The sequence below is a fragment of the Scophthalmus maximus genome, chromosome 5 (assembly GCF_022379125.1).
Source record: "Scophthalmus maximus strain ysfricsl-2021 chromosome 5, ASM2237912v1, whole genome shotgun sequence".
Taxonomy (NCBI): domain Eukaryota; kingdom Metazoa; phylum Chordata; class Actinopteri; order Pleuronectiformes; family Scophthalmidae; genus Scophthalmus; species Scophthalmus maximus.
Genome location: NC_061519.1, coordinates 13565405 through 13705809, shown reverse-complemented (window position 1 = coordinate 13705809; position 140405 = coordinate 13565405). Strand labels below are relative to the sequence as shown.

Genomic DNA, 140405 nt, shown 5'->3' with positions numbered 1-140405 from the left:
TTCAAAAGACTAGCGTCATGGATTATTTTCCATAGGTCTGGGTGAAAGCTTTATGAGAGGCTGTGACAGCTCTGACTTCACGTCAGTGTTTGAAAATGCACTTAGGGGGGGGATGGGAAACTGCTACACAAAAAAGCAAAAGGGGACGCATATGGCATTACTACTGGGTAGGAAAAATTTACACAATTGCCAACTTCAAGGTTACAGCTTCCTTGTTCTTACCAAGGAAAAATGAGAGCGACTATCTTTTTTAGTTACATATTGACATGTGATTTTTCAGTGCCTGAATGTATAAATAGTAGAGGGTTATTTAATTACTAATTTCAGAGCTTTTTTACGATGTTAACAGTCTGAATACAGCATTGCATTCCTTTTTCAGATACATTCCTCTCCAAAAATTTAAAGAAAATGTCTTAATGTAATGCATAGCATTGCCTCCATTACAGAGCAACCCTAAATATTTTGAAAACCTTCTTTTTTCCCCCCTTCTTTCTACTAACACCACGAGAAATGAAAAGTGTTCAGAGAGCAAGCGAAAGTGAGACAGACTGAGAGAATATTGAAAGTGTTTGTCAGAGAACACGTTCACTTTTAGCTTAATGCTGCACACTCCTGCACACAACAGTGGAATACAGTATGTAGGTGTCTACCTTTCCCACCGACACTAACTCACGCTCCCTCTGGTCCTCAGATGATAGCATGGCGTGAAGTCCGCCGGTATGTTCGGCCACAAAGGCACATATGACTGGTTGAACTGAGGAACCCACCCCCCGGTCCCTTTGCATGGTTCTGTGCAAAAATGGAACACAATCTTTAGGGCTGGGCTTGGTGATTTTCATTATTTTGATTTCTTAGTTTTTACCTTTGTTTGTTTGTTGATTTTCTTTTTTGAATTTTTTTTTTTTTTGACTCCAAATTTCCTTTTATAAACTAAGATACCCAGGGGTTTCTGAGTTGCAGAACCTAGAGAGTTGCGGTAATGTGATTCTGTAATGCATTCCCTGTTTGATATATGAGGTAAAGGAAAATCAATTCCACAAAAAGAAACCCTGAAAGGCTTCAAATAAAAGTGCTGATGAAACGTCGAAGGTGACATAACAGTGAACCTGTCTCACAGCAAGTTTAAAGGAAGAGTTTGACATCTCTGGGCCATATGCCTGTCCGAGACGGACACTGCACCACTCTCATATCTGTAGAGGCAGATTCATGAATTTACTGCTCACAGCTTAGCTTATTCTAACACACAGGCTGGAAATGGGCTCTGCTGGCTCTGTCCAAAAGTAGCACTGTCTTTCTTTCTTGTTTGCTTAATCCACAAAAAAGCTGAAGTGGAAACAGTGCGTCCCCTTCGTGGTGACAAAAAAGACTCCAAGAATGAGTCCTCTGATGAAACTTCATTCTGATCATACACTTTTGTATGGATTAAACAAATGTAGAATAGCTTGTTAGCTGTCTTTATGCTAAGCTAGGCTAGCTTGCTACTTTGGGTAGCTATATATTCACTGTGCAGATTTGAGAGTGGTATCAACCTTCTCGCCTAACTCTGGGCAAGAAAACAAATAAGTGTGCTCCCCGCGGTAGCAAACTATTTCTTTTTAACTGACACTACCTATGTATCAGGTGTGTTTCAAAATGGCACTGAAACATAATTCACCGCGACAAAAGAGACTTTAGAAAATGTTAAATTTCAAGAGCATGGAGTATGATTCAACCTAGAGTTGTGATGACTAGTAAAGTTTTGATCTGAAAATAGATATTTGGGGTTTTAACGTTATTTTTTAAAAGCACATATAAAAAGCAGATCAGGAAGTCAGCGGGTTAGCGGGCTAGCATGCTGTCCTGAAGTAGTTGGAATGGTAGTTAAACCCAAATGGATATTAATGCTAAAAAAAAAAATCATCATAATGACCCTTAAGCTAACAGATGGAATTATTTCTTGGATCTTAATTTTTCCCAAGCTGCTTTGGGCTGAGCCAGGTCCAAGACAAATCCTGTGTGACAGAGCGTGAGTTCCTTCTCCCGAAGGTTCTGGACCGGACAGAGAGCACTTCGTTTGAGAACACTTTGAGTTTGCTACGGGTGGAACATAATCAAGCATGAATATTAGCTATTTTCCTTTCAACTTGAGTTGATGAAGCATGACTCTTTACTTCCCCCACCTGCCTACGTCACTGCGCGTACAGCGGGGCCCTCCACCCTTCCGGCACGAGGGGATCTATCATGCCATTAGAGCCTCTGTTTCAATCAGTGTCGTCCAATGAGTCAGAGCGGCTAATGGAAGACTATGTGCTTGATTACGACCTCACCTGCCTGTTCGTATCTAAGGTTTCCACCTCTTCATTACATCAGAGCTTTAGCCTCGCGTCTGTCATCTGTCATCATTAAGTAAATCAGCCCCCCCCCACACACACACACACACACACACACACAAAGTGGCTTCCCAAATGGCCCGCAGCAAAGACATTTGATTGGTTCAAATGAAAACACAGAGAGAAATGAAGAAGCAGGGGAACCCCCAGGTCGTATTCCACGTTGCACTCACTGACAGTGTGTAATATTCAGTTACACCGGGAAGGATCACATAATGCTGGAGTGTCCAGGTGGTACGGACTTCATCAGGCAACAGGAAAGAGTAGATTGGAAGAGAAAAAAAACAGAAAGATGAGGGCCATAGCTCATTTACTGACAGACATCTGTTTTGGCTCAGGGGGGTTGTGAACACCAAGGGTGGGTGTCCTGTAAATATGACCTCATTGTAGATGTCGCCAAGTAAACGGGACAAATGCTGAACCGCAGGGGTAAAGGTCGCCGGGTTCGATGCACAGCATGTTGCGGGTATGCAGCAGAAAACCTTGAAAGGTTGGAAACGAGGGATTTGAAATTCTGGCCAATTAAAATATCAGTTTCGCACATTTTTTCTTCTTTTTTCTGATGGAGGTTTGGCCAGGTTCTTTTTTTAAATTTTTTTTATCCAGTTGTGAAGGTTTGTTATTTTCAGTCCTTATCATGTCATCAACAAAGACCTGCCAAAACACCATTCCAATATTTAATAGTGACGCAATTTTCTCCACTAGAAAATAAAGAAAACCATAGTATTTTGTAGTGAAAGTGAGGGACATTCATGATGTTATTCTGATGATGGTAGATGAGTCAAAGTGATGAAACAAGTCTTTTATTATCCAGAAAAAGTAGGCTTTCCTCATAGAGCAGGCATCAGAACACACTTCTACTGAACAATTACAGAGTGACAAACCCCCCAAAAGTGACAAAATGTAACCCAACCATTGTTCTGTGTACACTGCCACATGATGCATAATGTACGTAGTAGCACTGGAATAAATCAACTTTTAATGGATGGCAAATGGGTTTAACATATTCTCTGTATACTGTTTCGCTGTTCCTTCATTTTGCAGGTGAACTTTTGTCCTAGCAAGGAGAGACACCAAGGTGTCATCAAATCATTAAAGACTATCTTCAGCTATGACCATCGTTCTCTTCTTTCATTTTGGTAGCCGTAGACAAACCTTCAATTTGAAATAATGTTTCATTTTCAACGAAATCAACAAAATGACAAATTGTCTAAACTCCTGCGATGAATGTCACACATGGGTCCAACGCTATGGAAATTGGGAAATGATAGATTTGACCTAAAGCTGAATCCAGAGTTGGCTCGGCACGTGTTGAAAGAGGCATGTCTTGTAAAACTGTGTCACAGGGACGCCTGAAACATGATTACAGGAGGACTGATATGTGAACACCACTCCAGAGGACGCACAGCTGCCGAGGTGCCGTGTCAAGGTGAACTACACGACACAGACACACACTCAGTCTTTAATGGTCAAATAACAAGCTACTATCCATGTCCACATGCACAAACAAGGCTCAGCCTGGTTAATTACAGCCAAACCAGGAGGGACTTGGCAGCAAACCCATGTCCCGCCAGAGTGACGGAGTCAGTCACCCTGTAGTTGTTGCCACACAACCTCAAAGACACGCATCAGTAGGAACACCAGGCACAACTCTCCTGCTGCTCATCCCTCCCGGGAATACAGAATCGTTTAAAAGAATGGTATTTTTATCTCGTGACATTATAAAGATTCCCTGTGATTTTGAACATGTTCTAATAGATCACAATGTCATTTTGGGCCCCCAGGTTAGTTTCAGATACCCAGTTCAGATACTCTCCTGAGCAGGTAAGCCTTCCATTATTCCCTCTGTTACAATATCAGTCTCCTAATGAGCACAAGTAATTCATCCCGCCAAGACCTATTCTTGTGTTTAAGTGAGAAAAAGGCAAGAAAAGTGGAATCCAATTATCAGGGATCTCCCGTAGAGGGTACTGAAGATCAGCCCATGGTGAGGACAGACAAGAGAAGGGAGCGAGCTGCAGAGGATTGAAGATGACCCTTGGACTGAGGAAGGACAGGGGGAGGAATCAGCTTGCAGGGTGTTGAGGATCATCCCACAGAGTCAAAGGGCTCTTTGGGGACAACCTGCGGCAGCCAGGGGAAGTCATTTATTGACTTTATTACAGACCCCACTTTTTTGCCCTGTCTGCCCTGGGAGCTAATAGCTAGCAGATGCATTATGCTTAATGCCCTCGCTATCACTTTCAGCTAACGTGGTTTGGCATACACTTTGGGAAATCAGAGAGAATGGGAGTATTGATCTTGGTTTGTTTGTTTTTGGCCCTGCTTAATGCACGGTGCGATAATGGTGGTGAGTGGGTGTGAAGGGCCTTTTCATTCCGTCAAATGTTTTTTTGAGTGTCATTTATTTTCAGCATTCAATCTTTCTCTCTCTATCTCTGCCTATCTGCGCCTCCTCCTCCGCTGCCCATTTCTGTCTCTGAGGCAGAATGAACTGACACAAATGAGGTGGTCTGTTGGGGGCTGCCGCAGCCTCCCTGCTTCATTCAGCTGCGGAGGAAGAAAAAGAAGGCCCTCGGGCCATGTGTCAGATCTTCAAGCATGAAAGTGCACATGCATGTATCCACTCTGATACACGCACATAACGTACACATGCAGCACGCAGCCCATGTTTCATCCATTTGAAAGAATCATTTCAGGCAAGGAATTCAGATCTATGATCACATCTCACAGCAGCGTTTTTTGAATCAGTTATACAGATTAACTTTCACTATACATCCACTGATACTGCTATTGATACGGAAGACTAATGTCACTCACCACTGCCTCATCCGTTTATGCTTGATCATTCAAAACATCACAATTTAACGAGACACTCTTTTGAGTGACTGTCGGTTAGTATGAGAAAGTCATCGTTGAAAGGATTTGAAGATACTTTTTTTTTTTGGGCCATAAACATCACATGCAGTGGTAGCAAAAGCCAAAAAAATTGTAAATGCTAAACTAAACATAGCTTCATATTTACCCTATACAGACAGGATAGTAGGATCTATCATCTGATCAATACTCTCAGCATGGAAATGAATAAGCATTTTCTAAAAATGTCTAACACATATTTCAATATTTGCATTGCTCACACATGCTGCTCCACATTTATCTCATATGACAACATATTTGATAACACGTGTACAAACACCATCATTTAACCAGCGCTATTTCTACACAGGTAAACACAGAACACCAAGAACTGTCCTCATGCTCCTTTATGTATGTAACTACACTGTAGGTATTGCTTTAAATGTAGGCAACTGTATTTATATGTATATATAATCCATACCCTCCCCCTACATGACTTTTGCATTGTTCCGCATATTATTTGCAGCTGAGCGGGCACCTGTGCCGGCAGTAGGGGACGAACACGGCAGCACCAGATGAGGTAGCCCCGGGCCGGGGCCACTTGTGGGACTCGCTACTCACTTGAGAGAGTTGGTTGCATTATGTGTTTACTGCACTGTATTGGCTATGAGCACTGCAGTGTGTGTGTGTGTGTGTGTGTGTGTATATATGTGTGTATATGTGTGTGTGTGTGTGTGTGTGTGTGTGTGTGTGTGTGTGTATGTGTGTGTGTGTGTGTGTGTGTTCTTGTGTGAGAAATTGGTGGGCGGTGGCGGTGGTGGTGGGGGGGACACTATGTCCTTGCCCTGAGCTTTCTCTACATGAAAATCAGTCTGCTCCTGATGAATCGCTGGCACAGAATGACGTCACATTATCCAGCAGGAGAGACTCCTGGAGTTACATATGGAGGGTTAAATCCTACGCTGAGGAGAAGCAGTGAGTGTCGTCGCTACAGGGGAAGTGCTGCAGTAAGTCTGGATACTGGTCATTATTGCTACTTGGAAACAATAGAATATATATTTAATATCAGTGTGCACCTTTAATTTATCTTCTATTATTTCCACATGACTGAAGGAAAGGGGCTTAAAGGCATCAGAACACAGATGTTAGTTGATGTCCACAGGGGCAGGCGAAGAATGAAAACAAAGCGGAAGAGAAAAGACACAGTGAGATATAAAGAGAAAGACCATGGATGGATTTAAGAGATAAACCAAACTCAGTGAGAGGGCGAGAGGTGGTAATGAGCTGTCAGAGAGACGCACGGGAGCTTGCTGCCCTCTAGTGCCAAACACGGCAGCTGCCTCACCTCTCTCCTTTAAAAAAACAACATGACACAGTTGGGATGAGAATGAATTATTCATAAACGATGGGATGATAAAGCATTATTTCACAGATCATAGATAAGGGATGTCATTGATCATGTAGAGCTGATATCAAACACATGCTTGTCTCTAAAACTAAGCCTTATCTGCTGGATGTTTTCGATCATCTAAAGTGATATGCTTAGTACTTAAAGTACCAGATGCTGGGCTGCTGTGTGCGCTGTACACCAACGTCCCTGAAGCAGAATTAATGAGTGGATTATGCACCTTTTTTCCCCTCTCTTATCAATAAAATAGCAGTAATTTGAAGTCCCAGCACCTCCTTGCACCTGAAGTGGGCTACATGCTTCACTTCAGGTTAGCTCCCCACCTACTCACCTCCATGTTATGAGTGTCAACACTTTCACCTCTGACTCTCTCTCTCTCTCTTTCTCTCACTCTCTCTCTCTCTCCCACAGTTTAACCTAGTAGTGCCAGTCAGCACCGGCACAGGGGGCGGCTCAGGTTTAATGTTTAAGCTTTTACTCCCGCCCTCCACACGCACACGCACACACACACACACAAACACACACACACACACACACACACACACACACACACACACACACACACACACAGCCCTGTGTGTGCTGAACCGAGCGTCCAGCACCAGGAGGGAGTGAGTCACCTGAGAGAGTCTGAAGAGGCTGAGCTCAGTGGGCCTGCTGAACACGGCGGCCATTTTACAGTAGGTGTCCGGTGCCTGTTCCCTTAAAAACAGCCACTCAAAGTCCTACGAGAGATTGACCTCCTCCAGCTGACCAGAGAGACGAGTTGGGGTCACACAAGTAAGGACGGCTGGTGGTTTAAAGATTTTTAAAAAGACATGTATTAATGTGTTTCTACTTTGATATGATGTGACAGTGTGTCAGTGACTGTTGCTGTTTATTAAGAGTATGTACTGCACAGCAGTTTGTGTTGAGTCACAGCTCAACTTAAACTCCTCTGTTATTAGTCGAGTCGGAGCTGTGCTATCGTCATGTTGTGTTACTCTGTGTAGCAGAGTCTGGCGCATTTCTGATACCTGTGAGCAATGAAAAGGATCAATCCAGTGGTTTTGCATTATTTTGGGCCATATGCCGCAAATGACATACAGAACACATTACATCGCAGTATATATATTCATACATTTATACAAGCAACTATAAACAATCTTATTACTTCCACAATCAATCAAATATAAACATGTACAGTGTGTGAGAGGGCTTTCTCATAGTAACAATCTCGAAGATAATAATATTCCAATTCTCTGAATTCCATGCAGTATTTAGTGTCTTTCAGTGCATTGTTTTGGTTTTACGGCCCATCATTTGAATATTTTTGGTTCACTGTCACTATCAAAGAGCAGGTATAAATAGCATTGTTTTTATTGGTTTTTTTGGGGGGGTTTTTACAAATTAGAGGTTTATGGAAGGTAATATCAAATTCATAATCTGAATCTTTTGCACGGAATTATTTTTTCCAGGCTATTTTTATCAGGCTTTGTGAATTATATATTTCTGACAATATGATTATGATACATTTGCTTGCATGTTTACAACACTAATTATTCATCCTGTCATACTTTCCCCCCCGTACAGTTTCTCCCTCTCCATGTCTCATAAGGATTTTGTGATTACTTGTTTTTCAATGAATTACCAAAATCAGCATTCAGCATGAAAAGCTGGAGCAAGGGCCAGGAGTCTGACAGCGCGGCTGGGTCCTCCTCTAGCAAGAGGAACTCCATCAGTGATGTACCAGTGCCTGTGTGGGTTACTCACACACACTCAGCAGATAATAGCACATATGATGTTGATGGAAACTCCACAGGCCAAACATCCAGCACTCCACCATTTGCAGAAAGGGAGGAGGATGACAAAAAAGGGAGCATGAAGGAAAAGCTGAAATCCCTCATCCCTCAGTCGTGGGGGGGCATCATCCATAGATGGACAAGAGAAAGTGACTCTGAAGCCAGCACCACGAGGATCCAGATCCTTCCCAATGGGACCAGGGTGAGTCCTCCCGTGAGTCCACTGCTTGAGCGCAGGAACTGGGCAGAATCACTGGGCAATTCCAGCCAGAACTCCCATAAGCCCTTGCTGAGGGAGAGCCCCACTGATGAGTTGCTTCACGAAGGCCCTAGAGAGGACTCCCTGCTCACCAGCATCCATCCTGCCGAGTATTACGCAGAGAAGCTGGAGGTCTATAACCAGAAGTACTCCTACTTGAAATCCTGGCCAGGCCTGCTCAGGCTTCTTGCTGGACTTGAGCTACTGTTTGGGGGCATGGTCATTGCCTGTGTCATCGCCTACATCCAGAAAGACAGCGAGTGGTCCAACTCCTATGGACTCTATAATGGTGCATATAACAATGGGCTTGGCATGTCTGGATACAGCTACAGAGGCCCCATGACTCCCTTCGTCCTGGCCGTAGCTGGCGTCACCTGGATCCTTACCTTCGGTCTTTTGGTGATGGGGATGACCATGTATTATCGCACCATCCTCCTCGACGCTCCCTGGTGGCCTCTGACGGAGGCCTTCATCAACGTGGTGCTTTTCTTGCTCTACATGGCAGCAGGGATTGTCTACCTGAATGACTTGAACCGCGGGGGGCTGTGCAACATGACAATAGGCGTGAACCCCATCATGGCCAATCTGTGCCGGGTTGATGGGGGCCAGATGGCGGGAACAGCGTTCCTCTTCATCAACATGACACTGTATCTGGGAAGCTTCCTGGTATGTCTGAAGATGTGGAGACATGAGGCTGCACGTAGGCACACGGAGTCCATTGAGAACAAGGTAGAGTTTATTAATACTATGGGAAGTTTTAGATAAAGTACAAGCTCATCATTTCTAAATTCAAAGTGGATGGGAAATATATTTTTGACAGGTTTAACTCACAGATTCTGTCAATGTCCGGCCAGTGCTTTATTCCTTTGTTCCCCTTTTACAGTCTTTGATGCTTGCCTTTCGGTGTGAGACCTAGTGTGGGCATAGCTCTGCCCAGTTCTTGTTTTTTTTGGGGGGGGTTATTTCAAGTTTGTGTCGGATAAAATTCCACATTTATTCTAGGCAACGGTAAGGGATACTATTTTTGATTTGCTTATGCACCTGCGACCACCCCAAACAACAGAGCAAATTCAATGTTATGTAGTCAGTCAAGGCAATCTGCCGTGAGCCAGTTGTCAGTATTAATATATTTTTTCTGCTGGGTGATGCCGTGGCAGTCAGCCAGGAGTCGCCCCAAAGCTGCAAACTGTTTTTCTTGACTTTATCAACCATGTAGTCCACGTTGTAAGTTAAAGGTGCAGTAGACTCCCTTGCTCTGCTGCCATGTATGACGCTTTATCAATTTAGCTTTTATAATTACTTCAAAAAATACTATGGCTACTGAGCACGACACACAGCAATAAAAAAGTGTTGTTGTATTGTGAGTTGTGACACAATTATACCTGTAAATACTGGTAACCTTTTTATATCAGTGGTAGCATGGCTTCAAACAAATAGCTAATAATATGGATTAGATAACAGTGGCCATTGCCTCTGATCTAATTTAATCAGCACATCATGCCAAATAAGTAATCCAGTACACATCTAATACGATATTTTAAGGCATTATGACAATAACGTCATAATGCTTCCCCTTATTGAACATTAACAGCTCTTTTTTTGTTGCATGTTAATATCGGTTGTTAATATGAATATATTGTTAATAACACTGCACTGGGCACATAAAACAGACATGTTTTTGTTGGTATCTTTGTGAGTATTAGTGATTGTCCCCCTCACCAGTTACCAGGCGCCTTACTGTTTGCAAACAGAGCCCATGTGATCCAGTATCACATCCACCACCCATGGGCGAGAAACAGCCTGGTCAGCTCATATATTTGATGCCAAATAAGAAAGGCTGAGAGGCCCCGGAATGAGCAGAATAATGAATTCCCTCTCCCAGCTTAGGGAATGCAGCTTCAGGGGTTTCGCTTCTTTTTTATTATTATTCTTAATCTCTATGACACGTAACCTATAATTTGCCCTTCAGCTTCTTTGTGAGCTTCTTGTGAGAATGACACAAACTTACGTACGTTATTCATTTGTTGGTTTACATTTTACCGTGTAATACTCTTTCTCTTTTAACCCTTTTGGTGACAGGAGTTTCAGCGGCCCATCCCATTGGTCCCTCCGAAAACGAAGCGGATATCATTCAAGGACGAGATGGATAAATCTCTGCGTAAAGATCATATCAGTCCACATGCACTCGCTCCCGAGGTCCACAAGAACCCAGGCAGTCTGCAGAGAGACACCGCGTCTGAATACACCCCCAAAGCATACATTGTCGCAGACTACATCATGTGAGTGAACATTTACACGATGCATGCCCTGGACGACCATCTACAGTTAGTGATATTGTTTACACACTGTACATATTATGGACGATTCTGACAACCCTACAGAAACAAAGGGTCAGAATCTGTTTGCTGTCACCATGTAATCACCACCTCTCTCTGTAGGAAGTATCCGGAGATCAGCTGTGTGGAAGAGCGCGAGAAGTACAAAGCTGTTTTCAATGACCAGTATCAGGAATACAAAGACCTTCACAGAGACATCAGCACCACCTTCAACAAGTTCAGAGAGCTGGATGCCATGATGGCACGACTCCTCCGGGACGGAAAAAGCCAGGAGGTGAGAGGGAGATGTCGTCAGCTGTTTACATATATGTTATAAATGATTTCTGTGACATGCTTCCAAGAATTAATTTTAGGTCAAAGGTCATATTTGTTATTTAAATTATTATGACAACAGATCCCTGAGTGTACATCTGTTTCTGTATGATGCAAATATGATGCAGGCGGGTATGTTTAAAATGATGATGATAAAAATAAAACTGTTTTTCAATTGCACTCATCTTGACAAGGTAACAAAGTGCTTTACAAAACATATGGGAATAAAACAGCACAGAAGACAAAAAAAGAAAGATAACAACCAAGACCACTTGGATATATTTCCATTTCTCCCTTGTAGGAGCGACAGAGGATTCAAAGAATTTTGAAGACGTATCAGCAGAAGAAAAGTGTAAGTGATTTTCAGTTTGTCAAAAAGTGAGGGCACTGGTCCACTCTTTGTGTCTGCAATAGAAGAGTGATTTGGTCATTCTGATGGTTAACCCACAGAGGAATTAGAATCACCACTGTTGTGTGAACACAAAGGTATAATTTTTTTCAACGAAGCTGGCCACTGATGCAAATAATACTGCTCCCATCAGGAAATGTGGTTAACTCTGGAAATTCTCAGTTAACGGAGCTACATTACAGATTGAACCAGGCATGACAACGGCTGGCGGAGGGAGAGCGAGAGGGGAAATTCAAAAGACAGATTTAGGTAATTGAGTTTGCAGCCAGACTAGATCATTAGATTGTTTTGTGTGTCTGTGGTTTACAGGACCCGGCCTTCCTGGAGAAAAAGCAACGCTGTGACTATCTGAAGGCCAAACTAAGCCACATCAAAAACCGGATCTGCACTTTTGACCAGCAGATCATGGCAAATGGTCAGACATAAGGAAGGACAGAAGTCAGAACAAATCAACTTTTGTCATATATCTCCCCCGCTCTTCATTCATTGTATGCTTTAAAATGTAAATTCTGCCAATAATCTCGTTGTTTTTTTTTTTACAAAAGACAATTGTAAAATTTGATGGTTCAGCCTTCATGTTGGACTATATGAATATACCTGCTCTCAGTTCTGAATCAACACTGCTTATAGAACTGCCTTCAGGACATGAGTCAGTTACACCTGTGCCCATGTGGCCCGCTGTCCCGTGATCCATCCATGCTCCAGGACAGTCTGCAATCATAATGAATCATTTTAAAAATAATCATCAAAATGCGAAGTAAGCGCTCAGTGAATTGATTGGTCTATAAACATATTGTTATAATTACCTTTGAAAAGAAAGCAAATCCTCACCATGTTGAGAAGCTGGATATTTGAAAACGTCATTTGCTTAACAAAATTACTTCAATGACTGATCAATTGTTTTAAATTGTATTTAGTTGTTGTTGTTGTTGTTGTTGTCGCACTGTATATATTCTGTTCACACTGTATATATTCTGCCTACATTGTATTATTCCTATTTTTTTATTCCATTTGTGCTTACATTGCATGTTTAATTATTTATTCCTTTTTTAACTTTCATAATTTTTAATATTTCCTTTGCTGCTGCAACATGGTGAATCTGTCCATTGTCTGACTAATAAAGGAATATCTCATCTTATCAATGAAATAAGTCATCAATTAAATCATCTGATGTTTGAGTTCTGATTGCATTTGATATTTGTAGGCAGTGTACAAATACCTCACAACCAACTGTTGTGTATATGTATTCTGGGGACTTTGATGTGCAGCCTGTAACTGTATCAGGGAGCCTGTGGCAGCAGCAGGTCAAGTGTTTCCCTGCTGGGACACGCAGTCACTCCGCTGCTCCCTCGGTGACTCAGGCAGCACGGTAGCTTTTCATTTACAGACTTTTTCTCCATAGAGGACAGAGTATCCATCATAAACATTTGACGACGCATGAAGCGGACACACGGAGACGCACGTGAATGACGCGGAATGAGGGCAGCTGCGCTGGACCGGTGCAAAGTTGAACGACGTTTCCCTCAGTGTGTGGTAAGTTGTGTGATATATCAGGGTTCTTAGTGGGTCTTTGTTCCAGTTCTCACGATATTTAAATGAATATCTCCTGTGGCATTTGTTCAGTTGGAGCTGTTAGTGACATGTTGGGAAGTTTAGAGAAGACCTTCGCGCGTAAAAATCGTTTGGAAATGATTTACACGCGTATGGCCATTGTCAAATAGAGTGGTGGGACCTTACACCTGGAATGGAAAAGAGGCAGAATATAAATATTCAATTCACCGCATTTTGTTTTCACGTGTAACCGTAAGAATGAAGCAGAGAGAATGAGGATATATTTTTAAAAAAGAGGTTCATTATAAAACAAAAATCTGTTTTGTGTTTTATTGTTTGGGTTGTTGTTTTTATAATGTAACTGTCTGGGAGTAAATTTGCAAAGTTAAATAAACTATGCAGTTGATCAAAAACACAAACACACTTGTCAGTGTACTGTCACCACACTCAGGTGACCTCACAAACACTGGAGCTGCAGCACAGGGAGGGAACAGTGTCTGTGGTTCTGGTTCTGCCCTGCAGCAAACACCACGCATGGCTGCCCCGGCTCACCTCCCACCTGCTGTCTGTCTGTCTGAATTATTGAAGGCCGTTGGGTTGAGTTCCTCCGGAGCGATGAAGTGTGGGTCAGCAATACCGGACTGAAAGTTCAGGGATGGGCTGAGGTGAACGAAGGGCAGGGGCTCATGCTGTGCTGCTTTAAGCAGTGTTCAAAAACCTAAACTGATCAAAGTGTTTGAAAGGACTAAGAAACAGTCGTTTGGCCTTATTTTATTACATTTTCCTGAGAAGTTTATGGACTCAATCTCGTTTCAAGTCTTCTCCAATCCAGCATGATATTCATTTAGTGAATGATGGTCTTATTTAGAGTAGAATGACGATGAAGCACTGCATTGCTCCTACGTCTGGTTCCATAAAACCCCAAGATGGCGCTGGTCAAAATGCTAAACTCTATGCCTCAAAATGGCAGTTCACCGAGCAACGTCGGGTTGCCACTCGGTTATAATTTGACTTTGGGTACTTTTGAAGCTGCTGCTGCTAAATACAAAGTGATATGGTGATATTTCAGTGTATGACAAGGACATTGCTAATACCATGGATTCATATAATCGTATGTTTCCTTTGTCTTACAGATGAAACTGTAGTCACATCCACTATGTATGACAGCCCTCCTGTGTACGGCCCACCCTACAGCACCACCTCCCAAAGCTTCTACCCCCCGAGGAGCGTCCATCCCCCTCAGAGCCAGTATGTCCCCTGCACCTACCATCTCCCTCCAGACTCCCACTACATGGAAGGGAATCCTCAACACTTCCACCGCTGGTTTTCTCCGCCTGGTTTTGTCAAAACCTTTGAGGGAGCCACGGTGCTCATGTGTTTCCTCATCTTCGCCTGCGTGGCTTCAACCTTGGTGTGGGATATGAATGGATTCGGGTATGGGGGTTACGGTGTTGGGGCTACAGGGGGTGTCGCGGGGACAGGGTCAGGATATTATGGAGGCAGCTACGGCTACGGCGGCTCCTACATGACCCCACAGTCGGCCAAGTCAGCGATGATTTCCATGGCAGCCATCAACTTCCTGGTTTCACTGGGCTTCCTGGTGGCGAGTTTCTCGCGGTCCCGGATGATGAGGGGATGCAGGTTTTACCTGACTGTGTTCATATGTGATATCATCCTAGCTGTCCTCCAGGTGAGTCCGCCCCACAGGGTATGAACTATGGGAAGATCCAGTCATCAAATAAAAATGATCTTTATATAATGTCTCCCCCATAATGATTTTACACTATGGTGTCATCAATGAATTGTAAGTTTCCTCCGTTTCCCAGAATGACTTTACACAGGACTCACAGGATATACTGGACATAAGAGGAAGCAAAACAAGGTGTTTCCAGTGTTTCTAGCTTCTACACCTAGTGGCTATGCTGTATCTGCAATGAATTCTGGTTCATGCCCCCTCTATGATATGGATTTCACTTTACATGAGTTCAGTCTTAGAGGCCTCTAATGGTGAATTTGCATAGTGCAACCAGCTGAATACCTCCTCGCCTCTCCTTCCAAACATATATGGGGAACCTATGGTGCCCTTCAAGTACATTGAAAACACGAACAACCCTCTTCAGCCAGTGAAGAACTGCAGAAAACCTGTATTTTGTCAAATGAGCAGCAGAGCGCCAAAATACAAAAGGTTGACGGTTTGTTGACCTTTTCAAAATGAATAGGTCAACAAACCCTACTTTTTGCCAGACCTATCATTTCTGTGCATAGCTAATATCCCACTGGTTGACAATGAAGCTTGATTCATCACTCTACTACTGTTTTACTGTACGTCGCTGACACATAATGATACTGTTTCATGGGACCTTCTAAGTTCAGGTGTTACACTGAACATGGTGAGAAAGGCAGAAACATGTCTTCATGTATGCATGTATGTATGCACAGTAATGTTATGAGAAAATACTTCAGTATCATCAGTAACGTGATTGAGCCTGCCTCTCTTTTCAGGGCATCATCGACATCATCTTTGTGATTGGAGTGAACCCAATGTCTCAGAGCTCACAGAGCATGCTGTACAACCCCATGCTGATGATGTGCCAGAACATCCAGGGCAGCCCAAGCCTCAGCGGCAGCGTGGGAGCGGGTTTTCCAGGGGGGTTCCCCATGTACAATCAATACCTGCATCACTACTGCTACATGGACCCCGAAGAGGTCATTGTTCTGTTTGATTGTAGTTTGGTGATTTCTTCCCCATCCTGGTCTATAATTTGCTTTCTTTCCTTAGGCGGTAGCATTAGTGTTGGGTCTGATGGTGGTGTTGGCTCTGTCGCTGTCTGCTTACTTCGCCTACAAGACCCGCAGCAAGATCTGGCGCCACGGCAAAGCCAACATCCACTGGGACAGTCCACTGGTCAGACCATCGGAGGGGCAAGACGTTCAGGACTGGGTTAGTAACATCTCCATCTTTAGAATTTAGAATTTTATTTTTTAAAACACTGTAAGAAAAGAGACAATAGCCCCAAGCAGTTCCAGTGGTATTTTGGTCACTGGCGTAAAGACGCTGCAGTAGCAAGACGTAAGGATGAGGGTACTTTTCTTCAGATCTCCTGAGGAAGTTGTCAACACCACTTTGGAGATAACGAAGGAGAACAGAGAAGTTTGTACACTGACGCTCTTACTTCATTATCTGGCTCCCCTGTCAATGGGAATATTTTTCTCCTTGTGGGGTTGAGTTGTTTTTGTCAATTTGTCTGTTCCACCGTCTTCCATTCCAATCACTGGGAATAGATACCGGGAGAACACTATTCGCTTCCTTGTTTCGGTCACACAATGGGTTACGCAGTTCCTTTGTGCCGTAAATCTAGTTGTAATTTTCTGGCAAAAACTGCGTCTCGTGGCCAAGAGAATGACATGGTGAAGGCAAAATCTAATAGGGGACTAATATGAGCGTGGATAGTATTGTTTTTCTATGGCCTTTACACTTTGCAATCAGTTTTCACATCATAAAGACAAGTTTAAGCCAATAAGGTGTCTATTTCTGCTTAAATTAGCCTCTTGCTGGGAAGTCAGTTGACCGAAAGTTGATACTATGAACGAGTCGATAAAAGACCAGAAGCCATGTGGCTTTACCTTTGTAATCACTTTTTACAACCTCATATTTGGTCTTTGTAGTTTCCAGCACATAGACCATTTCAAGGCCGATATGAACACATTGTTTTGATACTCATATGTTGCAAGTGACCGCAGGGTTTCACCAGCTCACATTATGTGGCTGTTGACTCACAGAGTGTCGGTGTTTATCTCCAGCACACCCAGGTTTCACTCCGACTGATTATTAACCCGACTCGTGATAACAGCTGCTCAGAAACTATGTAAAAAAATCACCAGCGGGCAACATCATAGGATCTCCTGTGAAAGGAGACGGGTCACGTGACTCTTTTAAAGTAATCCACCTCATGATCAAGAGCCGGGTTTCAGGTTACAGGTTGTTTGAACATATATATATCTCACAGTCACGATTGAAGGATGGTAAAGAACTCTGTAAATAACTCATTGTGTTCCTAAGAGACACTTGTCCTTAAATGAAATAAGCACTGTTTGACTGAACCAGTGTAGAAAACCCTTTCAAAGTCGGAGTTTCAAATGAACAAAGATTTGTTCAGTTGTCCCTTTTTTCAGATTAACGTTTGCTTACAAAATGCCCATATTTTGCGATGGTGTGAATATTGAAAAAATATCTATATCAAAATATCTTTGGTCATATGATGAAACCACCTAAACCTATATTGGGAAAAGTGGCAGTCGCTGTTACTGGTCCATCTTTGAATCAGTAGACCGCTGACCCCTCTTCACAGATTATGGTCTTACTGAGAGGACATGAGTTATGAGTAGTTCAACCAAAAAATTATTTCCTTCTCTGGCTGTTTCACTTGAAGCGTGACTGATTCCCAGGATTCGGGGCAACCACTTTCCTCGAGCGTTGGTGCTCCACCATTTATTTTGGTCATTCCACCATTTGTGTAGTCATCGTTGTAGGGCCCTGTCAAAGCTGTGCTGTTTGTTCTTCACAGCAGTCGCCTCACATGTTGTTTAGCAGTGATTAATGTATTAGAGTAGCAGTGTGCTATGAATGCATCATGTCCATCGTGACTCATTTGGGAAAAGGGAAGAAACCTATTCAGTCAGTCTATCCAGTGAGGCCTTGGCGTATATAATGTCTATCACTGTAAAGCGTGTTGCGAGTCGCTTCATCAGAATGCAAGCCCTATTCTGGGACACTCTTGTAACACAGTGGAGATGCTTGCCTTGCAGGGAGGCATATATAATGTATGTGGAATGTATAATGTATAAAAAAAGGCTTGAGTTGCCTCTGTGTTGCAGTGTGAAATCCTACAGAGCGTGGTGGTGCTAAATGATTCAGTTTGTGAAGGGGCTGCTGCACATTGGTGCAGATTGGACACCTGGTGTTTCATGCTACATTTTCATTTGACACGTGTGGAAACTGTGGTAAATGCATATGTAGGGTTCCCATGTTAAAAGCATGCACTGCATGATTTTTGAAAATTCTGTTGCTTGCATTGAAAAGGACATCCCAATTAATATTTACCAATACAAGCAAAGTCAAATCATGAGGCGATGTCAGAGTCAAACCATTAAATCAAACTCTCTCTGATTTTTAACCTTGGCAGAAAGTGCCTATTTCACAAATGCTGTCTGGACTCAACAGCACCGCGATTAATAACGTGTGAATGGAGCTGCAGCTGTCGCAGCACCTTTCCACTGCGGTGAATCCGATTCCCCGGCAGTTTCTGCCAGTTTTTTTTCTTTTTCCTCATAGATGATCATCCACTCACTGCACATTCATGAGATCCATTTCACAGGCTGCTTTTTCCAGACGCTCACATCAGCTCACTAGATCCTCATCCTTTGTGACTACACTCCGACTCAGAAGTAGGTCAAAGACTAGAAGTCATTAATGATGCATTACACAGTACATGACAGCAGATTATGTGAGGCATAATGCAGTTGTTTAGTGTGTGGTATACACTTGTCTTATTTCAGGGTGTTTCCTTTTGGCCGCGCATGTTATTTGTTATGCTGTGTTCATGGTGATATAAACACACACTCTTACACTGGAAAATAGCTTTTCTTCTAATTAATAGTCATTGAAGGAAATATTTGGAAGAGATTCTACTCTCTGGAGTTGAAGGCTGTTTTTTTATTTTACTGCTGTGTGTCTGTCTTGCTGCATGCGTACATGTCTGGCAGTGACACGGCCTCTCAACAGACAGTTTTTTTTATCACACTTTATCTGTGTAAAAAAAACTCTGCCAGAAAGATTCTCTCTTTCCAGCACAAAAAGGACTTTCTTGTGTATGGCATGATGCTAAATATATGCTTCAGAATAGTGAAAGACATACATATCACATCATTTGTATTTTGTTATTGTAGATTTTCTATCTTTTGCATCTCCTCATAAACAGAATCAAATTGTCCGCACTGTGGTGGGACAATCAAAATTTCAGTTCTGACAACACACAAAAAAGAGAAGGAAATCTGCATCAATATGTTCCCTCAAATACAAACCTCTGCATTCAGTGAAGGGATTCTGATTCCAGTTTCTTGACGCCCTCTCAGGTGAACCATGTTGGGGAGGTGCGCAGCACACAGCAGGCACCGACTGTTGTCGTGTCGGAGAGAGCCGCACCTGACCTGCGGGCGGTGAACAGTGCGGTCTCCTACGGCAACGCGACTGTCAGCATCCACAGCGAGGGAAATTACAAAAGCAACAGGTGAGCGATTGGTCGCAGTTGATGGGCCCACGGCGCACGAACACCATTAGAAATAAATGAAAAAAGCGGTGCATTCACAACATCAGTCATCAATCTGGGTGATCTGCCTTTTTGGTCTTGATCTACAGCTCCCGGGGCACGTGAAAGAAATATGTCATGATGTATGGTTTCATACGGGAAAACTTCATTTGTCAAACTCTGCACTCCTACTTTTGTAATGATTCAATTTTTCATGCAGCTACTTGGATAAAAGAGCCTGCACACTGGTTTATCGATTAATTTATTTGCCATGCTAGTGACGTTGCTGTGGATAACAACGTTGGCCTGGTGTTTGGTTGTTAGTCCCCTACTTTGGTCCAGACTGAAATATCTCAACAGCTATTTGATGGCTGTCATGGAATTAGTGTAGGGACATTCAAAGTGCCCAGGGGATGTAGACTCATGACTTTGGTGATTCACAGATTTTTCCTCTAGCGCCACCAGCAGGTAAGAATTCCAGTAACCTCAACCTGCCATCACTAGAGCACTGGTATGTTCTCCTCGTGTCTGCGTGGGGTTTTCACATGCAGCCTAGGTAAAAAGCAGACTATAAACTGACGATTGGTGTGAGTGTGAGTGGTTGTTTGTCTCTATATGTATGTCCCTGTGATGGGCTGGCGACCTGTCAGGGGTGCACCCCGCCTCTCACACACTGTCAGCTGTGACTGGAGCCAATGTGTATTGATGTGGCTGTAGACGTCCAAGCATATTTAGGCTTATAACATCATGCATCTCCCCTAGTTCCCCGGCTGACAACAGTAATCGTGAGGGCGCGGAGCCTCTGTACCAGAACAGCAGGGTCACCGTTTACTCCAGCAGCTCCTCGGACGAGACCGACGGCGTCCGAAAGCCACCTCCCCATCACGTGAAGAGGAAAGAGAGGACGGATCGGGAGCGTCGGCCTGCTGCTCAGGAGATGTTGGAGTCTCAGTATGAAACTGGGTACACCACCGGAGACACTGGCAATGAACTGGACCGGGACCAGACAGATTACCTATACAGGTGGGCCCCTGCTCTGCTGAAAGTTAGGTAGAAGAAAAAAAATTAATGTACAGCGTTAAATGCAACTAAAGCCAGGCTGCATAACATGAAAAAGATTTGAATTCAAGCTTAAATAATTGTCTTACTATGATGTTTTCATTTCTGTTATCCAACCAATTGACCAAAGGAATGACACTGAAGAGCTGTATTGTATACTTCTAATAATTGAATTGATTTTTTCATACACAACAATAGATAATATTGTAGTTTTGGGTGACAAAATGCTTGAATTTAAAGATTATCATCCAGAATCTGTGGCTTGAAGCAAGCAAAAGTCAGTCTGTCAATCAGTCAGTGTCAATACTTGGTCAAATTGATTATTTTACATCAGTCAGACAGTGTCATGTTTCCTTTAAGAAAAAATGTTTGCTCAAACACTCAGTGTTCATGCTATTGCAGAACAAAAGGTTGTAATACCACTAACACTGGTGAAAATCACCTGTGTCTTTAAGTAGGCCAACTGTTAAAATTATTTTAATTTAACTCTGGTAAGAAGACAGATAAAAAAAATATAAAAAGCTAATCCCTCTCTGTATGTGGCACAACCCAAATAATGTTTTTAATATGATTACGATTTCATGTGTCCACTTCAACGTCCCACTCCAGGCTGTACCCAGAGATATCTTCAGACGAGCAGCGGCAGCAGTACAAGCGGGAGTTTGACTCTGATCTGGCTCGCTACAAGAGCCTCTGTGCCGACATGGACGACATCAGCGACCAGATGCACAAGCTGAACCGAGAACTGGACATGTTGGACGAAGGCTCCACGAAGTACAAGGTAAGCAACAGCAGAGTGGGATAATACTGCTTCTGAAAGAATATACAGCCACAGCTGTCAGAGTCAGTACCAATCTGTCAGACTGAAACATTAAGTAGTGATGATAAACTGATTTCACTCACTTAAGTACTTTGTGCGTTTTTGTCATTAGATTTGACGATGAACAACATCATGTATTTTTGTGCTACATTTTAAGAATCTACTTAAATATTTTCGTGGCATAATTTCCGCACAATCATGTGATTGACGTTGTTTTTCTGTTCTCAGGGTGTGGCAGGGGAGTATAACCGGCTGAAAGACTATAAAAGGGTGAGTGTTTTTAGATCTGTGGCATCGAAATCAATTTTCAGACGTGAACTCTGAAAAAGGAAATTGGGTCCGGTCATTTTCACACACATCTCACATGTGAAGTACGCAGCAAAAGATTTTCTCAATGCTTGTACAATAAAAAAGTGAATTAGTTTCTCAAAATGTCAGTTCTACTACTTGTAGTACGTCTACTACTACTACTACGGTGTAGTACTGATAGTCTAATATCTGCTCTTTCCTCCAGACACCAGACCATCAAGCCAAGAAGAAGCAGAGCAAACAACTTCGGCAAAAGCTTTTCCACATCAAGCGTCTGGTAAAAATCTATGACCAAGGTCTTTGTTAGTGTGTCTCAATAACATGTCCGCACCACTGAGGACGAACACTGACAGGGCTAAAGAAACAAGGACTCGTCCCCCGTCTTCATTCAGTTTTACTGTCTGGATTGCAGCAGTTCAGCTCAGTCAGACATGTTTGACACCAATATTTACAACTCTTTAATCCCTTTATTACAATGTGAAGCTTACGACAGACTTTGCTCGTTCTTCTTGACAACTGACACCGATCACGTTTGAATTCGTCGAACATTGTGTAACATTTTCCTTTGTTACTTCTCATTTCGTGTTCACACTTAAGACACAGCAAGAAGCCCTCCACCTGTCGCCATTACAGCGACAGCATCCCCATTTAACTTAAATAGAGAATGTCTAACGAATGTCTGTTTTTGTATAGATATGTCGTGAATGAAGATTAAGAGGAGACGATAATGTAAATATTATAACGATTAAAACACTGAATATGAATACGCGCCTACAGGGATGGTACATGTTGCAGTGTTTATTTGGCATTCTACAGATGTAATTACAACACAGCTTGAAAAAACAAACATAACAAAAGACGCATTGTCATCTTTTGATTTTTTTAATAACGTTGCCATACACATGAAATTTTTTTTTAAACTTAAAAACTCAGTAACACAAACATAAGAAAACATTAATAGTATATTTATCTTTTTTTTCTCTCTTTTCTGTGACATGTTTGTGTGAGTTGTGCCTAAAAGAAGAATATCCAAATAACGTTGAGAAGGACTGGTGGCAGATCAAGAAGCAGAGTTTGATAATTTTTTTCTTCCTTTCTTGTAATTGATGAAACACGTTCTATTAAGAGTTGATTCTATGCTATGAAAATCAACTATTTTACAGTTGTGACTTTGTAAACTCGCCACTTGAAACACCACTGTGAGGTAAATCCTTGTGGACCTGTCAAATGTGGCCCCCGTCTTCTTTTAACTCGCCACAGACAGTGTGATATTTTGGCATCGAGTATCCTCCAAGTGCATCCTCATTCATCACAACATCGTCTCACATCACTCGCTACGGTAAAGATTCACTCGGATGCTTAAGAGAGGAGAGCATCTCCACGTCATAGCCGCTCTATGGCATGAAGGTAAGCGTCTGTTTTGACATCTGAACAGATGACAGAGGTATTTTTCATGTAAATACATATAAGAAAAAATGTTTAGTCGTTTAAATGAACCAACAGGGAAAGCAACACTTCAAAGGAACCTTGAATTACATATATTTAAAAAGAGGGAAATTCTCAACTTAGCAGAGATCCAAAACAACATTTGAACATGCAAAAGGACAAAGTTGGCTGTAATATATATACACATTTCAATACATTTTTCAAGGTATCAATGCCTCCAGAAGATATTAGAGTTGGTTGTAAACTAATCACCAACTGAATTTGTTGAACTCATTATCTTGAATTGTTTATTGTCCTGGAACCCAAGTTAAATTCATGTGCCAGCCAGATGTTTTCTCTATAAAAGATATTTCATGGCTGAACTCATTATATTCAGACAGTAAAACTCAAATTCGAAACACAAATGAAAAACAATGTTGGGGCTTTGTTTTTTTAAAGGTACAAGAGGTATGTAACACTCATGTCACGGGTATCCCAAATTCATACTGAATAACAAGGCAGTTGTCAAAAAAGAAGGCGGTTTCCGGTGAACAACATTTACAGAGGTTTGTGTTTAGGAAATATTGGACGAAAGCATTCTGATGTCTAGTGAGGTATTAGTCCGTTCTCTTTTTAATCTTCTCAAACTACAGCAACAGTGAGCCCTGTGAATGGATTTATAAATGCATTGTTCACTGGATGGTCAGGCAGTCACAAGAGTCCGTTCGTCTCCTTATCTCGACTCTGTGTACTAATTATTAATAATAGTAATTATTATTCTCATGTAAAAATCATCTGAGGACAATGTGATAGACTTTGGTGAGTTTTCCTTGGTTTTTTATTTCATTTCCATTTCTTTTGAGCAGTTCGTTGGCTTCCTCCTCCAGTGTTAAGGTAAGAGAGAGCGGTGAATTGAGAATTCTCTGTTCGACAACAAGTCCCTTCACTGTGTCTTATAGTCAGTTCATAGCACAACCACAGCTTTCTGATACTTCAGACCGTTCAATTAGAGTCACCATAATCATTTTGTGATAAAAACATCACTGTATCACAAATGATGAGTCGTGGGAGATGAGCTCAGTGTGGGAAAAAAATGACTCCGCTGACGTTCAGTGGCGGGGCAGTTTTGTTCTCTGGATGGATTTGTAGCAGGGTGCTGCCGCCCTCTACATGAAGCTGCAGCGTCTTTAGTCACTATGGCATGTAGGTGGTCGCATGACTGGCTGTGGCGGCCATATCGGAGCCCAGCGTGAAGAGCTGCTCTCTCGCCTGAGACCTGGCACCAGAGCAACCTGGCTCGCAACAAGACATATCCACACTGGCACTGGCTCCTGTCTCTTCTGTGGAGGCCCGTGTGGAGACAGAGGGCTTGTTTTATTTGGGAGAGGGGGGGGTTACAGTACAGTATGTATGACGGCCAGCTGGCACTCGAGTTTGATAACTACACAGATGGATGACGATGAGTCAGGAGGTTTCCTGTGGGTCCTTGTCGTCATTTATCCCAGGCGGAGACCTTGTCCATTGAGGGGGGGAGGGGGGGGGCTACTGTCCTGGGACATACGGCCAGCTGATCGAGCTTCCGGAGAGCTGCATGTCGCGGATCAGCGTCTCAATGGGTGTCTTTCCTACCAGGCGCATGAAAAAGAGCTGGGAGATGAGGCTTGCGGGAACGGCGCGCAGGGCGGGGAGGCGCAGCAGCAGGCGACCGAAGCGCTGAGGCTGACTGGGATACTGCATCCTCTCGTACTCCGTCAGAGCCACCTGAGCCTTCTCCTGCAGAGACTCCACGTGGACTGGGTCCGTTAGACCGCAGGCATCTGAGTGGGAGGGAGGAAAAGGCAGTTACTTAATAGTGTGGGCAGGTTACATAAAGAGTCGTGATGAGCTAAGAGGCAGGTTGAAACCCCAGAAAGTAACGTGATGGACAAAAATTGGGCCTCATCATATGATGTATGAGGAAAGAGACATTTAAACTCTACTAACCCCAAATATAACTAAACAGTATTTGCTTTTAATAAAAAAGCTTTTAAGAGCTATGTGTCATGGTAGAATGGAGTCAAAAATGTACAGCATTGCATATTGGTCAATGAATGCGCTAATTATACAGAACATAAAACATGTCTGCATTTTCATTAGTAAGCCAGGAGATGGTGCCACAGCAGCTAAATTCACAGTAGCTCTCCAATCACTTTCAGACAAGGGATTCTTCTTCTCAGCTACTTTTTTTTACTGCTTATTTTTATTTTTGTATCAGTAGTTTACTCGTCCCAGTCAGCCTGTGAAACAGTTGGATAAAGTCTTCTGAGTCTCTGTTAGGGCTTGTGATTGGATACAACAAAACAGAAAGCCTGTGTTAAAAACAGGAAGTGTGAAAGACATGTTTACCAACAGTGAGAGTGTAATGAAAAAAAACTGTTGTGCAATGGGAAATGGGCTCCAAACTGGTATGTAAAGTGCTTTGTCCTCTGGTCTTTTTATTTAAATTTGTGCCTCACAAAGTGTCTTCCTGCGGTGGTTTCTACAGCATTCTGTTCAAATAAAAGCAGATGAGCAGAGACAATTACCCGGTGAGAACAGTGCGATGGCCTTGAGACAGCTGTACTCAGCGGAGTCCACCTGCAGCCGGCTGAGCTTGTCCACCTGGTCCTGGAACACCCTCACCTGGTCCATGAAGGACACCACGCGCTCGGCAGACATGGGCGAGGAGTGGAAGCCGGCCGCGGCCAAAAGGGGAGCCATGTGGAGCGGCAGGGCCGACTGGGCCGCGTTGAGGATGAACAGCTCGCTCCAGCTCAGCCTCAGCAGGGCCACCTGTGGATTTGTGAGTGTGTTAATCACCCCTACGTTGTTCTCATCCATTTTTAATATTCACTGCATTCATTGTATATTTATACTTGATGTCGACACAATTCCTCCAACCTTTCCCGTCGGATTCTTTCAGATATTCCAGAGAGAAATTCATCCGCATCAAACAACATATTTTTAAATAATTTTATATGAAATTGCATCTACCGACCTGGTCTGAAACAGGCAGCTCAGGGAAATAGGGGATGGTTCTGGCCCACTCCACGGTGCTGAAGAGTAGCCTGGCAGCCAGTTCACAGATATTATCAATGCCCATGGCGTTATCCGGTCCGGCCTGTTGGTTGTACTGGTGCCCATAGCGACTGCTGGGATAAGGCTCGGCTCGAAGCAGCTGAGAAATTAGCTCTGACACTGGCTGACCTCCGCCACTTCCTCCATTGTTATTATAAAACTCACCGCCTCCGAGACCACTGGCGCCACCTATGGGCGTGATGGAGGGGCTGAGGCTCGCCTGAGGTGGGATGCGACCGCGTTGAACTGCTGTAGTTTGGTTGGGGGACAAAGGGGAGGAGAGGAGAGGTGATGGAAAGAAGAAGAGAAGATGAGAAGAGGACAAGAATTGTGAAGGATAGGGAGGAGGAGGAGGAGGGATTTGGAGATAAAAATGGAGAGGAAGAAAAGTTAAAACGGAGTTCATCCGGTGGTGAGCGTCAGATTATCAGCAGACAGGTATGACTTGATTAGGAAACTATTCTTCCGGATTAAAAGGAGGCACAGCCGAGCCCAGATTGATCCCTCGACGCGAAACCAGGAAAGAAATATTCATTTTCAGAAATGTAATGACTTTGAGGCAACAATTTACTTTCCATTAAAACTCTAATTAACTGCAATATTAACTCTGGAGGAGAATTACAACATGCTGTTGCAGACACCTTAGTATTATCATCCGTATACCCACAGAGGACTGTTTCTGAGCTCAAACCCACCCTACGAGACCAAGAACGTCACCGAGCATAGAGAAAGTACCGTAGCCATAACAGACGGCATTACCACCAGCACAGAGAGCAGAGCAGCCTCTTGGATAGAGACTCCTTCATTTGGGAATAGGATTTCATGTGGTAAGCAACGGCTCCTGCTTAAGTATCCTTCAGCAAGACACTGACTCCTTTCCAAGCAAAGGAATCCTGCTCGGTCACTGAATCTGACCTCTGACCTCCCTGTGGGGGCGGTCAAGCAGAGGGAATTTCCCTGTGGGGAGCCATTAAGTGTCTAATGAGCATGATTTATGATCTGTGAGTGTCAGATAAAAACAACTCGTAAAACCTCCAAAACCACATCTAAAGGCTATTAACAAACATTGAAAATGTCAAATATATTGTCTATTTGTATTGAAATGCAGAGTATTTATCTTATGTTTGTCTCTTTGTGTTTCTATCAGCAGGATATTTAATAATGCATTGACCGGCCTCTGCCGCTTAAGGTGAAATCCCCATATTGGATTCTTCTCGGTCGAGCCAACGAGTCAGACGGTTCCTGCTTCAGCTTCAACCAGGGGCTTAAGGCTCTGGGACGCAGGTGTCTTTGCGCTCCATCCCTCTCAGTCACTCTTATGCAGGCACTAGATTAAGCCACTTAGTACGTGGCACTGAGCTGACACGCATGGCTAGCTTAGACATGATAGGGCCTCGACACCAATGTGTGGCATTTTCTCTGCTCTTTGGAGCTCATGGAGCAGAGGATAAAAGATAATGGCTAACGCTAATTTAAATAAGATTGATTTTTTTTCCCCTTTACAACTGATGGGAGTAATGAGAAGTCTCTTCATTGAACTAAATATCAGCTCAAGTGCAAAACTTGCAGCATTATACAAGTGCGATCCCAGCGTGCCCCACGGTATCTCGCGCAGGTTTCTTAAGGATCAGAATGAATGAAGTTTTTACGGATGAGTATCAGACAGATACCTTCTTTGCGCATGCCAACGCGGAAACACTTCTTCAGGCGACAGTACTGGCACTGGTTCCTGTGGTGCTGGTCGATCTGACACTCCCTGTTTGACCTGAGAACACAAAGAAAACATGATGGGACTTGGGGTTGGAGTGAGGATGTCGAAAATGTCCGAACCCTTTGACAAACGTATAAACGGTACTGCTGCAGTGATGAAATGATTTGCAAGTGCCTACCGCCTTTAACAGACACAGATTACAGACAGATTATTACAAAAGCAGTGATCTTGAATATTGATATTATTATTGATTGTTCAATTTTAAAACATGTCAAGGTCAATTCCAGCTTCAAAAATCTTGTGATGGACCGTATGTCATAATGTTATGACGTTTGACAGACTGAATTATTAATTTGTTGACTGTACAAATAAACTGTAGATTAATTGAAAAGTAAAAAATATTGCTGCAACCCTGACACTTTAACTTAGGAACTAAAAGAAGCATGAGTTGAACCATTCACCAAATTTGAACACATCTCCATATCAAATATGACTTTTCACTCCTGATGGGTTGATGGACAAAATGAATGATGGTACACAGACATTGGAGCAAAGAAAGGGCACCGACCAATGAGTATATTTTATCAAAGGTTCATCTTTTAAAATCGTTATGAAATGTCAATGTCATCACTGGCATTTTTCACTATCCAAATGGCAAATGATATTCAATGTCCTGTGATACAAGACAAAGACAACCTGCAAAATCATCACATTTGAGAACGAAACCAGAAACTGTACCCAAAAAACTAAAAGGATTATCAGCATAGACGGGGAATAACTGTTGGATTCAATGGACTAATTGTTGCAGCTCGAGGATAAGTCCCTTTGTGTAAATGTGACTAAATGTGATTTTCACAAAGTCTGATTATTTTTAACAATCAAGTTAAAAGAAGTGTTTAATGCTTTGCTCCTCACACAAAGCTCATCTAGACATGTTGTAAAGAGACAACAATACATGACTCATATCCTCCATTACCATCATCTGTTCATCATCATCATCCATCAGCGCGCGCGTGTACACACACACACACACACACACACACACACGAGCTGTGGCTGCAGCTCGTGTGCAAACTCGATTAGCTGCGGGGGCTATCCATTTAAAGTAAAACTACACTACCCACAATGCACCGCTCACCTGCAGGTGTAGCTGAGGTTGCGCCGCACGCTCCTCTTGAAGAAGCTCTTGCAGCCCTCGCAGGTGAACACGCCGTAGTGCTTCCCGCTCGACTTGTCCCCGCACACCACGCAGTCCACCACGCACGCCTTGTCGTCGTCCCCGGCCTCCATGTCGCTGCCGCCCGCCTGCGGGGAGCCGTCCTCCTCCTCGCCCCCCCGCAGGTAGCCCTTTTCCCCCAGGCCGTTCGTGCCCCCGTTGGGATCTCCCCAGCCCCCACTCACCATGGCCATCGCTTGGTTACCGAACCACCGCGGGGGGAAACGGGACAGGCGGCCGAGATCCCTGTTTGCTGACAAGGTAACATGCAAAAAAAAAAAAAAAAAGTCCTAGGCGTGTTTGTGTGTCGTCGTCTTCACCTGGAGAGAATTCGCGGCGCTCTCATGTGTTAATGAGCGCGTGCAGCGAGGAGGGGGCGGGGCCTCCGCTCGACGAGCACAAGTCGATGAGGGGGGGGGGGAAACAAGAGGCAGCTCAGGCTCCTCCCACTCCACTGTGACCTGGAAACAGTCCTCAGCGTGGCAACTTTTTCTTCTGCGAGCCTCCACAACTCCTCTGATCCTCTTCCACTCGTCGCCTCTGTGTGTTGTGTCCGTCGTGTCCTCCCTTTCTCCCCGAGACGGTCGGTGATCCGCCCGACCAGCCCCACGCCGTCCGGTCAGACCAGTCTTTCAGCCGAGGAAAACCCTTTTCACGGGGAACAATGTGTCAAACACACACGAGAAAAGAGAACATTATTAAAACATATTAGAGAGAGAGAAGAAAGAAGGGGGCAAATGGCACGAGGTGAACGTCTTCTTTCACCACACACACACACACACACCTCCCGCTCGGTCTCTGTAGCAACAGTAATGGCTGCAGAAGGACCTCTGTAGCTGGCCGCAGCACATGCCTGGAGAGGCGCTCGACCGGCCCTCTTAAAGCACCACCGACACCCGACACGTCTGTTACTCCCTCGTTCCAATGAGCGTCCAGCCCGCGTGGCGTGGGGCTTACCTCGGGGCGATCATCCACGCGGTTCCCCTGGCTGGGTGGAATGGAACATAGGGAGCAGTCGTCGTCGTCCTCCGTCCCTCCGTCCGCCGAGGCTGAGGGCGCAGCTCATCGCCTCCTCTCCGGCTCCGATCCTCCCAGCGGCGGCAGCATTTCGTCCCGCGGCGAAATCAACTCAGTAACAACAACAACAACAACAACATCACTTTCGTGTGGCGGTGGTGGTCGTCTTCTTGTTCCGATGCACACCGCGCGAGTAGGGAGGAAGTGTTCTCCCCCTCCGTGTCCTCCGTGTCGCTTCCTTTTCCAGGGGCGAGGAGACGAAGAATGAGAGAGGGTCGGAGAGAGCGTCCGCCCCGGCTCGGCCCTGCGCAGTGCCCGTGCTTCCTCTCCGGGCACTCATGCAGGCTTCTCCCCTCCCGGCTTTTGTCAATGCTTGACCACCAAGAACTAATCACTTGCGGGCCTATAGGCCTGTGTGCTGTTTCTCCTTCGTGTGTGTGTGTGTGTGAGAGAAGCCCTTTGACGAGCAGGAGGTGGGGGTGGAAAGGATGGGTGCTCCTCTCCCCCCCCTCTCTGTCTCTCTCTCTCTCTCTCTCTCTCTCTCTCTCTCTCTCTCTCTCTCTCTATCCCCTTTCAGCTTCTGGGTCAACAAATCAATTAATGATTCAAAAAAAAAAATGTCCAGAGCTGGAGACTGGCCAGATTTCTTCTCAGCATTTGCTCTCTTTTTTTTTGTTATCCCCCTCTCCTCCTTTTTTCTCTTTTCCTCATCTGCCCTGTTTTCCTCCAACCTATTTGTGTGTTTGAGGGAGAGAGAGATCAAGCAAGAGGGAGGGAGGGAGGGTGTGTGTGCGGGGGGAGGGGGCTCTGTGTGTGTGTGTGTGTGTGTGTGTGCGTGTGTGTGTGTGTGTGTGTGTGTTCACTCCCAGGGATTTGACACTGCTATTCAAGCTCTGCGGTTACCATGGTGCCGGCTGCCTTATATGGCCATTGGAGTCAAAGAGCAAAGAGAGTGGGCTGTGTGGGGCAGCACACACACACACACAAACACAAACACATGCAGGAAAAATGTGGAGGCTCTTTCTCCTCAGAGATGCAGAACGCATGACCCCAAGGCTTCAAAAACCACCCTGACAATAGCAGATTACCCCGAAGCCCTGCAACAAACACAAACAAGCCGAACTCCTGCTCGCCCTTTCAGAAGGCAATCGAAAAATGATGCTCCCGGAAGTTTTTAAACTCCAGCTCACAATTCGTTTGAAGCCGACCACAGCGGCGGCTAGGTGAGCTTCATTTCTCTAAGCAAACAGTTTCTCTCTCTGTTCCATTAAAAAAAAAAAAACTTTGATCCAGCTCGTATTCGTGCGAGCAGCCTGCCTCAGAACAGCTTATTGTGCTGGAAATAAAGGTTACCATTTTGTGGTCATTGCTCATTTCTCAAAGGGCGTCTGTCTCCTCGCTTTGTGGCACACATGGTGATTTGTGTTGGAGGTTACCCCGAGAGGTCAAACTGACTTTCACACCCCTGTCATGGTTAAGAGCCCAGGGTCAGATGCAGATAAAGGAGAGGAGAGGGCGCACGACAACCCTGGATAAGAGCTTTAAGAGATAAAGTGATGGATCTGCTTGTAGACGTGCAGCGCTGTGGGGATGGGGGTTGCAATCACAGATATGGAGGGATGAAAGTGGCGGTGCCCTTAAGAGATTCACTATGTGCAACTTGTTGTCTTATCTGGGGAGCAATTGCAGAGATTTTTTACAGGCATTCAATTCCCCCACGGACACTTTTATGGCATTCCTAAATCTAAACCCAGCTTTACCCCCCGGAGGACCGAATTGTGTGTATGTGACAGAGGAGCATTGTCGTGGCCATTGTGCAGCTAATGGATCATCAGAGGGGTGTGTGTAAGAGAGTGTGTGTTAATTTGAATGAAAGTCCCTTTAATTAGGCCACTGTGCCTGCTTATTGTCACTTCTGGTGTTGGGAAAGATTAGGCTTGTCAAATAAAGGGGGCTTGTAAAGGACGGTGTTTTCAGTGTGTGTGTGTATTAGAAGATGAGATATCCAATAGTGGTGAACCTGAAAATCAGCACATCTGTGTATATTGATTCCATTTATCCTTGTTTTAGAGTAGATATCAGAAAAATTGGCATGCTCTAATTAGAGCCATTTTTATGGTTAAGGCAAAGGTTATTTTATGAATGAATTCAAGCATTTATTCTAACACTTGGAGTTTATTTTCTGTAATATTATAAAAATGTTAGCACAGTCAGTGGTGTCTGGAAACAGCCTGCTCATGGCCAGAATGTTTTGCATTTATTCCGCCACGCCGTCCTGAATAAACGGCACAAACACAGAATGGAGGAGAGTCTGTTCCAGCAATAAGCCATTACGTCGCCTTTGTTTAGTTCAGTGTAAACAAGCAAAGGCAGCATAATGAGCAGTCTTCTTAGAGGGAATATAGCAGGGTTTTCTGTATAAATGAGAACTGTGTCATGAAAGATCAACCCATCAGAGAGTTGCATCCACACTGCCACACAATCATGTCTTGATTTATCTCTCTCAGTACTCCTGTAGATGTCATCCAGCTCAAGCTAAACAAACTGCAGCAGGTTGCCACGACGGTGTCACATTCCTGAACGTTCTGTCTTAACCATCACCGAAAAAAGACTCTTCTTCTAGGCAATTTAGTAGGTACTAAATGGAACATTTTCAACAGCAGAGTATTCTTTATTGGCAGAAAATATTGCTATTGCTAATTATTCGATAACTCAGTTTTTTTAAGTAGTATTAGACAGACTGAATATTTCATGCTAGGGTGATAAAGTACGATACATTTCAGATTCAAAGTTTAGATGCTGTGAATGTCTGTTATCTCCACGTTTGTGTGTGTGTGTGCGTGTGCGTGTGCGTGCATGTGTTTATTTGAGAGATACCACTGGGGGCAGGAGTGACGTGACCTTTGAACCAACAGTCAGGAATCCGGTTGCTCAGAGTGAGGAATTCAGAAATGCAAGACTGCAAAAGATGTCTGCCAAGCTGGCAAATAAAGCACATATTGTGGAGATACAGATACAAAAGACAGCAAACAGCAACTTACAGTTCAGAGACTGTCCTTTGACCAAACCAGTTCAAGGGTCAGGTCAACCAAATTGCAAAGCTGAAAAGGGTTTTCTGGGCAACATTTCTTTTCAGCAGTCCACTCACAAAAATGGTCAAGGTGGTTCACCCTGCCCCTTACATTTTTACAACAGTTAATTCTGGAGTCAATAATGATTGCACAAAATTGGACAACTCCCAATTGCATTTTAGTTAGTAGTTTATTTTCTCAGATAAATAACCTATATACCAAAATTAACAGATGTCAAAACAACGTTGTGTGTAACTGAAATAAAATGTCTGTGTCGCACTGTGAACGCGTCTGACTTTACAAAAGGTGTGACATGGTTGTTACTACCTCCTTTTGCGTGTTCTCTTTGCATCAGTCTTCTTCTGTAACTTCTGTTTCTGTTGCCAACAGACTGTGACCGGAGCTACACTATCAGTGTCACGACATCACACAAAAGATACAGCGTGGATTGGTCGTTGTCCGAACCTTGTGTCTTTGTTCAGCTGCCCTTGTCTTGCTCGCTCTGGGGTGAAAGGTCTCCAAGTTTGTTGTGTAATTGGAGGAACATAATTAACAAGTCATGGTTGTAATTTGAAACCTTCCTTTGTGGTTGTGTGAGCTGCTGTTCAGTCCTAGTGGATGGATGTATAAGCCGGTTACAGAGTTTAGTGAATGGGCTATGTCAAAAACCTTTTGTCAACCATCGATCCCTGATGATGTCACAGCCGGACCTTCATGGAGGTCCTTTATCTTGCTCTAGTTTTTACATTTCTTACGTACATCATTCACTTTTAACCGTTTTCTTACTATTATGTGCACGGCAATGTTTGATCTAAGCTTGTGCAGAGATTACACATTTGTCATAGATCATATTTCATTCATCATTCCTTCACAATGAGTATTTCTGTTTGACCATATACATTTTTATAAATATCATGACTATGTTTTGCATCAGTCCATCTTCCAGATTAGAGGGAATTCAGGGATTTACTCGTGAACGTAATCCAGATAAATCAGAAAATCTGTTTCTTGGAACAGACCCCAGTTTCCCTCATGTGTAAATCAGACCTTTTAATGGAAACAAATAGTTTCCTTATTTGTTAAATTATCCCAAACTTTCTTTGGTTTGTTAGACTTCTGTAAATGTTAAGATCACAAGGTGGGTCATTAAGCCTGACCCTTCTACATTTTGGGGCAGGCCCAAACACGAGCCATTCGTCTATTGATTCAGTTAACATTTCAACCATTGAAGTTAACCTTTAAGGTCCGTTACAGAGGACCATCCCATAACAAATACTATTACCCCTTCCTCGCATACACACCCCCACCCACACGTCCGTATGTCTCATGTTAGGCCAGCCTTCGCCCTGAGGCATCCCTAGCAACCACTGTAATTCAATATCAGGGTGTTAGCAGTGTGCTCTCAACCGCATCAGCATATGGAAAGCAGGTCTTTACTTAAAGTAATCATGAGGCGTCTGTGCAGCCTCCTTGCGGCAACGGCGTTTTCATCACGCTCCGATGGCCGTCAAATGTTTAGACTTGCAGTGACAGCTTCACCCTGAGACCAGAGTGACCTCTGACCTCTGAGGAATGGACAAGCCTGGAAACAAAAACAGAAGCCTTTTGTGCGGGTCAAAGGAAAAACATCTGCTGGGCTGAAGACAGAGAGAAGAGGGGGGATTAACTTTTGGGTATTCCTCACTTTGGTCTTATAGCAACCTCCGATGAGAGGTGCCTGATGGGAACAAGCTGAACGCCACTGTACATCACATGATTATGACCCAAATCCTCCTTATTTCACCCATTAATGCCCCAGCTGCCTCCTTGGCTCAGCGGGAAAAATTGCAGATAAATACAATTTGAGAGGGGATTTCTTTGATATGAATGCTCCCGTGTCTCTTATCACATCACCGCAGGAGCCACTGGTCACAGCCAGTCTTTCATTTTTAAATTAAATTTAAGCCTGAATAAATGATCTGAGAGGATTGCACATCACAGTGCCTGTTGAGAAAATCCATTCGAACAATTCTGGCTTTGATATCATCGTGCATTGTCATGATAAATGAGTGTCTGAATTTATTTTAACCCCACTGAAGCAGCACAGCATCATTTAAATTCAGCTAATGGGATGTTGCCCACTCGGTAGCTGGAGCAAAGATAACAAAGACGGCGTATTACTCTCTGTTTCTCCACTCAACACATGTGCATGTGTAGTTATTTAGCACCGTGTTGTTTATTTGTCTCTGTTCAGTTTGGTGGTCAGCTAAGGTATTTGCCACCTCCCCTCTGCCCCTTCTGTATCTCTCAGGATAACAGAGACCCTCTCTCTACAGGCCAGGCCTCTGATGTAATACATGGATGTCATGTGAGTAACCCGTTAACAATTAACCAAGCATGTCTGCAGCGCAGCCTTATGGTGTGATTCTCTGTGTTATTCACGCCTCGTCGTAAAGAAGATCTGCTTGTTGTGTCTGGTTTGTATGGGAAGGTAAAACAATATGGCTGGTGGGTGGTGTGACAGTCGGTGAAGAGAAAACCAAACATTGGATTATTTTCTCTTTTGTTTGCTTGTTTGGAGGCTACAATGGCAACGTGTTATTTTTACAATTTAAAGATGAATCATATCTGGTAATTAGTGAAAGCCAAGAGTTAAATGAGACAAGCCGTGTTCGGAACCGAATGTGATGCTGTAGCCAGGACACGCCCGAACTTGTATTAGCTTTGCTTAAAAACTGGAAATGGGGAAACACCTAGTCCAAAGGAAGCAAAGAAGGAAAAGCAGAAGTTGATGTTGCATGCCAAGTAACCGTATGGCACAAAATCCACCACGGATTTAAAATTTACATTTTTTTTTTGCTAATTGATTTAATCAAATAACATATAACATGCTAATTTGTAAGCTTCATGGTGCTGGTAGGCAGAATATATTTTTGGCAGTCAAATGTGTGATAAACAAGTGATAAACTTGCTGTTCAAGGCTACAGTTCCTTTAATCTTATCCATATCAAGAAAGGGAAAACTTTGCCAATCATTCTTTAACCTTAGCCTGCAACTTGAATTACAAAATGTAAAAAAAAAGTACACAAGACAAAGGATTATACAGTATTTTTTAATACGTAACAACACGTATTAGTAAAGCCGTGTTCAAATCAGCCAAAATAAATGGAAATATTTTCGACAGACTACATGTCTGTTTCTGTCACTTGCAGTATGGTTGTAGGTTTAACAGTTCAAGGGCATGGACTGTATGGGAGACTCAGTCCATCAAATATTGAAATAATCCGATCTAAACAGTAAAGGCCATGAATAAGTTAAGTACAGCTTTTTAAACATGATGTACCATGTGCAACTGTTTATCGTGTCCAACTGTTACTGCCATACTATTATATTATCTCTGCTTTACTCGGTTCATTTACTTTAGAAATCATGACGCTCGTTTACATCAGAGACTCATCAATCATTAGTACTTGCTCAGTTGCTGTAGCATTATTTGTCCACTAGGTGACAGTGTGTTCCATGACAATTACTTTGTGTGTGTGTGTGTGTGTGTGTGTGTTGTGAGCCTATCTCTTATTATATCAGTTCAATTGAAAACGGAATTTAGCCATATAGTTACTCTGAGCATCAAATAACTGATTACTGATGAGCATGCATGTAAAAAAAAATGTACAAATAAATTTCAATAAGACAATACAGCCTGTACAGGCCTATTTACCCTAGCTGAAGGTTTTCCTGCAAAGTTTGAAATGTCTTTTGTTCCAATATATACCAGAGAAGATTTCAGATTTCACATGTAACCAGCCCTCAACAAACATTTGTCCAAACCCACTTAGGGGTTTTCTCTTCTGTGACATCTCAACAATTTCTTCCACTGAACTTGTTCTAATAAATAAAGCACAGAGTTGTTTTTAGGTGAGTTGATTATGCCACCATGGCATACTTCAGAATCAGAATCAGAATCAGAATCTGTTTTATTGCTAGGTAAGTAACAGGTTACATACAAGTAATTTTTGGGGGTGTTATTAAGGTGCATGTAGCAGTCAACATATATACACAGAATTAGAAAAACAATATAAAATAGATTAGAATAGAAAAATTCACACTATATTTACTACAACAAATTAACAATAAATATCTGGGTCACAGATGGTTAAATGTGAGTGTGGTGGATTACGTTAATATAACGTGTAATGTCCATGGGGAAGGAAGGGAGGTGTCAGTCGGGGTCCCGGGCCTTGTTGATGAGGCCGATGGCAGAAGGGAAGAAACTGTCTTTGTGACAGGAGGTTTTGGTCTTGACACACCTCAACCTCTTGTGTCAATTAGAGCTTTAGAGTTAAAATCCCCCCTTTGGCTTGTCATTTATCACAGTAGCTGATCTCAGTGGGACCTCAGTGTGTGTTGTGTGTGGGTAGACGTTGTATTCGAATTCAAGCAACATCAGCACAATGGAGAGTGAGCAGTGACTTTGTCTTCACCGTCGTAAGAAAATAACAAACATAGAGCAATGACTTCTGTTCGTCCACTTCACACTCCCCATTGAGTGGGACAGACAAATTACATTTTACAGCCTGATATTGTGATTCTTTTATTTCTATTATTTATCAGTTAAATTAGAGAGTGGTCCTTGTTCTATGGCTGTACAATGACACGGGTCACATACTGCAGTTCGTGCTCAGAACAAAGTGCCCAGACCAGGGCAAGTAAACCATAACAGACCCCGTCAGCTGACAGGAAAGCACTCCCGTAAACACACTTCAGTTTGCTCAGAACATTTTATATCTAAACACCGCCAACACAATAGAGCTGTGTTCCCTCACCACCCGAACCACGTAATCCTTCCAATGCCCAGAGCCTCTTCCAAAAGCCACGTGACCTCGAGAAGATGCTGCACGCCTACAGCAGCTGGCAGTGTGTGGGAGTGGTACAACTCTGGCATGTTCGTCCATGAGAAGCTGTGAAGGCTCAAACCCACTTGGGCAACAGTTTTTGAATTGACAAATGTACAGTATCTGGGTGGTTTGGAAAACATTTGGTTTTGATAAACGGTTTCCAACATAACAACAACAACAAAAATCAGCTTTTACTCCTGTAAAAGTGATCATTAATATTTTTTGATATGGGTATGATTTGGAGAGATGTCACTGATGTAATGTTCTGAAGAAGTTTGAAATGTGTAGTTTAAGATGAATCTTAAATAGCATCATCCTGACAATGACAATGCTAACAAGATGATTATCAGAAGGTAAAATGGGGACAGTCATGTTCTTGTTGGCATGTTTCAGTCCGGACCGATGGACAAACTGAACTTTTTTTCAGCTCTGGAAAATGTCCGTAAAATTGGGTATGGATTTTGTAGGCTGTTTATATATGTAAACAGTAAAGGTCTGCTACGAAAGTACAACACAGAGACATGCTAAACTTAAGTTGTTTTCATTTCATGCTGACTGTTAAGTCTGCTGGGGATCAAAAAAGCGTGGACAACCCTCTTTTAATTAAACATTTTTATTGCGTGAGAATTAATAAAGGACATTATGTGAGGCCTCTAGATTATGCAACAAGCTCTTCTGACTGATTTGAGAAAGCTGTGTCAGCCAGGCTGCCAACATCCCAAGAAAGGATCCAAAGTACAAATATAGTCAATAAAAATAAAACCTCCAATACCCTTGTTTAGATATGAAGATAAAAACAACCCACTTCAATCTCAATTAATTCAACACTGACTGTTTATGTCTCTCATTTGTCTCTGATATCCTGCGTTTGTTGGCGCCTTCTATCTGGAATCTGTTCCTATAAGTTGCTGAGTGTTTGACCATCAACGGTTCCTCTATGAATTACTGCTTCCTGTCAAGATGAGACCTGGCACGCCAACAATGCTTGGCAGGAAAAAGTAGCGACTGTAACTGTCAGACTCTCGAAATTCATTTTGTGTGTGTGTGTGTGTGTGTGTGTTTGTGTGTCCGTCCTACGAGACAGAGGGCAACTTACCCACGTCATCATGTTGGACTGAGACTTGCAGCATCAAAGAGCCACTGAATGAGAACGTCAGAGGAACAACATGAGCCATTGTCCTCCTGGCCCGCTGTGCACCGGAAAACACTGCTCATGATCCCATAAAAAAATGTTTTTGGTACGTTACGCGCGGTGAGTCAACTAAGCTCTTCAGGGCCTGTGGGCACAAAGGAAAACAGAAGGCGTTATCAGCGTAAATTTCTTATGATCAATAACACAAAAAAGTTAGAGTCCTTGAATTAAATCTTCGTACTGTAACAATTTGCTCAAACCTAAATGCTTCTGAAATTAGATGTCATGGTTGTTTTGTTTTTGTTTTGACTGGGAGCATGACCCATAAGGACACTGAAATGGCTTAATGTACTACTTCATCCTCAACAACGTGTGTGTGTGTGTTTGTTTTGGGGACTTCCTTACGTGACAGAGCAATTCCCCATAAATATTAAGGTGAAGAACGTTTTAAGGTTAGGTGTGTGTGTGTGTGTGTGTGTGTGTGTGTGTGTGTGTGTGTGTGTGTGTGTGTGTGTGTGTGTGTGTGTGTGTGTGTGTGTGTGTGTGTGTGTGTGTGTGTGTGTGTGTGTGTGTGTGTGTGTGTGTGTGTGTGTGTGTGAGTGAGAGGGGCAGCCAGTGGTGAAGGGAGACAGCCGGTGTAGGGAGGAGACTGAGGCTGGGAAAGTTTATAAACTCTCTCTCTCGTTATGTTTACACCCTGGCCACAATCCGATCAATGCTCGTGATATCAAGACAGCAGAGAGGAAAAAGTGTATCCCACATGTGTACTGTGTTGGGTTTTTGTTAGAAGAAGGGGCACAAGCTTAGCACGAAATGGACTGTGAAATCTTCTGGCTGATCTAGAATACTCCAGCATCATCATATCTGTTCGTTGAGTGCCGAGGAGGAACGTGTCGCTGCTCCGATATAGTGATCGACTTTTGAATTTCGCTGGCCTCTCATAGTAATCCTCAAGCCTTGGACTGTATGAGACAACTCCTCTCTCCCCTTCCTTCTGCTATCAGCCACCATGTACAGCAGCGGCTACTCCCAGGTCTCCAAGCCCAGTCCAGCGGCCCAAAAGAGGATGCAGTACCGCTCAAAGGGCAAGAGCTGCGGCTACTACATGCGCATTGTCTTCTTCTTCTCTTCGCTCATTCAGTCTCTTATCATAGTCAGCCTTGTGCTCTTTCTGGTCTACGGTAAGAAGCAGGACTCGGCGTGCACAACACGCACTCATGACCTGGAGGAGAGCTTCAGCAGACTCTCCATAGAGAACGTCGCCTTCAGGCAGCAGAGGAGGAACCTGACCAACTTACTCAATGCCACAATGACTTACAAGGCCCGCAACGACTGGGACCTGGCTAAACTCCGCCACTACGCCAACATGTCATCACTCATCATCCATGAATATCACAAGAAACTGGTATGAAACTGAGCCCACTTTTATTATTATTATATCTGATATTAAAGTTCCTGTCTTGTGTACTTTAGTGTCCATGTCTTATTTCAATTTCAGTTCAACCACCACAGAAACTCAGATGTGGATGTGTTTCACACATGCTTCACTTATCTGTGATTTGGTTTCAAATGCGTGAATTATATATTTTTACCCTGTTGATTACTATTGAAGTGTATTTTGGGCATTTTTCAATGAGCACGGTTGTAAACTATAGTTCTGAAATATTGTTTAATTGCTTTCAGGCAACACAACAGAGTAATTGATTATTATTATTGTGTCAAACATCTTGTGTTGAAACTCACATATATGTTGCACAGTGTTAACAGAGAAAACACTTTGACAAAAGATCAATTGTTTGTCCTGCTTGTTTTATATTTTTTTATTAACTGGTCTAGAACAAATCACCAAAAATACCATTGCCTTTTCTTTACCTAATATGAACAGCAACACTGCAATACCGAGTTGCTCATGTGCAAGGCCTCTCCACGTGTAAATTGCGACTGCACAACAAGATGTAAGTATGACATTTCAAACTCCAAACAGTACAAACAATAATGGGGTATTCTCTCTAATTTTCTTGATCAAGTGTTCATGAATTTTATAAATATATATTTATCTACTAATTTTCTCTTTTTTATTATTTCTGTTATCTTTTAAATCCAACTTTTTGTATCAATAGCAGATAACTGTAACTGCGGGCTACTGACTGAACGGCTGAAAGCCCGACTGGAGTTTGTTGAGTCCAATTTCACCCAAACAGTAAAGAGAATGAGGATAGAAATGGACCAGACGGCCAAAGAGAGGGACTTCATCAACTTGGAGGCCATCCGTCTCAGGAGGGACAAATCCACCCAGGAAAAGGAGTTGCAATTCAATAAACAAAAGTGTAAAGATGAATTTTTCCAGTCCTTGAGCGGTGTCTCCAATGTTTCCAAGGCTTTCCTAGGGAAGATCAATTCCCTCTTCCCGACACACCTTGCCTTCCAGCTCACCTGCTCAAAACAGAGGGAATACCTGGAACAGATCCGCACCAACTGCACCAGTCTGTCCAGAGAAGTGGAGGACAAGTTCCAGCATTACCTGAACAGTGTGGGAGTCCAGCTGTCAGACATCCATGATGAGAACAGTCGCTTGAAAGCAGAGAACTGGCGACTGTCTGAGGACTACCGCTGGTGCACCCAGAACCGCACGGGCCTGATCAAGGAGCACAAACAGAACGTAGACAAGCTTCAGCAGAAACATGATCAGGACAAGGAGAGACTGCTGATGGATAAGATGGGTTTAAATGGAGAGATACAAGTCCTGGAAAACAATATCAAATATAAAATTAAAGAAGTTGATCACCTCACACACCAAATCAAGCACCTCAACATGACCTGCATGTCTAAGGTAAGAAAATAACACCCATGAAAATTTTGTTGATTTTTACTCAGGGAACTAACAACACGACTGCTAAAGCAGATATTGCATTTGTGGAAAGTAATGCTGGTGGAATTTCTCTGATATATTTTAATGTAATGTGAGTCTACAATTGAATTACTATTTAATTTAAAAACCAAAACCTTTAACACATAATGATCTGCATTTGTTTGTGCGAAAATCTGTTCATTTTGTGAAAGTTTAGAAATGTGCTTGTACACCGAAATACAAACAAAGCCTATATTGAATGTCTTTAGGCTTTTAAGATCTTACATAAATTCAGAAAAGCCTGACAGATTATTGGAAATGATCCAGGTCCAAGTGCAGAAGAGAAAGTGGAGGATGCAAAATGTCTGCCAGGAGAGATCAAGATGACAGCAGGGTCTGTTGTTTTGTTTAGTGTCTTCTGTTGTGGAAGGACAAATCTATAAAATAGATGTGAAGCTCTGTGACATTCTTAGAATCAAGGGTTTGATCAGAACAGAAAATATCAATGTAATAATTGTTTTGTGTAAATTCAAAACAGGTTGCATATGATGTTATGTCCATGGTTTAGTTTCCCAAAATAACTTTGCTCTCTTTTTATTTCAGACAGGGCTTGGTGGATTGGGAGTTGGGTCGACCTCTCGGACAAGCTCATCGAGTCAGTCTGGGGGGGGGTTCTTAGGTGGTGGTGGATCGAGCTCTGCTGGTCAGTTTGGTAGGGCAGGTTCAGTCGGTGTGGGTTTGAGCTCAGGCTCCTCTGGATCAGCATTCAATAAGCAAGGCTCTTCAAGCTCATCCTTCTTGTCACCTGGGTCCAGTTCAAGCCTTGGCTCCATCGGGTCAGGGTTAAATAGGCTAGGATCGACTGGGACTGGGTCTTCAAGCTCATCCTTCTTGTCACCTGGGTCCAGTTCAAGCCTTGGCTCCATCGGGTCAGGGTTAAATAGGCTAGGATCAACTGGGACTGGGTCTTCAAGTTCATCCTTCTTGTCACCTGGGTCCAGTTCAAGCCTTGGCTCCATTGGGTCAGGGTTAAATAAGCCAGGATCAACTGGGACTGGGTCTTCAAGTTCATCCTTCTTGTCACCTGGGTCCAGTTCAAGCCTTGGCTCCATCGGGTCAGGGTTAAATAAGCCAGGATCAACTGGGACTGGGTCTTCAAGTTCATCCTTCTTGTCACCAGGGTCCAGTTCAAGCCTTGGCTCCATCGGGTCTGGGTTAAATAAGCTAGGATCAACTGGGACTGGGTCTTCAAGCTCATCCTTCTTGTCACCCGGGTCCAGCTCAAGCCTTGGCTCCATTGGGTCAGGGTTCAATAAGCCAGGATCAACTGGGACTGGGTCTTCAAGCTCATCTTTCTTGTCACCCGGGTCCAGTTCAAGCCTTGGCTCCATTGGGTCAGGGTTCAATAAGCCAGGATCAACTGGGACTGGGTCTTCAAGCTCATCTTTCTTGTCACCTGGGTCAAGTTCAAGCCTTGGCTCCATTGGGTCAGGGTTCAATAAGCAAGGGTCAACTGGAAAGGGCTCTTCAAGCTCATCTTTCTTGTCACCTGGGTCAAGTTCAAGCAGTAGCTCCACTGGGTCAATATTTAATAAGGCATCATCATCTGGGGGATCTTCATCAAGCTTGGGCTCAGCAGGCTCAAGTCCAAGTCTTAGCTCAAGTGGGATAGGCTCAAATAAACCAACAACAAGTGTGAAAAGCTCCCCAGGCCTTGGGTCATCATCTGGGTCAACTGGGTCAACAAGCAAGTCTGGGTCAGCCAACACCGGATTTAACTGGTTTGGGTTTGGGAATAATAACGCAGGACAAAGTAAGACAGGAAGTGGAACAGCGAAAGGAACTTCAAGTGGGAATAGTAATAGTGGAACTGGTTCGTTTTCTGGTGCAGGAAGGACAAGTGGACTTGGAGGTGTCTCAGGTAATATATCATAACTGCACTAGTTTGAGCGGGATTATCTGTTGTTTATTAGTCCCATTCAAGAAAATTCTTTTAATTAAGGGTTTGGTTCACCCAGATTACAAAACTATTTGAGTACATACATCGGGTTGAATACAGCCATGCAGATAATTTTGGTTTTATTTACCCAAGTTTTGAAAAATCCATTTCTGACATTAAAGAATTAAAATGTATTCTGTGATCAAAATGATTTAACACTTACTTCTCTTTCTAGAAATCCTCTAGAGGCTTTCCTGGATAGTTGAGGCCTGTGGATTATCCAGAGTAACTTTTCAGTGTCTCAGGCTCACAAATAAATTTTCATTTACCCCATTCTAAGGGATGATGTATATACCAGAACCTGTAAAAATAGAACTTTAATTATCTGAATGCACATATAGATAATCTGGGTGAATTGGCCCTTTAAAAAGGCATAACAAGCAATGCAAAATACATGTACAAGGTAGGACAGTACAAACTGCATGTATTATTAGTATTGAACAGCTCGGATGTGTAATGTCTGTAAAACCTCAATAGCTATGTGTCAGCAGTTTAAAAAAAATAATGTTAAGCATTAAAGCAGCTCGATTGATGACTCCGACGCCAATGTAATAACTAATCACTGTTCTTACTTTTAACCAACAGTTAACGTTGCTCAGCACCTTCAAGATCTACAGCGCATCATCAACCCTTCTGGCCCAGAGTGAGTATGACGTTTACTTAGCTCTAGGTTTTGAGGTAATGTGAAAGTCGTTGCTGCTGTTTTTATTTCAGTCTGATCATTGTGTGCTCATTGGCGATATTATATGTTTTGTCATTGTCATTCTATCTTACGACAAACAAAACCAATAATACGTTGGTCCAGCTCTGTAAAATGGCTCCCCTACCTCCTTTGTGGCTCTCAAAGCACATTGTTGTTGTTTATTTTACTGTATATGTACACATTTTAAATCAGGTCATGAATATAATTATTTTTTTTAAAAATGCAACTAAATTCCAAAAGATCACTAAACCTGTTCTTTAACAAGGAGCTGTGAGGCTTTTTAATTTGATGTATTCACGCATCAGCATTCACAGCAAAACTATTTTTAAATATTTCTTTCCATTCTCTCACTTTCTTTCTTTCCTTCTCTCTCTAGGGAGAATCAAGATCTCTCCAGGATGTTGGGTTAGTCCATCTAATGTTGATGAGCCAAACAAAAAGATAAAGAGATTTATCCTCCATTCTGTTAAATGCAAGCTCATCGTATTGAGTTCATATATTGTTTATAAATAATTATACTATATGATATACACTTTTTATGCCAGTTTAAACTTCAATATTCATTTATTAAAGTGATTTGAATAACTCGCACTGTTGAATGTAAAATGTTAAATTTGTATGTGTTAATGATTTGTATCTACACAGGAAGCAACTTATCAGGAATAAGCATGTTGTACTTTTTATACTGTAAATACATACAAAAATAAAATCTTTGTTTTAACGTTAGCACATCAGAAGTGCCTGGCTCTTCTTTATAAACAAAGTTATTTAGGATATTATCCTATTCAGGGCCGGAAATAACTGTTTGTCCCCGTGTGCGTCACTTATTGTGTTGCTACATGTAATTGTCTTCAAATGACTCTTCAGACCCCTCCCGTGATGTTTCGAGCGACATTTACCGGCACCATTATTTAATCCATCCAGCGTGTTTATGTTTACCTGCCAACCTGTCAGCAGGCCGGCAGAGGCAGATGGGTGGAACCTCTGGAAACGCTCTTGTGTACATGCTGCTGTTAAAACAATGTCCCATCACTTAGCTGTAGAGAACAAGGATATCCATGCCCGAATTTAAATTGTAACACAAACACATGAAGGGGCGATATAGAGCTTGCCCTGGTAACTAATGATATTTCTGAACTTTAGCCTAAATCCATCAACAGCAGCTAGATTTTATTCTCAATCTTTGCTGATTGCTTGGTTTGTTAAACAAAATCAATGCAGACTAAATATAATCAGGGCTGTTTGTTTATGTGTAAAAATGTATACTATGCTTGAAAATGTGTGGGATGTAAATGGAATATTTTCCTTACCTCACTGTAATAGAGTTTTAAATGATGTATTCACATGTTTGGTAATGAAATTGTCCAATGCAAATTTAATTTAATTTGGAGAAGAACAATATTACGGGCAAAGAAGGGCAGGCAAACAAAGCATCATGAGAGCAGATAAACATCCTGTTCGTTGTCCTGAGAAAGGATGGGAACATATGGTTAATTCAAGAACCAAAAGGGTATCGTGTCGGTGCCAATCAATAAATACAGCACTCTAACTACAGCGGAGGAAGAGTTCATTCCCGACAAAAGGATATCCTTTGTTTAACATCAAATGTTTTTCCACATTTTGGATGTGCAGCTTTCTGCTGGCGTAGCTGTGAGGAAATTATGGGTCAGTTGCTGGGAATCACTTTATTGGACTAACTGAGACACAGGATGCGTTAAACTACTTCACTGGAGAATCATCATGATGATAGCTGTCTGTGCAAATATGTTTCCTGTCATCTCAACAAGCATTGTTGTCATTTGTATATTACTCGTGAGCAACTTACACAGTGGAGAATAATGATTAATGAAGTATTGTTTCATTTGGCCAAACACTACACAACTTCAGAAACATCAACTGTGTTGAATAGCAACAATAATAAATTCTTTTAGTGGACAAAAATATCCCAAAATACACCAGTTATACCAACCTAAACATGAGGTAAATGATAATCCAGTGGTAAATGAAATATTTGTAGTTTTTAAGTGCTACTAGGAACTTTTAAACAGTTGGTTGACGTTTAGGGGAACGTCCTGCTGCCTCCTTCCCCCACCCAATGCAGGAAAGGAAACCGTGCTTAATGGTTACGACCTCCTTCCTCACCTGGGGTTGCAGGACTGTGACCTCTTTTGTCTGTGGCTGCTAATGTCCCCTCTTTGCTGTGACTTCTAATTGCATTTCCGATCGGCCTGGCCTCCCTTGCAGTCTCATGACCGCCTTTCTCTTGTGCAGCCACAACACGGTTGGGGTTGGGGGGGGGCTGTAAGTGCTGGAAACAGCTGGGAGGCAAAAAAAATTCCCCCAGCTCTGGGAGTTTTTCCAAGTCCTTCAGCGCAACCCTGACTTTCACCTTGACCTCTTTCACTTTTGAAAGGAAAACACGGGTCAATGTGATTGTTCGAAGAGGATGGGCTTGACTTTACAACCCGTAGCTTTTCATTTATGGACAATTCTGAAGTCCTAATGCAGTGCCAACAAAACAACAACAACAACTTTGTCAATTTAAATTTTATGGTCAACAGCCTTAAGGAATTTTTAGCATGTTGCATGTGTAGAATAGTTTTAACCAAACTGAAAATGTATAGCTAATTCAATGAATGTATTAAACTAAAAAAAAAAGTACAATTAAAGCTCTAATCAGAACGGGCAAATAGACTATATAGCTGAGTCTACGCTACCACAGACTGTGACTACTTTGTCACGGCATTGAGCTGCATGCCAGCAATTGCTTGGTAATCTATGTCATTGATTACCCATCACACACTGACAACCTTACTGTACCACACCACAGGCAGGTATAGAAGATCCATGGTGATCCATTATCTTAAGATGTAGAGTTACTGAGCCAAAGCCAGTGCAGTTATTTGTTTTGATCCCTTAAATCCAGTGTGAGACATCAGTCATTGACCGCATGGAGAAGATGCAATTGTTGGAATGCTTCTACCCAGTGAGAGGGGATGCACGCAGAGGCTGGGGCAAAACCCGGAGCTGTAACCCCCAAACTGGGAGAGTGTCTCCAGCAGATTCAAGGAACAACATCCGAGATCTCTGTCCAGAAGAGCATAGTCCTAGGAACAGCTCCCAGGCCTCGGGTACAGGTTGAATAATGTCACTATAGCTCAGACCTTTCCATAGAAACTTCGCTGATACGCCTTCAACTGTCCACTGCCTCCACCTAGTGTCCATACCGGTTAATTGCTGTACTGGCATTGGAGGGAAATTGATGTCATGAATTTGAAATTAAGTTTCCTTTCCATCTTTTCCTTTCCTTTCCAACAAAATGTAAATATCATCCTAAATACCTGTTAGGTGAGGAACCTACGTGAGTAGTCCTTATTTGTTTATTTTGCAGTTTGTGGTTGTATGAGTGGTTTGTGATTAAAGACAGATACAGTGACCTCCAGGGATGTCACTGCTTCCCCTGGCGGCCTCACAAACAAGATGTAGGCAATAGCATGTTCATTTGTGAGCTCTACAGACTTTGGAAGACAGGTTTTGGAAGACTCTTGCAGTGCCAGGCCAGATGTTTCCTGACTTTGTGCTAAGCTAACTGGTTGTTGACTGTAGTCTCATTTACTCTACGTTCAAGGCATGGCATAGGTGTACTCTTCTCATCTAAAATGTTGGCCCCCAATAAAGTGAATAGGCATAAATCCAAAACCTGTCAAACCTTTTCGTAAAACAATGCGTGGCCCTGCGTCAAAGTCTTGTGTGGACTCCTTTGTTAATCAAATAACCTGACAAACCTTAATGGGAACTTGGAGCCAACGCATACACATGCACACAATGGGTGGAAGTGGGGAGGACAACAGATTTTCGACCGGGAGGCCAATCCTTTGTGGAGAATGTGTTACCCAGCAGTCAGACACTTGAATGATTAATTTAATGAAAACATAAAACATGCATCATTACTTGGGAACATAAGAAGGTTTAAAGAAGTTATTGTGTGCATACACATACCGCCTGTTCAAGTGTAAATTACTCACATAAGAAAAATAATGTGCAAATAAATACATATATATATATATATATATATATATATATTTAACAATGTGCTGTTGGCGCCATGCAGCCTCCTCTAGGCTGAGCTACATATTGTCGAAAAATAGAAAAGGTAGTGCACGTGAACGTGTGAGCTGACATGAACGTGCCGCCACCCGCAGGACACGCACCGGGTTTCATTGGCTCGTCGTTGTTGTTGTGTTTTTATCAGACCTGCAGCCTGCGCGGTGTTCCCCCGAACCGTGTCGTCACCACACCACGCAGACACGACCGGTGCGCGTGACGTGAAGATGCCATGATCACGTTCCTCCCCCTCCTCGTCATCTGTCAGACACACTTGGCACATGCAACGGCCATGCGGTAAAGAGCGCGCCCCTCCGCTTTAATGAACGGGTTCTCCCCGAGCCCCTTGGCCGCCCGGAGTGTTTGCGCTCCACCATGCGGGCGGCGGGCCCCGGACGGCTGATACCGAGGCGTCTGTGAACAGGAGCAGCAGCATCAGCACCAGCACAGACGGGGCGAAGGAGAGGATGGAGAGGACGACGCGAAGTGAGCAGCAGCACAGGGCGAGCGTCATCCAGCAGCAGTTGACGTCCTCAACACCGTCCGGGGTGCTCGGTGAGAGTCACAGGAATAATAATAATAATGTATATTTTTTTTAAAACACTGTCTAATTCGATACGCGTCCTGCGTGGATGAGAGGGAGCTCGGTGTTCAGAGGGAATGTGCATGGCGCTCAATGCGACTGTGCGTAATCAACGCGGGTGCAGTCGGGGACGATTACTAGACCCACTGGAGACGGGAGGTTTTTATTTCGGCGTGTCTGTCTTTCACCCGCTACGTTGCGGGGCATTCCGGTCGAGGCGGGCTCTGTGGTCCACAGGTGCAGGTGCAGTGCGTGAGACATGTCCCGATGGGCTGTGCCACACACTTTGAAGAGAACCACACACCGCGTTGCAGGCTCACGCGTCAGCAGCTACTGTGTCAGGTGCTGGAGACTTGGAAGACAACGCGAAAGATATCTGTTATGGTTATTTATGGAATTACATTAAGAGGAATATTAGTCAGCACTTTTCCCTTTCGTAGCCTTTATTTGGTTCCTCGAGCCATGGTCCATGGCCTGTGTCCCTCGGGGCTCTTAAGAGGAGAGACTCTGGTGTCAGCCGGGCCTTCTGCATATAATCTTTATATAGTGCCACTGTAGCTGTTGCTTTAATTTGCATTTGGACCTCAAGCCAAATGAATCCTACTGGGGGAAAAAAAGCATAAAAATGAACGTTTCAAAACATTTATGTGTTGTGTTATTTTTGCACCATTATTGTTTGTGCCAGCAGTGTCTGTTGCAGTGTCTGTAGCAGTGTGTGTGTTTGTGTGTGTGTGTGTGTGTGTGTGTGTGTGTGTGTGTGACCAAACTTGCCGGAAGTATACATTTTGAGGTTAGGGCCAACAAAAATATAGAAAAAATTATCCCCGATCATATGAGATCGTATAATAAGTGTTGCCATGAGGATGTAATGGTGAAGTCAGAAAATGATGTAAAGCATAGTTTAAAAATGTATTTTTGGGGGTCTCTGCATCCTCGGTTGGTCACTGTGGTCGTTGAGTGCGTGCGTGTGTGACACTAGAGCGAAAACCAATGTGTGAAACAGGAAGAAGGAAAAATGATGATGACTAGTTCAGACTGCTGCTGAAGGTTTGGTTTGACTCGAGGCAGGCATGAAAAGCTTGTTTGGCTATTTACACACCAGCGGGTTTACAGATCATCTGTTTGTTTGCTAAGAGTCCTAGGACCGAAGCAGCACATTCAACCTTCACGCTGGCTGGACAATCGTTTTGGACATTGCCGTCGTCTTGTCCCCTTGACGAGAGCGGAAAAAAGGGCAGTAAATAGAGGTGAAGAAATAACATCAGCGATGGGGGGCAGGTTGATACTGATGACTAACCTCATTTGGTCTTCTGTGTCCTCGATCACCATCTACCCGTCCCCCTTCCTCTCCCACACGTACCCTGTCAAGCTCTCCTCCTCAGGTCTCAATGTCAATGTCACCTCCTCCCCTGTCGCCTCCCTTTTTCTTGCTTTCAGATAAATTGTTCGGTAAGCGCCTTCTCCAGGCCAGGCACTACATTATGTCTCGGAAGTCCTGGCTGAAGATGGTGCCCACCGAGAACTGTGATATCATGATGACATTCCCAGGTACAGTAAGCTCTGCTCTGTCCTCCCTGTCTGTCTGTCCGAAGGTGGGTCATTCACTGTCAAGAGAGCACCGCGTCCTTATTAAATGTATCCAGCGGTCAGCGAACCACTCAGACGTGTGGTCTGGGGACAATTAGATCTCATCCATTTACAGCTCTTCCACAATCGCTTCTGCAGGATCTTTCAAAGGAGGCTGCATGTGTGGGTATAAAATGTGAATAGGAGGCATTCGCTCAAACTCGTGTTGCAGACAAACTTCATGTACTAAGCACAATGTACAGAAAACAAACTGGGAATTGATGTTGCAACACTTCAATGGGATTGATCTGCAGATGTTAGTAGGTATTATGTGACTGACGTGGCTGCTTATTCCGTTGCACAGTATTCATTAATCCCTGCACACTGTCCAACACAGTGTTTGTCTGATTTTTGCTCAACATGTGACTGCTGTCCCCGTCTTCAGACACACATTCTCTGTTTGATGCACAGTGCATTACCGTTTGTAGATATAGTTCAGAATCATTCTGGGTTTCAGTCCACCCTCTCGACCTGAGGAAAACATATTTGTGAAATACTGTATGAAGTCAGGGATTCAAGTGGAGTGACCTTTTACTGTCACCACCACGTTGCTGCTGCTGCTTGGCCTTTCAGTCCGGGCGGTGAGGTTCAGCCTCTATAAGCGGGAGCAAACTCAACTTCTGCCTTTGGGGAAAGTAGTGATGAAATAAAGCAGATGTTGACATGAGAAACTTTTGGTTTGTTGTAGTTTGAATGTTCTCAATTTATCAATTTATTACAACCCATTTGTCTATAAATGATGGTAAGTGTGTTATCAAACTTTAAAATAAGATCATAAAACCTCTCCCCGACAGATACCATAGACGACCAGACTCTGCTGTGGCTCCTGAATCAGATTCGTGTTGGGATCCCTCAAGTCAGCATTCAGATCCGACAGCATAAACACACCAAGGCACATGCCTTTTTCATCACGACAACATTTGAGAAGTAAGAATCTGAAACTGTGTGAGTTTATGAATCCATTTAAAATCCCCTCCTGGGGAAATGTTCTCTTTATCTTGGGGGAAATGGATGCTTTACCAACAACAATATGCTTGTTGCCATATTATTTGAAACTTTAATTTGGTCCCATTATCCTCTCAGCACCTGTGTTCTCTTCAGTATCTCTCGTCTGGATGATGGCCCAAACTATGAAAATATTGCTCAGATTGTAAAAAACTGAATGTAATGTATTGGGGTTGTCGCTATGGATGGTACACAAACACGAGCATTTGCGATTTTGCTGTTTAGGTGCACACATGAACATTTCTGCGTACATTTGTGTTTCATTTTTTCTACTTGTTTGTGATGGATGACAGCTTTGAAAGTTACAGAAATACTTGCCACTTAAGTCAGCAAATTCAGAGTGTAGAAACCACACGGTGGTTCACACTATGTTGTTTGTTTGCCCTGAATGCTCCTAATTTATCCAACATGTTCCGACCCAGCCTCTGCTTAGAGTTATTGCTCCATTGGCTTTAATCCTGCTGTTCATCTGCCCGCTCTCCTCGCCCTCAGCTTACTGCGAGGAGCAGAGCAGATGGGCATCCACAAGGCTGTCAAGCCTCAATACGGCGGCGGGATGCGGCGCTTTTCCTGCGAGGAGGACAACATCTATGAGAACATTGAGAGCGAGCTGTGCTTCTTTACCTCACAGGTTAGAGGTCAAAACTGTGGCACATGTGAGTTGTATGTCAGTGTAGCTGTGAACATTACACAGGTTACTGATTTTGATTTTGTGAAAAGAAAAGTAATTGTCCCTATATTGAAGTGGAGCATGTCATTCGTGATCTGTTTTTTCCTCCCTCTGTTTCTAATTGTGTTCAGGAGCGTCAGAGCATCATCAAGTACTGGCTGGACAACCTGCGAGCCAAGCAGGGGGAGGTGCTTCACAACATTCACTTCCTGGAGGGCCAGCCAATCAGTATGCTGCTCTTAATTACGAGCGACCTTTTTCATGCTGCTTCACGTCTTCTCAATTAATCCTCTTGAATGCAACCTTTGAAATCACTTAAGCAAATTTGTGTAGTTTGTCTGAGGCCGGGTTGCAGCAGAGCAACAGAAAGATGTGTAACCATTATACGATTAGTCAAACACCGACCAAATTTCACCTGATAAACACTGTGTTCCATTTTTCATTTCCAGTTCCAGAGCTGGTAACTCGGGGGGTCATCCATCAAATGTTCCCTCTTCACGAACAGAGGATCCTCAACCAGCTGATGACATCTTGGGTCCAGGCTGTATGTGAGAGGCAGCCGCTGGGTAGGAAGTGTCACAGTGTCATGTTGAAGACAACTTCAGGAAGGCCAACAACAGACACTTCAAAATACTAGGATCTTAATGCATTTTGTCAGTTGCTCAAAAAACAAATGTGCCTCGTCACCAAAGCCCCAGTGTTAGCTGTTTACATTTTCCTCTGCTTTGCAGATGATATCTGCGACTACTTTGGAGTGAAGATCGGCATGTATTTTGCCTGGCTGGGTTTCTACACCAACTCCATGCTCTACCCGGCTGTCATCGGCTTTCTGCTCTGGATACTAGCAGAGGCAGACCAGGTACCTGAAACCTTTTCTGTAACAAGATTCATTTCTTCACTCCTCTGGGGTTGTTGGAATATTACTGAAAATCCTCTGTCACAGCGAAAGGGTAGTGGTGCCAATTTGTAAGTTTGGTTTTACCTGTCACCTACATATCACTTTATATTTTTATGTCAGTAAGGTTAGGATATTTTTAGTTTGTTTGTCAAATGTCATGTTTCCTTTTAAACATTGAATACAATTTTGAATAAAATGCAGCAATACACAAAAAGAGAAGTCAATTTAATAATGGCACAGACCTTTGCTTTTTGTGAAACAACTGAAAGCTCGATAAGATATGAATCGTTGATTGTCGTATGTCCCTTGCACAGACCAGTCAGGATATCTGCTGTGTGGTGTTTGCCCTCTTCAACGTTGTGTGGGCGACGCTGTTTCTGGAGCGCTGGAAGAGGCGGGAGGCAGAGCTGGCCTACAGGTGGGGCACTCTGGACACCCCCGCCGAGTCCTTGGAGGAGCCCAGGCCACAGTTCCGGGTGAGGACTGTTGCCCGGGAGCAAAGTTGTCAGTGTTGTTCTGCTGAGCTGTGTGAAAGCAATGAAAACCTCACTCTCCATAAATCAGTCACACACTGTGAATTATTTCGTTCCAGAAGTCTGTAGTTTACCGCTCTTTCTGCATGTTGCTTGTGCAACTTGCAAATTGGCAAACAATACTAGGAAATGTGATCAGCAGATTGTGTCCACATGGCCTCTGAGAAGGGAGCAGGGTGGGGGGTAGTGGGTAGAAAAGACAGAAGACTGGGAGGGGCTGTGGGCGGCCCCCCTCTAAGAAAGGAATGTGTGAGACATGGAAACACGCCCGGCTAGCTCAGTCGGTAGAGCATGAGACTCTTAATCTCAGGGTCGTGGGTTCGAGCCCCACGTTGGGCGTGATATCTTTTGTTTTCGAGGAGAGACGCCTCCGTAATGGCAGCACAGTTTAGGAAAGTGTAGAATATGACAAAATACAATTAAAATAAGAGTATGTGACATTGTGCCAGATGCAAAGACATTGTGCCAAATGCAAAAATATAGATACATATAGAAAAAAAATAGCTGCTTTAAAAATCTCAGACATTCATTTTTGATCTTTTTTAGGATGTGGAAGATTATCATAATATAAAAGAATGCATCCATCAAACAATCCAGCAAACAAGAAATGGCCATTATGGAGCAAGATTTGCAGCAATATTGTCGATGGATTTTCTAGTTATCCTTATTGCAATCGTAAAGAAGCCTCTCATACTCTCCCCGTCCCTGTCCTGTCCTGCTGCGGTCTCTGCAGGGTGTGAAGCGCTGCAGTCCCGTTACAGGCTGTGAGGAGTTCTACTACCCTCCCTGGAAGAGAGCCCTGTTCAGGTGGCTGGTCAGCCTGCCCATCTGCCTCCTCTGTCTCTGTTTCGTCTTCCTCGCCATGCTCCTCTGCCTGGAACTGCAGGTCTGAACACACGACACAGCAGGAAATCGTCCAATGAGAAGAAATGTAGTTGATCTATTCTGGGGCTGATCTTTTAGCATAACACTTTGCGTACATTAAGAAAAACTTCACATCCATATTTACCTATTGGTTGAGTGAAATAAAGGAATTGTGTCATTTTCAATAACAGATATGGTAATGGAGATACAAATGCATGGGACTTATTAAATATATATCATGCCAAATGATTATGCTAATTGTATTGCTAATTGAACTTGCAGGAAATGGTGATGGAGATTCCGGAGCTGCCTGGAATTACAAGATTCATTCCTAAGATACTTCTGGCCATTACGGTAACCATATGTGATGAGGTGTATAAGAAGATTGCCTACTGGCTCAATGACATGGGTGAGAAACACAACAACAAGCACAACAGTGAATCATTGTCTCTGTAACAGACTATATAATGAGCTGCTTTCAGACATGAAATTCGCAAAAATTGGGTCCAAGCCTTTTTCAGACGGCTTTCACATATGACGAGCACAGAAGGAGAGGTCCGTGTCAGACGTGTTCACACCGACAGGAAAATATCTGGATCTTTCTCTGGCGTTGTGGTAGAGCAGCACGAGGGAGAACATGAGGATGTTTGTTTGTGTCCTCAACACGCCACTCGTTCGCCCTGAATTTTCCTGATTTTTTTCCTGTTGTATTTTCACATGGGCTCACTTGGACATTTTACGGAATTTTGACTTGGGCTGCCAGCAGGACAAGTTCATATTCTCGCATTATTGCAAATGTCGGATTTCAGAAAAATGATTTGGACTTCAGCGCATGTCTGAAAGCAGCATAGAGTTTTTCGATGATTCAGATTTTTTTTAAAATAGCTCTATGGGGCAGTTAACGGTAAAACTGTCATTCATCTGTACACTGTCTAAGTGTTGCTTCTCTTATTTCTCAATCCAGAGAACTATAGACTTCAGAGTGCCTATGAGAATAATCTCATCATCAAGATGGTTTTTGTAAGTCTTGCTCGAATTTGACGGTTGAATAGAGACGACTCATCCTGACAGAGCAAGCGTTTGACTTCCCGTAATGTTGTCTGCCTGTCTTACAGTTTGAATTCATCAATTCTTACCTTAGCCTTTTCTACATCGGATTCTACCTCAAGGACATGGAGCGGTTGAAGGAGGTAGCCAGATCTATATTTGCAGTTTCATAAATGATCAGATAAAACATTCACTGTAAGGTTATGTGAGATTATGTGTAATTTCTTCTTACAAAAGACCATGTTAGCCTGGACCTCTTAGTTCCTTTTCGATTTCCAAGAGGCGTTACTAATGGACGCAGACCAAAATGCCAAATAAAATGAGCTCCCACAATTTGTCTAGGTCCCAGGCCCAGATCTTGTCAGGCCGGGAACTTAATTTGTACATTTCGTCAGAGTGAAGGTTTTTACATCACTTGTGCTGAACTTTGGAAATGTGCATGTGTTTCTTTTGCACTTCTTCCATTCAGCACAGTAACGGATGTTCTCCTACTCCTTACAGATGCTAGCCACTCTGCTGATCTTTCGCCAGTTCCTGCAGAACATCAAGGAGGTCCTCCAGCCTTATCTCTATGAGCAGAACAAGCTGGGTGTCTTCACCCCAAAGGTCCTTTGGGAGCTTCTCCAAGCCATCGTACTCAAATATGGTCGCCTGGCTCTGGGGAAGGCCCAAGCCTCGATGACAGCCTATTCCTTCCTGGGTCCCCGAGGGATCCCTGTCGGTCACAGTGCCAACAGCAACCCACAGGCAAAGAGAAGGGGGGATCTGAAGGCCGGATTCAGACTCTCAGAAGAAGAGTGGGACATGAGCGACAGCGCTCTGAAACAACGTAAAGTCAGTTTCACTGAGAAGGTTGACTACCAGGACGTTACAATGGAAGCACAGGCGGGGGATGACTGCTTCCTCCAGGACAGTCCGACAATGGTAGAGGAGGGGATGGATCCGAGTATTTTTGACAGTTGTGACGAGGACAGCGATTGTGAATTGCTGTCTTATGTATGTGGTCTGCTTATTATTATCATTTATCATCTCACTCTGCAGCTTTCGTCTAAAAATTGCTTTCTTGAACATCAATTTTGATCAATATCAAAAATCTCTCTTTCTGTTTGGATAATTCCAACTCTTTCTGTTTCACGTAGTTTTATGAATTAAGTTTCTCTGTGTAAATTTATCTCATTCAACGTCTCACAGACAGATCAGAATTAAACTATCCACTGCAGAGCTGCAGAATTTCAGATTTCTTATCAGTAGAGAAAGTATTTGTGTGTCTCTTTACTTTTGCAGGAGGCCTCTCCAATGGAATCCGTCTCTCTTTGTCAGAGAAGAAAGAACGTAGGCGAGGGGAAAGAGAACAAGAAGTCTTGGATTGATCCTCCAGAAGAATCCAAAACTGTCACACTGACCCAGGCTGAGATCGAGAGCTGTATGCAGACATACGAGGTGGGACTCCTGATCGAGACTTGACTTCATACGAAATCATCTGTATCCAAATCCACAAACACGTGTCTATGAAAACGCTGATGTCGATGTTCGCGATGTTTGTGCCAAGCAGGACACGCTGCAGGACTACCAGGAGATGTTCATTCAGTTTGGCTATGTGGTGCTCTTCTCCTCTGCGTTTCCCTTGGCAGCCATGTGCGCGCTAATCAACAACATCATCGAGATCCGCAGCGATGCCCTGAAGCTCTGCACTGGCCTTCAGAGGCCCTTCGGCCGCAGAGTGGAGAACATCGGACAGTGGCAGGTCAGTGTGTTCTGTCCTGGAGGGTGTCAGTCAGACAAGCCTACAGTGTAGGGGGGCATCAGACAACCTTTAATTTCTCTCTCTCTCTTCCTTTCTCTCAACACCAGACTGCAATGGAGGCTATGGGCTTGATAGCTATCATAGTTAACTGTTACCTGATTGGTCAGTGTGGGCAGCTCCAGCGTCTGTTCCCCTGGTTGAGTCCTGAGATGACCATCATCTCCATAGTCCTGCTGGAGGTATGCACTGTACTCTGTGTGGCCAACGCAGGTTTGTCCATTAGACGTTTTGTTATTGTAAGAAAATGTAGCCTTATTCCCTAAATTACACCTTTTTTGTATTACAAAAGAAGTAGAGGTGTGCATGGCCTGCTATTGTTGTGACTTTATAAAAATATTTTTTATAGATGAAGGAACAACAAACCTGTATGACATGTACTGTTTTGTTTGTAAAAAAAAAAATATCGAATGGGAAACAGAACATGACTGTGTCCTGATGCAACCGTGTGTTGAGCCTGTCCCTCTGTGGTCTTGGTGGTTTACAGCACTTTGCAATCCTCCTAAAGTACGTCATCCATGTTGCCATCCCTGATATCCCTGGCTGGGTAGCAGAAGAGATGGCCAAGCTAGAGTACAGACGAAGGGAAGCTTTCAAGGTATAGTTGTATCATAGCTTGAAAGACCTTCGGTAGACGTTGCACTTGCTGCTGCACTTTGTGTGATTTGTGTCATATTTCTACATATTTACCCCTTTTTGTCCCTTGGTCTGTTGGTGTTCATTGTCCAAAGATGTACACTAGTGCAGCCGTTTTCTTTGTTTGTCTGCATAGTTTTGTGTCGGTTCAGTGGCCATTTGGGCTCTATTTTGAAGATCTAAGTGCATGGCACCAAGTGCATTTAGGACTTGTTCGAATCACAAATTGTGCCAGTTTAATGGCTGAAAAAAGGGTGGCCGCGCCAGACACATGGTTTTGAAGGGTTATACGTATTCCCTTTAATAAATCAAGGGTATTTCAGCATAACATGCAACAGACAAACCAGAGAACCATCTTAGAGTTCCTTCAAAAGCCAGGTGCAGCTTGTGCCTCGATAGATTGGTATCAGATTGGTGGATTTGCCAAGTAGGAGGAGAGAACACTTCTCTGCTGAGGAAACGGTTTCACTTCGCACACGAGCATATAGTAAATTACTGCGCCGCTGACTTCAAAATCACTAGTGTTAGTCTTAACCTTCCAAAGACACTGCTTTGCGCTGGGTGAAACACTAAGTGCTGTCTTAATGCCGTCTCAAGCCAGAGATAGGAAAGGACATTTATGAACAAAAGTCAGCATATTTAGTATGATCAATTCCCAACCAGCTTTCTTCTGTAAATAATGTCAACTTATTCAGTGAAGATTTGACATGAGGGAGACAGGGTCAGTTACTCTCAGTGAACAGATCAGCCTTTAGATTACTAGAAGAGCTGGAACTGTGTTCTCATTTCACCCCACATGTATTCATGATCCTCTTTATCCAGTTCTCTCCCATCTCTCTCTGTTTAGCAGTGTCTTCTTGACTCTTTCTCTCTCCCTTTCTGTATCTGCATTTTAACATGTCTCCCCATTTAGAAGCATGAGCAGCAGGCCCAGCAACACTTCCAACAGCAGCTCAGACGCCGGCGCGAAGAGGAGGAGCTTCAGCGTCAGGCCGAGCTGCAGGCCGAGGCCCGCCAGGAGAGCGAGTACCACAAGGCAGACAGCCAGCACCAGCATCACCACGACAAGGCTTCGGGGGGCAAGCCGGGGGACAAGCCTAAGAGACCCAGCTCTCTGCTGGGAAACAACAATGTCATGAAGCTGAAACAGATCATCCCTCTCCAGGGGAAGTTCTCCTCCGGCACCTCACGCTCACCGGCCCAGTCCCCGACGGGAGGTGAGGCCAAGCTCCCGGGATTTCTGAAGTTCCTGAAGTCGCCCGAGGCGAAAAAGGAGACAGCAGTGGCAGCTGGAGCAGTGGCGGGGTCAACGGTGACCTCTGCAGTTCTCCCTAGTGGCCAGGAGAGGTCACAGTCCCCCAACAGGACATTCAGTCCTGGAAAGCTGTTCAGCTTCAGCAAGTCGGAGGGCACCGTTGTTTGTGCCAATGGGACACAGGCACAGACCCAGGCTGCAGCCACTCAGCCCAACAGGTTTGACTTGAACACAGCCCAAGTGGAATTACACTCTAGTGAGTCAGACAAAGGTGAGACAAGACAATTGACTGATTTAGAAAACCCTGGCTCAAGAAGTTAATACATTTTTGGCCATGCCAATGTAATACTATGAAATGGAGAGCAATGTACAAATGTTCAGGCAACATTCACTGTACTGCAGGAGAACAGGTGAGTCACACGGACCACATGTAAAGTCAGCGAGCGGTAGATTTTCACTCTTGATGCATCTTACTTCGCACAAAGTATTACACCAACACTTGATTATCTAGCTTCTACGTAAAAATATGTACAGTAAGTGTTTGAATGATAAACCTTCACTTGGGGTTTAAATCCTGCATGATTGCCTGGTTTCCAACTGCACCAGAACAGATTATGTTGGTGTGAAACTTTTTCTTTTTTTAAACAAAAACAAAACAAAGAAATGAACCGTATCATCATCGAGCCAGCTTCCCATTCCAGGTCCGTTTCTCTTTTTGATGCCTATATTGAATGCATGCAGCGTCATGTGCATGCGTTGTGTGTCCACCACATCCTTTTCAGTTAAACACTTCCAATGCCAGTGTATTCTTCTGCAATAGGTCCGATTATATTCACTGTGACCATGAAAAATATTCTATTTTTCTTAAATTTGATTTTCTATGAATTATTTTACTACATAACTTAGTGAATGTAATTCTATGATGCAAATAAATCTCACTTGAACAAACATCAGTCAAAAGATGGTGCATTAGCTGATTTTGTTTACAGTGAATAGATGTCACTGGATTGTAGACAATGCTGCTTGGTTGATTTTTTTCCAGAAATATGATGAAATGTATGTAAAGTCAGTTCCTCTAGGAATTTGTAACCCTTGAGAACAAAACCCCTCTCATATAAACCCACTCTATATGAAGATAATGTCCAATTACTTTTCTTTCTATTTAAACCAATGAACCAACAACAATGAGTGTTAATGGGAAGGAGGGTTTTTTGTTGTTTCCTCCCCAAAAAATGTTGGTTTACTCTGAGTTACAGACCACCTGTATTTTATAATGTACATATACAAGAACAAGATCTGAAATTGACAATACATTTATACAATAAACTCAAAGCAAAGCATTTGAACAAATTTTTAAACACATTCCAAACTAAATCCAATGATGTTTCACAAAAGAATGAACACCCTATGAAATGTCTCTAGTTTTAATCTTACTTGTGAAACTTTGTGTGCATTCTCCTTGGACTGACTCAAATAAGCAGCAAACCTGAACAGATACTCTGTAAACAACAATCTTTAACATGTTAAAATTTACATGAATAAACTGTGAGCTATGCCAAACATTGAAAATGTGGCCAACACAATTTGCAACAGATTACTCTTATATAATTATCCAAATGCAAAATAAGTGATTTATCTAAAAGGTGCTAACAAATGATGTCAAATGCTTATGCTTGTTCTTTGGCTAAACAAAGTGACATTTCAATATGGCTGACTTGGGAAAGTATTCTCGTTACCTGATAAAAGGGGCAGAACGTTCACAATAGTCACACTTTACAAATATACAGAACTTGTGGAGCATTATTATGAGCATCAACAAGTTGACAAAAGGGAACACGGACTGTTTCCTTGGCCCTGCAGTCAAACATACATTCCCACAATATGACTCAAAATGGTCGATACATATGAGAAAACATGACTAGCACATTTACAACAAGGACAGACAGCAGCCTTACAAGTATCCTGCACATTAGTACAGCTACATGTAAATTTGTAGTCATCATCTATTTCAGAAAATATTGTGCTAATCATGCAATTACAACGACACAAGCTCCACTCGTGAAGTCAAGAGCTCAAAGTACTGAACATTAAACTACGAAATCTGCAGAAAGAGTTTACATCCTCTAGTGTGACTGCATTGGCTTGAGTGTGTCTTTCATGTCAGGGCCTGCTAGCATCCACTCAGCTCAGAAGTGATGCATTTCTTCCTGAAACAACCATGTAAACCAAGGGGGAACTCAAAAACATTTTGAAAACACACGCACTTCCACTTAAGGCAATAAATGATTATTTATCAGGACAAAAGAAAACATTTTTTAACACCCGTCTTCTTTCACAACACAGTCCATAAATAAACCCTGAATGGATCGTCAATCTAAGCAAGGAACACAGTGCAGTATCATTGTCAATGTAATGACAGTAATCACATAAAGGATGAGCTACAATGATGTCTTATGGACCACTGCCATTCATTACATAATTTAAAACAAAAAAATCCTAATGGAGTAGGAGTTAAAAAAAAGAAGATGGCATGTCTCTAATCCCTTACACAGACTTCACTTAGAATTTGAATATCTCACAGACTTTGAACCCTTAAATCGGAGCCGGGGAGCAATGACTTAACTCTCTGCATATTTAAAAAAGTAAAACTAATGAGCATAAGTGAATGAAAAGCAGAGGGGGTGCGGTATAAGGAGGTAGATGTACGTTATTCGTTAAGCTACAAAGACTAATATCTGAGGCATAGGTTCTCGGAAATAAAGGACGTGGTGAGCGAAAGCAGTGAAGTACAGAGGGGGAAAGGCATTTGGTTAGGAAATCAGAAATTAAGATTTTGACAACTGTGGTCTGACATGTATGGATCCTCATGTGCTTCACTGTCAAGGCCTGGGTTTGCGAACACATATCCTGAATCTGTGTGTGTATTGTGTTGGTCAGTCTCTGCTGGGTGTCCACTGGCAGCACGTTGCTCTATGAATCCTCGTTCAGCTCTCGACTGTCCGTTCTGGCAATTTTCCTTGGCGGCGCCGTGTTGTCCCCCTCTGCGTGTTCCTGCTCTCGCTTTTTTGCTGCATTCTGCTAAAGCGAAAAAAGAAAGAAGCCATTTGACAAACTGTTCACACTAACACATATGATGTCTGCTCTGTCAGATAAAAAAGAATAAGCATCGTCAGTCCCCTTTACCTTTTTGTCCCACTGTTGATGAAGATATCGCAGCAAGATGTTTGTCTTCTCCGTGACGATGACTGGGGAGAATCAACACAGACCCCTTATTAGATTATGAGAGACGGACAACAAACACACCGGTGATGTGATTACTACACTGTCATCAGCTTTCAATTCGAAGGTGACTCCTTTCATACTGCTTATTCAGACAAAACTAAAATCATAAAATCAATAAAAGACATTTTAAGAAGACAGAAATGTGTAGATCCTCCTGCTCGGTGAACATCATCTCACTCAGTGTACTTACTCTGCTCCGATGGATATTCTCGTGTCGGAAGATACACAGATGGTCGACGGTTCTGAAATAATATTGAGGTCTACATTAGGGCGTGACTAGGCTTCTGACTTCGGACAAAAGTAAAAGGAGTAATGCCACGTGAACAGATATTCTTCTTATGACTACATTATACCATGAACACATAGGGTCACTTACTGATGCTTTACACACAGAGTCAGCGTGGAACCTGCTGAAGTTCGTCTTGTTGTAGACCGGTAGTCCCTTCAGGAAATCTCCCTGTGGCCGCAACAGAGCAGAGAGACACACTCACAGAAACGTTTCACTGCGCCATCAGCTGCAACCCGCCTGTCCCATGTGCGATGGCCACCAACCACCTCCATAACAAGGGGGCATTTCACGACACCTACCGCGCACGTTCAAGCAGATAACCTGTGGGTGATGTGATACGAGGTGACGGGAGTGCGTCGTACTCGCCGCCACACACGCAACGTGTCTATCGAGTCATCTGTGGACCTACCTTCTCCATGTCTGGCCAAGTCGCGCTCTTCGTCTGGTGACCAGTGAAAACGGACAGATGCTAAGTGTGCTAGCCGGCTAGCTGCTGAAGCTTAATTGTTGTTGTCCTTTTTGTCGTGGGCTAGTTTCTTTTACCCGTTCGACGGTTTCTAACGACGGCTACACGATACCAACTACGTGTGACTGTGTCGCATCGTGCCACTACAGCCGGTCAGGAAGTTTCACGCGTGTACAGGTAGAGACGAGAAGACTGAGACCGGCCGTTCCTCGGTGGCTAACTCGACACTAGTTCACAACTCCATCTTTGTTGTTCGGATGCTCGGGGGCGGTTACCCTCCGCGATTCAACATGTCTGATTGGTTGCTCAGTCGTAGACGTGTGACGACGGAGGCAAAGCAATGCGCCGATTGGTTGAATGTGATTGTGTAACAGACCAATCCTCCAGTAAGGGGGGGGGGGGGGGGGGGGGGGGGGGGGGCATGGAGCTTTTAGTGAAAACAAAAAAAAGTACTTTGCTGCTGTGTCCAGCTTCATGTTCAAAGTGTTGATGCTTCTGTTGCTCTCAGTTGTGAGTCGAGCAGATGAGAATTGTGAACAACTGTCAAAATACTGAATAAACAATAAGTTACACCTAATAAGATAAATGTCATCTCTCCTCTACAACTTATAAATTTAGAATTAAAAATTGATTAGATGTTTGTTTTCTATATCAGTAATAATCATTTAAAAATGTCCACAAGTGTACTGAATAAGGAACAACTGAGGACTAGTCGTAGTTACCAAGTCCAGTGGTTCCTGATTCAACACCCTTGTGGATAACTATGACCTGGATGAATGAGAATCTCCACAGACGTATACAAATGCCAAAACAAAGATACAAATAGAATATTAAAGACTACATGGACTACTTGCAGCAGTTAATGTTTTAAACTCAGTTAATTCCAAATCTACACTTAACATATATACTGAAACAACAATCTCCAAATCTTTAATTAAACTACTTTTACTAAGTTTAGTGGAAAATACTGTGATACATTTTCATTACTTGTGTTTTATTGTCCGGCATATAAAAGGTCAAGTTAATGCCAGTTTTCTCTTCTTTTCTAATGTTTTATAAATTCTCCTTTCTGATCTATTTATTGGATTGTAAATTAAATCCTGCTAACGCTCGTATAGTGCCTTATGTTGATTAACAATACGATTTTGTCACGAGAAGAAGATGGCAGCCATTTTTGAAAAGTCGACACTCTGTCTCTCGAAGCAACAACGAACAAGGCCCTTAAATACAAACTCTCACGGGGAGGCACATTTTTCCCCAATTACAAATTCATGGTTTTTTTTTATTAATCCAAGTCAACCAGAATTTTTTTTTTTCATTAAAAAACTAAGATGACTGATTTTACAATATGATTTTATTAAGGACACATTTTTGCCTTTTAACCAAATTATATCACAAGCAAAATCTGCTTACATTTAAAGATTATGACCATAACTTTACAGAGATATTAAGTATTAACACTCCCGCCTATTATGAATGTAGTGGGCCATACCATTAGGCCAAACTCAACCCAGACCGAGTATCAGCAATTGATTCAAAACACAACTTTTTTCCTTTTTCAAGAGCACCTCAAGCATTTCAGAACCAAGGTCCATTTCTTTAAAGTCTTAACTGGTTTTCCAACAGGATCCTTCAGTGCGAGAGAGATTTCCGTCCCTTCAACATTCGCCGTAGAATCACTTCAATGCCTCCTCGGGAGCTGATCCTCTTGATCCATCCGTGGGTCCTTTTACGCTTGATGTTCTTGGGTTGATACTCTGTGCCTCTCTTCCGTGTCCGCACCTGCTGGTATTGGCACGGGAGCTGTTGGAACACTCCGGAACCCTCAGCTTGTGAAGACAGTGGGCCACATCTGGAAACCAGCGGTGCTGCAGTGGCTCTGGGCGCAATCCAGCTGCTGAACAATCTGAGGTGAGCGGGGCCCGTGGTTGCAAAGTTTCCTGCAGGGATGCTGCTGAAAAAACACAGTTAATTATACATCAACAGAAATTTTATTTCATACTATTCATTGCCTATTCTTTTTTCTACCTCTTTTGGACTTTATTGCTGTTGTAACTAGTGAACTTCCCTGGCGTGGGAAGTTTATGTTATCTTACTGTAATACTGCTGCAATTACACTAAATATTGTAGTAAATATATGGTACTAAAGAGCCAATGACTCGCTCTCCACTATCAACATAATGAGATGTGTTCAAACTGAACACACATTTCAACTGTTTCTTCAACGTCGCAGCATCCTGACATTTATATTTACAGTCATAGGAGCAAGATTATACGCATTTATGACACGTTGCGTGTGTAAAAGTAAATGTTAATTCAAAAACCCACAATAAGTACATACAAAATTGGAGGACCATTTAAATACAACATATGTCGAGGTGATATCAGCATCACATCACCTCACCTGCACGATCAACTAGCCACGCTACTAACGTACTGCTAAAGCTAGTTAGCCATCGTTAGCATGGTGAACAAACACTGTCGTCTTCGCCGTTTGTCTCTCACACAGACACACGCAGAATCTTGTTACCTGCTGACACGGGTCATTCCACGCAGTCGTGAAAAAGACGAAAGTAACGTGTTCATTTTGAGAGTGTTTAAACGGTTGTCACCGACATGAGTCCAGTGAATGTCACCGATCTGCTAGCCACCTTATGAATATGAAGCACAGCGATTGGCTCAGACTACAGAGCCAATTGAGATGCTTCATGCTGACTCGCTGCTTCATGCTGACTCTCGCTGCTTCACTTGATCCCTGAGTGTTGTCTCTAAGGCGGTGGTACCGACCACGAGCACCATGATAGTCCAATAACATGGTCTTTTGGTAAGGACGGTGGTCTTCACAAATGGGTCAGGGTTTGAGGATAGTGTTTGTTGGACGGAAGATAGTAGACAAAGTCTGCACTGAGGAATTTATGCAGTCTTAAAGGAAGCTCTGCCTGAGAGGTCTTACCCAGGGTTCAAAAGAAATTTAATAGATTTATAGCTTTTCTTCAATTTTAAGTGTAGGGTCAATTGAGACCTCTACATAATTAATGCTAACATTTGTCAAAAAATGATTTGATAACAAATGAGTGACAGCAAACTAATTATATTATATGTATAAACTATATAATATGCATAAATTATATGTATCAACACCATCCTCTCTGCTGGAAAGTCCCACCCTCACATGTGTTTGAAAGTGTTTGTCTGGATATATTGTGTTCAATTTGAGTATTTACACAATGAGCATGTTAAGAGACATTCGCTGAGTGCAGGTTGATGTAAGTCATTTGTACTGATACATATTAATTCTATATTGAGGAGGAAAATGAGAAAATGATGTGTGAGAAAGTGTAATGTTATTTTCATTCAAGGCTAAGGTCATACAAACATAAAAGTATTCATCCAGTTACAGTACAATTCAAGGTTTGCATCCTGTATGAGTTTCTATATGAGGGTTGTCATTTGTGTTCTGATGATACAAATATGAATAGATGCAATCCTGACATGTCAAGTGACCTAATTGACCTTTCAATTATTTTATGAAAACACCATCAGTACCTGTGGGCATAAACACAAAGAATAATTGGAATTTGCACTGGCTGCCAGACAATCACAGAAAGTACACAACTGTTGGCTCACAAGCTCCACCTCCATCACCCACTCAGCTCTCAGTGGCAGGCACCAGTATAGTACCAGACAGTGGATGTGAGTTCAAGGGTAACAGAGGAAGATTGCACATCCTAATCCGATAGGTTGAAACTGTAAAGTCATCCATCCCCGCAGTGAGGTTTTCGTGTGTCACCTGCACGTTTACGCAGCTCTGATGATTTGAACTCAGATTCACAATTTGAAATGGCACCACACACACTGAGACCTGATCATGGTCATGTGTCAGCCTGAATTAGAAAAGATAGCTGGACAATCAGTTTATCAACACTGCCTCTCTCTCTCTTTTCTCTCTCTCTCTCTCTGGCTGCACGTACGCGCACAAAACGCACGCGCGCCGTTTGCTTTCCTGTCAGCCTTAGCAACAGGGAAACAGGCTTCTGCCATTGGCCTCCTCTCGGTGCAGACAGTTCCTCTATTCGCCCTCCCCAACTGCCACTCAGGAGCCAAAGTGCCCGAAGAGCACTGTGTCTGCTGCGGATACAAGGACAGCGGAGCTGGGTAGGGCCCGGTCTGGATGCGCAGTGGACTCTTAGGGAGAACAACATCACCGTTTTTTCTTTCCCCCCCAAATCGTAATGGGTATCTTGTCGAAATGCTTTTGGCACGTTTTGATGGAAGCACGCGTTGCCACCAATGCAAGCCCCTCCGTGTGCAGTGATAGCAGTCCATTGAGGCCAATAAGGAGCTCCCACTGTTTTGCAGCATCTCCGGCGTAGACAAATTGTTGCACCAAATGCAACGTTTTTCTCACTTCGGTTCCGTCGGCCGTTGACTTTAATCGTTTTGTGCACATTTCCAATCGCCTCTATCATCAGCAAATCTGCAGGTAAGGAATCGATTCGTATTGCATAATGTTGTCGAAGCAGCTGATGTGTGTTGTGCAGCATCTTGTCATCAGCATCAACACACAGCGGCACCGTTACTTACGTACATTTGTCCCGTGACAGCGCAAAAACAAACGATCAATCAGCGATTATCAAATGTAAAATCTATCAATAACATGCTCTTTGCAAATATAACATGGCGAAAAATACGGCTACGTACTTTGGTTGGTCAAATATACGCTGTGAGCCAATGACAGCTGTAAAACAATTCTTCGCAATGTGTTTTCATTGTTGTGAAATATGATACTTAATGATTTATGTCAAAAATTGAAATCTGCAGCTTGGTATTGCTTCATGTTTTGGGGTCACGGGTTCATCCAAACAGCAAAGCCGTTGAGGACATTGGTGCATTGGGGCTTTTTTTTAAAAAAGAAAGTGGGTAATAATTGTCTCATTCATGCAAATATTGAATGTGCAGGTATCATGTCACACTGCGCCCTACTGTACTGTGCGTAAAGTGGCGCGTTGGAACTGGAGCAGCACGCAGTGTACCAAATGTGTGTTAGTGTAGGAGTTTACAGACACATCAACCTAGATATTCTGCAGTGCAGGCGAAAGGGAACACGGCTGAGTAACCTTCAGCCTGTTTGACTTTAGAGTTCGAGGATTTCAGAGGCCAGATTGAAATTTTGGTTGGTGGCAGTGAGGGACAGTAGGTCAGGAGGAAAATCCCTGATTTACTTGACAGAGCTTCGAGGTCACTGCTCTGTTGATGAGGTGAAGTGGTATAATCTCTATGCCATGGAGATAAACACTGTTTAAAAGGACCACATCTCATCATGTACCACTTGTAGCTGTAGCCCAAATGATACTGGATTGTTGGGGCCAATGTTGATGCCAATTTTAGGGAGTAAACAATTCAGAAATGGATGCATCAGCCAGTATTCTTACTCTACAGGTTGATGGTCAATTTGTAGTGGAGATCATCTGTACTAACATGCTTCTTGCTGGACGAACAATGACGACATTGTTTCTAAATCACTCTAAGCATTGATTTCTGCCATATGTTCGTTAAAAAAGTTCTCATATCGTACATATTATTTAAGCAATATATATTGACCAAAAGAACAACCTATATTTATATATATATTCATTGGGCTCTGCTTGTAGCTGATCTGACATAATGACTTTCCCCATTACATATTCCTTTTGAGTATAAGACAAGGATTGCAGCAGTATTGCAGACTGACAGCTGAGGCCGGCTAGAGTTTGGAGTGTCTGTTCGCTTCTTGTGTCAAAGCTCCAAGTTGATATTTTGCGGAAAGTCAGGGCAGTCAGCTAACGTTCATCCAGCGCCAGGATGTAACAGGATAGCCCTGGTTGCACTGACCTTCAGACAATCCTGCCATCAACAACACGTGCACACAGACACATGCACACATGAAGGCAAAGAAGTGCACACTGAGCCCTGCTTCACAGTTTCTTTAAGCAGGAAACATTAAAGCCTCAGTCTGTGACTCTTCCCACTCTGTTTCTGAGAGATAACAAGCCTGTGTATATGCATCTTAAAATTTAGAACTAATGATGTTTCAGTTGCGCAACATGACAGAATCCAGAAACAGGACCTACAGTAAGCAGGAAAACAAATGCTGTTATAGTCTCATCTCCACAGGAAACTGTGATAGCCTGGAAAACTCCTGTCGTACAGCGAGGGGACATGTAAACTGGCATGTGCACGTTCCTGCCATATGACTGGTGTTTTCTATTTATGTATATCCTGATTCTGACCATGTGAAAAGTAGTGGTTATTAATAGCAAATGTCTAGGTCGGCATGCAAAGACTTCCCTTACATAGGGGTGAGGCGTGCCGTCTGTTTCTGAATGTGGAATCTCTGAATGTTAAGCTGCTTTGTCGCCCAGGTGAGTGTGTTGGTGGAGCTCTTTCAGATGATGTTGGAGCTGCACATACACTGACTGTGGTATTTGGAAATTTGCATGGTGGTCTGCAACCTGTTAAACTCATCTATGTTGTCGGTGCGTTTCTTTTCAGCGTGGTCTGATGAAAGGATAAGGACGATGGTTTCATTGTAACTTGCGTTGCTAGGTAACAGCTTGGGTCCAGTCTGATAGGAATCCAGCTCAGACTCACTTTCTCCCTGTTGAGCTGTTGACATTTTGCAAACACTGCAAAACTACACCCTTTATATAATGCTCTTGCTTGGAAACGAGAGAAAAACATGATGAGGGAAATGCTAATCACAGCAAGCGTCACATAACCACCCATATTATCATGCATAGTCTTTTTTTCCATTCTTTCCATTCATTAACTGCTTTGTGTTCTATGTCGAATTAAGCATCTGAGTGATGATCTGCTTTTTTTAATCTCCGGGTTGTTATGGTTGTTTATGCAGGGGAGCGCCATGCTGACCAGCATCACTGAAGGGATTCTCTGCTGCCTGACCGGGAAGGCTGCCAGTCTGGTCTTGCCCCTGGAGTCGTCAGAACCCTCTGATGGATTTGAGTTTGTTGAGGTGAAACCTGGGAGAGTCCTGCGAGTGCGGCACATTGTCCCTGGGCGTCAACCCTTAGTGACAGAAGACCAAGTTGCAGGCAAAGAGAAGGCGGATGGTGACCGCGATGATGAGAGCACTCCTGGGGCTCAGGAAAGCAGTACAGGCAGCAGTGTCCACTGTAAGCGGAAGATCACTGTTTACCGCAACGGTCAGCTGGTGATCGAGAATCTGGGTGACGTTTTGCACTCTGAGATCCTGCAGTGTCAGGATGGTGATCTGGAGCCCTGTAGCACTGTGGAGGTGGAGCTGGCTGACTATAAAGAAATTGCCTCCTCTCCGGAACCCAAACCTGTTCCTCCTCCAGTTCCTCCGCCACCCGGGGAACAGAAACCTGCACCACCTCCCCGCCGTCGCCGCCGCAAGCCCAAGCGCACAGTGTCTATTGACTCGAAGAGGGTGATCTCGAGCTGCAAAGGCACGCACTCAGACGTAGCGCTGTTCTTTGTGCATGGCGTAGGAGGCTCGCTGGACATTTGGGGCAGCCAGCTGGACTTCTTCTCTCGGCTGGGCTACGAGGTCATCGCACCGGATCTGGCGGGGCATGGAGCCAGCACTGCCCCACAGATTGCAGCAGCTTACACCTTTTATGCCCTGGCAGAGGACCTACGCGCCATCTTTAAGAGATATGCTCGTAAACGCAACATTCTCATTGGCCACTCATATGGGTGAGTCTTTTGTAAAAAGACACTTTTTGAATCATTATCCACTGGAAGTAGTAGATTTTACAACATGCTATTAACATGTTCTTTCCATCTTTTGATATCTCTTCCAGAGTGTCATTTTGTACCTTCCTGGCCCATGAATATCCTGATTTAGTCCATAAGGTGGTGATGATCAATGGAGGAGGACCCACAGCTCTGGAGCCCAGCCTCTGCTCCATATTCCAGCTGCCATCTTGCGTCCTTCACTGTCTGTCACCCTGTCTGGCCTGGAGCTTCCTCAAGTAAGAGCTGCATTGGTGTTGTGCCAAAAACTGACACTAAAGACACTGACACACCACATCAACTTCTCTTATTGCAGACAAAAAGTGATTTGCTTGTGGATTTCAAATCATTTGACACAGAAAACACCTCCCTTTCTCTCTCACAGAGCGGGATTTGCCCGTCAGGGCACAAAAGAAAAGCAACTGCTGAAGCAGGGCAACGCCTTCAATGTGTCTCCGTTTGTCCTGCGAGCCATGATGAGTGGTCAGTACTGGCCTGAGGGGGATGAGGTCTACCATGCTGAGCTCACAGTTCCCATCCTTCTGGTTCATGGCATGTGTGACAAGTTTGTGCCCATGGATGAGGACCAGCGCATGGCAGAGGTATTGTGCATTTTCTTCATGCTGATAAAGTATTGAGACTTTATTTAAGTCTCAATACAAAATGTCACATTACTGCTGTAGTGTTACTCATTGTAATGTTCTACATTTAATTTTGCAGATCCTCCTGTTTGCCTTCCTAAAAGTCATTGAGGAAGGCAGTCACATGGTCATGATGGAGTGTCCTGACACGGTCAACACTCTCCTCCACGAGTTCTTCCTATGGGAGCCTGACATGTCCAGAAAAGACAGCAGCACGACAGACGCGGAGAAGACAGTGGCTGTCAGTGACACTTGCCACACACTGAAAATCAATAAGCCTGTGGATAAATAACCGACAAGGAGTCTGTCTTATCACAGAACCAAGCAGAGGGCCTTTTTTGGCATGTGTTCTTAAGGCTGTTCCCAGGCAGAGAGCTGTTAAATACAGGGCCACATCTTAAGGATGCGGGCGGCCACTGGTGCTTCAAGATAAAGCAGGACTTGGGGCTTGGTGCCAACTAGAGAACGATGGAACAAACTTAAAGAGGAGATGAACAGATGCAAATACACAGACTGTTTCTGCTTCGCTTTTTGATACGAGTCTGTGCTCCATCCCGTTATGTTTGCAAAACGACACAACACATGGAGACTATGTAAATTTGTGATTTGTGTTAGGAAATGTTTCTGGTTAAGAACTGATTACTACAAGATGCAAAAGGCATCAAATCCATGAAAGAGTGTCTGAATTTCCTCACCTTTATCTCAAATATTCTGTACTGAACAGAGCTTCTGTTCTGCCATTATGAAATGGTTGTTAACTTATCATTGGGCCCATCTTACATCTGCTTCCAGTGAGAACCTGGCGAATGTATTGGATGGAGGAATTGCAAATGCCAGAAGGAGGGCTTACAATAAAATGTAGCTGTTGTTATAATCATTTAATATCAAATAGATGCTGAAAGGAAATGGATGGAAAACATGAATGTGGATGTACATTCAAAATGTAATTCATAATTGCATCACATTCACACATAAATTACAGGGAGCAACAATTCAGTGTTCACCTGCAAACCTATTTACCATGTTCCTTTACTGTGCAGTCTCCACCATCAAACTCACACAAACAGCTTTTGTCGGGGAAATTGGCCCATCTTTTTCCAAATTACATCACTTTATTTTTATTTTTGTTGAACTATTATGTAAATTCTGAATCCAAAAAGGTATGTGTGGCTATGCTAAGCACAATGTAATCAATTCATGAAGTCATAGTTGCATGTAAATTAAGTATCCAATGAGAAAAACATGTTAACAAACATGGATGCCATATGATTCTCCGCCGTTAATATAGAAGCCATTTCGTCAAAACTATCCTATCCTAACAAAGCGCAGGGGCCCTGCATGAGTTCAGAATATGAAGAGGTATGAGGTTTGTATCAGACAGTTGCAGTTTATTCTCATCTTGGAAAAAATTCCCAGTGCACTCCTCTCTAATCAAATGAGTGTTCCTCTTAACGTGTGAGTATTATTTATATCCTGAAATAACAGCTACTGCCATAACAAACTGGTTGTATTGACCGCTTTAAGCTGCTGTGTCTCTTAGCTGAAAAATGCAAACCAAGTGTGTGTAGTTCACCCTATTTATCTGACGGTGTCAGACTGAAGGAATAAGCTGAACATGATGCTCACTGAAAGACATTCATTCGTGGATGTTGCTTTGTCTCATAGTGGGACAGTAATGTGCGAGTAAAAGCACAGTTGATTATGCTCCCCAACAGTGCTTATCTGTTGCCTGGATCGTTAACACTGTTTTGAGTGGCAGAAGGTGTAAAATGGTGGATTTGAAACTGGTGTCCAATGCTAAAAATCAAATATGAATCATCCAAAGGAGAAATTCCCCTTAAAAAGAGGGGCATTTTCACCACGCTGGTTGTTAAATATGCATTTTGACGGACTACTGATGCAACATGACTGGTCTTATGCAAATGGGATAAATAGAGAGAATTAAAATGGAAATCGACTGACCTGGCACTGACACCTCTAAAACCTACATATTCTCTTTCCAAAAACCAACAAGTGCTGCTGATGCAATGTACTGTATGTTTCCTTTGGTGTAATAGGTCAGTAAAACTGTATGGACTACAGGGTGCACATGTACTTCCTCTTATGCTAAAAGTGTGCATATACAAATTGTCAGTGCTCATATGTGCTATATCTTTTGTCGTTAACAAAGTGTGTTATCGTTGCATTTATTCATGGGAATCATATTATATGCACTACCTGAGTAAAGATGCATATGACATTATATATCCTATGAAAACAGTTGGGTTCAGTGTATGAATGTGCCATTCCTGGCATGAAATAAAACAGATGTTCACAGTCCACAGTTGTTTCTGTGTGTTTGTTTGCAGTAATACGGTGAGTAACAGTGAGTGTTGGATGTAACAGTATTACAATAATTTCATTACAAATTAAAATTTTGAAAATAGCTCTAATGCATTTTACACTAAACACAAACAGACACAAACATACAGGCAGCTTTGGAGAGTAAGTAGTTGGACTAGATTATTTATTTATTTTGATGTGCCACACAAGGACGAGCAAGGAAGCATACATCTGAATGCTAGATGCAGGATACAGCCACATCACTATTATCAGATTATCTTTCTTAAATCATAAAAAAATATTTCTTTGCCTATCCTCAAACCATCTGATTAATTGAATCCCAAATAAATCCATGTAGACATTGTTTGTCCTGTAGTCCAATATTTAGTTATTTAACTAAAATTAAATATTTAAAATGTAATTGAGTTGAAACATTACTAATATATCAATCTAAACAGCAGAATATATATTCTTAAAAAAATACACGTTCTTTGACCAAATATTATATCTATATATAAAAGATCTAAAATGGGACACGGGGTAATATTTTGGTTTATTAAATCAATATTTACGTTCATTTCAAATAGTTTTTGATTTAAACTCAAGGGGTATCAGAGCCGCCCTCTGATTGGCTGAGCGTGTCCCATGCGTGTTGTGGTAAACAAAATGCGGAGTGCGTGTGCGTGCGTAGAAGTGGTAATGGAGGATTGTCACAGGGGACTGACTTAGCGAGCAGTCCTCTTTCTCTTCTGTTCGCAACTGCTGTTTCCACTGACTACGAGGCATTCACACCGCCGGAAACAACTCCCGAATCAACCGAGAGCAGGTGGTGAGTGTCCGCATGTCGAGTTATACCACGGTCGTCCCGAAATCGTAGCTTCTTAACTCACAATGCTAATCCGGTGGCTAAAGTAGCCGGAACTGCTCAGCAGCTAATGTCGGCGGAAGGGGGTCGGGTGTAGACTACTTCCTGGGACGGTAATCACTGACTTGGCGACTGGTAGTTTCATTGTTTGTATCATCTGTCAAATCTAACGCGCACTATTGGGGAATAACTTGGCTGCAAAGTCACAACTTACCGAGGTTTGTGAGGAAGAACGCTGTTGCCGTTTCTGTCCAGGCTTGTGAGCAGCTCACTGCACGAATGAGTTGGTTAGCATGTAACCTAGCTACGGTGGGCTGCGGGGTATAGCCTCGTCCCATCGCGGTGTTAACGTTAACCAGCTATCGCTAGCTACTGTTTGGTTTTTCTCCGTGTGACACTATGGGAACACGTTGACGTGACTCGGTGGTAATTGTGCACGTTCATTCGAGTGTCGTGTTCGTTGCCAGGACTGAATGGGACTTAGTTACCATGGCTATGCTATCAGACTAGCAATGAACCAGTGTATATTCGCTGCCCGAATTAGCTCGTGTTTCTGTAGCAAACCAGCAAGCGGACGCATGTAGCTGACTGCGCTGCCACGGTTGGGCCGAATTAAAGAGCCGTGTGTTTAACCAATCAGGGGCGGTTTACACTCCCCCCCAGCCCCGTCCAGGCCAGCATGTCCCCCGCCATAGTGAGCAACAGTGACACCAAATCAGACATACTAACATCTTTCTATGGCTGCTTACATAATATAACATTTAGATTTTTCTCTTTTTTAATATTCTTGGAAATAATTTTATGAAGCCACAGAGAATGCAGGCCAAAATATGACTTTGTTAAAGATGCTTAGATCAAATGAATGATGAAATGGTTCTCTTACAATTATGTTAAATCCAAATATCCCATTTACAATGTGCAGGCTCTGCCACTGAGTTTCTGGGATGGCGTCCGACGTGGTTTCCCAAAACCATGGTTCCAAGGGGATCATGACTTTTTACCCCACTGCTGAGCAATTCAAGAACTTCAGCCGCTACATTGCATATGTGGAGTCCCAGGGAGCACACAAGGCAGGCCTGGCTAAAGTAAGTACCGACAGTGCACGTGTTCACACAGACATTCTAGAATTCATGGGATTGTATTTATTAGCACAAAAAGTGGTGCACAAGTATGAAATTCAAACCAAGAATGGTACGAATATCAGTTCCAACTTTAAGAAGGCTGACAGCTGTCTCCTTTACTCTGAAATAGTTAAACCAACATCAGGTCATCTGTAAATTTCATTCCACTATATGTTGTCAACATGTGTACACTCGCTTGTCAAGGGGGGAAAACGGGTTTGCTGGTGAGTCATCTTAATAACAACTGGTGTAACTCACAGTCCACTTTCCTCCTAGATTGTCCCACCAAAGGAATGGAAGCCTAGAGGATCCTATGATGACATCGATGAGTTGGTGATACCTGCACCCATCCAGCAGGTGGTGACAGGCCAGTCGGGCCTTTTCACGCAGTACAACATTCAGAAGAAGTCTATGACCGTCAGAGAGTTCCGCAAGATTGCCAACAGTGACAAGTGAGAAGTGCCTTTTTTATTCATTTAAAGTTGTATGAAAATTTTTTGGCAACCCTGGTCAAAATATCTGTAATATCCCAACAATCAGTAGCCATTGGCTCCTCTAAGATGCTGCCTAGGAGTCTAAAAAATTTAAATACTTCATGTCCACAAACCAAGAGAAGAATGTAAATAGATATCAAAGCATTTTTTTGCAAGGGGGAATTGTCTAAAAACAGGAATTGAAAGACTCGTTGGCGGCCAAAAGCATTTACAAGCAGTGATACTTGGAGGTGTGACTAAGAACTAACCATGCATGAAGCTCAAACATTTGTTTTGGTTCCTTTGTTATTTTGAAACTGTAAAAGATGGAAGTAAAAAGTAAACTAGAGAATATGTTTCATCTGCAGTTGAATACTATCAACTAAACTTTAAATCTTCTGATACTAAAATTTCATTTACGGTGTTGGAACTAATGAACTGTTGGTCATTCCTTCTCCAGGTTCTGCAGTCCGCATTATGATGACTTTGAGGAGCTGGAAAGGAAGTACTGGAAGAATGTGACGTTCAACCCTCCAATATATGGAGCAGATGTTAATGGAAGCCTGTATGACCCTGTGAGTTGCCATATCTTGGAAGTTTCTCCCATCTTGAGTATTGATCTGTAGTGTAGTAGTGTAGGATTTTTTGTGTGCTGTCAACCAGATAAACGCAGCACACTGATAATATTACAAATCACAGTAGTTTTATCATTACTTAAATTCTCATCATGTTTTATTTGCTGTTGTCCTGCAGGAAATCAAAGAGTGGAACATTTCCCACCTGGACACTATTTTGGATACCGTTGAAAGTGAGAGCGGCATCACTATTGAGGGTGTTAATACACCCTACTTGTATTTTGGTATGTGGAAGACCACCTTTGCATGGCACACTGAGGACATGGACCTCTACAGTATTAACTACTTGCACTTTGGAGAGCCCAAATCATGGTAAGAACACCAACTGTTCTGCTAACGACAAGATTATTACACATTCTTAAGTAGAACATTTTTTAAAATGGTTTCCTTCCTCTTCTTTACACCTGCGGTATTGCTATACATGTTGATTGCTGTTACATCTGAACAAAACCTTCTCTTCCACGTGGAAATGGGTGTCATTGACGTAAAGACACTTTCACACCCTGAAGGCAGGCTTCCCATTTCAAGACAGTGTCACTGCATCATTGAAACGGCAGGGGATCCTATCCCAGAATGCTTTGGTTTCCAAAAAGTATGATGTGTAGTGAGTTGGAAAATGTGGCTCCCTTTTCGACAGCGTAATGCAACATCATGTGACAACACACCACATTAGCCAATCAAATCTACATATTCAGTGTAACTGTTGTGCTGTTGTAAAGTCTGAACTGGCAGCCGCCCCAGCTTCATTACAAGATCTGAAATCTCAAGGCCTAAAGGAAAATGTACTTAATTTCATGCTCTTATGTAAAATGCAATGGGTAGACCTTACAGTTAGCCATTCAGCTACTTTAGACTACCTACCTCAACTATTGTCTAACTTGTATTTTATCCATGATCTAATAGTATCTAATGTAAGTGGTAGATAGTTGAGCAGATGGATAATACAATCAATGCACACAATCTGTTTCCTGTGAATGAGAAGACTCTTGACTGTCTGCAGGTACTGTGTTCCTCCAGAGCATGGGAAGAGATTGGAGCGTCTGGCTCAAGGTAGGAGAGCAGTGGAATAGTTTTTTCTGTTGGTGTACAACAGTATGAAGCTTTTTTACTGTCCTGCAGTCCTGAAACTCAAAGTGATCTATGCGGTTTAACATCTTTCTGCTCTTCTGTCTTCTAGGCTTCTTTCCTGGTAGTTCCCAAAATTGTGAGGCTTTCTTGAGGCACAAGATGACTCTCATCTCTCCGTCTATCCTGAAGAAATATGGCATTCCGTTTGAAAAGGTAAGGAAAGAGTATCTGCTGTCCCACAGGCGATCTAGTCTCTATAACCTCTACACAAACCAAATATATAAGCTTAAGTGACTAATTATTTCCTTGCTTATTTCTAAGATTACTCAGGAGGCTGGTGAGTTCATGGTTACTTTCCCCTACGCCTACCATGCTGGCTTCAACCACGGCTTCAACTGTGCTGAGTCTACCAACTTTGCGACAGAGAGATGGATCGAATATGGCAAGCAAGCCGTTTTGGTGAGGACTGCCAAATGGCAGCATTAGAAACCCATACTTATCTTGATTTGAATCAGATTTTTAATCTTGCCAGGAAGAATGGAATATGTATTCATATGATTACCTTTACTTCAGCTTAATCACAACCTGTATTTGTCTTAATCTCCTTTAGTGCTCATGCCGCAAGGACATGGTGAAAATTTCCATGGATGTATTTGTGAAGAAGTTCCAGCCAGATCGCTACGAACAGTGGCTGGCAGGGCGAGATGTGTTGCCCATCAACCACTCACGACCCACTCCGGAGGCTAAGGAGTTCCTTGGGGATTCTGTAAATGACATCCCAAGCAACAGTAACAGTTGCTCTGTGGAGATCTGTGGAGAGGACGGGGAGCGGAAGAGGTGAGTCATTTACTGCAGAACAGTGTCCTAGTATATAAATGTTCTTTTTTTTTAAAAATGCTTTTAAAAGTGAAATGTTTGACATACTAGGGGACATTTAGTACTGCTGGTGGTTTTGCACTTCCTGTTTGAATAATTGTGTGTGTCAGCCATGTGTCATCATGTGAGTAGAGTTTATCATTCCTGTGACCTTGATCTGTATGGCTTCGTTGCTCCCTCATCTTGCTTCTGTGTAATTGCATTGGTTTGGGTTTTAACTGTGGTATATAGGCTTGGGCGAGGTCTACAAAATTTCCATATGACAATATCTACAGTGAAACATTGTGATGACCATGACATTGTTAGCCTAGTAGTGGGGACAGTCATTGGGGATATAAGCAAACTTATGTGATAGATTTATCAGATGTCAACAGAAACCCCCATATCCTTCTCATGTGCAGTCTTAGTATTGTTAGTCAGTATTCACAATTAAAAATATCTACTTAATCTATGGTTATATGGTACAGATGGCAATTTAGAATTTTCTGCACATAAACTAGTTACTCCATATTCTGTTAAACGAGCTGTAAACCCTGTAAGGAAATACTTACTCAGTGCTAGCATATGTAAGAGTAAGAGATCATGCATCCAGAAGTGTGAGAGCCAGCATCATTAAAATAGGGGACAATGGTGCACATTTTCAATCGGCCTCTTCAGAAAGGTATTACCAGTTTTGAACTCTGTTGTAAAAGTGCCACAGAGGAATTGGAGTTCAAACCCAATCTGTTTTCTCACCTCCACACTGTCAATTGCAGCCGTCCTGCCACAAGTCTGACCTCAGATAACAAAGGTGTAGGGGAAGGGAGGTGGTTTGAAGCTATTCGACATCAGACAAGCAGCTCTGATGGATCATATTGACCCCCGTTGTACCTGATGGCTGTAATAATTGGTATAGCTGAGTGTCACTTTGCTTAAATTCCAGCAGATGGCAGTCACAACAACTTATGTTATAAGTAAAGCATTTCTTAGGCCTTTCCACCAGTGCCAGCATCGCCTTTGTGGAGGTGATTGGGATATTTTGGATTCCAGGTGTTCAGGCATTTACCACCTGTAGTTTCAGCAGATGGTTAACCACATGCTGTCATCCCCATGCAGCTGCTGGACGTCATTGGCCAACAGCCAGATTTTATAGGTGATAGAAACCGGGAGGGCAATTCAAAACGTCAGTTGGCTGGAGTGAATTAAATTAAGAAGATAGAGCGGAGAGACACAACACAGGGTAGCCTTGTATGTGCCAACATCATATTTGTTTTCAAATTTCTCTAGATTATTAGATTATTTCATATAACTTTTAATTCCATTTTCAATTTCACTTTAGTTTTAGTGAGGAGCATGTTTTGCTTTATTTATTAAAAAGGGATTACATTGTTGTTTTTTGTTGTTTTTTTCTGTTTTATAAATACCAGGCAAAATGAAAAGAGCGATTAACAAGAACAAATTTATAAATATTTTTCAATCCTAAAATGACATGGGTGATTGGTGCATAGGGTGTATACTCACATTCAATCAGTCCTTTGAAAAATGTGTTTATTGTGCTTTCATTTTTAAGTGAATGTACAGTTTCCTGGTGATGAAAATGAAAAGGATGTGACTAAGGTGTCTCTGTTCTCTTCCTCTGTTCCATCCTCAGCACTACACAGAGGATAGAGACCAAGAGACACAGGGTGTGTCTGGAGGTACCTGAGGAGGTTGTTCCTAAGGATGAAGATGATGAAGATGAGGAGCATTACGGGAAGCGTCCCAGGCTAAGCCTCATACCCCCACGTACTACATCACAAGATGGCAAGAGGAATAAAGGTATTGTAACTGTCCATCATCTCAGTGGTCTCCTATAGGGAATTGACACCCCATGTTAAGGCTTTAGCCAAATTCTGTCATAAAATGTAGTGCTTTACATTTACTGTTCACTTTTCACCCTATCTTTCTAAACGGCCCTCTGATTTTAATTCACAGGCCCACCAAAACTGGTTGTCACGCCTACCAAGCTCACTTTAATGGATCCGTTTCACAGAGGCTTGACCCAAAGTAACAGCGATGGAGGCCGTCCTCATTATACCAAGACCCGTGCACCTGCCATCTCTTCTCAGTCTCATGCCAGAAATGGACATCTGTCTGTGTCAGTGGCGCCTTCTTGGGCAGAAGCTTCTGCACAGCCATCCCGCAAAATGGGGGTGGCCAGCCTGCTCTTCCACAGGACACTGAGTCCTAAAGACACTCTTCAGGTGCACAGCTACACTCTAGAAAAGCAGCGGCAACCGCACACACAGCTGCAGGTGCACAGCTACGCCAGAGAGCATCAACCCCGTCATCTCCAGCACAAAACCCACCCACAGCCCCGCACACAGGTACAGCCTTCGTCTCCGGCACCAAGCTGTGAAACGACAGAGCTACAGCCCGAATCTAAATTCATCCTTACCAAAGTAGCAACGGCTGAATCTGAAGCAAAGAGTCCGGAGAAGCGGGACCAAGAGGAGGACAAACCTCAAATGTCAATGTCCGTTGAGGCTCTGCCGGAATCGGAGGAGCCTGAAGTTCAGCCCACCAGCAGGTCTGCTTCCCTACAGGTTCAACCACAACCTCAAGAGTTGGACAACACAGGGAAAGAAACTCCCAAGAGCAACAAGCGAAAGGTCAGTGTGTTGTCCCCAGACAGAGATGTTACTCCCTGTTACTCTGTGCACATGCATGTTTTAGTGTGTGTGCTACATGAATTTTCCCTTCACTCAAGCTAAAACAGCAGTCCGCCATCTCTCTTCATTGTAGCACAGATGTATATGTCGAGATTAAGGGGAAAAATGGCAACAATACTTTTTGGAGGCTCTGTACTGAAGCATGACGTTTGCATACTAATATTTTCGAGCTCAGCATGATCACTAATCATTACTAACTAAACAATATTTGATGGTGGCAGAATTCAGAATTATTCTGAAATATGCCACAAAGTTTCAATGTTATTCATGCTGTTCAAACTACAGAGTAACCAATGCCCCCTTGCGGATAGTGGCATTGTCATCCTGAAAGACACCGTTCCTCTCCAGGAACCAAATCACAGTGAGACGAAGGTGATCGCTCAGAGTCATCACGTAAGTAGCTGCTGGCTCTGATCCGAGTTCTCACAGGGATGATTGGTCCTAATGATTACCAGGGGATGTATGTGTACAGTACAGAGCTCCCAATATGCCTCGAAAAATAGGGAGACGTTATGGCAACTGATGTTTAAGTTGATTGCTTATGCTGATAGAAAATAAGTCCTGTGTTTGATTGTGGTCTTGCTCTACAGTCATTGCTCCAGCAGGTATCAGAAGAGCAGTCATACTGCAAGTCAGTGGTGAAGAAGCAACAGCAGCATGAACTGCTCCGTAAGCTGCCTCGCCACCACCCTCTGATCAGAGAGGTGCACAGCGACGAAGGTAAGCACAACACTGTCTGTGTGTTTAGTTCATTTGCATAATGTTATAGTACCTCCTTTGAGTGCTAGTTTCATAATATCAGATCCCGAACACATTGTGTTCTTTTTCTAATACTTGATATCTATTTTCCTCTCCCATATGTAGACATGTGTGTAAATGTGGAGTTTGAACAAGAGGAGAAAGAGGAGTGGGCGAAGCCGCTAAGCCAGCTGTGGCAGTGTCGACCTTATAACCCTGAGGCAGAGAGGGAGTACAACAAAAGCATGGGGCAGCACGCCCCCTTCTGCTCCATCTGCCTCATCTTTCATACTTACCATCAAGTGAGAATTAAAAGCATTTTATGTGTTCCCAAATGCTAGTTGTGCTGGTGGCTTTAACCGTTATTAACATGCTTTTACATCAATATCCAGTGGACAGTCATAGTTTATCAATACTGGCATTTATGCCAATCAACCTTTGAAGCAGATGTGTTGAAACTCCAACAGAAAACATGCTTACAAATGGATGCGTGGAATAACGTTTTAAAAAGCTTCCTGCCTTTGTTTTGTTTTTTAATCTTCCCTCCTCAAGTCCGACTCCAGTAGTGGAAGTTCTACTTTGACGTTAGTGAACCGTCCAGGGGGCCGCCAGTGGTCCAAACCTCTCATCCCAGAAATGTGTTTCAACACCCAAACCAGCAAGACGAACGAGAGCGAGGAGGGACAGCTGTCTAACCCCCACATCGGAGAGGACGGAACCAGCCAGCTCGTCAGCTGTGCTCAGTGCTGTGTTCGTGTACACACCAGTAAGCCCTCTTTTGATGTAGCTGACAAGTGTCTAAATAAAGTATGCATGGGCTGGAGCACTTGAGGTATTGTAAAGTGAAATGTATCCTACATACAGTTCATTCAGATCCTTTGTTCCTCTTCAAAAACCACCACTCAACAGTTATTTTAAAAAACTACTGTTACACAGTTATATAAACTCTAACTCTCTAAAGGCCATAAATGCATTCATGGATGATTACACACCTGTGGAAATGCTAATTATTCAGCCAACGGTGCAAAGAGCTCTTGCACACACAGCCCATGCCTTTCAAAAAAATATATTTAGTGTCCAATCAGTTCTGTTCCATTCTTTTGAATCTGAAATTATTTCCAAGGGGTTCACAAACACCCACCCAAAAAGAACTAAAATCCAATTCAATAAATTACCAACCTGTGAAAACAAGCGTTACAGAATAAAAATGTGTGACATATTGTCTTCTCTTCCTTTTCAGGTTGCTATGGTGTATCCGGTGATGAAGCGGAGCTCAATGACTGGCTGTGTGCCCGCTGTGAGGCTGATGCCACCACCGAGGTCAGTTAATGGGGCTTGGACACCTACAGCAGACAAATCAATAACACAGTTCACCTTATTGATAACGGACAAACTCAAATGCAGCAGCAGAGCTGTTATTCCCGTTATCAGATCTCCTGATATTGTGGGCCATTTGGTGACTGTTCAGTAATGTCAGGAAGTACAGCATCACAGATGATGATGATCAGGTGTAAGCAGCAGAGAATTGGTTGGAAAAGCCTTGAGAAATGTGAATAGTGCGCCAGTGTTTTATTTAGGTTTCATTGATAATTATATTTTCTTGATGTTGAAAATGAATGCTCTGGCCTTACATGTGTGATGTCTTTAGGTGAGCGTTTTTCCCGATTAGACAGTTGAACAAAGTGTAAAGTATCAAACAAAAATGGACTTTGATGTGCACACTAACATTAGGTTATCAGGCTTCAGTGTGATGCCTCACATTGAACTGTGACTCCATACTGTCTGTTTTCAGTTTCAGAGACTATGAGCTGAAAGGGGATAAATGTATGCTAGGAATATTTGTTATCCATTTAATAGATTATTAACGCATCTCATATTTTCTCAATGGAGCTCGTTATCCGTGCTATTACTGTGGCTAAGAGCTACGTCACTGATCATTCAACCTGTCCCCATCCAGTTGTTTTACCCTTATTCAGACCACTCGTGATCTATTAAGTCTGTTGACTTATTTAGGGTTTCCTGTTTTACTTAATATATTTTGCTGTAGTGTTTGAGTCAAATCTTTTGAGAACTGCATGTCAGACTGAAACTGTGAAGTTTTAAAGCCACTGCACTTCAGAAGAATGTTACTGATGTAGAGGCAAAGTGACCGTTTTTAATCCACACCATCTCTGTTCACTTCACTCAATGCCCGTGTTCTTCATACTTAACCTTTAAGTGCCACTCTGTGGTTCACTTATGTCAAGTTCAGACTACTCCAACTTTAAAGTTATCATGTCGCTGCGCTCTGATTGGCTGTAGTTGTTGTTTATTGGTTTAGACATTTAGCCGGCTAGAAATCTAGTCTGATGAGGCGTCATGTTGGCAATGCTCTCCAGCTGGTCTTTAAAGAGTTCACACAAAGTGATTGGCAATCAAACGCTGATTCCACTTCAATCTTTTGTCCGCATGTTGTGGTGTGGTGCTCCAGACAGCTGCCATACCGGAACCAGACATAACCATAGCAAAGAGTTGAGCTTTACACAGCTGATATACATCAATCGGATTCCCCAAAAATAGACTTAGTTATGCCTGGTTTAAGCTATTAAAAAAAACATACATCAGAATATTGTATATCCAAACATCCATATTTAGTCGTGATAGGATGAAGAATTCAGCTGCCAGAGTTGGTATCTCCAAAATAAAAGACATTGTTATGTGTTTCTCCCTGCAGGACTGCTGTCTGTGTTCCCTGAGAGGCGGCGCTCTGCAGAGAGCCAACAACGACAAGTAAGTAATACAGCAGACGAGGATAGTTCTTTTTTTTTTTTCTTTCTTCTTCTTCATTCTTTTCTGGTTCTAGTGCAGCATGAGGGCATGACTGAAGATACTGTACTGAACTGTTTGCTATGACAGTGTAGTGTCCTCATTGCCTCTTTGGAAGAAGAAAATCTTTGCCTGAGAAAATCAGGTCATCACAATCCATGAGCACCTTTAAATCTCTTAAAACTTTTCCAGATTTTATTTTATTTTTATTGACTCTCCTTTGCTGGTGAAAAATAGCTCAAGCCCTATTGAAGTTCAGCAGTGGTCCTTGTATTAATGATAGTACAGTGACAGTGTCACATTTCTAGGGAACTGTGGGACACATGCCCAAATGTTACCGGTTTGAAACGTCTTTGGACACTTGGCTTCTAAATGTTTGTTGGGCCGCTGTGTGTCGGTCTCGTCTCAGTTCATTCACAAAAAAATCTTGGCTTACATGTAGACTGAGAGCTGGGAGTTGCTATTTGGTTGATGTAACATTGTAAGCATGATGATGAAGAAGATGGTACTTTGGTCTTGCCTGTGTGTGTCCCCACACATGATGTTTCGTTGTTTAAACATTGCGACCACACTATAGAGTATGTGCTCTCAACATTTCCGGAAACCATTGCACCCTGGACGTTGAACTATTTGTCCTGAATCTACTTGATGTTTACCTTCCACTCAGGTGGGTTCATGTGCTGTGTGCCATAACTGTGCTGGAAGCTTGCTTTGTCAACGTCACCGAGCGGAGCCCCATCGACCTCTCTGCCATACCACTGCCACGGTTCAGACTGGTAAGACCCCTCCTCACAGTTACAGTTGGTGTGAGAGAGACACATCTGTAGCATCACGTATGAAATAATGTGCTAGAATCTTGATATTGAACTGTAGCGTCCCTGAGTTATTGCTCTGTTTGTCTCCTTTTTTCAAGCAATCCCTTTTTTACTTGTTGTTGGTTTTAATACCTCACTCATTAATTTTTCTCCTGGTATTTTGAGTCAGTTCTATTTTTCCACTTCCAAACATTCTTGACCCATATCCAGATTAGAGTCTTGGTAAATGGATGCTCTGGTGGCATCTGTTTGTGGTTCTCTCTGTTGACTGTCCTCTCTCAGTTCTACTTCTCATTTTGGCCCCTGGATGTCTATGAGGAATAGATGTTGTTTCTGTGAACTCGTTCTTTTTTCCCCCTTTTACTTGAAAACAATGAAAGGCTCACTGTACATGCTTATCTTCTGTCTACCTGTGAGTCACGTACGAATGGTCAACTGGAAATGATGCAGGACTTGGACCACAGTCGTTGGCCTTGTGTCCATTGTTATAGGTCCCGATCTCAGTGCGTCCACTAAATAAGTACATATGATGTGAGGACCCAATCAAAAGGAAGTTGTGTAATTTCCCTCTAACATTTGTGTTCCAGTTCATGTCTCTCTGTCTCCTTTATTTCCCTTGATAACATTTTTTTTTGTTCGTCCTCCCCCCTCGGCTTGTTTCCTTTCTCCTCCTTTCCTTTCCGCTGTATTTCCTTTACTTAACGTGCTTACTTTTCCTCCTGACCCCCGTTCTCCCTCCTTTGCCTGTGTCTTTGTCACTCCGCTAGAAGTGTGTGTACTGCAGGAAACGGATGAAGAGGGAAGTGACTGGCTGCTGTGTCCAGTGCTCCCACGGCCGCTGCTCCACGGCGTTTCACCCCACCTGCGCTCAGGCCGCTGGGATCCTCATGCACCCGGATGACTGGCCATTCGTCGTCTTCGTCACCTGCCATAGACACAGAACGCCCATCCTACCTGAGGTAACGGGAAGAAAGCAGTCGGGGCCTATAGTGATGAAGTGGATGCTAAAACTCACATAACAATCTATATTATTGTGTGTAGCTGTGTAGTTTGTGTACACAACAAAGTGTGTAACACTGAGTATTAATGTTGTGTTAGAAAGATCAGATTCCAAACACCTATAATTGCCCAAATCTAACCCAAATCGTATATCATTTTCCAGTGACCTCAAGTACGAGAGCTTTTCAAGCAGTAAGGTTATGAAATGTACAGTTACATTCTCTGCTCGATTAATGGCATTTCACAGCTGTTTGTGTTCACGGCTTAATTTTTTCCGTCATTTGTGATTGTGCCATTTGGTATACTTAAGTTCAATATAAATCCACTCCATTCGTGAGATGGATGAATTCACTTGTCTCGGTGTGAAGATGTTATTGTACTGCAGCACAGTAATAGTTGGTTAATGTCATCTTTCAAAGTGCTGCAGGGATACTTACTTTTTCTTTATGTCAATGATGCTTTGATTCATTAATTGGAGGAGACGGACGTCTGTTTGCTCCGGTTTGAATTTTCTGTGAAGGTTTTGTCTTTAGCTGCTTTGGTTTTGAGCTTCATGACAATGAGTCTGGGCTACAAATTACTGACTGAATATTGTTTTAGTCTCTACAGTATACCAGTCTTTTCTGACTTGTTCTGTTTATTTCTCCATATGCAGGAAGGAGTTAAAAGCTTTTAATACTAACAGTCCGTTTCTTTCCCTTAGCGCAACAAGGCCTCCATGCGGGAGTTGGCAGTGGGGCAGAAGGTGATCTGTAAATACAGAAACACCCGTTATTACCACAGCGACGTGGTGGAACTGACAACGGCCACCTTCTACGAGGTGGTGTTCGACGACGGGTCCTACAGCGACAACCTCCTCCCTGAGGACATCGAGGTATATATCATCACATATGTTTATTTGTCCACTGTTGCACAGGGTGTAAACTATGAGAGACAGCTAAAGTTTACTTCTCAGATAAATGTCCATATCTAATATACTGAACCTGAACCTGAAACTCCACGTGTTTTGATGTAATTGCAGAACCGTGACTGCGTCCGCCTCGGTCCGCCCACTGGTGGTGACGCTGTTCAAGTGCGGTGGACAGATGGACTGATCTACGGAGCCAAATTTGTAGCATCCCACTCCATCCCCATGTACCTGGTAAACTCCCCCTCCTCCCTTTGTATCTCTCCGGACCTGACATGCTCAGTTTGTCCAATCCACATCAGAAGATTCTGGGTTCTCTTATCGTGGGTGGCCTCATGTTTGAAAATTGAAATGTTTAAAAATAGATGTTTGCTCATCAATATGTGATGACTTCAAGGGAAGCACTTTCACGTGGTCTTTATTGACCCATATAAAGTCATGAAGCATGTGCTTGAATACCTGTGTCATTAAACGTTTATTGCAGCATTTGTGCAAATACTTGGTGGTGAACGGAATTCCAATGCACATTAGTTGTATATTAAAGGTTTGATTTGCGTGCATGCATGCGTGCGTGCGTGCGTTTGTGTGTGTGTGTACTTTCAGGTGGAGTTTGAGGATGGGTCTCAAATCACTGTCAAGCGAGAGGACATCTACACTCTGGATGAGGATCTGCCCAAACGAGTCAAGTCACGAATGGTAACAAGTCCCTTTTATGCAAAGTGTAGTGAGGAGTGACTGTTTAAACACGGATTATAATTATTATTATATGGTTTAGATCTGCGGTTCGAGCGAGCACTGACGTCCTTTGCCCTGTTGTCTCTGTGCCTCAGTCAGTGGCGTCGGACATGCGCTTTGAGCTCTTCGCGCAGAAAGACGTCAAACAGACCTCCAAAAGGCAACGGGTCATCAACTCTCGATACCGGGAGGACTTCGTCGAGCCCGTCATCTACCGGGCCATCATGGAGTAACTGGTTATTCCTTACTCCCCCTACCTGCTTTCCACCACCACCTCTTCAACTCACCGCAGAGAGCTCCAGGTCTTCACCGTTTCTGGATACTGATGACGACCGCCCCACCTTCTTCCTCCTCCTCCTCCTCCTCCTCCTCCTCTTCCTCCTCTTCCACAGCCTGTCAGGCTATATATTTATAAACTACGGCTGGGACATTAAAAGACTTATGCGTGCGTTGAATACATATTGTTAGACCTCCATTTTCCATAACACCCTGTAGATTGTTTTTCTTCTTCCTATTCATGTTGTTTTTTCTTTTTCTCAGGAAGAAGCCATCTATCAATTATTAAGTAAGGAAAATGTTTGGCTATCTTTTTCTCTCCCACCACATTTTGCAGCTATCAAGTAAACACACAGTGAACAGCATAGTTTTTCTTATCAAGTTTCTTTGTAAACAACATTTTGCTCTTGCCTTTTATAATAAGTTATCAGAATATTTTACAGTGCTTGGCGATGAGCTTTTAAGACGAAATGTGATCTTGGGTCAGTTATTTTTTCTTCAGCCATGACATCAAATGAAAAGGCGGAACTGTACACTGTGAGCCAATCAGCTGTTGACTAATGACTACAATAAAAATTTGACTCATCAATTTGATTTATTATAACCCCAAAGAACTGAAATGATGCATCAGGGTCAGTGTCTGACACAACTTTAAATTGTACCAGTCACATTGTGCAGTGCATCATGGTCTGCAAGCCGTTCTCCTCATGGTTATGACGACGTGCGTCTACTGTGACAGTAGAAGAAAACCACGTGTGTTTTCGTGGCCCGAGCCTTACGTTTGAAAAGGGTCAAGCGTACTTAGTTTTTTTTTTTCTAAAGCTTAAGGGTTTATTATGACTGTTGTAATTAATGTTATTATTGAACTTTATTTATGCGAGTGCATTAGATTTGAAAACAGAGCTATTTTTGTCATGTCCTTTTCACACTCAGATGTATTTATATTTATTATATTGATGGGACTACAGAAATTCTGTCAAAATTTTTAGGCTCGCCTTTGCTTCATTGGATTTCAAGGTGTGAATAATCTGGCTCGTGTTCCCCGTTAAGCGAAAGCACTCTTCTTGTAACCTGTTGCCGTGGGACTTCTTTTTCTTTAGCATTTTCTAGACACAGACTTCATTAAGCTTGGTATGTGTGCGTGCGTGTGTCAAATGCTATAGCTCTAGCGACAAAGGTTGTAACCAGGTGAAGAACCCCATTGTAAGAGGATCATTTTCAGATTTAATTCATACAAGTTTTCCTTCACGCCATGTCCCTTGTACCTGCTTTGAGACAGTCCTTTGTGTAAAGAGTCATGAGAAGATGTTGGCTGCAGTCGGACGAGGTGGGCGGACGCCTCGCGATGTGCCCATGTCATGATGACTGTTGTCTGTTTGGTTTCATTTGGGACTCACGTCCAAGGCAGCATCAAATCTTGTGTACTCTTTGTAAACATCAACTGTTTGAGTAAAGTGTGAGCTCTGAAAAGACCCTGGTACATTTTTTTCTCAACTAGCAACACAAAAAATAAGTAAATGAAATGACCATTTTCACATTTCGCATTTAAACAAAAATGTTTTTGATGTTTGATGTTTTGATGTCTAACACAGGATGAGTATTGTGGAGACCAGTGCTGGAATTTGATTAGAAGGATGGTTCCTGCTCCTCCCTGTCACTGCACTCTTTACAAGCTCTGTGAACTACAGGTGCGTGGACTGTATCAGATTTATAACCTCTTGATTTGTCAAAACGATATTCTCAACAGTTCACTCATGCAAACAAACATCCTTGGATTCGGCCCCGATTCTGGAGTTTTCATCAGATCACAAAAGTAGGACAAAAAACCCTGGATGAAGACTGAAGTTACATCATGTTGGCTCAAATCTCTAATCACGTATACTTATTACATTCTGCTTGTCATGATTCTGTTAGAACTCCCTGCTAAGTTACTTTTACTTGAAGGAAAAAGAAGCCACTATGGCAAAAAATGTAGTTGTTGAGGGGAATGGGTATAATCATTGACCTTCCAAAAACAGGAGACATTCATCAGGTTTCAATGGCAAATTCCATTGACTGCTTTTTCTAGAAATGGCAAATGTTAAATAAAACATCTATAACATCATACTGTACATATCTGAACAGGTCTCCATTGCACAAAAACTGCAGCCATTTTATTGTTAAAGAGAAAAAAAAGTCCAAAGAATATAATTTTTTTTCATTAAATCTTAACCGTGTGCCTCCACTGAGAGTGGATCTGCAAACAACTAGATCATAGTGTTTGTGTTCTGCTTATAAATTCTCAATGAGATGGTTAATCTTACTAAATTTCACAATTCGGGGGGTTAATTTTGTAGATAGACATTGTTTCTTTATTCTGACCAGGGGAGGTTGACATTTCTCTGAAAGTTTGTTGAAAGGAATCGAGTTGCGGTCGTCACTTGTTTGCTTCGATGAAATGCCTCTGGGGAACTCTCAGACGACGTCAGCTTCAGAGGGAATGCCCCGAGTGCGCCATTGCAGCTCTCTGACGTCAATGAAACCCTTAAATTCGGCTTCAATTTTTCGACCACCGTGTGTAGACTGGTAGAATGTGGTCATTCTCTTGTGGGCTGGTTGTGAGAAGTGGTTACCGCCATCCTGCCAGCGTAACTCTCAAACTTGAATTTAGCCCTCACTCTTCCTTCATCTAAGCCTCTGGCATTTCAGAGCAGGTGTTTATTTTGGTTGTGATCATTGTTTGCTGCTGTGGCAGGATATATCTTGGTTTAAAAGCTTAATTTCAGATTCCTTTGTATTGATATTGATATTGATATTCTTTCAGATATTCTGTAGCAATTTGGTGGGAGTTTTTTCTCACCTGGGGAAGAGAAAGCTTACCTAAGTCTTTGTGGCATCTATACTTTCTGTATGTCAGAACCTTTCCTGCCAGCCCCTTTTTAGAGTTTCCGAGAAAATGTCTGAGTGAGCCCATGTGAGAAGATGAGTGGGCGCTCTACCTGGGTGCCACGCCTCGCCCGAATGTTCAGGAACATTTTTCCTGCTGTTGTGAACACATCTGACCTGGACTGTTTCCTGCTGCGTTCTTTATATGTGAATATGTGAATGGCAAACTCATTTTCCCCAGTTCATGTCTGAAAACAACTGCAGTTTGTCTGTCGAGCCAGACAGCATCACTCCTTTACTTCTTCCCTGCGTGGACATTCAGTAGTTTTACGCATTTCAATCTGAAAAAAAGGGGACAGTACATGATAGTGAGGCGTGGGGTGTTTGAGGAGGGGCTCCTGGAAGACATGAGTCTCCGAGAGGTTGTTGAAGACGCAGACCCATGGGACTGAGTGACAGAAGATTGGTGCAGACCTGAATTCGCTCTTGAGCTAAGCATCATAGTGAACTGTTGATTGCAATTTCAGACATATATTAGTCATTAGCATCATATTTACCTATGCACAATTTTTATCTTTTTTAATCTTTTCCTGGCAGAAATGGGCTTCCATACAATGTCACCTATGATTTCCTTTTGTTGAACTGGATTTGATCATCATATGTGCTATCTCTACAATTTGTGCGCTGAAATAAATCTGAGTCGGGCACTGACTAAATTAGAGAAGAGGTTAGAGAAAAGGACTCGTCACTAGACAGACAAATGACAGGAAAGCAGAAACCCACGTGTGGAAAGACGGTGCTGGGTGGGTACAGCTCCTTCACACCAAAATCAACAAAGGCCGTCAGTGAACCACTTGCAGCAGACGCCTTGTCTGCGCTCCACTGCTGGATATGTGTCCGTTCCCTCCCACGTTTCACATCTGCACAGGACCATAACATCTGCCCTACAGCCAATCCTGGCTCTGGTTGCCTCTGCTGACTGATGTGCCAGCTGAAGCTGCTTTGTTTCGCCCCCCCTGAGCCCCTGCCAAGTGTGGGGGAAGTCAGTGGTTACGAGTTAAAAGTTGTAAATTCTATAAAAAGTAACATGACCGATGAAGGAACAATATACAGACGCGCCATTGTCTTTGTTTCCTCACATTTGGTCATCGCAGTCAGAACTTTCCGTCTTGAATCAGCATTGTGAAAAGTGCAATGATTTTCAGTCCCAGTTTACAGGCTTTTTTCTTTTTTTATAATGGGCATGTTTTTAGTTTAGAAAGTCATTGGTTTCATATTTGGGATATAAAAAATAAAAAAAATACAGAAATCCATGGCTGAGTGCTGAGATACTCTTCTGTCTTGATTTTCTGTTCTATTATTCTATTTTTTTTTATCAGCAGTGGATGTTGAACTGTGTTGTTAAGGACTCATCTATGCACTGAAGTGGATCATCACAGAGAACAAGGTGATCATTAAAGGTGGGGAGTAAAAGCAAAGGGCGTAGCATGACCGACCACACCATTGTCATGTGGATTCACGCCAATTGTCTCCTTGACAGAGCCCGTTCAGTTGGGCTCCCTCCCATTTAGCGTAATAAAATGAATCATGTTGCTACAGAAAGATAACAGGAGGGGGAGAAATGAAAATATACAGAAAGCGGTTTGTTTTTTTTTTAACTTTTTCTGAGCTGTATTTGCTAAGAGAAATGCAAGCTCCCTTTAATGACTAATTTGTGAAAGAAATGTTTTAATCTGAAGTGATTATGCATTTCCTTGGGTCTTTGTCAGGTTTGAAGCGGCTACAAGAAATAGTTCTGGTGATGAGAACAGTGGATCAAAGGACATGAGAGGTGTCTCCTGTAGTGGCGACCTCACACAGGGGACCATCAGCCGTCCCTCATTCCATGCAGACGTGACCGGAACATGCAACTAACTGGCTCACGTGATATTGTTTCTCCTCACTATTTCTCAGCACGCCGCCATAACAACATTCTTCCACCATCCCTCAGTCCTGGCCAGTGACCCGGCAGCTGTGGCTCCCTCAGGTCATTCAGTGTGCTCGCGGGGAGTTTCACATGGTCGTCAAGTGACACAGCTCAGGTTTCCTTGTGCTGCTCCATCTGAAGAGGTCGGTGCTCACCAGTAGTTAACTGAGCTTGTTTCCTCAATGCAAACTGTAAATGCAAGTAGTGCTTTAACTTAATTTATACTATTTTTTTTTATTTGTATCATTTTACTCACTTGCACAATAGGTTGCACTGTTGTTTAATGTAACATGCACTTAATATTTCAGTTTCTGAGCTGACTTTCCCAGCGTGCTCTGGGGAAAATGTGTTAGAATTGTGTTCTGAATCATCCGAGATGTTTTTTGGTACATGGTCGTTATTGTAACTATTCCTCACGTTGTTTCTCAAATGTTTCTTGGAGTTTAAATTTGCTCTTGTCAAAGAAAAAGCATATAGTTAGTCATGTGCCCTAACCCTAACCCTGGCATGTTTGAGTATAGGGCGCCCGATGAACTAATGAAATAATGTGGTCCCTTGTGAAATCATCCTTCAGCTAGAGGCCTAACCTTAGAAGAGAACTTTAAAAAAAGACTTACACAGGTCTCACTTTCCTATATGCACAGTTCAGCATATAACATCCATGCGCCGTATCCTTATTGACTCCTTGTCCACTTTATTGAAGCTGACTGAACTAAAATAAATGAAGGGCTTATACTGTCAAAGACACACAATGTATTATATTTGTTTCACCATCTTAAATTGACGTTACCTATTTTCTGAGGCTATGAGTTTGCATAATCTACTAACAAGTTTACGGTATTTAAGAAAGGAGCGTTTGTGATTGGATTGTCATTGTCCAATCAAATTCAGGAGTGGAAACGGGGTCATAATTGTCAAAATTGGTCACAGTGTCTTTGTGAAACCTCATCACTCCTTATTTATTCACAGATTTTATTCACACAGTCTAATTTCTTTTCCAGTGCAATATGTTGGTACATACAAAATCTTTTCTACACATTCACCAGTTTAAATCTCATGCAGAATTATTTCAAACATTTGTAGAGGTTGAATGCAAAATCTAATCCTTTCAAATGAATGGGATGCCAACACATGAGCTCGTACTGGGGGTTGCAACTGCTGTGTGAAGAGACTTGTCTTTGTGCCACTATTTCTTAATATTGATGCACGATCAGATCAAAACTCTTACCACATAAATGCTGACGCAATAGAGTTTTTTGATCTGATACTACAACACTGTCACAGGTTTTCAAAGCAAGGTCTGTCATGAAACATGCCATCGCTGTGGTACAGTAAACAGACTGCAAAGTCTTTATGGTATTCGGTTGGTTTCACCCACTGATGTTTTACTAAGAACTGGCAACTTTGTGCAGTAGTTTCCTGTATAATTTGCATTCCCTTTATCTGTTTCTCTTTCTGCTTCCCCTGGTGAATGTGAATGTGAATGTGAATCTCAAATCCAAGTTCATATTATTGAATCTTTCAGGATTTGGATCTGGTCTCTTTGCTTGTCAAAACTGCTTGCACTCACATTAATCATTATGTCAGAGAAAGTGGACTTTTATACCTCAAACCACTCACGAAGGTCATACATAAGCCACTTGTCTGCTCACAGGGGCACACGGTGTTGACAGCTGTGCGTGATTCAGGACTACGGGACCCCATGTCACGGATCAACCTCGGTGAGTAAACGTATGAATTCACTGACGGGGGATTCTGATCAAAGATAAACAACAAGGTAAATTACATAAAAAATGTCTTTCATAATTGAAATGTTTTCTCATTTTGCCTCACTAACAAAGGCAGGAGAATCTTCTGTGCAGCCTAAAGTGAATCAGACAAGTAATTCATTTCCGAGGCACAATGCTGTACACAAGATTGCATTGCCAAAAAGACTGGCACATGTGATATTAATTTCCTACTGAAATGAGAAATCTGGTAGAATGTATGTTGAACGGCTCGTGACGTAGAAAAACGACATTTAAAGGCGAACCGCTTGTCTTTCTTACGCAGTGTGTGCACGACACTTGCTACAATCTCTTTGCTGCTGTTCCACTTCCTCCTATTTGCAAACCCCCCCAAGTTTTGCAGCATTTCTGCAGCTGCTTTTCTGATCTCCTGCAGCACACAGCAGCACTGAGTGGCGACCTCAAACGCCCAGTATGTGCGTGTACGCACACAAGAGTGTGGGGAAAGAAATGTTTCTGTGTGTGCGTTTGGCAGAGACAGAAAGTCTAGGCGTGAGGGTGTGAAAGCACAAGTTGATGAGTAGATTAACACATTAAGAGGTGACTAGTTTTGTGCAAGCCATACATAGTCATAGATTAACCCTTTCACACATTTACTCGGAAGCAATTTTTTATTGAGGTCACATCCAGCTCTCTCTATCCGTGCTGCCACTTCACTAAGTAGCAGCCTTCAGCAACCTAAGCCCATAGGTTTCCTCGAGGCTCCACTTTGGCCCCGAGATATCACATGATGGATCAAGCCCATATTCATCAGAGCAATCTTGTGCATGCGAGCATGCGATCCTTAAAGTGATAAAGATTACAATTTTCAAGATCACGGTGTTTTCAGGAAGAGAGGATGTTTGAGGGAGGTTTCCATTCAGTGATTTTTATTTGACTTGGAAACCTCCTGTGGTCGAAATTCGGCCTGCATAACCCAAATGTTTTACCTTCTGTTTGTTGTTGTGAGTAGTGGAGATATGGTAGTGGGAGGTAAAATATTTAGCATTTTGCATATCATAATAATCTGCATGCTATTTCTCGATATACTTTTACTGCAAACCTCAACTCTGATGCTTTGTGAAAGATTGAGAAGGATGAAGAGTTTGATTTTCACCTTCAGTAGCTTGGATTGAAGAACTGTTCAATCTTTGCATAAATGAATAACCAAGTACCTCAAATGCTCAGTTCACTGTTTGCTCAGTACACATATTGAGCATTTTACTGACTTGCTGTATCTAGAATACTAATGTAGAATTAGTAACAAATATGTCTTTCCATTTTCACAAAAAACTGTTGTTTTGGATAAATATGCTTGCGATTGTACAAAGGATCCAAATTCCACAAAATATCTTTTTAACTATGAGCTGATTTAAAACAAGCTTGCCGTTTTCCTTGCTCCCGTCTAGAACAAAGGTCGTTCCGAATGTCTTGTATTATATCTTCGTTTTTCCATTACAGTTTACTCCTGATTCCCGGACATGTTGAGAAATTACTGGACAGTCATGGAAGCGGTTGGTTCCTCCCTTGATATGTTAGAATAGCCCGGTGTAAAGTTAAAGGGTAACACATCATATAGATTTTGCAACCCATCGTGTCACTGGTTAACAAATGTTTGCAGACGACACAACTGAGATAACACACAGGTAGAGTCTTGCACTGCCACGTATGCTCAAAATGGGATTGGATGGGACCTTTTCTAAAACCTAAATGACGAACATTATATTGTGCAAATTTTAATTTTTTCGTGGTAATATTTTCTTCTCTGTTTAGGTGGACATGTTCTTTCCCACACAGTCTATCTCTTGAGATACAGTATCTGCAGTTGCACGGATAGAGGCCCAAAACAATTACAGGAATTATTTGTGGGCCAAGGATGAATCCATGACCTTGGCATTCACGGATAGTGGTTCACTGAGGAGGCAGACTTTCCACCGGCCCTCCTCTGAATTAGGAGCTATATTTAGTTTTGAAGTTGGTCTTTTATCATTTGTTGCTGGTGTTGAAATGTGAATCCGCCGAAATGTATTAACAAGTAGACATTGCCGTAAATCCCCCTGGCCCTCCATTGTTCGGCGTTTCTCTTCACTGAATGAGAGAAAACGGAGGAACTATGGAACAGATAAACAGAAAGGATGAGGTCCATCATGTGGCACATCAACAGACACCACAGCTTCAAAAACTAAACTCCATAGCAGCACTTTAATAGCTCACCAATTGACATGCGTTTGTTTTTTGCAAAAACTGAAATGTTGAATTATTTTTTTCTAATACAATCAGTGTACACGAGTCCATCCGAGGAAAACCAACGGATCTCAGCTCCCACACCGCGGTAAAAGTTTGGCTCTACCCGCGTTGGGGTTTGATCAGAGTAGTGAGTATACGTTCAAAATGGTGTTAATTATTATTAAAAATTACACTGTTAATGGTATGGCTAACCATATTTATTTATTTTATTTAAAACTGCGGTGAAGGATCTACTGGAGCTTGCCACAGAGGGGGAACAAATGTGAGCCCAGATTAAAGTCCTTTGAAGAGGGATTCATTACTGAGGACCGTCGGGGTTAGAGGTTAAATTAAGCACAGACTTTATCATAAGCATCACAATCTCTGGTGAGCTTCTTCTTGGGGATGAGCGTCTGCACAGCTGTTGCCTCCCAATAGTATCACTTACATGTAAACTCTGCAGTATTATTATTTATTAATAAGCCTGACGGATAGAAATTGCCTTCCACCTGCATTACTAGTAACTGGATTCAAGAAAAGCCTCAATTGATACCAGGATACAGGGAAGGCATTACATTTCCCTAAACATGATTTCACTGTTTCCATCACCCACGGATCCGTGGTACCTTTAAGCTCCTGGAGTACAGGCTTAAAATGGGAGCTTGTGCACAGTGGAAACTGTGACTACACTCAAAAAAGATCAAATATTAATTCCAGTGATGGACGCGATGTTATCGCTGCTAGTGGCACTTATTCCGCAGTACGCACTGGCTGAAGGATTTCACTTTCGTGAAGCATTTGATTCTGTTATCATGGCAGAACTCTCACTCAAGACTACTCTAATCTGTTACTTGACACCCCCTGCCCGTTCCTGTCAATTGTCGCAACGGGGCCTGACAGAGCAAAAACAGGAAAACCACATAGTAGAATGACTGTGTCACATTTCAAAGGCCTGAAGAATCAAATCAATTTGGATGTGGCCGTATGCCGTTTAGATGTAGGATGCACAGTGAGGCAAGTGCGTGACAATATGTGGACGTATAAAACAAACAGTCCTTTCCCCTTCAGGAACATGGCTGCCTGCTGGCATACCAATAAATAAGGGTGCGTTTCCCAGACATGGTAAGAGAGTGGAACATTCCAGCTCCTTGCATTGTTTTACTCTGGCCACCGATCACTGCCCCTTGTAAATGCGACGTAAACAAAGGATCTGTGTGCCAAAGGCCAAGAAGCGCTGCCAACTCACAGAGAGTCTCACTTGCCTCACACATGCACGTGTGTGTTTTCCTCTCTGTATATCTTTATTCTTGCAACTCCTCTGATAATCTCTTGGGCCCAGATGGAAAACAGTGGGTGAGCAGGTTGTATTTCCTGCATGATTCAATATTAATAGATCGGTATGCTCTGCCACACTCTTTGCAGGGCAAAAACAGAATGCTACCCCCCCTACCTTGGCTCTCAGCCCAACAACTGGGATATGAGACTTTGTCAGGGCACAAATAAGATGCACATTCAGAGAGGAAAACTGAATTAACAGTAACCCAAGCAGGTTTGAGGAACAGCACTATGGATCCGCTGCCATGTACCAGCCCGCCATGACACATGATAGGGTAAAAGCCCACTCGCTATTGTGTGACACACAAGGTCTGCGGGGAAAATGTTTATCAAGCATCTTGGTAGAGAAGAGTGCAAGTTTACACCTGTTTGAATCAGATTATCTGCTCTTGGTGGGTGCTGGGTAAACAGGGTGTCGGTTAAATTTTTTTTGGGATCATCAGCGAGTGAATCTCTTTCTCCTTGCGCTGCTCTTCATTTTGGTGCTTACAGCTTTTTGACACCTGGTATTCAGAAGAGAATTACACAGGCAGAGACACCTGGATCCGAGCTTGACTGTACATGTGTGATCAGGAACATGAGTTGGCAGCCGGTAGTTCATGTGCAGAAGACTACACACACGTTGCCTTATTCCCCCTTATATGGATATTAGTGATGGGAGACTGTGGTTTATAGTAAAAGAAACAATTATTCATAGTTTTCCCAAAAGGATAACAGTCAAAGAGTCTGAAAAAAAAGGGACGAGAGTTCTAAAGTCAGGTTTTTCCAACATAATTAATAATGGAAGTGAATGGGAGGAATGTTCAGAGCCATCGTAGTTTGAACAGTATCATCTTGTCAGACTGAATCACAGAGGAAATGGGAAGCGATGATACTTTACTTTAGGATAACTAGAAACATGTCAGGAACACACACTGTCAACACCACTGAAGGTCTGTCAGATATTGATTTACTCAAATATTGACCGTGGGATACCAGTGTCTGCACTCGGCAGGAAGGCCTGTCTGCATGGAAGCCCCGCTGCCACAGTGCTCCAATCAGAAGGGGCCTCAATATAGAATAATCGGACGATAACGCTACGTTTACAGCACTAGTAACCCCTTGGGTCTTTGGATTCCAGCACATTCAACCATGACTGTGGTGTGGAGAACATGCCCCCCCCCCCCCCCAAAAAAATAAATAAAACACCCCCCAAAACAAAACAGTGCTGGCCCAGCACTTCAGTATGGATGCATGTAGTTCAACAAGCCCTGTACATTACCCCATCTCTGGTCGTGCTTTACAGCTGGATGGGTGATGGGGAGAGGGGGTGACGTGTCTGTTGGCTCTGATCTAAAAGCGAACCCAGTTACAAAGGAAGGGATGTTAACAGCTGACGAGAGGAGGAACACCACGTGAGGGACCAGACGAGGGGGGGGGATATAGAGGATGCATTCATTTTGGCTCTGCTAAAACAGGAGGGGGCCTCGTTATTTGCCGACACATCTCATGTGACCGCCGGTGGGAAACTGTGCCGCCGAAGACCAGTGAACTGCCGCTGATGGTGATGAAGGTGACGGCGGAGGCGGCGGTGTCGATGGAGCCGCTGCTCTTTCCTTCTGCCGCCCTCGATGCGAGCCGCAGCGGCTGGTGAGCAACGCGCCGTCGGCCCCGGCTGGTCGCCGCGTGATCGCTGGGCCGAGGGGCCACTTCCACGGGGTGCTTCCCCCCTCGAGATGGCCTGGGGAGCGGAGCGGGGGCAACGCGGTGGTCTCGTCGACCGATCCACGGTTTGAACCGAGGCTGGTTGTGTCTCTGGCCCGAGGACTCGGAGGGGGGAGATCAAAAAGAAAAAGAGAAAGGTAACGTCCGCAATCGATCCCAGCGACAACGAGACGCCGCCGCTCCGCGGTGGAGTCGCGGGTGAACTGGTGGCTCGTTCTGGTGTTTGTTTTTTGGACCAACCGGGTCCGTCGGGGGGCTCGGGGCCGTTATCTCGTGACACCTCGCTGTGGTTACACGCCGGCGTTGACTCTACGTGTGTGGACACGCTCGGACACACGTCGCGCAGCGTGTCCCGACCAGCGCGGCGCGTCGCCCCGGTGCCGCGGGGCCTGCCGACCGGGGACCGAGGCGAGCTCCCCGCTCTGCCAACGTAGCGGTGTTAGCATAGCTCGTGGCTAACCCCGAGCTAACGTCAACGGCTGGCCGCTCGTCGCCGTTGCTAGTGCCCGCCCACGGTGCTCACTCACTTCGTCGGCCCCTTTCATTTTTTTTTCTTCAAATGTCAGCCCGGACAACCGTCCACCGGGGCGGGCGGTGGGAGTTGAGAGTATAAGCGGCGTTTGAGGTGAGATGCGAGCCCTCAGGTTTGTCTCTGAGTAGCCATTGTGTGTGTGTGTGTGTGTGTGTGGGGGGGGGGGGGGGGGGCACACTGGGACATGGCGTCGAGCCGCAGCACCGCACAGTTCCGTTATGTTTGTTTTGTGCAGCTCGACGACTTTGAACGCAGCACAGTTCGGTAAACTCCGCCGAGCACCGGGGGTAAAAAACAAACAAACACCTGAACCCTCCGACTCGGCCCGAAGCACACGGCTGTTTTCGCGCCGGGGGCACGAGACCCGAGTGACCGGTGCGACGCGAGGTGACGACGGTCGCTGCCCGCTGCGGGTCGTCGGCTCTGTCTTCACACCTCCTCGACGTGGCGAGCTCTGCGTCGAGTCGAACGTGTTTCTGCTGCAAAATGGCCTCGCGTCGTCCTCTCGTGTTATGGCCGTAGACAGATGATATATTTCCCAGTTGGTTGTGAAAATGGACCGTTTCCTGTTTCACAGTGACAACGGGACTCACAGGAGTTGCACTGGTGGATGATCTGCACGTCTGTGTACAGTACTGACATTGTACAACACAGTGCATGGTGATGATACTAACAGTGTTTCCCCTACCATTGAACTGGGGGAGCTCCAACGGGAGCCCCCGCCCCCCTGAACAGTCAAATCATTTTATTTTTTTTGTATTTTACATATAATGCCAAGCAGAAGTCATTTAAGGTCGATTCCCTTAAACACCTTATTCCTCATTCATGTATATCAGATTGTGGAACCCCACCCCCAAACCAGTAAACCTAGGGGAAACACTGTACTATATACTATATTATTATATTATATTATTATATTGTTGACATATCTTCTTGTTGATATAAAGGTGAACCTTTTAGAGTGTTAACATTCTACATGTTAAAGAGGATCAACAAGTTGTAGTTTGTGTGAGAGGGCCAATCCTGCTTAGCTATTTGAATGTGCGTGGGTTTGCGGAGGTCTTATCTGAGCTGGGCTCTGCTCAGACACCTGCACGTGCACTGGCCCCTGGCAGTCGTCGGGGGGGAAACAAAGATGCCCCAAATGGAACCTGAGACTCTTTCGATTGAGACATTTTACACATCATGCTGTGCCTCAACAGGGCCCGTTGATAAAGCTGTGGATCAGGCTAATATAAAAAAAAAAAATATGTGCAGGGGTTTCAAATGCTATCGTGTCACCATGCCATGTCCTCTGTTTCAGGGAGGGTGTGGTTTCCTGTATACTAGTGAGAACCTTTAAGAGACAATTTAACAGAGTTTTACAACTGATGTGTGTGCAGTAGTTATCTTCACACCGTTGGTGTGATATGCGCTGTCTGACCAAAATGGCCCCAACTCAAATTTGTTATCTCTGCTCCTCCGGCTTAAGAGATGTATCAAGTTTCCTCTCAAAAATGTTTTTTGATGTTTTTTTTTTATCTTCTTGCAATTTTCAATTGTATTTGGAGGCTATTCTCCAGACACAAGTTATTCCTCAAGGCGACAGGATGTAGCCGAGAGATGGAGATTTGAAATTCAACCACGAGTCAAAAGAGTCGGATCAATGACAATCTTACTAAGACTGCAGTCCATCCCTCATTTTGACCCCCGTCATCATCTTCTCCTACCTACATCTATTAATCATCCTTTTTATCTAGAACCTCGGATGGACACGTGTACACCAATCGTAGTCGGTAAAAGCTTCACAGTATTCCGGTGTGAAGGATAAAACGAAAGGGTTTATTCCGCAGTTTGTGAAACCGTACATATGTATCCAAAGCCAAGTATTCCTCGTACAGTTAGGTATACTATGGTAAGAAAACAATGTTGCGTTGGTATCGGAATCTCAACTGTGCCAACTGGTCAACCACCAAGTGATGCTAACAGACTTTAAAGGCACTTTGATGTCCAGGACAGCTGCTCCCCTCAAAGTGACAGTAACATGCTTAACTTTTAGACATATAAGATATATACCAGTGCTGTCAATCGATTAAAAAACCTAATTAATTGCACAATTTTTTTTATTCTTAAGACTGAAGTTTGTAAGAACGGATATTTAAATGTAAAATGATGGAATTAATGTAGAATCAACACAAAGGAAGTATTTAAATAACATTTCTGATTAAAATCACGCAGTCTATAAGCACTATAGGCTTGTTTTTGTCATGTTGTGCATTTTACTGCAACAGACGATGAGCGTCATCTCAAGCTGAATTCAATGTGGTTATTAAGTTATTCCTCTCCGTCAGCATAACACACAGAGAGCGTCCGCTCAAACTACTTCCTGTTTCGTTCAACACAAGAGTATCCTGCAATATATACATCACATTTCTGTTTGACGTCCACCGTGAAAGTTTCTGTTTGCATCTGTATCACATATGTCCCCGTGGTACTTCTGGCGTGTTTTCGTGATAAAACGTACTTTAAACTCCTTTGCTGTCTGTATCCATCTTTAGCCAGGATGGCTAATGGCAAGCGGTTGGCAGCACACATCGTCACACAGGTCAGCCGCAATAGGATTGATTGCTGTGCAATAATATTTTTTTTCATCCCATTTATTTATTTCAAAGTTCTATTTTAATATTTACCTTGTAAATATTAAAAATATTATTACAGAGCGGAGAGACGCCCCCTAGCTGTGATTGGTGTGTTTTTCGGGCACGGTGGATTCTTGCAAATGGCATTAAAGGCAGTAGGAGGAGCTAATGACCCAGATTCTGTCACAGATGATCTGTCTCACATATTACTACCAGGATATAGTGACAGTTTCAGCAAATTTGAAAAAAGTTATTTTTGCAAATCCTACCGACTGTAGCTTTAAATATTTCACAATTAACACAAAGATTGACGCGTTAGTGTTGACAGCACTAATATATACTGGCTGCTCTCGTTCTAACCTAAGCATGAACATGTCGCAATGTAACTTGGCTCGCACACCACCTTCTCCCACTCTTGTGAGTCCCCCCCTCTTCCTGCTATAGATTGCATCATTCGTTTTGTTAGTTTTGTATTCGTGCTGTTTACAGATGGATTTCTCTTTGCAGATGTGTAATTGCAACATGCCCCTCTCCTCTTGTTATTTCAGGTGATGACCTGGATGGTGCCATGTGAATGACTGAAGACCATGAAGCCCACACACAAGCTGATGTTCATCCTGTGCCCCATGCTGGTCCTGGGCTTTATTTACTACTCGTCCGGGAAGCTACATCTACACGTATGGGGCCAGAAGCCTCGTAAGTGACATATCCAATCTTACTGTAACATTTATTCATCACCTTATTGTCCATCTGTCAAAGCTCTTTTTAAAATGTAGACATATTTTTATCTGCTTGAATGGTGCTAGTCTGACATATGTCTCTGTTTTGCTGTCTGCTTCTCTGTGCTGACTGCCAGTTGCCTATGCTTTTATTTGTATTATGTTTTTTAAATTTTATTTCATAGTCTCTCTGCTGAACTCTTAGGATATCAATCTGTGTGTTGATGTTGCGAAACCAGTCTGTGTCCGATATCAAATGAGTTTTCTTTCCCTATCACCAGACCACCGGATGTTGTGCGGAGAGTCTAATAAGATTTTCTTTTACACTCAGGATTAGTTAGTGAATTGCTGCTAAATGAGCGGATGCAGCCATTTAGGTTGTTGAACAGATGAGACAGAAAGTTTTTTTCCGTCTCAGTCTTCAACATCCTACTTATTCTCTCATCTGCTTTTGTAGATAAGAGGAAATGGCGTGCGTGCGTGTGTGTGTGTGACCCTTGAATAGCTGTTAAAATCCAGCAGAGGGGGCTAGAAGATTTCTCTTTAAGAATGTGAGACTCTTGCTTGTGCGTTCTATATTTTCTATGAAATTTCTCAGGGGGCAGTGTTTGGCACACAAAACTTGAATGTCCCTGAACCAGACTGAGAGCTATAGCTAAGAGGAACAATACCCTGTCTTAAGTGTAAAGCTCGGGTAAAATGCATTGTGAATCAGTCTTATTTTGAAAGAGCAATGCAGGCATTCCCGTCAAGTCCATTCTTTCAATTCAACAATGTTAGAAAAAGGCTATTAAGCCAAAATGGCATAAGCTTTACGTGTATGTGATAAGCCATTTCAACTTATATTTGTTTATTTTCGGCTGCTCCATGCACTAAACTTAAGTCCTACCCATGCTCTCCATTATTCTAACCCTCTCACGCCTGTCTGTGGTCTCGTGGGCATGTAGTAGGCTCTCGGGCTCTTTAGCATTTCAAACTGTCTGTGTTGTTATTCTTGATCTTGGTCTGCCGTTCAGTGTGTGACGTCCTGTTGCACTTCCCAGTTTTTGATGGCTGTAGCAAACTGCCTAACAAAAGTTTTTCCAAATGTCACTATACACACACCATGGATTACATAGTTAATATTCTGTCTGGGACTGTCTTTCTCTCATCACTGGGTTTGCCAAAGTAAAGAGTTTTCTTCCAAAAACGTCCGCTTTTTGTGTCCATCACTGACAGAGCTCCTGATTGACAAATGACCTTGGCTGTGGTCCACGTCACAGCAGGTTTATGATAACGGGTCTGGTTTTCTGTTGCAAAAATGTTCAATTTTCTCTAAAGTCAGCATTACTATTCACAATTCTAAAGACGGGCAGTAAAATGCTTTCAACCTTGTGCTGTTATCGGATTTGAATGCTACTCAATCAGTTTATTTTAATAACTGCATGATGCCCTTTGATGTGAAGAGAGCCAAAAGAATGTGGTGTATTTTCTCCCCAGCACACAGGAGGAGCTTTGATTGCAGTGAGTAATATTTGTTTTCTGCAGTACAGTGGTGCCAGATGTTTGGCTTAAAGAGGGTCAAAGTGGAAAGATGAGCATGTGGACAGTCTCTCCTGCCCTCCTCTCTGGTCAGCTAAGCTATGGTTTCCAGCTGAGAGGATCAAATCTGGATAATCTCTTATTACTCATTCTTGATTTATATTGCTAGAAACCAAAAAAAAGGAGCATATAGATCCTTAAAGTCTGCTCATCACATACATCCTCATGAGTATCCCTATACTTATGTTGTACCATTTTATTTTCAACTAGCACTTGTCCTAATAAGCTGGCCTGATGGCCTCCTGTAGAAATATGTGTGGTGCTTGTAAAAGTCCACCAGATGGTCACAACATCTACAGGGTTTTTGCCCTGTCCTCTTCTTCTTAAGCTCCAGTTTTATAATGATTTCAGACTTGTTTAAATGGGCTGTATGTACATATGTTTTGCCTTTAGCCACATATTAGTTTAAAGCAAGAAAAACGTTGACTGGTCTGTTTGAAAGATTGTTTGTTGTCAGCAGGATTATGCAAAATTGAATGCACAGATTTCCACAAAACTTGGTGGTAAAATGGGACATGACATGGGCCAAAGAACCTATAAAATCTTTGCACTGATCCAGGATTTTTTTTTTTGCACTCTCTTAAACATTGTGAGATGATTTTTATTCATTTTTTTTTTTTTTTACATTTTGACCATTGACCCAGGGAATAATGCATGGATCTTGATGAAAAGTAATCAGGCATTTATTCATGATTGAATTTAGGGGAACTGTTGGGACTTGGCGAAGTGCAACTCTTGTAAATGTAATGATGACAAAAGCCACTTTCTGCGGAAGAAAAAAAAATGAAAAAAAGTCCAAAGTAATAATGTCGGAAGTTTTTGATCAGATCAGTGATGAACACTGATACATTTTTGTTGATTTTTGTTTTCTTTTTTCAACCAATGGCCAGAGGCAGTGTGTCCTGTGGACATTTGTGTTACTCAATCGCTCCACGCTGCCTTGCTACCCTGGAGTGTCAATATCAGAGCAGTTTCATGTGACAATTGTCATTCCTTTGTCGGCTGGAGTGAATGTTAGACTCTTGTAAGTCTATAGTACTTTCAACAATAGAGTCTTCTTTTGTTCACCCAATGTTTATACCTGCTCAAAGTTCTACTCATTCAGTCGTAGCTGCAGTCAAGCTCTCAGTTAATGTGGTTAAGATCTGCTGTTGCTGACACACAAGGGCCTGTCAGCTGCCTCTTCTATTTTCAGTCAATAATTCAACTCTGAAACCACATTTAAGCCTGGTCATCTATGATGAAATAGCTGATGATGAAACTGTTTTCAAATAAGTAAATAGGCCGTAAGTGCTGCTGTACAGGTAATGCAACAATGTGTGCCTGCACAGACAAGGTCAGGAACTGTTATTGTTACTGAAGCAAACGTTATAGCATCTTTTTAAACAATGGGTTTGATTGGCCATATATCCGGTTTGATTGGCCATATATCCAATTACAGTGCTTATCTGTGGTCATGTGAGACAACTTTTTCGCATATGATTTCATTCCCAGTGCAGCAGGGCAAGAATAGTCATAGAGCATTTATAAGATGCAATCGAATCAGTTTTATAAATGTATTATTAGAGTACATGCCAGTAGGTACAACACTGTGCTGTAATTGTTGGAGAGTGAAAGGCTGAAGTAATGGCTTAAAATTTAAATTTTGAACAGGGTTAAGTTTTCTGGCCTTGTAACTACATCTCATGGCGGTCATCAGCACCACACTACTCAGTGGTCATGGATTTTGTTACTCACTATCACGTGACTGAAGTATGGAATTTCAGTCACTTGAGATAACAGGTTGTCGTATATGGAAAATATTTTTGGCATTTACAACATGGGAGGTAAACGCCCAATATTGTAAATGTTCAGATTAACAAAGTTTTGCCAAACTCCTATTTAATCTAATTGAGAAAACCTTTAATCTCAACAATGAAACAGGACAGATATCTAAATTCCATTTTGTTCTTTTTAAAGTTCCTCAACAGCTTAGCCCCCTGTAATTTGCTCTAATGCTAGAAACAGCAACACCAACCCAGTGTGCTGAATCACATGCAAAATTAACACCTGCAGGTTGAGAAAAAAATGTGTCACCACCCAAGCTGCAATAATTTTTTGCTCTTGTTGCAGTAGCCAGCGAGAGCAAACTTCTAACCATTTTGATTCCATCTGTCAGCTACTACAAAACCTTGAAGTACCTCGTAAAAAATGTCATTGTAAGATGACAAAAGTATGAGTTGGCACAGAGCGATTCTCAGAGTAAGAGGAATTTCAAAATTCTTTTTATACTTTGTCAAAAATCTTATCAGGATATACAATCCTTCCAAATGGGATTCCCTTCCTTCCCCCTGTAGTTTTCAGTGCCTCTTTCAACATCGTGCATTTCTTTCTCTTGCCTCCGAACTGTAGTGATGCGCCTATACAGAATCAACAGACTTTGAGGTTTTCTAATTGGGAAATGTGATCCGTCAGAGGCCCTCACATGGAGAGGCGGCGATGGGGACTTTTTTTCTTCTTTTTTTTTTACAGCAAATTGCATTTGTAGAATCATTTCTGTCTTTTTTGGCGTGAGCAGCTTTTCGTCCTCTTTTTCTTTTTTGTCGAGGGTCTGGTGGTTTTGTCATACTTAGTCATCCGCATTTGGGAAGTGACAGTGCAGCTGTCCTCTGATTATTGTGATCAAGAGAAACATGAATTTTACTCTTGTGGGTTTCTTGTTGGTTGAAGGTCCTCCGCCTCTATCTTTTTAATAAAGTTATAATGTTTAAATGTGGCAAGTAGAAAGGTAATGTGCAGCAGGTGCCAAAATCTGAGCATGATAAACGTGGCTTCGAGTACATTGGTACTTTTGGCTTCTTTTTGTCTCTGTTTGCCCTTTGCTTGTATGCATCTGTTTTTGTGCACAGCCAATGTCTGCGTTTTGCTGAAGCTGATGTTGAAAACATATATTTTATTCATATCCTGAACACTTGGTTGCTTCCAGAGTTCTTCAGTGATGACGATCTTACTTCAGTGTCTTAACCCCCTTTTGTTTACAGACAGTGATGCAGAAGAGACAACTGTAGTCCTGACTAAAGGGGCTGAAGTGAAAAGAATTACAGGTAGAGGCAATGAGACTCTGCCTATGCTTACTGGGTGACTATTGTGGAACTGGTGATTTTCAACTGGGCTGTTGAGTTTTTTTCCCTACGGAATATGAATCCCTGCTTAACTTAACAATGAAAACTTTCCATTTTTCCGCCTTCACCTACCTATCATCATTTTTTTTCTTTTTTTTTCTTTTAAATGTTTGTGCTCAGTCACTCATTCAGTCCTAATGAGTAACTCAATATCCCTGCATAATTATTGCAAAATCACAATGGGGGCCTTCTGCAGTTAATTTTCCACTTCATTGGGCTTTTCATCTTTGAATAAAGACTGGGGTGCAGCATTAAAATTCAACCTACTAGGATTAAAGCTACTAACCTCCTCCTCCTCTTCTTCTCCTCCTCCTCTTCTTACTCTGTAATGTCATTTGCGGTTGGCTTCATTTTCAAGTCCAGTGCTGAGACTGAGACCTCAAACAATGCTAACCGACACTTTTGTGTTTCAGAGGTGGAACCAGACATCAGCGTGGGACGAATAGTAGGCTCAGGTACATCTGTACAAAATTACAGAAGCTTTTTTAATAAAACCCTGCAACACTTCAGCTGCCACATTTCTATTAAGTTATTCAATTGAATTACTTTCAAAGTAAATTCAAGAAGTTACTATATAGTCATCAAGTACTGAATTTGACTACTAGTGAGGAGTTGAACTTCTGCTCAGTCGTCGTCCTCACGAAGCGGCAGTGTGATACACCACTGCCCTCTGTTGTCTCAGCTCGGTAACAAATGGTTGGCAAGTGAAGCGGTCTGCAGGGGTTTTGGTGCGATAATGCTGTAAGGTTCCAAAATCCAACATTTGTCTTACTGGTAGGACCCTAAGCCCTTTTAATTTCTCCCAAGCTGTTTTCCTTGATTCAGCCCTCTTGCTGCCTTATGCTTCTCAACAGAGACATAATGCACACACACACACACACACACACACACTCTCATCTTGGCTGCTCAGGCAAAGTCCCCATCCTCCAGCAGGGCAGTGCTTGGATCCCTCCCTAACCAGCCGTCATCCATTCCCATTGTCCTTTTTTCTTTATCTTTCTCCTGCAGCTTCTCTGTGAAGACAAGAGCCGCAACCACAGGAGTAATGCTGCGTCTATTCCTACTTTCACCTAATGCTCATGTTAAACTTAGCCATACTAATGCTATCACAGCAGTTTGCAGGCAGACATTAATATAACGGATGTGTTTTTATAGACACCATATGCATCATTATTAAGACTGTAGTAGATGCTTAAATGGCATAATTCCAAGCAGAGTTCTCATTTAACCATAAAATATTTATCTCCTCGTTTTCTGTGCTTCTCTGTCTTCTTACCTCCGTGCTTCACCAGGCACCTATTGGCTGCCCCTTTGGGTGTCCATAGGTGATCTCTTAACTTCTTTTCTAACTTTATTTTAAACTCAACAGATTGTTTTGGCTGGCTTCTCCCTAACCTCGCTTGTCTTGTTTTCACAAATTCTGATGCTTTTACTTTGACATTTGCCATTTTTGGTTCCACTGTGAAAGATGCACAGATATGTTAACTACAGCTAATGAGCTGATAGTTGGATTTGTGTAGACTGGATGACCCGTGATCATGAGCCAACTACATCAAGTGTCCACCCCAAAGGTGCCATGTTGGTCTTTTTTTTCTGCGGACTTGTGTGGTAATGGTTAATTTCTATGTCTGTTTTCTTTTCCAGTGTATGATAAGCAGGGCTTTCTGCTGCAGCTGGACACTAAATTGTGAGTACACCTTTTTTTTTTTCTCCTAGTAAACACTTAATTTAACATATTTTGCAATTCCCCATCCTGTACTGCGTGGGATTTTCCTTACGTCTTATATTTAGACCAGCTGAATACCCCAGTTAGACGTGGACTCCCATTAGTTTAGATATGTTTTACAGGTTGTTTCACTGAATACTTAGTCATTCAAACTTCTGGTTGATCAATGGGAAAACATGCAAATGTAAACTTTCAGCCAATTCATCTCACTTGATTTTTTTCTAAATAAATACACAGCATCTCATTGCATTTCTAAGCAAAAGAATTGTGAATTGTGGTGTAGTTAGTGTTTTTCCCCATTTTCCACAGCGGCTGTGGTTTGTCAGGGCGAGAACATGCTTCCTTGAGTCATTATGCAGCTGTCATTGTGTCAGCGTGTCTCTTGATATGTGTATAATTCCCTGAATTGGTTTGACACTCTTAATAATCATATACTGCCATCACCACCCTGGCTCTCACAGGGCATGTCTGTCCACACTCTGCGCACACACTGTAAGCACTGTGTCAGTACACACTTTTCGGTGCTTTTCACATGGGTTGAGTTTATCTAATACAGCTCCTTACATATCTACAGTGTCATTAATTACACCATTAGAGCACATGCATACAATTCATCTTAAAGCCAGTAATTAGTTTTATGACCGGTTATTTATTCCCACTGGTCGGCTGGCTGATAAAAAGAGCCCCATAGGTTTCTTTCTCACAAACCATTTACATGCTTGAAACTAGCAATGGTTAAGTAATTGCCTCCTGCTTTGAGTGATCGACAAGACTAAAAAAAGCAATTTATGAACCAGTCGATTTACCACTTGTGCACAAGCAGGCCCCAGTCAAGCCTGGTCTCGTGCCTACTTTGATACTGGGCCTCACATAGTGCGAAGACGCGGGTCTCTCTCCCTTCTCCCTGTTTATTTGAACTAGATTCATGGCATCCATTGGGTTATTAATGACCGTGCTAGTAATCGGGACGCTCTAGTTTTAGCACTGCCAGTGTGATTATTTGAACAAGGCCTCTCTGCTTTGTCTCGCCACACACAGGTGATATTCTGAGCTGTTGCTGAGTTCTCCAACTTCCTATAGCAACCTGTTTCCCTATCTCTCAAGCAGATTGTTTGACAAGCTCAGCGTTTGAGGCTTTGAAATGTGTCAGTATGATTGATAATCAGTTATCATGATCTGTCTGATTAATCTCTCTCGCTTTCTCTGTTCTTTGAATGTATAGGCCACTGGAGTTGGCGTACAAGTATGGCAACCTCAGTGAAGGAGTGTGCAAGCCAGGATATGCAGCAGCCAAGATGACCACCATCTATCCTAAGTGAGGGGGACTGCTCGTTCTTTTACACATAATTTCTGATAAACAGGGTTGCAAATGCATTGGATGTCCTGGAGTTTTCCTTTATCTAAATGTACTGGCAGACTCCTATCTTTTAAATTTAACAACTTCATATACACAATCAGGAGCTTCACAGACAAATCCTTGTATTTGGATGTCAGCACAAGAAAAGCTAAAACTTTTTTACTCAAACATACCAAGATGCATGATGTCACTCAAGGCTGCTTGGCCTTTAGGGGTTTTGAGTCAGAAACAGAGAAGCCGCCACATTCCTGTACAATCTCCCCCAGTTTCTATCATGTTTCTATCATCTCCTCCTCCACCACAGCAACTCAACTGTGTCCTTGTGATCCCCCCACGTCACACAAAAGAGCCTTTGTCACTCGAACACAAGGTCTCCCATCTTTCCCTTATCATATCCTAGAGCGCAAGAGTCGTCCTCTATGAACGCCACCAACCAACTTCCTGTCCTGACTCATCATGAGTTTCCTGCTACCCAGCCCACACAATCAACACAGTTCTCCACGGCCCACTCTGATGTCATTGGCTCTTTTGATTTTCCTCTGCGCTTCTCTTTGCCGCGCATCACAGCTTGATCTATAGCACATTGTCCCATTAGCCTTCCTGGAGCTAAGCTAATAGGGGGGCAATTTTCCGCATTGCTGAACAATATCCAGTGGCCCCTCGATTCAGTTCTTGACCCAGTTATCGGACAGCACAAGAATTGAACCTGTTTTTTTCTATGGCCTGAAGATGCACAGCTACAGTAAATTTTTTAGATGAGATAAAGCTCAACAATATATTCCAATATATGACTCCATATGTGATGTACAGTATTGAATGACTTGACATCAATAATAACATCAGCTGCAGTGTTGGCTGTAAATTGCAGCGCTGCTCAATGAGACAGACCAAGCAGTTTGGTCGATCTGCCCTCTCCCTCTTCGAGAGGCTACGTGTTAACAATGTCCTCCCTCATAATGACTTCCTCTAATCAGCCGCACGTGTCGGATCAAAGTTCTGTGCAACACTGAAACCCCACTGGGAGCCCTGTGATTGCTACCACCTTCGACACAGTCACACACGGGTCAATCAGGACAATTTATGCCGCGCTTTGTGGTAGTTTGTGCACATGTATGTATTTGTATGCACGAGTGTATGTTTAAAAGTACACAATTTGTGCAGTGTGTGTTTGTGATTTATTGTGTCGTATTGGGAGGAGTACAACCAATTAACGACTTGTTCTTCTCGATCTCAGCCTACTTTGTATGTTTACGAGGCAGAAAACAAATCGGTTAAAGTTTTCTTGTTAGCATTTTATCTAAATAGGAGTGGTCCACAGTTCAGTTGTTAGAGAAAACCTACTTAACCTCTAGCAGTGAGGTCTCGTGGCTCTCCCTCTAATCATCTCTTGCTTCCTCCATGTTTGCCTTCGCTGAAGCCCCTTGCCCCCGTTGAGTCCAATTTATTTTCCACACCTCCCCTCCCCTCTGCTTTACCCAAAACTGTTTGCATTGGAGCCCTAAATCAAGTCTTGGCAGTGAACCTGAAGCGGCACGGTTATGAAAATATCGCCAGTGAGAGATGGACGCAGCAAAGGAAGCAAGCACAATGCATCCTTGCCTGTTGGCTGTTTTGGGAGCCCTTGCTTTTTATTTAACAACAAGCAGCCCCCTGTCTCTCTGCTTTATCAGGATGTCAGTGACTGACTGTCGGTCAGGGTTCAGTGATCCTGTGTTATTTATAGCCCCTTATGGCCTCCGTCTTGGCTTTAATGAATCTCCATTTGTTTTGGCAGGATAGAAGTGTGTGTGTGTGTGTGTGTGTGTGTGTGTGTGTGTGTGTGTGTGTGTGTGTGTGTGTGTGTGTGTGTGTGTGTGTGTGTGTGTGTGTGTGTGTGTGTGTGTGTGTGTGTGTGTGTGTGTGTGTGTGTGTGTGTGTGTGTGTGTGTGTGTGTGTGTGTGTGTGTGTGTGTGTCAGGTGATATGAGGAGACGAGAGAGCCATACATAACTGCTTCTCCTCTGGAGTCTTTGCTCTGTTGCTTTAACGCTGGAGGATAATGAGATTATCAAAGACTTATTAGGGTGCTTGGAAGAGGTTAAAACTGTCCAGAAGGCTTTCCAATAATGTCAGCCATGTTTGGTCATCGCGCCTCAAATCGCCACATATTCCTTTGTGAACCAACAGCACTGTTTTGGTAACAAGCGGTCCCAGATTCCTGCTGAGTGTAATTGCACTTGTGTGTCCTCTCTTGATTCCACAAAGTTTAAAATGTGTCTTTCAAGTCGGTGTGGTCTATCACCGTCGGAGCCATAATTTACAGATGGGACAGAGAGAATAACCATTTGTGTGTTTTGGGCAGCCGACCATCATCCCTTCAGCAAGATGCAGTAGTTGTGTTCCTTCTGGTCTAGTTCCAGTTAATGTGACAGTACAACAATTCCCTGTAACTGTCTTTTATCATAAACAAAATAAAACACACCAGCTCTTTCGATCTCTGCCCAGCATTGTCTTTGTCTGTCCTGAATGATCGTTTAGGTTTCACATCAAAGTTGTAGAAGTATATCTCCATAAGAGAGACAACTCTCTCCTCTTGTGCCCCCTTCCCCCCAGCCTGACAGCAGGTCATGAAAACACACATCCATCCTGAAGCCACACTCGCTGAAGTGGCACGTAGCCCAGCACTCGGGTCGTAGGCGTGACTAAGAGGAAATGACTTCTTTTGATTTCAGTGCCGCAATTAATCAAAGAGGGACACACACACACACACACACACACACACACACACACACACACACACGTGTATACAGACACAGGATAAGGAAGAGGCGATGCTGGAAGTGGCAGTTCATGGGGCATTAGAAACATTGGTCACAGGTGTATTTTTGAATATCGGGCTCTATTTGTCTTTTAATATGGCAGGATGAGTGCATGGCTTCTCACTCAAGTAGTTTAAACTGTGCTCTCTGTCCTGGACAAACACAGACCTTTTATATTCCAGGCTCATGTCTTTGAGATGGCTCTTGTCAGACAACAAAATCCTCCTCTCTGATTCAGTTTGTAGAAAGAGTCTTGGCCAAGATCATTTGATGAAAAGCATTGTGACAGGAGTATGTTTCTGGGCAGATTGGTCAAAACTGTCAGCTGTGATTTAGGTCTGGGTGGAGAGGTTTTGTTGATGGTTATGAACTGCAGCTGCCGCCTGTGTCTCTGCATGCTGCTCAGTTTGTATACCCCACTCAGTTTAAGCACCCTTTGCGAATGTGCTGGTTTTGGGAAGCTTTAGCATGGCACAGGAGTTTGGAACTCTATTAGATTGACAATGGAATAAGTAAATTTGTTTACGTCTTTGTGGCTTAAACTTTGCCTGAGATATTAACACTATGGGTCACAGTTGGAGCAGGTTTAATGGGCATCAACAGGATGTGTGATCAGAGATGTCGCCAAAATCACAAAAGAAGTAGTTTTCAATGATGTGAGGTGTTTACTAAGGAAAGTTATTATGACCATATGATGCCTTCCTCGTAGTTCCGTGTCTCTACTGATGAACCCTTTCTGTCATTCACCCTCTTCCTTCTGTCCGTTCTCTCCTTTGCAGGTTCATGAAACCAGCGCCCATGTTTCTTGATCGGAATTTCAAACGTCTCGCAAAAGTCGGCAGTTATTTACCCCCATTTGGTTTTAAAACACAAGGTAAGAAATATTAATTTCATCAGTTACCCTACACTAACGCTCCTTAGCAGAGGAAACCGTTTCACTTTGTGCACAAGCACATCATCAGTGTGTAACAACAAGCAGAGTTCTCGTCCTCTGACCTTAACACCCATCAACACTTCAGATATCAAACCAGTACATGATACCATGGGAAGTGAAGAGATAAGATTAACCTGGCTTCAGTGACATGGTTGGTTACATATTTTCCACTACTTAGATGCTGAAGGTCCCCTGAATGTTACCTTTGTGCTCCGTCAAGTTCTCCGCTGTCATACCGACACACAGACACATACTCACACTCACACACAGCCTCAGTCACTATCAAAAGAGCACTCCCTGTGCGAGTGTTACACCTGGTTTCTGTTTTCTCCACGGACTGCGACGGCAATAGGGTTTCCCTTTTAGTGGTACCCATGTGGAGAGATGATACGTGTGGATCTTGAATAGAGCGCCACAAAGGATTCCAAATTGGGAACACGGAGCGGTGGTGGGCGGGAGTTTTATTTTTACTTTTTATTCTTCCAGGACGTAACTAACTGGCACACATCAACCGTAGCCTGAGAACAGTAAAGCTGTGTTGATTCTGTCCCAGAGAAAAGCCTCTTGTCATGATGCCAGTCAGCTACTGAATGGGCAACGTGTTTCTGGTTATATTTTGTATTAATTGTTTAATGTTGCCCTGCAAATTAAATTCTCTCTTCAGCAGTGGAAAGAGTGAGGCCGTTTGCATGTTGCTGCATGATCAGCAAATGAGCTCACTCAGTTTTCCTTGGCACATTTTGAGAAATTTAAAATATACATGAGCAAAAGAAGGCTGACGGTTATGCACAAAAGATGAAGATGGAAGGTTCTTGCCACACTTGGTTCACTGAGGACTTCACGTTTTTGTTCCAACTAGTGCAGCTCAAAGACATTTACAGATGGCTGCCAAGCTGATGTTACAACAGTTCGAATGCAAACAGCATAACTGTTTAAATGTGAAAACATATGTGAATGTGAATAGCATAAAAGTAATTTAAGAATGATAAAAAAACTTATAGAATTGGAAGAATATTAGCTATTCTATTAAGTAATTGAATCAGGTCTTAGTTACTTTGCATATGAATATAATATTATTGAAATATCCACAGACACAAGGAATTTGAGGGCTTATCTCCTGCTTTATCTGTTTTGTAACGTGTCACAAGATCAGGTGCACATTCATATCATAAATTCCATTCCCTCTTTTGCCTTATTGACATCAGGGCAAGACATAATTATAGAAATTATCGAAATACAGTAGAGCAGAACTAATAAATCATATCCCTCCCTGCACCAGTGGGTGTTGTTTTCATTCTCGGCATACGATCCGAATGAAGGCACACAGACCGTTATGCAACTTTACACACAGGTTGGAAGAAACATGATTCAGCCAGAAGGACTTAATGAACCGGAGCCAACATTTCAAAACTCCTCTGATTTGCAGTCTACACGCAGCAGTCTTCAGATATTTTTATAAAAGATTTTTCAAATACCAATATCTTTGATTAATATATTGTCATACTGTAAAACCTGAATAGGTGCAGGCCTAACAAATACCACTCTCTCATCTCATGATCTTTTGTATTGTTTAGGCTACGCTTGTCCCAACAATGTGTCTGTGTTTATGTGTGTGCGACGCTTCCGTCGCTCCTCTGCGTTGCTGGTAAAGATTTTTGTCATTTCAAGAGTTCCATGTTGGACTAGTGTCTGAACTTACAGCCACTTGTCCCCCAGCTCTGCCATCAGACATACTTGGCTGAAATGTTTACCCCGGGTACTTATAACAATTAGCTCCCATGTCGTCCTCTGGAAGAGAGTCCTGCCCATTGTGATTTTTCACTTTTCACCCACTTGGATCCAGGTGTGGTCCGCGCTCTTGTGTTTATGCTGTTCGGGGTGATGCTTGACGCCAGACATCGACACCACATCTAAACAATGGGCTGTTGCTCTGCTCGCCTCTCCTCGGCAGGTTAATCATTAGGATCGTTAGCCAGGGTGAATGGGGCTGTAATATGTCTTACAAACAGCTTTGAGGCCCCAGTCTAAACCCTGCGCGTCTCACTCTTCCCTTTACTCTCGCTTTTGAAGTTTCTCTTGGCCGTCATTTGCAGACTATGTGCTATATGATGATTGTATTACGCCAAGAGGTGAAGGCAAAAAAAATGACACTCATTTTTTAACAACTGGTTGCAGGGTGCCAAGAGAGAAAAATAGACGACATGATGGTATAATCCAAGTTGTCCTTCTATGGTGCTTCTGCATTACTGCAAATGTAACTCTGATTAAAGATGGTGGCGACTGTAATGGAATCTGCTTCATTTGGGACGTTATGATGGGAGAATTACAAGTATGAGAAGCCTAAAAATGGTCAAGAGGAGAGAGGAAATATATGTAATAATCTAACAATGGAAGCATGACTCGAGCAGAATGCCCCGTAGAACATGGCAGGAATGCGCGCTATGGCTAAACATCCCCGTTTCTCACCCTGCGATCAGAGGGGTGTAGGCCACGCACGGAGACGAGCTCACCGTCGCCCTCTTAACCAGGAGAATGTGCTTGTTTGAAAACAGCATTCCTTTCTGAGTGCTTTTATGGGAGAGTTTCTACATACACACACATACCATCCAGAACCCTGTATGTCTGTTTCTCCCAGATTTACTCCTCTCCATTTCATCCCATCACCACTACTCCTGAGGGCTGATTGGTCACTCCTTATCTGTGACTGAATAAACGGAGAGAGGTGTTCTCTCCTCCAACTGTCTTAAGACCACCTAGATTGCTATGTCTCTTGTGGGGTGTTTGTTGGAGCTTTCGGCAGTTTATACATCTGAAATTCTGTTTTTTCTAATAACTCCACTGTTTTTTAAGGAGTGAGCATTTTCATGACTAACCCTGATGATAACGATACATTTCCTCTTGCCAGATTTAATGACCATCTTGAGCTTCTTTTCAATCATGAACTCTGGAAAATGTCTGGGAAATCGGGTCCGTACATTTTCCGCGTAACGCAACAGGAGTCAGAAGCGTTCACAACAGCAGGACATGGCGACAATTCACTTTGGAAATCAGTGTTTTGGTTTACAGTCATCAACACGCTCACTCGCTCACTGTGAATTCTCCTGCTGTGTTCTTGGGGGGCTGGCAGCAAAAGTTCCGGAAAATGTCTGGAGCAAAATTTGTAAACTTTTTGAGAATTTGACACAAAACTTCTTTCAATGCCTAGAAAGCACATATCCAACAATGTCTTTATACACTAACTGCTCAGCAAAATAAAATAACCTACACATTGTGTTCATATAAGAAGTATTTTTTGGATAAAGTGCACTACATTGTGTGGAGACAACTTCATGTCTTGTTAAGTCTCGTCCTCATTGTGGTTGTTTCCCTTTTTTTTCCAATGCAGAGAGAATCATAGACAGCATTTTAACTACCACGAAAAATTATGGACTTGGAGAAGAGCTGGACAGGTAATGATTACTACTCACCCACATCAGCAGGAAAGTCCTGTTTTGTCTGTCCATGAGTTCTTAATATCACCGACCTCTGACCCTCCTGACTTCCAGTCTCAGCTGTAAAAGATGCATCATCGTGGGCAACGGGGGCATCCTGTCCAACAAGTCTTTGGGCTCCCGGATAGATGACTACGATGTTGTAGTCAGGTGAGATGACTCCTTCAAGACATAAGACACGATGATTATAATTTGTTAAACTTATAAAAGCATAGTCTGGTTAAGTATACATAACAACATTTTAGTTATCTGACTAAAGTTTCTGCATTATAAACTGTTGGGGTTCTTTGAGGCACAAATTACACTCTCCAAGAAATTTTCTTTGTGCTGGCAGGTTGAACGAGGCACCGGTGAGTGGTTATGGCAAAGACGTAGGGACCAAAACCACCGTCAGGATAACCTATCCAGAGGGAGCAATCCAGAAGCCTGAAAACTACGAAAAAGACTCACTTTTTGTCTTTTCTGCTTTCAAACCGCTGGATTTCAAGTGGCTCAGACAGATGGTCTTCAAGGAGAAACTGGTGAGGATGCATTTAAATTATTGTAAAGGAATTAAGTGACCGCCTTTAACATATTTATCACACACACACTAAAATATTATGATAATCAAAAAAGACAATCATAATAATCTGGCGACTCGCAGCAGAAAAATCTGAAACACTGAGCGGGTGCTCAAATATAACAGAAAACAAGAAAAGTTTCCGCTGCACAAAAAATTGTTTGTTGTTCTCATTTCTAGATCTGCTTAAAAGTAGAATTTAAATTTTCTTTGTTAGTCTAAATTTGTCTGAATGTCAGAGGTTTTTTTTCGAAGAACGTCGAAGTTTAAACTCTGATCACATTCTGTACATTCCTTTCTTTGGAAACGTAAGCCATTCTAGTGAAGGGATTAAGTGGACAACATGAATGTCTAATATATAGTGTGGATGTTTTAGATGGTTCAAATGCCTGCTGTGGAAAGTACAGTTGAGAAAAACCAATGACTGAGACAAGTTATTTTTTTCCCTCCGTCTTTGGGAAGAGAGATTTTTGTTCATGCTATATCTCCGCAAACGATTCTCTCCTGTCTCTCCTCCTCTCTCGCATCTGAATGTTGCCGCACTTGTAATTATGAATTAATTTACCACATGGCAAATCTTTTGGTTGTCCTTTGAAAAATGATGATTGCCACAGTTAAATGACAGACGGTGAGCTGGCCCCTTAATCACAAGGGTCAAACTGAATGGCTGAACAGACTTTTCCCTTATCTCTTGAGGTTTTGCAGAAAGCATTCATTTTAAATAGCCCCCGTGTCTCCATATTAAAACCTTTGTCACAAAAAAAAGCTCTCATAAGCACTTTCATTCAGTTCAGCCTCTGGTATCACTGTGACATTTCTTTTGTTGAGTCCATTCAACTCCTGGACAATGGAAGCTCTTAGTAAAAGACACAGAGGCATTAAAATGAAATGAAGTGTTATTTAGAGGGCCATCCGTTGTTACATGTTTTAGCCCATTTACTACAAATAGCTGTTATTGTACATCGTTGCTGAGCATTTTGCAAAAACCTTCACTGTCGAAGATTTAAATAAGAATTTATTTAATTTAATTTTTTTTACAGTACTTGAAGCTACACTATATCTGAATAAGGTAATGTCAATAAAGCCCTTTGTAGATAAATTAATCTGAATTCATCAGCCTCTAAGCATTTAAACATTTGTCCATTTCATTGTAAAATGAAATTATACCGTTGCAAATGAAGTTGATTTTATGAAAGATACTTAACATAAGTTGTATAATGGGTAAAAGCAGCTGTACAATCATTAAGTGTATGTTCTATATTTAGCCATTGTTAGTGCAGAATGCTTCTGTCTAAACGGACAAAGAGAATTTGTGAAACCTGCTTCAGTTTCCACCACAGCTGTGTGACTTTGAGGAACAAGGAGAGAATGTTTTTTCCCTTTGGGGGGGAAAAGAATCTCGATTGAGAAAACGAGGATAAAAATATAAAGAGGAAAGGGCGATACATTTATGGCAGGGGATGGAAAGGGTAAGCTGAAACGAAGTAATGGTGTGAAGTTGGATTAAAGGATGAGAGATTAGAGGAATGGTAGATGGAAAGGATAAAGTTAAATCGGGTAAAGGGATAATAGCTGAGGAAAAGAAAAGGAGCGGTGTGAAGTAACGGTAAAGGAAAATGGAGGAAAATTGTTTGCTTGGCTGGCTGATGGCCTCTTCAGCCTTTGATAGGGCCCAGGTTTTTCTGGTGTGTCGGAGGGAAAGGACAGTGGAAATGGCTGCCTGGGATAATTGATCTGGCCCCTGGCATCTGACTCAGCCGTCTTTGATCTGCCGAGGAAGGAAGAATGTTTCCCATGGGTTAGAAATCAGGGAACAAAAAAAAGAAAAAAGAAATCGGTGTCTTTTGGGCCGAGCCTTAATGATCATATAGAAGAAGAGAACTGACAGATGTGAAAAAGACCCATGTTTGACCTCAGGATGGTCCTTCGTCTTTAGTCCTGGGTAAATGTATCTTTAATGGCCGGCTGAGGTCACTGGGATTAGTTTTTTAACACTTAAGTCCAGCTCAGCTCAGTGTCAGCAATAATATACAATAACAGACATCAATGCAACATATACACATTTTTGGATTGTTATTACGAGACCCCAAACCAATTTTAGACTGACTAGACTTTTAGTGTTGTTTGTTGTCCGCAGTTTTGGCCTAGTAGTTTGCACATAGGTCTCCCATTCCAGAGGATCCAGGTTCGCGGCCCGGCCAAAGCAGTAAAATCACAACAATTACAAAGAGAGAAGCAAGCTTTCTCCAAAATAGCAAACTGCCCCCTTAACATACTGTGTTTCCAGATACAAGGCAGGTAACTGAGACAATATCTGTTTACTAGTGGATCATTAGTCTTACACAGCAACATGAAAGGAACTGTTAAAAGACTGTTATCCTGGCTTCATAGTATCTGACTCACACCCACATTGGACTAATGCAGTGGAAACAAAAACATGAAGAGGTGTTTATGTTTGTATGTACATGTGCCATCTGGGAACTCGGGGACACATTTCCCGAAAACACTGACTATAAACGTTTATTTTATTTTCTTAACACATTTTTCCCAGCAGACAACTGGTGTCCAAATTAATAAAAAGCAACAGTTTGAGATTTGATACAGCACTCTCCATAGGGTATGGAGCAGCAACAATCCCCATCTTGGCTCTGTCCATTTAGTCCATGTACCCGAGACATCATGTAACTACGGACAGCCGTCCTTGAGGAGCTTTTACATCTGCTGGCGGAGCTGGGGATTTCTTTGTGTAACCTGTGCACTCACAGCTGGAAGGGACTCAAAACCTTTTCACTCTCCTTTTGCGGCTATGAAAGCAAGTGTCCTTCTTTGCTGTCTTTTCTTAAAAGGTTAGTGGGTAGTGACTCATCTAGCCAGTGGTCAGCGAGCTTGAATGTCCTGCGCTATTACGGCTTTTCAAATGCCTACAGCACAGTCTTGGTTGGATGAACAGAATACAAATTGGAGAGGCAATTTCCCAATCTATTATACACTCTCTCTCTCTCACTCACACAAACACACGCGCGCACACTCACTCACACATGCAGAGAGTGATAAACTTCAGGTCAAAATTCTGAACCAAGTCTTGATCTGAAAAGTTGCCCTTGATCTTCAAAACATCTTCAGCCTGCAGACCAGTTCTGTCTCTGAATGTGTTTTGCATTTTAGATCAGCGCAGTCCTTTACCACATCTACAATCACTGTACCGAAGCATCACAAGGCTTCCAACTTCCCTAATCCCTCATTACCACAGGTATAAGTGATTACAACTCGGCTTAGTCCCTCTTGAAAGTCCGACCCCACGTATGCAGCAGTCGGGTTGATTGCCCGGTTGCATGCTGTTTACAAATGTGCTCAAACATGATTTCCACAATTGTCGATATTCCCTTTTTTTTTTTTTTTTGCTATGAGACTATTTTCGATTTTTGCCGTCATGCACAGCGCGCACTCACGGTTCATGCACACACAGCCGCAGTTGTTTGTATATGCAGGGATATTTTCAAACAGCCAGTGAAGGATATACAGCCAGCGGTAAACACGGGGTTGGAAGGTGGAGTGTCGGTGTTCTATCTCTTCTGTTTGTTTACAGGAGCTTTCCCTGCCTCTGGACAGGCCAGAGAGATAAATGATGGATAGAGACAATTTAAGGAAAAGGGTATTTCCTTCTTTAACAGAAAAATACATACTGGGCTTCTTTCTCAAAGGAATCAAAATATAGTAGTGAAGCTCATCTTTTAAAAAAAAGATCTCATCTGTTAGAAATACAGTGTGCGAGGAACTTCTAATGTAGCCTGTTGATTTCTTATAACCAACAACAAATTTCCAAATTATCTTCTGACTGGAATATTGTTAGGAAATGTTTCCTTATCATGGCACTCTGTGTAACAGAGGTTTTCAGGTTTTCATTTTGTAGACATGTCATTTCTGCCGGAAAGGTTCGTTGCAACTCTTATCACAGATAATTCTCTGTACGACAGAAATAACAGCTATATGCGTCCTTTTTGTTTTTAAGCCCAAACATCTGTGCAGGAGCCTAAAGTAGCATGCATACATGCATTCATAAACATTTACATACTTGTAAACAGGGATTCTGAACATGAACCAAGTCACTAACATAGTGTCCGGATGTCACTGATTACCATGAGTGTTGTGTTTCGAAAATGAGTCACCTACCTAGCCTGCAATGATTAACACTCAGAGCTGCACACCGAGTTCCCTTAGTCGTATGTTGTCATGTGATGGATGCTGAAGTATTTACCCAAGTTCAAGGAGGGCTACTTGTCAAAATAAGTCAAAAGAAAGACTGATTCGTTTTTTTTAAGTCGGATACCAGCAGGCCCTGCCAGTAGCGATAGCTGTTTGATCTTCCACCATGTCACCTGTTGGTAGTCAGAGGCCAGGCCGCACGCACGCACGCACGCACGCACGCACGCACGCACGCACGCAAGTTTTCAGGGTCACCGTGTCGTCGGGGGTTGGCACCGTTCTTTTCTTTTGTCGTCATGGGAGTGTGGAGACAAAGGTTTCACACAGCGGATAACCTCGGGGGAAAAGAGAAGCCGCTGATTGAGGGCAGAGGTCGTGCTATGCGTCAATAGGAGCCAAAGCACAAGCAAATTGGCGAATTTTTCAGATTCCTTTTTGAAAGTGAATAAAAATAGCCAAAGCTGTCAGAATTCTGACCTATGTGGATCTAAGAAAACCATTAACCCCTCTGCTGCGCTCCTCACCACTTACCGCCTACTTCGGAAAAACCTTTCTCCCTTTCAAACGTTCTTTCAGACATGGTTCCTTTTCAGTGGCGCACTTGCAGTATGCGGTGAGACACTGCAACTTGTAAACTCTAAGGTCCGACATGTACACACTGCTAACGACCTCCAGACAACCCTAATTGTGATTGTTAGCAGTTTGGGGGCTGCCGTTTTTGTTTCTAAATTGCTTTAAGTCTCCCTTCCGGAATCCAGTCCACCTCGAGTCGTCTTCTCCATAAACATCAAACGCACAACCACATCCTCACACAGTTATTTATGGGACTGAAGAGCCCAGATAAAGCGCAACCGCATGACAGTTGCCTATCAATGAAGCAAGGACATGTTATTCCAGCCATGAGATTATTGTGGGGGCGATACTCCAGAGTAGGTCATCTTGAAATCAGACATTTTTTTGTATCTTGTGACAAGATGGTCTGGATTTGACTCCTCTCTTTGTGGACTCCTTCTCACATTTCTACACATCTCACCCAGTCCCATGGGAGCTATAAACTGAGATATCTGCCTCATTCAACACAGAAACGGTTTATTTTAAAAGTGAGTTAAGTTTAATTGGCGTGCGCTTTAAAACCAAACCACACTGAAAACCATATACTCGAGCCTTGGAAACCAAGCTGTTTCTTATTTGGTTACTTTTACATTTGTGGAATGTAAATTTGTGGAATGAAGTTCTTTTTGCGTTTCATGCAACTGGAAAAGAACTCATGTCGTCCTGTTTATGCCCAGTCAGGTTTATAGTATTTTACCATCACTAGCTCATGGTAGGTTTTCTGATGTTTTTATTGGTTTTATACATCATCCTTTTTGAAAACAGATGCATAAGGGCAACCTTTAGGTAGTAATTTCCACGTTTTTAAAGTGTAGTACATTTTCCATTTTAGCACAAGTCATTGTTCTGAACAATCTCCATCCGCATCACTTTTTCCATCCGTTTGATCCGTCAGCTTACAGGAGCTCTTCTCTTCACCCTCTCACATCATCTTTTTCTAATCCTCTCCTTTAAGCTTCTTTGGTGTCAGTCTGTGTGTAGCTGGGATTTTCCTACATGTGTAAAATTACAAGTCAAATACACTTAGCCGGTGTAGTTTGCAACAGTGACATGGAGAAGCAGGGTTTTTAAAGTATTAGTCAACTCGGAAATGCATTGACAGAACTGCCTTAACTCCCTAGCAACAGGAGAATAATCAGTAAAACATGTTACACTGTCATATGACATTCAACCATTCAACCCCCCCGTTATTTGTTGTGTTTACTTCCGTTAGAACTGTCGCAGCCACAAACCAATCAAGTATGAAGTTATTATGAACTGTACAAATGTTTCTTTCATTCGAGTTCTAAACCTGTGAGGCGAATGTGACCCGCTTCGATGATTCAGTGGTGTGGGACCTTTCCTGGACTAGACAGTCACATCCTAATACAAGTTTTCTCACGTCGCTGTAACCTACCTGGTTTGCTCAAGTCCTGTTAAATGTCTAAATGTGAAGCAAGGGGCCGTGGCAGCTCTGCTCTTGTGCCGTGTCATTCATCAGAACAATTTTTCTTCCTCATTGACTCATAATCTCAGAAGCACTGCCAAGAACTGTCAGTGTCCTGACAACACCAGGCTTTTGCGAAGGGTGCTTCTGCGATTAAGGCAACAGACTCATCTCCAGTACAAATCTTAAACCCCACTTGGTACAGTGTTAGGCTGGGTAAAGATTACAAATGTGAAATTTGAAATAGTATGAATTCCAAGCTTGGCACAATTAAAGGCTTGACGCCTACAGCTAGAATTATAATGCCAAAGGTCCATATGAATATGTTGTCAGACTAATACAAAGAGGTACAACTTGCAACAAAGTCCGTGGACAATCATGAACATTGCGGTTACGTAGCAACGCTGTAGCCATTTTGGCCACCAGACCAATCCCATCACCTTTGCTTATGAGCAGAAATTTTGGAAATTCAATAAAGAGTGTGAAATCAAAAGAAAACTATTATGCTTGTTTTTCTCAGTAGTGGTAGATGTATCAGTTGAAACAAAACAGTAATGAAAACACGGGATGTGCTTGGAACAACGAGGAAACCGTTTCCTTCCTCAAATAACAAAGTCAACCATTTACATGGTGTGAGGTTTGACTGCTGCTCTTGATACGTCATCTTGTTGCGCCACCTTTCCATGCAATTATTTGGCAAATTTGTGCCACCATCTGTTTTTCCATATGTGGACAGAAACGTGCATACATTTCCATTTTCTTTTGCCGATTTTCTAGAAACTTATAACATTTTGTGCTAAACTTGGAAGGAAACTCAATTTATGTCAACACAAGTCGAGTTGTCGTGCCCAACTTTACCCTCTTCTGGCTGAGTGATGTCGACCTCTCCACCGTCTATCTCATTGCATTGCAAACAATTTGGTCTCTGAGTTCAAGGTTGTTTTCACAGGTGCTTCATTGGAGCACACAGCCTTGTGCACACACTTAAATCTAATAATCCAGACCAACAGCCATTTCCTCTCTGACCACGGCCCAGCGACAGCCTAACCAGCCAAACTACACACTCCTCTTCACCTTTGTGTGTGTGTGTGTGTGTGTGTGTGTGTGTGTGTGTGTGTGTGTGTGTGTGTGTGTGTGTGTGTGTGTGTGTGTGTGTGTGTGTGTGTGTGTGTGTGTGTGTGTGTGTGTGTGTGTGTGTGTGTGTGTGTGTGTGTGTGTGTGTGTGTGTGTGTGTGTGTGTGTGTGTGTGTGTGTGTGTGTGTGTGAGGGCCTGGTGAGTAAGTGGTGTACCAATCTGCAGCTTCCTGTTCTGTCCGTGTTCGAATGCTACTGACACAGCGCTGTTTCTCTTGACAAACTAGTCCACGGTGGAAGAAGTAACATCCTGTTCCCTGGAGGATATTTGCCAAAGCTTTGAGTATTGCTGCTGCAGTGTACACCGCTCACAGTACAGTGGTTTTCTTGCTTTTTAATTGTATTGTGCGTCTGGAGGCACTAAGTTATCAGGTGGCAGGTCCTGTGACCTCACAAAACACTCGAGAATTCATACCTGAATCATGACACAATTCAACTGAAATGTCTCATAGGATAAAATTGTGAATGTTTTCAATATCCAGAGGGGCAAAGGTCAATTCCACTGTGACATCATTATTCAAACCCATGGCTGCGGACCAAGAGGGGAGATTGTGACCTTATGTCGCATTAGGTCGTATACTGAATTAGTGACACTAACCTTGGTGTTCACCATGAAACGTTGGTGGTTGTTGGGCTGCAACTAACGATTATTTTCATAATTGATTAGTCTTTTTTGTTGTTTGGTCCATAAAATGTCATAAAATGTCATAAAATGTCGATCGTGTTTCCCAAGAGCCCAAGATGTTGTTTTATCCACACAGTGAATATATTCAGTTTACTGTCATAGAGGAATAAAGAAACCAGAACAAATTCACATTTAAGAAGCTGAAATCAGAGAAGTTGGACTTTCCCCCCCCATAAATAACTACATGAATTATTTGATTATTATGTAGCTACTAAGGAGGGTTGAGTGTTATCATTAACATTTCCAGCCCATAGTAACGACTGGTGGTCTAGAGTCACATACATTTTTAACGTAAGCGACTTCTCACATTCCTCAACTCATAACGGCGGCCTCCAGCCCCTCCCTCTCAGCCGAGCTGAATCATTACATACTAATTGCTCTTAACATTTGTCAAAGCCACCTGTACTTGTCTGAATATCTTCAAAGGGATCCCCACCCCATGACATTCGTGTCTATGTACATGTCAGGTCATAGCTGTGTGGAGCGAGGGTGTGTGAGTTGTGTGTCATTAGCTTCGCTCCTTCCTAGAAATAAAGGAAAAAAATGCACCGCTGTCTTTATCGGCATACACAGACGCGCACACATCCAAACAGCGCTGCTAAATAGATTCCTGGCAAACACAAGCTGTGTTGACAGGAGAGATGAGCTGCTGTTCCTGTTGCAGCTTGCCAACGGCACAGAGCTGGGCCCTCGTTCAAAAAGAGCCGCCACTGTTGAAGCCACAAAGCCGGCAGACTTGTTGCTACTGCCTGTGCCAACACACACACACACACACACACACACACACACACACACACACACACACACACACACACACACACACACACACACACACACACACACACACACACACACACACACACACACACACACACACACATTGCTGTATCAAAAGGCAGCCGGGCGGCTGCTTCACTATTTGAACAGGTGATTCCCATTTACATCTGCTGACCCCATTGTATTTCTGCCTTTTAGGAAGTCACCCTGTCAGTCAAGTCAATCACGCACTGCTAGTTAGTTGCACATTCATGTTTGTTTATCATTTAAAGAAATTCTACAAGGGTGACTGATTTGAAAGAGCTGTACTTCAGACAAGATTATACTTTTTGTTTTGTTTTTTGTGCCGTTAAGTTTTTCAGTATTTTGCTTCTTGCTTCTGGTGATGACTGAGTGGAGCAACTGTGTTTAATTAGAGTTGCATAGTTTTCTTCAGGTGGTGCTGCAGGCCTGTCTGACAGGTTGCCCTAGCAACTGATGATGATTGACCCACGGTCTCACCGAACACCCCTGTCAGGTCAAGGTGTGATTTCATCCATTTCCTGTCTAATGCCATATTTGACCTCGGATGTTGTCGAGCAAAACTGATTTTGGTTTTGTGTTTCCCCAACTTCACGTCTAACAACAAATCAGTTCTCCAATTGTAATCATACACGTATATTAGATCTCGAAGCAAACTCCTCCATCAAACCTAATCAGCGATGCCATGTGCAACTTCTCCTCGAGCCAGAAGCAGCAAGAAACATAATCGGGTTATGTTGGGGAAGAAATTGAAAAGATCAATCCAGTATTGTTAACGAAAATCTTGCTCCTGAGTCGGTTTGTACGGTAGGCATGGATTTCTTCGTTTTCTGGTTTTAAATCGGTAGGACAAGACCCTGTACAGTATTTATATATGTATTTATTTTTTAAAAGTAAAACCAAATGAAAGCCAGGCTGTACCAGCCATTTTTCTGAGAAATACCACACCGAAAAATGTCTAAATGCATGTTATGATGCATTTGAAATAATTTGCCCCAATAACTCTTTCCCTACAACAAATGAAACTCTTCTAAGCTCTCCAGTGCTGCTGCACCCCTCACCCACGTCCAGACTCTCCTCCTTCCACGGGTCGTAATTACCAATGTCCTGCGAGCCCCTCGCCCTGACTTCATCCATTAAAGCCCCAAAAGCCATTTTCCTAATCAGTGCTGGTAGGGGTCTGGCTTCTGGTTGGCTTCTGTGTTTAATGTCAGTGTTACAGAGGATAATCTCACAGTGTGAACGTGTTTCATGTAGACGACTTTGATCTTGCAGAGAATTAAAAAAAAGATTCCAGTATTGTTGACTAATGTACAATTTTCTGGTTTTTTTCCCTCCCTTCTTTGTGTCGGTATCCTCAGAGGGGCACTGAGGGTTTTTGGAAGTCCGTGGCTCACTATGTACCCCGGGAGCCGACCGAGATCAGAATCCTGAACCCCTACTTCATCCAGGAGGCAGCCTTCCAGTTCATTGGCCTGCCCTTCAACAACGGCCTCATGGGCAAAGGGGTGAGACACGAGCCGACAGTAATATTCTACACACAAATCAATAGACTGGAGCCAAGCTTACATAGCAACAGCACCATGTCCTGCTTGGCACAATAGCCTTTTTTCTGTTATACAAAATGCTCAGAGGTCATTTAAGACCTTTTACTCTATTTTTATGAGTTATGTTGGTCACTCATCTGCAGGAGCTTTCATCAGGGTTCAGTTTTAAATCTAAAATAGCAGGTGACCTTTGAGATGTATACAATTTACTCTCTTAAGTTTCTATTTGAATCCTGATTTAGAAGACTTTTATTGGAGGCGTATCTCAGCCATTTTTTTTTTTGATACAAAAAGGAGGAAGGGAGGAAGAGGAAGTACCAAACAAATGTCAATGTTGAACAAGATGTTTGATACCATGGTTCAGTCTACATTCAACATTCGACAGTACAGTGTTAGAGGTTGATGTATGTACTTAGCTCACGTTTGTGCGGACGTGAGGCGTTTGTATCAGACCTGACAAGAGAATGTTTTCTCCAGAGAAATGAAGTGAACACGTTTCACATGGTGGCACCGAGTAGAAAAATATAATATATGCACGTGTGTGGTTACAAACACACATTCTGTGTGATCTGTTCAGGGTAGGTAGGGAGGGAATATTATTAGAGAAATGGGTGGATCGATGTTAGCTCTGCCCTCTGGGGCCACCAGAACACCCCTGCATGAACTCCCCCCTGCAACATGTGTTCAACATGTGGGCATCTGGCCTGCGTGTGTGTGTGCATGTGTGTGTGTGTGTGTGTGTGTGGCCATTGTGTCTTGAGTGTTTGCAGCGCTGTCTTTTACAATACAAGCTGTAGAGTTGTATGATTTTTTTTTTTGTGTGCATTCTTTCCCGCCTCTCTTATGACCATCAGAGTGTATGTTTATGTACATGAGAATTAATGAGGAGGTCTATTTGTCATACGCCTGTTTATGTTGAGTGTGTATGTGAGTGTGTGTGCAAATTAATCTGTATTAGAGCACGCAGTAGGGGGTTGGTCAGCTGCTGGTTCAGCTCCACCTACCCTGAGGGCTGCAAATCAGGGTAATGGTTTAAATGGGGCCTCCCTCCACTCTTTCTTCTGCACCCGCTTTTTTTCTTCCAACACACACTAATTTTTCCTCTCCGTTGTGCTACAACACACACACATACACACACACACACACACACACACACACACACACACACACACACACACATAGCCCTTATACCCCCCAGACCTCTGGCAGCCCAGGGCAGTTAGGAAGCACAGTTCAACCCTGTAGATCACTGTCGTGGCAGGGGTCTGTAGGGGTCGTGTCTTAAAGGTAATACTTAATCACCAAGTGCTCAAAGTCAGTTAGCTGCAGTGGAGCAGAACAAAGACAGAGGCATAAATGAGGGAGGGAAGCTGATACATGAGCGGGAGTTGACATCTGTCTATGAACTAGTGTTTCAGAATTGACTGGACATGGTAATGCTGAGAGTTTTTAGTCCGTATTGATCCCTATGGTATTCAAAATTAATTTTCATTAAACATTTGGGGTGTGTGCGTCTTAATAATCTGACAGCTTTTGTCTCTGTTTCTACTCCAGAACATTCCAACTTTAGGAACAGTCGCTATAACGATGGCACTGCATAACTGTGACGAGGTGGCGGTGGCAGGTTTTGGCTACGACATGAACACGCCCCACGCACCTCTGCACTACTATGAGACTGTCAAGATGTCTGCCATTAAAGAGGTGAGTGTTTGAACATCTGAAAACATTGTCTCAGCACAAACCTGTCCGATCAAGATGCTCTCTAATTGCCAGATTATTATTTTTTTTTTTTTTATTAAATCTGGTGCTATGGAGAACAACATATTCTGGCTTCTCCCCACTTGCACTGACCACCGAAGAATGAGTGTAGAAACAAATCACCTACCTTTGATGAGGAGGGACCACCTGTGGAGGTTGAGGGGGAGTTGAAATGGCTTACAGCCAGAATACACTCACTTTCCATTTGTGCTGATGTTATTATTAGTCCCAGAATTATGCATGGTTTCAACATATTCAACTTTTGTATTTACAGCCAAAAAATGTCTTGGCAGTACTCAGCAACATTTCCTCTGTTCAATCTGCTTAGTCACATGATTTTGTGTTTAAATGCTCAAGTGCCATGAGATAATGTATGTTGTGATATGGCGCTAAACAATAAATGTAAGTGAATTGAATTAAATGAAGCACATGATAAATTAAACATTTATGTTCTATACAAAAACTAGAAACGTGAGTCCAATCCAATGTCATAAGAACTAAAACCATTAACACCGTAAAATTAAAAGAAAAAACGAATCGAGAGTAAAAAACTTTCAAAGAATTTCAACTGTATTGACCCTGGATTTAAGCACTACTAGTCTTTCATTAGTCATCAGTTGGTGCGTGGTTTGAACAATCATTTCCTCAACGCTGTCATGCCGGACCACCCTCCTCTCCATCAGTCAAGTCTTCCTGTCTGTGTTTACACTGAAACCCCGCGGAATCAAAGATGTCACCCGAGTGATGACGTGTGTAAACCATGAGCTCAGTATGATGATAACCTCTGTCTAAACTCCCAATGAACCAACTGGCCTTTATTTTCATCTTCATCGTCAACATTGTCATCATCAGCCACACATGGCCAATTACGGGGGGTAATACTTTTTGCTCTTTTTCTCGTGTGCAACACTTCAACCACTGCCAGTGCCTGGGGTTGGGTGATTCTTCCGGGATCATACAGCCGCTGAGCTTTAATTCCAGTACTTTGGAGAAAGAGCGTGTTTCCTATCTCGAGCGGATGCTGTAAAGCTCCGCCGAATTCCTGTAGCCAGACTAGATACACAAAAAAATGCTAATAAAATCTCACATGCGTCACTGTAGACAGTGTGCTGCTGCTGGGAAAACAGCAGACGGACTGCATTAGTAACTAGCTGGTGAATATAGTTTAGCAGCCAAAGACCTTTTGCACCTAATGCCTCCTTCTCTTCCTACAAACAAGGACACATGACTTGTGTCGTGTAACTAACAAGCGACCAAATCAACACCCGCCAACAGAAAAGTGCACTGCTAAAGACAGTTTACAGGCTAGCTACAGTAGCTAAATAGCTTCTCAATTGTACGATTTCAAAAAAGCAAAAAAAAGAACAAAAAAAAAACGGCTGCAACTTTAGAAGCTAAATGGTTCTTGTCCTCATTCGTCAACACGTCTTCTCCTCTGCCCTTGTCTTTGTAAGTTTCGTTAACCAGCACTTAACTGTGTCAATCAGACACTTTACTTTTGGAACTTCGAAAGAGCTTTTTTTCTTCACCTCCAAACTTTAAAAAAGTATCACTATGATAATCAATGTGACATCATTTTGACTCCTACAAATGGATTTCACTTTAAACACGGCAACCCTGTTTTCAATGCTAAAGTCCAATAAAAGTGTAGCTCGTCATTCCTGGTGTGGCCCATCACACGGTGGCGGTTGAAGGTTTGACTTCGAGTCCATCGAAGGGTCTTAACTTCGTTCGACGGCGAGGTGAAACTGTTACTGACCGTAAGCGTCTACAACGTTTTAACGTCCACCTCCGGTAGTCGGGTCGTGACTCATGTAAACCATTCAGGAAGTGAATGAGGGGGACTGTGTCATCTTTTCCAATGTACCAGTTTTTGCCAGTCCATACTGAAACGCAGCCACGGAGATTTCAAACTAAAACGGGACGAGCACCGTTTCCAAATGTCCTTTTAGGTTCTTGACAGCTCCGAAGTAGTGTGGACAGCAGCAGTGATTCGTTTTTAAACTGAAGCGTAGCGGTGTTGTTGTAGCCTGAGTCTTGTCGGGCCCATTCTGCTTTTTCTTCTTTTCTTTTTTTTACTCCTATTCCCTCCTGTATGTTTGATCCTCCTCCCTTTACCTTCTTCATCTGCTCTCCTTTGCTCCTCATTCCTCAAGCCCAAAGCACCACACAGGAACCAGCATCTCTGGTTACACGTCCACCCACTGGACTGAGTCCTCATTGCGCAGCGGGGAGGAACACTGACATTGTGTGACTTTACACTTATAAATGCACACACATACACCCACTCAGTGAATATAACCAGACTCTTGTTAAAAGTGCTGTTGAATATGGCATGTACAGTGCAGACTTCCCACTTCTGCTGCGATATTCTGTGACTGAATTAGTTTTTTTTTTCTCTCTTTCTCCCACAGTCATGGACACACAACATATCCAAGGAGAAGGATTTCCTCCGTAAACTGGTTAAGGCCAATGTCATCACAGACTTGACCAATGGAATCTGAGTTTACAACCCACCGATAATCTCCCTCTGCCTTTTCCCAAAGGACTACAAAACAGGAAGCTGGGAAAGGGTTTGGGAGAAGAAAAAAAACCCTTCGTATCTGGGTGGCCTGCACACTGCCGGGGTTTTTATATCAAAGGAGAATATTTAGAAGAAGGAAGAAGAGAAAAAAAAAAAGATACAGGAGGGTTTCTGTGGAGAAATGCACGCATGTGCCTTCTGAACCAAAGACTCCTGTGGATTGAAGCGGCGGCGGCGAGGGGTCCTGGGGAGTTCAGGATCGACCTTGTCCCTGTCTTTGCTGTAAGGCAGTCGCAGTAAAGCTCCACCGGCCCCACACGCATCAGCGCTTACCAACAGAACCCCGAGTATCAACTAATTTAATACTAAGAGCAGAAGTGACATGTTCACACACACACACACACACACACACACACACACACACACACACACACACACACACACACACACACACACACACACACACACACACACACACACACACACACACACACACACACACACACACACACACACACACACACACACACGCGTCAGGAGTTTAGCCTGACTGGCTGACTCACTGAAGGGACCGGGGAGAGAGGAATGAGAAGAGGACTGTCACGGAGATGGTGCGGGGACAGGTCGAGTATTAGCAGTGCCAAACGTACCTCGTACAGGGGAGAGATCGCCCTCCTCTCCTTTTGCTGCCTGAATGTATTCACTTTGCTCAGTGTAAATATCAAATATTTTTACTGTGCTTTTTAACGAGCTGCAGCAGCCCACCCCCACCCTAACCCACCCGCCATGTGTCCATTCATCCGTGTATTCATTCATTCACTTTTTTACTAGGCCAGACGACAGCAGATAAATCAGCGAGGGTCACCTGCCACACCGATTGGTGTCACTTTGAGACATGAGGGTTGAAGAAACGCGCAGACTTCAGTTTTTGAAGTCGAGGGATTGTTAGTGACTCAGTGACCAGGTGCTTGTTCAGCTGGTTCTATACAGAGCGGTTCTGTGTGTTCCCCCACGTCTGGCTGGTTGGTCATCCTCATGTGGCTGCTCAAATTAGGCTAGAGAATAAAAGACTAATAAAGATAAATGCCTTTTTTTTTTTTTTTTTTTAAGTGCTTTTAGTAATGGTTTTAGCATTTGTGATTTATTTTTTTAACACTACAGCGCACTGACTTTACACATTAGGAAAACTATGTTAATGATCTAAATTATATTTGACCTTTATCAGTTGGCAAGCTCTGGCAGGTGAACCCTGGAGTCAAATTTGGACACTGCAATCTCTCTCCTCCCCTCCTTTGTCTGTTTTAAACAATCCCCCCGTCCTATCGGTTCACTCATGCCGCAGTACTGTCGCCCTCTCTTCATCAGCCGTTAGCCGTCGGGCTGCAGCGGAGACACGCAGCACTGAAAACGCGTGGTGTCCCGGTCAATGAGAGCAGAGACTGCACATCGGAACCCGCTCGCAACCTCCTGTCGCTTCAGACTTGCTTGTTCTTCAGTAAATGGTGAAAGTTTGGATTGTAGAATATAAACATATATATATTTTTGTTTCTTAGGTTAATTTTATAATTTATTTTGTAACAAAGTCCCAGTGTTTTGGTCACAGGCAGGCCTGCTTTCCATTGTTTTTGTTCAGAGAAAACACGGAGGTTTGAGTTTTTCTGTTTTGGTTTCACCACCATGTGCTTCCTCTGAGACTGCATCTTTTAGGTCCGTGGCAGAAGTTGTATTGTGATTGAATCCACGATTCATCCGTTTGTTATCAGCTTAGTGTTAAACGTCCGAAGCTCTTTATTTTCTGTCTCTTGTGCAGCTACACTCACACAATCATGAGGTGATAATCGCCAGGCTCGATCGCCAGGCTTTGTGCTTTGCAGAAGACGGTGTTGCCACATGCTTTTCAGTATTTATATACTGCATTAATACATAGTAGAAAATGTTCAGTATTACACAATGTCACGTTTCCCCCTCTCCCTTTCCTCAAAGATGTGTGAGAATGTAAAAATGTCACATTTTATCATGAATGCGAAATATCAGCTTTATCTAGTGATGGTGCATTTTTTTCTTCTTTTTTTGGGAGGTCAATGACGTATTCTGTTTCTACATTTTCTTTGGAAGTGCATATTTACAGTTCAGTGTACTCTGAAGGTTTGCTTCCAATACGGTCAATCAGAAAGCTGCTGCTGCTGTTACATCTGTTACATTGCTCACGTCTTCCTTTACTTGATCACATCGCCACAAACACTGCTGGGTCCGACCCAGTCCCTTCAGAACTGTTCCACTGGGTTTGAAAGAATAGATTATTATTTTTGGAAAACTCTGCCCTGTTTGGGGTTTTTATTATTTCTTTTCTTCTTTTTTTTTGAGAGCTTGCGTACAGGGAACAGCTGACCATTGCACTATCATTAGGCGCTCTCAGTGCCTTACACCTCATCACCTGGAAACTGTAGCGAGGAATGTGACGCAAGAAAGGAACTGCAGCTGATTCCGTATGCAGGATCAGCCCCAGGTCAGGACGTGTCACTCATGTACACGTGACGTGAGACCAGTTAATTTCATATCTGTATTCTACATTATATACTGAGTAGGTAGACCGAAAGTTGCATACTGGTGGTTCAGTGTGTTTTAGCGCATAAACAAAATATTTATAGCCGACAAATCATTGGGCTACAGTAGTTACCTGGAAGGCAGATGTATGTTGAATCTTTATAGTATTTCATGGAGAAGAGATCAATAATTTAGAATATATGCACCGAGTCACCAGTACGATCTGTAAAGCTCTGAGACGAAGCAGATGCTTAGTTGAAGTGAACCCTTTTCTTTTTTTTTCTTTTTTTCTTTCTTCCTAACAGTTGGTTTTAAAAATGTTATGAATGCTGGAGGAGTTCAAATGGATTGGACCCAAATCGCCTCTTCTAATAATCTGTTGATAATAAAGCAGAATGTATTAGCTCATATTTATATACCTTTTGATTGTCTTTTGTTTCATTTAACATTTCACCATCACTGGGAAGTCATATATATGAGATATATATATATATACACGCGCGCACAAACGTGCGGCTTTCTGCAAGTCGAACTCAATAAAAAATGTTTGTAATGGGTATTTTTGCCTGTGCATGTTTGCATCTTTTGATTCTGTGGAGCAACTGGACATATTTTTTCCCAAACAGCTGAACTGAGATTTTATTTGTATTTGTCTTGTTGTATGAACATATTTCTGTACGTTGTGAGTTTTCAGATTACATAGTAAATATTTTTAATGTATGTATATAGTCGACTTGCTGATTTATCTCAACTTACTGGGCGTTTTGTTTCATCCTTGTTTGTCAAATATGTCGGTGGGTGACGATATCAGCGTGGCCTTCAGCGCCGCAGTCCAGTGAGCGGAGGCGGCCTCACGGTAACCCAGCGCTCATCAGGTATTCAACAGACTGTGTCACTCTCAGTTAAAAACTGCAGGAGGCTCACAGTCAATGTGAAGCAGGGATGGAGCGGAGGAGTGTGGAGAAGGGGATTTCCTCTTCTGCTCTGTCTATTTTCTACCTGCAGAGCCAGAGGAAATCATTTTTCAACCCTCCATCAATGGGACTTCCGTCCTAATGTAATCTCCTTTTCTCCTGAGTGTTTATGTCTGTCCCACTCGCTGTCCCTCTCTGACTTGCTATTTCTCCTCTCAACCTCTCCCCTCCCGCTATTCTTTCTATTCTGCTGTCTGTTCCCATCTCGTGTCCTGTATTTCTTTCTCTTCACCTGCTCAACTCTGAGCGGGATCTTGTTTCATTGCTGTGGCCTTGGGAGACCCATTCAGAAACTGCAACAGACACACACACACCAAACGCACACTATTCAGCTGCAGCCCTAGAAACTCTCACTCACTTCGACACACCACAACATCACCATAAACCAGAGGAGTGTTGCTGGGAACAAGTGGAGCAGGCCGTCCAGCTGTGTGCTGCTGTAGGTCACTGCTGGTGTGAGGTGAAGGAGGACAAAATCCTGAGGGCCCTTAAAGCGCCGCTGGACCATCCCATCCTGCTGTTTATGGGCTGCCAGAAACTTTTCTTTAGGCCCCCACAAGTCAAGCCTCACTGGTCACCAAAAACCGCCGAGCTCTGGCTACTCTGACTCAACAGATTTCCTGACCTCCTCAGGGTGGGATCGAATGCTCCTCCACAGCAGGAGGATATTTGCCACCAGGGATCTCCCCCCCGAAGCAGCTGGCCAGCTGGAGGCGGTCGTTCCTGTTTGTCCGGCAGACAGGGGTATGAGCATGCCTGCACCTCTTCAGCCGACGGGGCCTTTTATTCTTGGCGACAGGTTCCCCGCCCCACCTCCTCTCTGTAGGGTTGGAACGGAGGGGCCACGACCTCCGGGCCTGAAATTTAAACTCCTCGTAAAAAATAGTTAGAATGGGGAGAGAAAACACCCATTCAGACACCCATTTTTTTCCTGTGTTTACTTAATGCCGGGTCAGCTGAGATCAGGGAAAACAACATTCCCTTCTCCACACCGTGTCCCACATTCTGTCAGTCTGCCTTTGTGTGCGGATGGGACACACCTACAGGGCTGTCATGTACCTGTATCACCAGAGGGAACTGAGTGTTTCTTCTCATCCTGTCAGACTCTGCACTTGTAGTGTGCAATGATCGTTTCTGGATCATTAGATAATATCAACAAAGAGTTTCAGAATTACGCAAAACATATTTTTTTAAATCACTGTAATTTTAAAAGA

General features: G+C 42.9%; 10 protein-coding genes and 1 non-coding gene across 30 annotated transcripts in view; 8 read left to right on the top strand and 3 right to left on the bottom strand.

Annotated features, from left to right (window-relative positions):
- kcnn1a (potassium intermediate/small conductance calcium-activated channel, subfamily N, member 1a) overlaps positions 1–3484 on the top strand; it is a 45303-nt gene extending 41819 nt beyond the window's left edge. For both annotated transcript variants that reach the window (XM_035635327.2, XM_035635328.2), the window contains one exon: positions 1–3484. This exon is cut by the window's left edge and continues 971 nt beyond it. The gene's annotated coding sequence lies outside the window, so the exon portion shown is untranslated.
- A 3739-nt stretch (positions 3485–7223) lies between these two features.
- LOC118310355 lies at positions 7224–22550 on the top strand. Its single transcript, XM_047331845.1, has 14 exons — positions 7224–7413; positions 8206–9402; positions 10753–10952; positions 11112–11283; positions 11623–11673; positions 12040–12145; positions 14415–14971; positions 15784–15987; positions 16061–16222; positions 19414–19568; positions 20349–20609; positions 21255–21426; positions 21694–21735; positions 21980–22550. The coding sequence occupies exons 2-14, from the start codon at positions 8281–8283 to the stop codon at positions 22079–22081; spliced, it is 3306 nt and encodes a 1101-aa protein (XP_047187801.1). The 5' UTR covers positions 7224–7413; positions 8206–8280; the 3' UTR covers positions 22082–22550.
- A 6-nt stretch (positions 22551–22556) lies between these two features.
- On the bottom strand, positions 22557–30673 carry nr2f6a (nuclear receptor subfamily 2, group F, member 6a). Of its 3 annotated transcripts, none has more exons than XM_035633223.2 (6): positions 30007–30673; positions 29145–29870; positions 27966–28060; positions 26216–26544; positions 25764–26010; positions 22557–25016 (listed from the first exon to the last, which is right to left on the bottom strand). In XM_035633223.2, the coding sequence occupies exons 2-6, from the start codon at positions 29414–29416 to the stop codon at positions 24742–24744; spliced, it is 1218 nt and encodes a 405-aa protein (XP_035489116.1). In that variant the 5' UTR covers positions 29417–29870; positions 30007–30673; the 3' UTR covers positions 22557–24741. The 3 variants fall into 3 exon arrangements, with proteins under 3 accessions (XP_035489116.1, XP_035489115.1, XP_035489117.1); XM_035633222.2 differs by having other exon boundaries at positions 30180–30673; XM_035633224.2 differs by having other exon boundaries at positions 26216–26541; positions 30180–30673.
- A 9326-nt stretch (positions 30674–39999) lies between these two features.
- On the top strand, positions 40000–45592 carry plvapa (plasmalemma vesicle associated protein a). 3 transcript variants are annotated; one of them, XM_035633218.2, is made up of 7 exons: positions 40000–40721; positions 41202–41271; positions 41437–42146; positions 42768–42973; positions 43067–44085; positions 44749–44806; positions 45243–45592. In XM_035633218.2, the coding sequence occupies exons 1-7, from the start codon at positions 40326–40328 to the stop codon at positions 45274–45276; spliced, it is 2493 nt and encodes an 830-aa protein (XP_035489111.2). In that variant the 5' UTR covers positions 40000–40325; the 3' UTR covers positions 45277–45592. The 3 variants fall into 3 exon arrangements, with proteins under 3 accessions (XP_035489111.2, XP_035489110.2, XP_035489109.2); XM_035633217.2 differs by having other exon boundaries at positions 41440–42146; positions 42768–44085; XM_035633216.2 differs by having other exon boundaries at positions 42768–44085.
- A 3445-nt stretch (positions 45593–49037) lies between these two features.
- On the top strand, positions 49038–61457 carry LOC118311245 (anoctamin-8). Of its 4 annotated transcripts, none has more exons than XM_035634933.2 (18): positions 49038–49525; positions 50991–51101; positions 51974–52106; positions 52677–52815; positions 52986–53082; positions 53304–53420; positions 53586–53713; positions 54067–54228; positions 55019–55171; positions 55432–55558; positions 56114–56169; positions 56265–56339; positions 56698–57192; positions 57481–57636; positions 57749–57940; positions 58048–58179; positions 58485–58595; positions 59550–61457. In XM_035634933.2, the coding sequence occupies exons 1-18, from the start codon at positions 49438–49440 to the stop codon at positions 60207–60209; spliced, it is 3132 nt and encodes a 1043-aa protein (XP_035490826.2). In that variant the 5' UTR covers positions 49038–49437; the 3' UTR covers positions 60210–61457. The 4 variants fall into 4 exon arrangements, with proteins under 4 accessions (XP_035490826.2, XP_035490827.2, XP_035490825.2 ...); XM_035634932.2 differs by having other exon boundaries at positions 49040–49525; positions 59547–61457; XM_035634934.2 differs by lacking the exon at positions 58485–58595 and having other exon boundaries at positions 49039–49525; positions 59547–61457.
- Positions 54552–54624, top strand: trnak-cuu. Its single transcript has one exon. It is a non-coding gene; the product is annotated as a tRNA-Lys (tRNA).
- Positions 61186–64205, bottom strand: LOC118311246 (DET1- and DDB1-associated protein 1). 2 transcript variants are annotated; one of them, XM_035634938.2, is made up of 5 exons: positions 63869–64205; positions 63547–63627; positions 63361–63412; positions 63072–63133; positions 61186–62963 (listed from the first exon to the last, which is right to left on the bottom strand). In XM_035634938.2, exons 1-5 carry the CDS (start codon positions 63875–63877, stop codon positions 62859–62861), a joined length of 309 nt encoding a protein of 102 aa, XP_035490831.1. In that variant the 5' UTR covers positions 63878–64205; the 3' UTR covers positions 61186–62858. The 2 variants fall into 2 exon arrangements, with proteins under 2 accessions (XP_035490831.1, XP_035490830.1); XM_035634937.2 differs by having other exon boundaries at positions 61186–62966; positions 63869–64203.
- Positions 64206–65261: 1056 nt separating this feature from the next.
- On the bottom strand, positions 65262–66611 carry mrpl34 (mitochondrial ribosomal protein L34). Of its 2 annotated transcripts, none has more exons than XM_035635565.2 (2): positions 66456–66611; positions 65262–65879 (listed from the first exon to the last, which is right to left on the bottom strand). In XM_035635565.2, the coding sequence occupies exons 1-2, from the start codon at positions 66509–66511 to the stop codon at positions 65558–65560; spliced, it is 378 nt and encodes a 125-aa protein (XP_035491458.1). In that variant the 5' UTR covers positions 66512–66611; the 3' UTR covers positions 65262–65557. The 2 variants fall into 2 exon arrangements, with proteins under 2 accessions (XP_035491458.1, XP_035491459.1); XM_035635566.2 differs by having other exon boundaries at positions 65262–65876.
- Positions 66612–67956: 1345 nt separating this feature from the next.
- abhd8a (abhydrolase domain containing 8a) lies at positions 67957–74643 on the top strand. Its single transcript, XM_035635331.2, has 5 exons — positions 67957–68408; positions 70818–71644; positions 71752–71922; positions 72069–72285; positions 72404–74643. The coding sequence occupies exons 2-5, from the start codon at positions 70827–70829 to the stop codon at positions 72614–72616; spliced, it is 1419 nt and encodes a 472-aa protein (XP_035491224.1). The 5' UTR covers positions 67957–68408; positions 70818–70826; the 3' UTR covers positions 72617–74643.
- Positions 74644–75318: 675 nt separating this feature from the next.
- On the top strand, positions 75319–91119 carry kdm4ab (lysine (K)-specific demethylase 4A, genome duplicate b). 2 transcript variants are annotated; one of them, XM_035635568.2, is made up of 23 exons: positions 75319–75475; positions 76434–76596; positions 76909–77084; positions 77566–77680; positions 77859–78052; positions 78741–78790; positions 78918–79021; positions 79130–79267; positions 79419–79645; positions 81315–81481; positions 81638–82314; positions 82660–82767; positions 82965–83094; positions 83239–83414; positions 83665–83878; positions 84353–84432; positions 85826–85881; positions 86585–86693; positions 87500–87691; positions 88435–88605; positions 88753–88872; positions 89242–89334; positions 89469–91119. In XM_035635568.2, the coding sequence occupies exons 2-23, from the start codon at positions 76456–76458 to the stop codon at positions 89604–89606; spliced, it is 3576 nt and encodes a 1191-aa protein (XP_035491461.1). In that variant the 5' UTR covers positions 75319–75475; positions 76434–76455; the 3' UTR covers positions 89607–91119. The 2 variants fall into 2 exon arrangements, with proteins under 2 accessions (XP_035491461.1, XP_035491462.1); XM_035635569.2 differs by lacking the exon at positions 82660–82767.
- Positions 91120–94478: 3359 nt separating this feature from the next.
- On the top strand, positions 94479–138776 carry st3gal3b (ST3 beta-galactoside alpha-2,3-sialyltransferase 3b). 9 transcript variants are annotated; one of them, XM_035635573.2, is made up of 14 exons: positions 94479–94623; positions 96135–96201; positions 105210–105357; positions 109982–110044; positions 110536–110577; positions 111767–111809; positions 113071–113163; positions 116782–116876; positions 120322–120385; positions 120482–120577; positions 120762–120948; positions 131206–131352; positions 132946–133092; positions 135564–138776. In XM_035635573.2, exons 3-14 carry the CDS (start codon positions 105249–105251, stop codon positions 135651–135653), a joined length of 1176 nt encoding a protein of 391 aa, XP_035491466.1. In that variant the 5' UTR covers positions 94479–94623; positions 96135–96201; positions 105210–105248; the 3' UTR covers positions 135654–138776. The 9 variants fall into 9 exon arrangements, with proteins under 9 accessions (XP_035491466.1, XP_035491467.1, XP_035491469.1 ...); XM_035635574.2 differs by lacking the exon at positions 94479–94623 and having other exon boundaries at positions 96009–96201; XM_035635576.2 differs by lacking the exons at positions 94479–94623; positions 96135–96201 and adding an exon at positions 96239–96257.
- Positions 138777–140405: the final 1629 nt, after the last annotated feature.

Bases quoted from the DNA above. Each gene is read 5' to 3' on its own strand.
- LOC118310355 (XM_047331845.1), top strand. From the start codon at position 8,281: ATGAAAAGCTGGAGCAAGGGCCAGGAGTCTGACAGCGCGGCTGGGTCC. The intron at 10,953-11,111 runs GTGAGTGAACAT...CTCTCTCTGTAG, and splicing joins ATTGTCGCAGACTACATCAT to GAAGTATCCGGAGATCAGCT. The intron at 19,569-20,348 runs GTGAGCGATTGG...CATCTCCCCTAG, and splicing joins GGAAATTACAAAAGCAACAG to TTCCCCGGCTGACAACAGTA.
- nr2f6a (XM_035633223.2), bottom strand. From the start codon at position 29,416: ATGGCCATGGTGAGTGGGGGCTGGGGAGATCCCAACGGGGGCACGAAC. The intron at 28,061-29,144 runs GTGAGCGGTGCA...TTGTGTTCTCAG, and splicing joins AACCTCAGCTACACCTGCAG to GTCAAACAGGGAGTGTCAGA. The intron at 25,017-25,763 runs GTAATTGTCTCT...CCTCCCACTCAG, and splicing joins CATCGCACTGTTCTCACCGG to ATGCCTGCGGTCTAACGGAC.
- plvapa (XM_035633216.2), top strand. From the start codon at position 40,326: ATGTACAGCAGCGGCTACTCCCAGGTCTCCAAGCCCAGTCCAGCGGCC. The intron at 41,272-41,436 runs GTAAGTATGACA...TTGTATCAATAG, and splicing joins TTGCGACTGCACAACAAGAT to CAGATAACTGTAACTGCGGG. The intron at 42,147-42,767 runs GTAAGAAAATAA...TTTTTATTTCAG, and splicing joins ACATGACCTGCATGTCTAAG to ACAGGGCTTGGTGGATTGGG.
- LOC118311245 (XM_035634932.2), top strand. From the start codon at position 49,438: ATGGAGAGGACGACGCGAAGTGAGCAGCAGCACAGGGCGAGCGTCATC. The intron at 53,421-53,585 runs GTAGGAAGTGTC...TCTGCTTTGCAG, and splicing joins ATGTGAGAGGCAGCCGCTGG to ATGATATCTGCGACTACTTT. The intron at 54,229-55,018 runs GTGAGGACTGTT...CGGTCTCTGCAG, and splicing joins AGCCCAGGCCACAGTTCCGG to GGTGTGAAGCGCTGCAGTCC.
- LOC118311246 (XM_035634937.2), bottom strand. The intron at 63,134-63,360 runs GTAAGTACACTG...GATTCTCCCCAG, and splicing joins AGAATATCCATCGGAGCAGA to TCATCGTCACGGAGAAGACA. The intron at 62,967-63,071 runs GTAAAGGGGACT...TTTTCGCTTTAG, and splicing joins ATCAACAGTGGGACAAAAAG to CAGAATGCAGCAAAAAAGCG.
- mrpl34 (XM_035635565.2), bottom strand. From the start codon at position 66,511: ATGAACACGTTACTTTCGTCTTTTTCACGACTGCGTGGAATGACCCGT. The intron at 65,880-66,455 runs GTAACAAGATTC...GTGTTTTTTCAG, and splicing joins GGAATGACCCGTGTCAGCAG to CAGCATCCCTGCAGGAAACT.
- abhd8a (XM_035635331.2), top strand. From the start codon at position 70,827: ATGCTGACCAGCATCACTGAAGGGATTCTCTGCTGCCTGACCGGGAAG. The intron at 71,645-71,751 runs GTGAGTCTTTTG...TATCTCTTCCAG, and splicing joins CTCATTGGCCACTCATATGG to AGTGTCATTTTGTACCTTCC. The intron at 71,923-72,068 runs GTAAGAGCTGCA...TCTCTCTCACAG, and splicing joins CTGGCCTGGAGCTTCCTCAA to AGCGGGATTTGCCCGTCAGG.
- kdm4ab (XM_035635568.2), top strand. From the start codon at position 76,456: ATGGCGTCCGACGTGGTTTCCCAAAACCATGGTTCCAAGGGGATCATG. The intron at 81,482-81,637 runs GTATTGTAACTG...TTTAATTCACAG, and splicing joins AGATGGCAAGAGGAATAAAG to GCCCACCAAAACTGGTTGTC. The intron at 88,873-89,241 runs GTAAACTCCCCC...GTGTACTTTCAG, and splicing joins ACTCCATCCCCATGTACCTG to GTGGAGTTTGAGGATGGGTC.
- st3gal3b (XM_035635573.2), top strand. From the start codon at position 105,249: ATGAAGCCCACACACAAGCTGATGTTCATCCTGTGCCCCATGCTGGTC. The intron at 110,578-111,766 runs GTACATCTGTAC...TTTCTTTTCCAG, and splicing joins GGGACGAATAGTAGGCTCAG to TGTATGATAAGCAGGGCTTT. The intron at 131,353-132,945 runs GTGAGACACGAG...TTTCTACTCCAG, and splicing joins ACGGCCTCATGGGCAAAGGG to AACATTCCAACTTTAGGAAC.